Source organism: Polyodon spathula, chromosome 7, assembly GCF_017654505.1.
Source record: "Polyodon spathula isolate WHYD16114869_AA chromosome 7, ASM1765450v1, whole genome shotgun sequence".
Taxonomy (NCBI): domain Eukaryota; kingdom Metazoa; phylum Chordata; class Actinopteri; order Acipenseriformes; family Polyodontidae; genus Polyodon; species Polyodon spathula.
The window spans coordinates 4,954,365-5,098,543 of record NC_054540.1 but is presented as its reverse complement, the minus strand read 5'-3'; the positions used below and the strand labels follow the sequence as shown (position 1 = coordinate 5,098,543).

At 37.7% G+C, this 144,179-nt stretch overlaps 5 protein-coding genes, 1 long non-coding RNA gene and 1 pseudogene across 8 annotated transcripts; 6 read left to right on the top strand and 1 right to left on the bottom strand.

Moving 5' to 3' along the window:
* The first annotated feature begins 38,822 nt into the window (after window positions 1-38,822).
* LOC121318041 (KRR1 small subunit processome component homolog) lies at window positions 38,823-48,644 on the top strand. The gene is made up of 10 exons (XM_041254250.1): window positions 38,823-38,947; window positions 39,450-39,625; window positions 40,625-40,759; window positions 40,981-41,106; window positions 41,406-41,489; window positions 41,576-41,632; window positions 42,073-42,243; window positions 45,923-46,000; window positions 46,547-46,640; window positions 47,134-48,644. Exons 1-10 carry the CDS (start codon window positions 38,860-38,862, stop codon window positions 47,274-47,276), a joined length of 1,152 nt encoding a protein of 383 aa, XP_041110184.1. The 5' UTR covers window positions 38,823-38,859; the 3' UTR covers window positions 47,277-48,644.
* Window positions 48,645-48,782: 138 nt separating this feature from the next.
* On the bottom strand, window positions 48,783-53,118 carry LOC121318993 (annotated as a pseudogene).
* A 7,786-nt stretch (window positions 53,119-60,904) lies between these two features.
* LOC121318040 lies at window positions 60,905-64,238 on the top strand. Its single transcript, XM_041254249.1, has 6 exons — window positions 60,905-61,241; window positions 61,671-61,882; window positions 61,998-62,070; window positions 62,770-62,860; window positions 63,341-63,450; window positions 63,763-64,238. Exons 1-6 carry the CDS (start codon window positions 61,109-61,111, stop codon window positions 64,053-64,055), a joined length of 912 nt encoding a protein of 303 aa, XP_041110183.1. The 5' UTR covers window positions 60,905-61,108; the 3' UTR covers window positions 64,056-64,238.
* A 2,809-nt stretch (window positions 64,239-67,047) lies between these two features.
* On the top strand, window positions 67,048-71,232 carry LOC121319043 (calcyphosin-2-like). Its single transcript, XM_041256267.1, has 7 exons — window positions 67,048-67,212; window positions 67,992-68,038; window positions 68,289-68,334; window positions 68,929-69,048; window positions 70,217-70,403; window positions 70,711-70,815; window positions 71,165-71,232. Exons 1-5 carry the CDS (start codon window positions 67,129-67,131, stop codon window positions 70,301-70,303), a joined length of 384 nt encoding a protein of 127 aa, XP_041112201.1. The 5' UTR covers window positions 67,048-67,128; the 3' UTR covers window positions 70,304-70,403; window positions 70,711-70,815; window positions 71,165-71,232.
* A 513-nt stretch (window positions 71,233-71,745) lies between these two features.
* LOC121319044 lies at window positions 71,746-72,697 on the top strand. Its single transcript, XR_005950643.1, has 3 exons — window positions 71,746-71,820; window positions 71,945-72,040; window positions 72,179-72,697. It is a non-coding gene; the product is annotated as an uncharacterized LOC121319044 (long non-coding RNA).
* A 353-nt stretch (window positions 72,698-73,050) lies between these two features.
* LOC121319042 (calcyphosin-2-like) lies at window positions 73,051-76,185 on the top strand. The gene is given in 5 exon segments (XM_041256265.1): window positions 73,051-74,562; window positions 74,689-74,843; window positions 75,050-75,169; window positions 75,397-75,493; window positions 75,840-76,185. Coding segments are annotated over 4 exon segments (546 nt in total). The 5' UTR covers window positions 73,051-74,562; window positions 74,689-74,690; the 3' UTR covers window positions 76,016-76,185.
* Window positions 76,186-82,382: 6,197 nt separating this feature from the next.
* Window positions 82,383-136,173, top strand: LOC121318039 (potassium voltage-gated channel subfamily C member 2-like). Of its 3 annotated transcripts, none has more exons than XM_041254247.1 (4): window positions 82,383-83,993; window positions 129,619-130,552; window positions 131,367-131,522; window positions 135,838-136,173. In XM_041254247.1, the coding sequence occupies exons 1-4, from the start codon at window positions 83,433-83,435 to the stop codon at window positions 135,897-135,899; spliced, it is 1,713 nt and encodes a 570-aa protein (XP_041110181.1). In that variant the 5' UTR covers window positions 82,383-83,432; the 3' UTR covers window positions 135,900-136,173. The 3 variants fall into 3 exon arrangements, with proteins under 3 accessions (XP_041110181.1, XP_041110180.1, XP_041110182.1); XM_041254246.1 differs by having other exon boundaries at window positions 134,985-136,173; XM_041254248.1 differs by lacking the exon at window positions 135,838-136,173 and adding an exon at window positions 132,766-132,954.
* The last annotated feature ends 8,006 nt before the right edge of the window (window positions 136,174-144,179 follow it).

The window sequence follows — 144,179 nt, the reverse complement described above, 5'->3', positions numbered from 1 at the left end:
AGCTTGTTACAAGGCATGAAATGTAACTTGGAGCCACACCATTCAAGGCTTTATAGGTCAATAAGAAGATTTTAAAATCAACCCTCCTCCTACCAGACAACCAGTGCTATAATAATAATAATGCCAGAACAGGTGTTATGTTCACGGGTGTTAGTGGTTAATGACTGCATTAATATATTACTACAATGCATTGACACAATGGAGTCATGCCACCTTGCTCCAGATGGGATTTTGATTTGCTCAGATTGGATCGTGCTGTACCTGCTCCTATCTGTGCAGCAAGGATCTTCTCCAGTGTAAGGGATAGCAGGCAGAACATGCCTGTTGAGGTGCAATTTGCTATTCGAGTAAAATCTTTGCCCAGCTTTAATGCTTCATGTCTGCAAGAGAGAAATGAAAACAGTTAGTCTGACCGCACTTAATCCTGATGGGAAACACGGTAACAAATAAAACACCCACTGCATACCAGTTAAAGCCTTTTCAGACTTTACAAGTGCTAAATTAATACACCCAGGCCTGCAGCCTATAAGACATAAGGTTTTAAGCTCGTCTGAATAAACAGATATGCCAGCGGTACAAAATTAGAGCCGATGCAAATGTAAAATCACATTGACCCACATCCACGCTGTGCACTTGTCTCCATGGGGTTGCCACTGCATCTCTGACAGCAAGCTCAAAGTGAAGTCAGTGTTGGCATTTACTGCATTTGTAGTTCAAGCCTCTAACAATTTTTCATTCATGAGGTTATCTGCCTTTTTCAAGGCATCCTTACTTTGACTTGACTGGAAGGGAAGGCTCTGCACGACTGTTTGATTAAACAGTGGCCCGCTGCTTTCGACCATCAGATGGAGGTCAACAGACTGGCTTCCGGAACTTTTCCCCAAATATTGTCACCTAAACGTGAAAACATACCATTTTTTGTTTAACTTTAAAGCAGGAGAAGGTTGAAAAGATCATATCATTGCCTTGTTTCAATGGAATTAGTTATAGAAGTCTGTTCAGCTGTAGGCGGTTAGAATTCTCCAGACAGGTAAAAAGACAGACATAGAGACAAATTGTAACTCATCATTGCAAGCATCATAAAAAGACAGGGGAAAGGGGAAACTACTTCATGCCATTTAAAGCTGCCTGCTATAGTACATCTTCTCCATTGCAGGTCTCCATCTGAGCGATTTGGGAAAAGTGCTTGAGAACTGTCCCCTGGAACAAGTTGCTTGAAAAGGTGTCAGGAAAAGTGACCACGCTACTACATGGACTTTAGACATTAACCAAAACAGATTTGCCTTTCAGATCATTTCACCAGTAGCAGAACTGACAACCATGTACAAAGTCTCAGTCTATAATAGAATAAGCCTCTCTTACCCAAACAATATTCTACGTTGACAATAATGGTATGGGTTGAACTGACAAGAAACCTTCCATCACACCTGGGATTGGAAGCAGTGCCAGCGACAAAATCCCCCCCCCCCGTGCACCCAGACCATCACTGGGAGCAGCTTTGCAGGAGGTGCAGCAAAGTTTACATCTAGAGGCACAAAGATACTGAGATACAGACAGTCCTCACTCAGCTAGAGTGGAAACAAATGTTTATACTTTAATTTGTAATAAAATACATACTTGTATAATAGGAAAATAGAGAGTACTGCAGTAAAGGTCCCAAGAATTGGTCATTTAGGCATTTTATGAATGCGACTTAAAAGATTCCCCATTAAGCGACACTTTACCAACTCAGGTCTATTTTACTAAACTAAACAGCAACAGATTGACATTAAAGACCCTGTTTACTCTGTGGGTGGTGTAAAAATGCCAGAGAAAGTTTCCTTCGATAGTATGTTCATATGTGTCCAAGCCTACAGTATACTGGCATTAGTTTCAGGACTAAGTGGAAAACAAAATTAGCAAGTGGCTTAGTCAATTAATTAATTCATTTCAAATGTTACCATCAAAACTATTTTCTTTTTGTCCTTTTTTAATTCCAGTTATATTAATGTTTTTATTTTTTTATTTTGTTATTTTTATAAACTGGCTTTATTTTAGTTCTAATAATTTTACAATTAAAATCACTTGTTTAGTCTTATTTCAGCTTTATTGCATTTTGTATTAGATTTGTTTTTAATTGAATGGTTTAATGTTCATTTTTTGGTGTGAACTGCTTTAGGATCCTTGGATGAAACACTCTATAGAAATGTGTACTGTATTGTATAATATCTGCATATTCCACAGATGGTGTATACTGTACTGTGTTCTTTATGGGGGATAGAAAGTAGATGTGTATTTAGAACTGCATGGTAATAATGGTGTTTGAGGTGAATTTGTTCAGTTCCGATACACCATTTTCATAATTTCCATCCCTTAAATTGAGTTAACCTTTTATTTTATTTGGAATAATGAGTTATTTTTATTTTCTAAAGCAGTCAGGGGGTGCAAGTACAGTGCAAGCTTTAATTGTGTCCAGGTAAGTGCTTTGAAAACCTCTCTCTGGCTGGTAATGTGAGCACATTTTATGAGAGTTTATTTATCGTGCTGGTTTTCCCAGTACAAAAAGGGCATTGTGGCTTTGCGACAGAGACTGCAAAGAGCAACCAGACTAATCCCAAGGCTTAAAGTAGTGAGCTAGATGGTTGTGGGAACTGGATTTATTGATCCTAGAACAACGAAGAATTAGGAGCGATTTGATTTTTAACTCCTTTAAAGATGTATCCTCTGCAGTACAGAAACCAGGACCAGAGGACACAGTTGGAAATGAAGTGGAAACAGGACATAGAGTAGGTGCTGCTTCTTTGTAAAGGTATGCAATGCATTAGATCGTTGATGACCTGACTTCAAGGCATTTTGAGATCAACCGGCTGATAAAGAGCACACTTGGAGTAGTAGCATTGTGTACGGTATTATTCAATGTGCAGTCTGTATTTCTCCCGTTTTAAAGTTAAACAAAAATGGTATGTTTTCACATTTAGGTGACAATATTTGGGGAAAAGTTCCGGAAGCCAGTCTGTTGACCTCCATCTGATGGTCGAAATCAGCGGGCCGCTGTTTAATCAAGCCATCATGCAGAGTCTTCCCTTCCACTCAATTCAAAGTAAGAATGCCATGAAAAAGTCAAATAAGCTCATGAATGAACAATTGTTAGAGGCTTGAACTACAAATGCAGTAAATGCCAACACTGACTTCACTTTGAGCTTGCTGTCAGAGATGCAGTGGCAACCCCATTGAGACAAGTGCACAGCGTGGATGTGGGTCAATGTGATTTTACATTTGCATCGGCTCTAATTTTGTACCGCTGGCGTATCTGTTTATTCAGATGAGCTTAAAACCTTATGCCCTATAGGCCGCAGGCTGTTCTGGCATTATTATTATTATTATTATTATTATTATAGCACTGGCTCCCTGCTAGGACCAGGTTTGAATTTAAAATCTTCTTATTGATCTATAAAGCCTTGAATGGTGTGGCTCCAATTTACATTTCATACCTTTTAACAAGCTATATTCCTGTGCATAGCTTGCGATCTGCAGCCTCTGGACTGTTCAGTGTCCCTATATCCAGGTGCCAGTCTGTGGGTGATTATGCACCTAGGCTATGGATAGCTCTTCCCCTTGAAGTTTAACGACTCAAAGTATTGGTATTTTCAAAGCATGACTGAAAGCACACTTTTTAAAAATTGAATTTGTATCTACTCAAATTGTCCCGTCTTATTTTACTTAACTTTGGCATATGTATAACTTACGTCTTTCAACATGTTATATTCTGTGTTATTGTGTGATGCTAAAGAATCAATTGGTTGTTGTTAAGTGCACGTGTATTTGTTCCTTTATGTACTGTATGGGGTGCGATGTGCAAAAAAAAAAAAAAAGTTTTCCAATTCCCCCCTTCCCCGCCGCCCCCAGATTTAACTTAAATCGTTTTTTTAACCCCCAGACTTATGTTGTGAATATTTTTTTTTAAATGTGTACATTCTGATAAAATTTTGAAATATAATTACAAATCTTGAATCTCTTAAGATTTAAATATTTAGCTGAATGTTAACTGGTCAGCTAAATCTGGAGTTTGTATGCAAAGAGCTCTGCACGCTTTGTGCTTTCACACAATTTGATTGGCTCTTGTAATACTTAAATTTGCATATTTCCCCGATTAGCATTACAAGGGCCAATCAAATCACGTTATAAATTTCTTAAATTCTTATGGTGTTGTAGTTCTATTACTCAGCTGTGTTTACTACGAAACTATAAATTACTTTTAATGTGTTCCTTCAAAGCGCTTGAGTTACACCACTGGTATTAATCCCCTTTACTCTGTTTCCTTTTCGATTGATTCGTTCCGTGTGTCTGTGCAGGGTTTACACTCACGCTATCCGCCTCTGTGGAGGACGCCATGCTTGCTCTGCACCCTTTCACCCCAGAACCAGCTCAGACTTGCGCAACAGGAAGAGTGGTCCGAGAGAAAACAAGGCTCATTCTAATTGCAGCATTTGGTTTCAAGGTAAAACTACAGGTTATTTAAATGCATTTCTACTTTATTTAGTGCACAACTATCATATTTATTCAGCGCACATGCCATACTTTCTTACACGTAAAAATCTCCAGAATTAATGTTAAATCACAGATATCAAATTAATTTGCACTCAATCCTAGTGAGGGTAAAAACAAGGCACAAGCTTCCAAAATATATAGGGTGTATTCATGTATTTAATATTTCATAATAAAATAAAACACACATACAAATGAACTTAAAGATAACGGCACTGAACACCACAATGGAGTTCCCATGTACATACACAGCTCTGGAATTCCTTGAGTAAAGAGGAGTTATCTTTGTTATTGGTCCAAAAAGTAAACAGAGTTAGAGTTTGAAACTCTTGTTTTTTATAAACACTTGTGACTCATGGTGATTCTGCAGTGCCACAGTCCTTTCTTGATGCAACTCTCTGTATCTCACAATGACCTTCAGCACAATCACACCAAACAAAGTGAGAAGCAGGAATCCTGCTGTTCCAGCAACAACCAACATTGCATTTTGGACTTTCCCCCCCCGTCAAATAAAAAGCAAAAAATATTAAAAAGTGACAGAAATATTCCCACAGTAATCTACCAATCACTCAAGCTCTCCTTTTTACCACACACACACCTCCCTCTTTACTAATGATTTTTTAAAACCAAAAGAGAAAAAAACAAAAAAAAAGATTATATAACAAAATTACCTTCTGAAAACACTTACAAAATGCTGGCCTTTGCCCAGGGTCCTCCATTTTATCTTGATGATCCTAAACAGTGATTGGCCCCAATGAAAGGACTGCTTCACCTGGTTTCAAGTTGAGATTTAAATCCCTTCTCCTCACAGAAGGCGCAGCTAGACATTTCTGTATAAAGAGGGAATAGTTTCATGCTATGAAGTTAGGTTCGTAACCTCGTCGGCATTTCTAATCAGCTTAAGTATTTAAATGCTACCTATAGAGGTTTTTAATGCCAACCATGAAGACCAAACGTCAGTATTAGATTTAGTGGTGGACACATGTACATCCAAACAATGCTTTCCCTTGCTGCTTATAAGAGTATTGCAAAGCAACGGTAAGTCACCAAAAATGACCATGGCATCTATAAATTAAAATCAAACAGCTTTTTTGTATTCATTTAATTTTGTTTCTTTAAAATGCACATTTGAGGATCACCCTTGAGCAGTTGTGCTTTTCTGTCACAGTACAGATCTTGATCCAGCAGTGAACGTGGATAGGATTGTGGGGGGTGATTGAAAACATTTGCACAGAAAAATGAATCCGCCTCTCGGCTTCCAGCACAGAATACCACTTGAACGTGTGATCAACTGGGCAGCTGTAATACAATTACATGTCAGTTTAAAAAAAAAAAACAAACAACAAAAAAAAGAAAACACCACACACCAGAAAGGGTTTCTGTTAATACACAGGGCTAAATTTGCAAAGCTATTTACTCCAAGTCATTAGCACTGCATTTTTTTGTCTCCGGATAATAAACAATAACACTTCACAAGCCCCCTATTTAATGTCTGGAGTGGTTTATTTCTGGGGCCGATGACTTTACTGGGTGTGATTCTAGTGTCTGAAAGAATCATGCGGATGACGATTTGGAGTAAATTGCTTTGAGAATCCAGTTCCGTCTTTACAATGCATTTATCCCCTTGTCATCCCTGTAAGCCTGTGGGTGGGCCATTGTGTAGATTTCGATAGCAACCGAAGTCTCTGCATCACGTTGTTAAGATCAACAGGCAAGCGGTCGAGCACTACTGTGGTTCTTTCAGAAGGCATAATGAGACAAACTAAGAAAACAGGACTGCACGTGTACTTGCCCTGTCCCCCACACCCAAGGTTTCACAGACCACTGGACAATTTAGGCAAGGTACAGTAGTCCAGATGAGTGTTAAATCTGGATGTGATCAGTCACTCCACAGATTAATGAACAGTGTATAGCAAAGCTGTCCAGATCTGTTGGGCTGACACAGCTTCAGAGTGGACAGGCAGGGGAAGAGGTAAACTGAACAGTGTAGAATTAAAAGGGAGGGGAGGCATTCATAAAATAATGATAAATGTAAAGTAGAATTATATTTGTAAGTTCACTCCTGCGGTTACAACCTTCTTTTCAGAAAGAAGGTCTTTGGTTCTTCTGCTGGGTTTGGGGTCTGTGTGGCCCAACAGGAAACCACCTCCAACACAAAGCCGTCAGCGAAGGTTCCCTGTGACCCAGTGAGCAACACTTCAAAGAAGAGGTCACTGCTTGACCACAGCAGCACTTCGTCCAGAAGCAGGTCATCACTGAATGTGTCATCCTTATGGAGAGTCATGCGGAGCTGAAGAATCCCACTGGAATTGTACTTGATCAGCACTACTGACACAGGCCTCCAGAGAAGAAATGCAAAATTAGAAGCACGCTATTAGACAATTCGAAACAAGGAACATGAAACCCAGCTTCAGGTTTCTAAAAACCGTTTCTGGCCTTAAAAAAACCAACACAAAACAACAATTGGCAGACCGCATGTATTTTGAGTTTAGTCCTATCAGGTGACATGACTTTCAGAGATTCTCTGAGCAAAGTTACATAATCAAAGAGTACTTCTCAGGCTGTAGTATTTTTATTTCTATTATGGCAATGGGGTTTAAGACTTTAGTTTTGTGTTAAAGGTGTGTTTATTTATTTATTTTTTTTATCTACAGCACATCCATGTAAACAGGCTCTCATGACAATATGCAGGACAAGCTACACCTTGCTGCTGCAACTCAGTTAAGCTGGGCAAGAGAGCAGATCTAACAAACTTGGATAGTTGATGTTGGGCTGGAGGTTACTTTCAAGACTGCACACAAAGAATTAATGCTTTAAGACTAATCAGTCTCAAAAAGTAATAGGCCATTCTGCAGAACACACAGCGCTGCAAATTTCCTAGTTGAGGGATTTAGAGGCAGTAATTATTAAAGAATGACAAAATACAAATCCAGAACAATTCTAAGCCCCTGCAAACTCCCACAGCACATTATAGGACTTGTTCTCTTACACACTGGATGGATCCAATCCTGGCTGTGTCTGCAGCAGGTATTCGCGAGGATACACACATTCCCATGCCAGCATCAGGTCAGTGCGAGTGACAACTTGCCTGGACTGATGGGTGGTGTAGACTGTATGCTTAAATATGGCATGGGTGTCATTCCCCTGATTTAAACAGATACCAAAACACACACTTTAATATTCAATGGAGAGTATTAGTATTTTAGCAATCCACATACTAGCAAGGAAATATTCAGATACCAACAACTGAACAAATGTAGACATGTGTTTGTACTGCATGCTCTCTTGTTTTAATGCAGCCAATTATCATGGCTCTCCCTATAATGCATTCTCATTATTAGATTGAAAACAAATAGGACAGCCTCAGCTGTGGATCCTGAGAAATATTTAATTGCAATTTATTAATTTTCACAGAAAACATACTCCATATATACAGCTGTATGAATTCTCAGATGTTGTCTACCATAATTATATTAAATGTTTGTTTATAATTATACATAATCTCAATAACAAAATGAACAGGATGTGGTTATTCTATTTGGTTTCACAATCCCCTGATCCAGGAGTATATATATATAAAGAGTGAAAACCCATTGTAATACTTACCTGAATCAGAGCTCCACAGTAGGCGTGTTGGTCTCTGATGGAGTAGTAGTAGAATTCTGCTCCCTCTTCAGCAGGGCAGCTACCATCATTCAGAACTAGAGCGAGGTCCTCGGCAAGTTGGCTCTTCAGAAACTCCTTTGAAATACCAACTTTCATCAAGCCAGGTTCACAGAGAACATACATTCCAGCCTCTGTGTGACAAGCACAGCAATCAGCACCGGGACACTCGGAGGACACTTGCTCTTTAAAAATCACTGTTCCCCCTTATAATAATCTTAGTTATCTTCCAGTTTAGTCAGGGATATGCATTAGTACTGTAACCCTGCTGTAGAGTTACAAGGTTGAAGCCATTCCTTCCTGGTACCTAATCACGTGACATGGTTTAGAATCTCCTACGGCACCGGAAGTTCATTTTATTTATATAAACCAGGAGATTTACCTGAAGCATCATTTACAAACAATATATACAAGGTACAAACAATAAAAACATGTTGTGTGGTTCAAACTTAAATCATCAGCATACAGAACAGTATAAATAAGTCAGATCTATTTGTTAATGTGGACTGATGGAGAAGCATCGGCAGGAGGTTCTAAGCAATTCCCAAATCCGATCTTTAAAACCAGACAAAGAAAGGCGATCAAAATCCACCTTTTAGTGACAGGATACCAGGAAGCAGCAGGTTCATTATTATTACTCTATTCTTTCTGTATTAAATGTAATAAATTGCTCCATCAAGAAATTGATAACTAGGGTTGGACAAGAAAAGGACCGTGGCATACTCGAGCAGTTTATTCAAGTCTGGGACTTTATAAGCTTTCTTTGTTTACAAGAAAAACACCCAAAAAACATCCAGCTCAGGGCATGGTTAAAGAAAAGGGAAAACATGAAGAGCCTACCGTCACAGAGTGCTCCCTCAGTACTGCCAACCTCACTGAAGTCAAAGTACCCTGGAAAGCACACACAGGTGTACGAGTCCAGGGTGTTGATGCAATGGGAGTGTTTGCAGCATTTATTCAGTTCAGAGGATGCACACTCATCTGCATCTGCAATATGAAAAGAGGAATCCCAATACAGTAGAAGAAATATTCCTAATAAAAACACTAATGCAACATATCTGAATAGCTGAATCATGTTTTAAAAAAAATAAATAAAAAAGTCACGTGGTTCACAGTGCTAGACTTAACGAAGCATTTTAAACCCAAGTGCAGTTTCTTCACATAAGAATCCTGAAACATTCCAATAGTGAATTCAGGACATTATATTTAAAGAATGCACAGATATCACTTCATTCACTTCTAAATCTTTACCATTCCACAGCAGAGTGTGGTTGTCCTTGGCAGCGATGTTGGCGACATTAAGCGATGCAATGTGCTTCTTCAGTCTCTCTCCACTTAGCAGTACTTTGCTTCCATTGCCGTCTGCAATGAAGACTTCAAAGTATATTTTAGTTGCATTCTCAAGCTGTGAGAAATCTAGCAGTTCAACCACAACTCCCACTGCCCCTTCGTATCCCTCAAACATAACCTCCAGCTAAGAGGAGAAGAAGAAAAGAGGATTAGAAAGAATGAATTGTTGTGTTCCATGTTCCACCAGAGGGCAACCTGTGCCCATTTAAGGTTAATATTGTAATACAAGATCTCATCATTATTGCAGACATTGTTCTTCATCAAGCAGCAGCAATGCCAGTGCCAAAATAAACTATAGGAGGTACCCAAAGTACAGCAGCTTGGTGGACCAGTAGAACAGAATACTGCAATTGTAACTTGTTGTAATGTTCGAGGAAAGCACAACACATTAGGGGCTACACATTAAATCAAGAACAATCCATCAGGACTATGGATTTGCATCATACCCTATTTAAGGTATGCCAACATTGGTGTGTTAATACAGTACAATGGTAGAATAGCACAGCTCTACTTGGTTGGGTATCACTATACAATATGCATATTCAAAGTTCAGGACTGTTGCCTCACAGCTAGAAAAGCAGTTAAAATATATCTCAAATGTTATTCTACACACAGAATTCAATAAAAACAGCTCTATGTCAAAGTAGAGTCAGGATATTCATCAATTAATTAATCTAAAATATATAAAAAAAACACTGAAAACTTGCTATTTGTACTATTTCAATAAGTTTCCACCTTCAGATAGCATAGTACAAATAGCAATTTAGCCTGATTTTGAAGGCAGAAGCTGAACAGTTGTAGCCAATTCTTAAAAGGGAGTTTGCAGTTGATCAACTACTTTATGACCTAGTATTTCTAGCAATTGACTATCCTGTTGGATCCTGATACTCGTTGGATATAGAGCGGTTTGCCGATATTTCATTCGGTTTGTATCTAAATAAATAAAACTTACTTTGCGTTTGAAAATTTCTTTGAATTTAAGTCTGGGCTTTGCTAAAGGGTCCAGCAGGTAGGATGGAAGCTTCCACGGAACTACAATGGTGAGTTCTGGCAGCTCACACAGTTCACATAAGCCTCGTGATAGGAAATCTTTAGAAGGAATTCCTGTAAAATGTACTGTTGTCATCAGTATACTTGTCTAGCTTCAACACAATGAATATTTTACACATTTAAAGAGCTGTGGAATACTTCAAGTTACTTTAAACACATCTTACAATTCCCTAAAAATGTTAATGGGACCCCCTCCCCCATACATTCTGATAAAATGCCAATATGTATTTCATTAGCATTAAAATTAACATCATCCAATTATCAGTACTTGCATAGTTTTTCTACCCCCCTCCATGGTGTTAATAATCCAGACAAAAAAACCCACATCACACCCAAAAACACTAATGCAAATTACTGTATAATGTATTCCCCTAAAATGCATTGTTAACCGAGCAACTTCTATACCACTAATACCTGACACCCTTGAAAATAAACATATACATAACCAGAAGAAAATTACTTTGAGAGGCGGCTTTATAGTCAAACTGATAGAAGACAGAATGACCTCTCATCTTAAAGCAAGTCTCATACAGTTCCAGTTCAAGGAGAGAATCCGAAACAGGCTCCATGTAGCCAATAGCGAGGGAAGTGGTGTTTACAGACCCCGTCTGAAGCACAACACCACCCCCTTTTAACAGCTGGTAGCCAAAGGCAACGTCAGGCCCAGAATGGGAATTCCACTCAATCCGGAATTCCTCTGGCATTAACTGGACATCGTACACAGTGCCAGGACCTGCACAAAGAAAAACATAAAATAAATGAATGTGCCCCAATGCATGCATATGTGAGTGAGAGATCATTCAATTGTGATGCTCTGTGCCACATGAGGTGGGTATTGCCATGGTGCAAGATGGGAGGCCATCATGACAGATCAATGCCTTTGTTTTAAACCTCCATTTGACGAACGCGCTTACCTTCGTGGAATCACAGTAGTCTTGGTCCTCACAGGTGTTGAGCGAATGTGACAGTGCTTTTGAATTGTAGTTTTCCAGAAATCCATGCTCATATCACAAAAAATACCCAAAACACTACTGGAAATACAAGGATTCATTTTTAAAACTTTCTTAAACTAAGCTTATTTTTCTTCCTGTAGACTACCTTTTAAACCTTTCAAGTATGTTGAAAGCTTGATATTTTAGACACAAGTCACACATCCAAACGAGGAGACTGAATATGGGGTTTTAAGGGTTAATTGATAGTTCGGTTATCCTGCCCTTACTATAAAAACACACATTGTAATGTTAGACAGTACTGCTACTTTTCTTCAGTAAGTGCATCTCAAACCAATGTATTAAAAACAGGGTGACCGCTGCTCCCCTACAATTAATTTCATGAATACCGGAAAGATCCACGTGCAAGGTAAATGGGAGCCAATGCTGGTTTTGTTCAGTTTTGGTTAAGTCTGGTTGGTTAAGTCTGACACAGGGGTGGTACCGACAGACTGGAAAATTGCAAACGTAATACCGATCCACAAAAAGGGAAACAAAACTGAACCAGGTAACTACAGACCAGTAAGCCTGACTTCTATTATATGCAAACTTATGGAAACTATAATAAGATCCAAAATGGAAAATTACCTATATGGTAACAGGGTACTGGGAGACAGTCAACATGGTTTTAGGAAAGGGAGATCGTGCCTAACTAACTTGCTTGATTTTTTTGAGGATGCAACATCCATAATGGATAATTGCAAAGCACATGACATGGTTTATTTAGATTTCCAGAAAGCTTTTGACAAAGTCCCGCACAAAAGATTAATTCTCAAACTGAACGCAGTTGGGATTCAAGGAAACACATGTACATGGATTAGGGAGTGGTTAACATGTAGAAAACAGAAAGTACTGATTAGAGGAAAAACCTCAGAATGGAGTGTGGTAACCAGCGGTGTACCACAGGGATCAGTATTAGGTCCTCTGCTATTCCTAATCTACATTAATGATTTAGATTCTGGTATAGTAAGCAAACTTGTTAAATTTGCAGACGACACAAAAGTAGGAGGAGTGGCAAACACTGTTGCAGCAACGAAGGTCATTCAAAATGATCTAGACAAGATTCAGAACTGGGCAGACACATGGCAAATGACATTTAATAGAGAAAAGTGTAAGGTACTGCACGCAGGAAATAAAAATGTACATTATAAATATCATATGGGAGATATTGAAATTGGAGAAGGAATCTATGAAAAAGACCTAGGAGTTTTTGTTGACTCAGAAATGTCTTCATCTAGACAATGTGGGGAAGCTATAAAAAAGGCTAACACGATGCTCGGATACATTGTGAAAAGTGTTGAATTTAAATCAAGGGAAGTAATGTTAAAACTGTACAATGCACTTGTAAGACCTCATCTTGAATATTGTGTGCAGTTCTGGTCACCTCGCTATAAAAAAGATATTGCTGCTCTAGAAAGAGTGCAAAGAAGAGCGACCAGAATTATTCCGGGCTTAAAAGGCATGTCATATGCAGACAGGCTAAAAGAATTGAATCTGTTCAGTCTTGAACAAAGAAGACTACGTGGCGACCTAATTCAAGCATTCAAAATTCTAAAAGGTATTGACAGTGTCGACCCAAGGGACTTTTTCAGCCTGAAAAAAGAAACAAGGACCAGGGGTCACAAATGGAGTTTAGAAAAAGGGGCATTCAGAACAGAAAATAGGAGACACTTTTTTACACAGAGAATTGTGAGGGTCTGGAATCAACTCCCCAGTAATGTTATTGAAGCTGACACCCTGGGATCCTTCAAGAAGCTGCTTGATGAGATTTTGGGATCAATAAGCTACTAACAACCAAACGAGCAAGATGGGCCGAATGGCCTCCTCTCGTTTGTAAACTTTCTTATGTTCTTATGTTCTTATGTTCTATACAATGGCATTGACAAACAAACTGATTGCTTTCAGTCGTGGTGAAGTGTCAGGGCAGTTCATTCTCCGAATGTCCAGATTATTGTATTTTGTAACAGAGTAGGGTTGAGAGAGAGAAAAAAAAAAAAAAAATCACTATGATTTGGTCTCTAGGTTAAAAGAATAAGAAAATGTCTGTCAATGTGTGTATATTGTTACCTCATAAAACATGTATACTGTAAAACTGACCAGTGGTACCAGCACACCAACGGTGCAGTGCATAGGCTTCCTCCAAATTATTTAATTGCTTAATTCCTGATTTGTATAAACAAAAATGACCTGCAATATTCTTAATAGAAATGGCCTTGCCTCTCCATCCTCCACAGTGTTACAAACCTTTATTCCTGCTCAGTGCAGCTAGTCAAGTTACTGAACAAGTGGTACCCGCTGTGTGGGACCTCGTGGATGTGCAAGTGACATTAGTGAGCAATGCCTAGGTTCTATAGGGGAGATGCCAGGAGAGAAAACCATCATTCTTTGTTGCCAAGAACTGCAACTGCAAAAGCATTTCAGGGGATGCAAAAACCAAGTGCCAGCTCAACTCCGCCACCTGGTGGATCTTTTCAAATGCAAATGTCACATTCAACAAGTAAAATATATTTACTTACTTTTGCATGTCAATTAAATCAATACTCAGCTTAACTTGGTGTGTAGTTCAAAGTTATAAATGGGACTACTTTTGCAGTCCCTTTATTGGCAGAAGGATATTTAATTAAAAAAAAAAAAGTTTAAATCCGCTGTTTGACCTGGAACATAAATGCAATATGGCCCTCCAGGGTGTTTGTATACGTCAAATATTACAGACTTCACGGTGGTTGGAGGCACTCGAATTTGTCTCGTGCCACACAGCGTCCAGAGGATTCCGTATAATCGACATATATGGACACCCTGTCGCGCCTTATTACATACAACTGCAGTTTCAGTAATGCGTTTACTGTTTTTAGATTTGTTTTAATCTTTCTGTAAAGTGCTTTGAGATTTCTGTAACTTAAGGTGCTATATAAATTAAATATTTGTTACGGGCAAACCCTGAAATACAGACTATTCACGAATTGCCCACTTAACTTTGGGCAAACCTCCGGAACAAGGAACAAAGATTTAAACATGAGAAACCCCCATAACACTTGCTTAGTACCATCAGCAACAACCGGATAGGAATCGAGATATATATAAAACCTACGTGAAGCTTCGGAATAAGGAACTAAAATTAACACAAACCCCATTGAAACTTGAGTATAACAAAAAGGACAGTATAGTCCTTGAGAGCCTTCTCAGCGGAGTGACAGAGAGCGCAAGTTAAGGATGTAACACATATCTAGATTTTAAAAATACCAGCCATGCAACAGGACCAAAACAGACACAGATTTATCGCTGGGAGCAGGGAACTAAGAACTGGTTTTTGATGTAGCCTCTTCCAGAGGTCAAATTATGTAGACTAATAATGTGGTATTTAAATGATGCATTGTAAATACATCAAACCCTTATCCCTGTAAAAGTGCACCATGGCTTTCAAGTGTGCATATATTGCAAAGCTGTGCTGCTGCTCCTCCTCGGGTATGCCAGTATACTGTGTCCTGTACCTACCAGATACTGCATCAATGGTTATGCTACTCCTCCCCGTGATGCACACTGCATCTATTTTCGCCTTGTACTGGGTGCAGGGCTGCAAGTCGGTCACCGTGTAGCTCATCTGTCTCGTGGAATGCACCAGCTGGTTGTCATTGTAAATTTGAAACAAAACCCGAATACTGGAAAGATTGCCAAACACAGACCACTCCAGGGTGTAACTTCCAACTGTGGCTGCAGTCTGCTTTACATTCTGAAATTCCATCCCTGCCATGAAAAATACATTGGAATTACACACATGTATATTACATATACATACACATTAAACAGAGCAAGCATTCAATATGGTATAAACACCATGAAGACAGAGTCACAAGTTAAGGTATTCGCTAGATAGACCTTTCACTTGTTCTTTAGGTACACCCACTTAAGACTTCAGATTCCTCATGGGATAACACAGTTTTGGGAATCACAGCTTCTAATGACACCAGGTGGTGACAGATAAAGGTTTTTGACTGAAGTCCAGACTGCCTAAGCTGTTCAAGCGCTGGAATCTGGGATACACAAAGACATGCAGCTGGTCAATCCAGTGGAATTCCTTCCATTTCCCCAGTTGTAGACATGTTCTTAAAACCACAGGTTTGTACACGAGATATCTTGGATGAGGTCAGGGGAAGGGAATGTCCAATATCTACACAATATGGCAGTGAGGAATGCACTCAGGCTCAACATCCACTTCAGGACACTTGGAGTCACCACAAGCGACCAAACATATTGCATGACTCTGGTTTGTAGTCAAGAAGACCAGCTACAGTGCTTTAACACCAGAGAGACTGTGGATTACTGTCTTGATCACCACAATTTGGAGCTTGGCATTGCAGTTAAAGAATAGGACACGATCCCAAGAGGTCATCGGCCACCTGATGAGTAGCACGTCTCGTCAGTGTAGAGACCGCATCAACACAGAGACTAAAAATCGATTTGTTAATTTCAGCGTGTAGAATGTTAGCTTGATTCTTCTTAATTGTGTTTAGTGAAAAAAAAAAAGTTTTAATTTATTCCTTTAAATTTCTTTGAGCAGTGTATACAGTATATTATGACTGAATGCAGTATAGACATTCAAGGAAATGCAAGCAGATGGATTACGGAGTGGTTAACGTGTAGAAAACAATAAGTACTGATTCGAGAAGGAACCTCAAAATGGTGTGAGGTAACCAGTGTATTAGGTCCTCTGCTATTCCTAATCTATATTAAATGAGTTTGATTCTGGTATAGTTAGCAAACTTGTTAAATTTGCAGACGACACAAAAACAGGAGTGGCAAACACTGGTGCAGCAGCAAAGGTCATTCAAAATGATCGACAGCATTCAGAACTGGGTAGACACATGGCAAATTACATTTAAAAGAGAATTGTACAAGGTGCAGGTAATAAGCATGCGCATTATAAATACCATATGGGAGATACTGAAACTGAAGAAGGAATCTATGAAAAAGAAAGACCTGGGAGTTTGTTGACTCAAGTGTCTTCATCTAGACAATGTGGGGAAGCTGTAAAAAAGGCCAACAAGATGCTTGGATATATTGTGAAAAATGTTGAATTTAAAATCAAGGGAAGTAATGTTCAAATTTTTAATGCATTAGTAAGACCCCATCTAGAATACCGTGTTCAGTTCTGGTCACCACTACAAAAAGGATATTGCTGCTCTAGAAAGAGTTCAAAGAAGAGTGACCAGAATTATTCTGGGTTTAAAAGACATGTCATATACAGACAGGCTAAAAATTGAATATTTCAGTCTTGAACAAAGAAGACTACGCAGCGATCTAATTGAAGCATTCAAAATTGTAAAAGGTATTGACCCAGGGGACTTTTTCGATGTGAAAAAAAGAAACAAGGACCAGGGGTCACAAGTGGAGAGTAGATAAAGGGGCATTCAGAACAGAAAATAGGAGGCACTTTTTCACACAGAGAATCGTGAGAGTCTGGAACCAACTCCCCAGTAATGTTGCTGAAGCTGACACCCTGGGATCCTTCAAGAAGCTACTTTATGAGATTCTGGGATCAATAAGCTACTAACAACCAAATGAGCAAGATGGGCTGAATGGCCTCGTCGTTTGAAGACTTTACGTTCTTGTATTGGGATGAGAAACGTATTTAATTTTTTTTTTTTTTTTAACCCCCCCACCCAACCTCCTAAAACTCAGAAAATTGGCAAGTCACTCATCCTAATTCTATGTAGAGTTGGAGAAGGTGATCTGCTTGTGAACAGATACTACAATAACTTCCCTCGTGGCCTATTCACATTTTCACAGTAGGACTTGACTCGTGACCACCATCCTAAAAAGCATAGCCCGGCTGAACTCTGAGCATAACACTGCCAATGGAATTATTAATTAGTTCTGCAATATCACCTGTGCTGCCGTCAGCAAGAACTGGCAGGCTGCTTGTCGTGTGTACTTGGGTCTCACACACCGTCTGCAGGGCGAGACGCACTTTACTGCATGGCGGTATGTCTTCAATAACAGATTCGGACTCTGCATGTTCATAAGGTGAATTCAGTTGCACGTATACACCTAGAGTGTGATTGAAAAGGAAGATGGTGAGATTGAACCAGGAGAAATGCATTGATTGTGGGCATGTCCATGAAACTGATGCTGATGGAGTTGGAGCGAGGTATGCTGAAGTTGCTTGGTTTCATAGGGTCTGCAAAATAAATAAAAACTTCAATAGGTCACAGCCCCAGAGAAGATGATTAGCACTGCAATCAACTCCAATTTATTACAGTCTAGTCTTCTTTCTCACACTTGTTCGTTTAAGTAACTTCCCTTTAAGATGATTGTCAAACTCTATAAAAACCATAGGACTGATTGTGCCATTTTGGAGATAGTCTTAAACCCATAACACACAGCAACAGCTTTAAAAGAACACCCATACAATCGTTAAGAGCTGCATTTAGGTTTACAAGGATCGGATACCAGAAGCACATTTAAAGCAATTCAGGGGTGGTGCTCACTACCTGTTAAATCCGATACACACATAACAGCGAGGGAGCTTGCAAAGTGGACGCAGACTCTGTACTCGCGACATGGTTCCAGCCCAGTCACCCTGTACTGCGTCTCCACAGTGGTTTCATTCCTCAGCCAGGGCCACCGTGTGCAAAGGGGAGGTGACATTCCAGGAGAGAAGCAGTGACGACGTGTCTCTAGATTGCACGGTTATCGGCAAGTACAGAGTATAACCTAAGAGAGACATACAAGTATCATTAAAACAGTAAGCTACGAACACACATCTAAACTTTCACTTACCTCTTAATTTTGGCAATGAGGGGTTCTGTGCATTTCTGTAACGAACATGTTGGTGTCCAAGCCTTTTGTTTGTTATATCGAGGGATTCGTTATAGCGAAAGGACAATCAAAATGAACGATAAACTGTTGGAGTAAGTTAATAAGATGAGATTGTGAATAAAAGCAGAATTATCTACACCTGTTTGTCTCGTGTATGCAGTATTCTGCTGTTGCTTTATCCAATTTGTTAAATAATTAACAGTACAAAAAGCAAAAATCACTGTATTCAGAATCAATCTGAAATGAATCGTTTCAAAGTGCACCAAATCTTAATAGAACATGCAAGAATCTCTCACTGAGCCTTTATTCCAAATCAACCCGTCAAGAAAAGTTTGACATGAAAAGTTCAGATCTTCCAAGTTATTTTTTTTTTCTTTTATCAAATTTTGCTTTGCAACATGGTTGCTGAACAAGCCAAAGACAACCCATATTCACGACAGGGATGCCGGCGTTACTACTTTTCAAACGATCAATATATACTGATGCACAATGATAACGCAACAGTCTAAGTTTTACCTCAATATAATATATATACATAATATTGTTTACATTTTAAATGTGTTGATTGATTGTTTGTGTAGTATTGTTCCTTGGGATAAAAAAAACTGAGCTCAAGTCATGTGATTTCATAAAAATGCCAGTTGCTCAGGTTTTGGTATTTGAGTTGAGTTAAAATAACTAAAATAAGTTGATTATTTAATCTGTACTTTCGTTCACATTTTCTGTGATCTTTTGATATCTATGGGTTTCTTTTGTGCATCAGTATAATTTCCAGCTGTTTCAACATAAAATAATTTTTGTTGTTTTGGAGGCTGTTATATAGTGTGCGCTTTTTATTAAGACAAGAGCTCACTTCACTGCAGAGGTGGCATCCCATGCCTACAGACCATGATGCTGACAGTGTGTGTGTGTATTTTTCTTTATTTGGGGTCCAGATTAGTTACAATGAAGGGTGTTATAGCGAGGGTTTACTGTTTACTGTGTGTGTAATAATATATATATATATATATATATATATATATATATATATATATATATATATATATACACACACACACACACACATAATTTATTAAGTATGTTTTAGACATCCATAAAAACCTCCGTAACTCTATAGGGACTTTTAGTCCCCGAATATCACGGACTATATGTACGGCCTGATCTGTGCCCTTCAAAAACTGTTCTGGAGTTGTTTTGAAAGCACTTTGGTGCTCATGGCCACTTAACACCGTGTGTGATTTTGAAGATGTTTGGTTACACCTGAGCTAATTTAGGACTGCCATTATAAGGGGGGGGGGGGGGGGGGGTGGGGGGGGGGGGGGGGGGGGGGGGGGGGGGTGGACACAACCAATCTATTTCAGTTTTTATTGAATAAATTCTATTTCAAAAATATTTCTCACTAGGAAATTCTGGGGTAGGATGTGTAGATAAATAATATATATATATATATTAGTGTATTTTAATTCCAGGCTATAAGGCAACAAAAGGTGAAAAATTTGAAAGTGGGTGTAGACTTAATAGGCACTGTATACATTGCCTAACTAGTGCAAAGCACATGCAGCTTACCGATAAGAATAAAAAAATCATCCTCCAGCAGAAGATACTGCGTTCCATTTTCACACATGTTGATGTTTCCAGCTTGTTCCAAAGCTTCCTGAAGAAGAAAGGACACAGTTACAGATTCAAGGAGTAAACTTTAATTAAATGGAGATTGGCCAGGAAAGAATTATATTGCTTAAGGAGTTCAGCTGTAAAAATCTTTCATTTCCGTTTCACACCGGATGGGAGACCAACAGTCCTATTACAGACCCCCTGGTTCCTATGTGTCCCATCTGCTAAGATCACTCAGGCAACTGAAACAAATAGAACGCCAAAGACTGCATGCTCACTCAGGTAGAAAAGGGCTTCAGGGGTAACAGCAACACACACAGGGACTGTTTCACGGTCCAGAAGTTATTGTATTATACCCAAGAGGAGACGGGCAAACAGTCACCACTGACCATGTTTAAAAACTCACCTTAATCCTGCCCTGTGGTGCCGTTACAGGTCGACTATGGCGCCTCATATTTTGAGCAGTCGGTGGACCTTTAAAGAATGAATGAGTAAAATAAAAATAGAAGGAAACACTGCTAGGTCTTGAATGAATCCATATTGAATAGATTCACAATTACTTTAAAATCAAGTTTTTTTTTGTTGGGGTAGAAGTACAGGAAAAGTCCTCTCAGCATCCCCCCCCCCCCCTTTTAAAAATGAGTAAAATAGATATCACCTCTACTTTCTCCCTTTCACATTACTAAGTGTTGCACTCGCTCTTGAGCAGATGTCGATATTGCAGAATACTTACAGGTAGTGGAGAGCTTCCACATCTCCAACCTAGAGCTGGTTTTAAATGTTACTTTGGGTTCATAAGATGGTGCCAATTGCAAAGACGTGAACTTCCCTTTTCCTCCAGCCATCAGTAAATCAGAGTCACCCAACATGAACTGTACTGCAGGTCTGCTTACAAGAACAAACAAGTAGCATAGAACAAGGCTCAACAATGCATTCACTCAAAAGAGAAATTGCTACACAAGAAAGTATTATTCTCCTATGTTAATACAGTTTTTCCCATAAAAGGTTCTCTTGTGTTTTACAGATACCTTGTGCATCAGTGAAGTCTGAATCTCCCTGTGCACATTGGTGCCTCACAGAAAGGGAACACTGCAAAAACTCTATTCCACCCAAGCCTAACTACGCATGAACTGGCTTAACTCTGAGGAAATCCAGACCCTATTAATTGTATATAAGATACTGGGAGTGAGGAGGGGTGAAAGACTCACATTCATTTAGAGAGTGGGCGAAATTGGCTTTGTTAATATACCATCTGGTTTGGAGCGTCAGGTTATTTGCAACAAACAGTAAATGTGTTTGTATTCACTGTGCATACAATGCTACTGTACCTTTCAGGGTCGATATCAATCGTATGCATCCAGCATATTGAGATCACACCACATGTATACTTTCTTCCACCTGAGATTCAACACAACCACAATATACATTATTATTATTGTGCAAAAAAGCCCAAAGAAGCAGGTGCACGAAATCATCATGTTCCAGTGCAGTGACATCAAACACGTATCACACTCCCAATACTTTACACCAGGGGTACTCAATAGACGAGCCGCGGTCCGAATCCAGACCGCCAAGTCATGTGCCAATCTGCGTTACATTCGCATTGGAAATGCTGTGGATTTTTCAAACACAGTTCTTATGAGAGTGTGGTACGCGAGGCTACAGTAGGTGTCGCTGTGATCGCAAGTACTACACGGTGCGAGCTATGAATGAAACTAAATGTACAAGTAAACAGTATTAGCAGCTGAAATGAAGTAAAACTCGGTGCGTTGGCTGCTGTGGCGTCAATACATGCCTTCTCTATGGCTAATAAAACAACTGTACTACTAATTTTTTTGAAAGTACACAAAATACAATTTTCATACCTTATGGTACGAGTTCAGAAAATCGCACTTCACAAAGACCAAGGAAACAAAGACAAGCATAGGTGCTACAAAGCCAATTTTTGTTAAAAACCATTACCGGTAAAACACAATATAATGCGCTTTTAAATACACATACGAGTCAACGTATATTTGTGTTACCGTTTGATACTCCCAACTCGGGGAAAGCACACAATATGGTACCGTACTGTACTACTCGTGTGTACGAAACCTCACACTGCAAGCAATGGTAGCGCAACGGACAGAACCCCAGCCACGACAGACATCGCATCATTCCAGGATCCACCAAAATGTGCTGTGTGCACAAAACTGGCGATTAAAGCTGTCAAATTCTGCGATCCAAGTCAGTCTTACAACACCTGCAGTTAAAATGTTTCCTGTGTTAAGCATCTGCAGATCACACTACGTATGCGGACATTCAAGACGAATATTAAGAATATCAGCGTCCTGTTCTGACTCATGCATATCTTTGCTTCTCTGTATTGCTCATGCTGAGATCACCTGTAACTCAAGTTCCTGAGGACCTGTCACTTCTCATATTTACTGTGAGTATTAACCTAAACGTACTGATTGTAAAATGACTTTTTTAGAAATTAAAGTTGTACTATAACTATGTATGTATGTATATATATATATATATATATATATATATATATATATATATATATATATATATATATTATATATATATATATATATATCTTTAAAGGAATGCACTGCGAGTTACCTAATCTTTACCTACATTTTCAAATCAGCTTTCTGCGCTAACACACCAGCGGGTTGAATACAAGTCACTTGGAGTTTTGTTGAGTTACGAACGAGTACACGTTGCAGGAGTTAAATGAGATTTCAGGTGATAATTAAAATGATGACGTGTAATTAATTGTGTGTCCTGTGAGCAATCTAATTAAACGACATCTAATTTTTAATTACCACCTGAAATCGCATTTAACTCCTGCAACGTGTACTGGTTCGTAACTCAACAAAACTCCAAGTGACTCGTATTCAACCCGCTGGTGTGTTAGCGCAGAAAGTTGATTTGAAAATGTAGGTAAAGATTAGGTAACTCGCAGTGCATTCATTTAAAGATATATATTTACATAGTTATAGTACAACGTTATTATTATTATTATTAAAATTCTTTCGTTGGTGTTTTGCAGGATGTTACCGTTTATAGTACTTTTGCTGGCCGTTCAATCACATTCAGGCTTCATAGGTGAGTGTTTATACGAGTTCCATGTGTTCTTTTGAGGTGTCGCAGTAATGTTCGTTCTTTAAGATGCAACCTTTTAAAACCTTATGTTTTATATATTTTTCTTTAGGATGGATTGAAATGAATTGATTTCCCAGGCAGCTTTCAATGTTGTCTTTGTATCGGTTGTTAAATTATATGTCACAAATGCCTCTCCTTCTCCTCACCAACGTTTATAAACATGTAGCTTACCATACCTGGTATAGAGCGGGGGTACTCGGTTATTTTAGTGACGGTACACAATTCTTGGTCTGAAGCACATTTTCACCCCTATCCCCATACTGACAAACAAACACAGTTTTACACGTGTTGGTGGTTTGAGAGTTCTTCACTGGGTTTAAAGGAGTTTCGGGGTAATCAACTTTGCCTCTTGCTTACTAGTCTGCCTACTTTACTGATTTGTTACTGCAGGAGTTCTTTCCCGTAACCATGTAATTGTCTGTGTTCGCAGATTAAAACGTTGTTTCACCGTTGCAAAAACCTAGGAGTTGTTGACTCAGAAACGTCTTCTAGACAATGTGGGGAAGCTATAAAAAAGGCCAACAAGATTCTTCGATATATTGTCAAAATAGTTTAATTTAAATCGAGGGAAATAATGTTAAGTCTTTAAATGCATTACTAAGACCTCATCTAGAATACTATGAGTTCTGGTCACCTTGCTACAAAAAACGATATTGCTGCTCGAGAAAGAGTTCAAAGAAGAGCGACCAGAATTATTTCGGGTTTAAAAGGCATATGATATGTACAGGCTAAAAGAATTGAATCTATTCATTCTTGAACAAAGAAAACTACGCAGCGACCTGATTCAAGCATTCAAAATTCTAAAAGATATTGACAATGTCAACCCAAGGACCCTTTTTCGACCTGAAAAAAGAAACAAGGATCAGGGGTCACAAATGGAGATTAGAAAAAGGGACATTCAAAACAGAAAATAGGAGGCACTTAAAAAAATTTATGAAGGTCTGGAACCAACTTCCCAGTAATGTTGTTGAAGCTGACCCCCTGGGATCCTTCAAGAAGCTGCTTGATGAGATTTTGGGATCAATAAGCTACTAACAACCAAACGAGCAAGATGGGCAGAATGGTCGCCTCTCGTTTGTAAACATCCTTCTGTTCTTTTAAAGCAAATTGTAACAAACAAAACTGAAAACAAGAAAATAATTGAAATCACTGTGCTTTCTTTCAAGTGAATTAAACACCACCACCTTCTAATAATAAAAGTAATTTTCCAGTCAGTACATTTATAAATAGGCTAATATTCACAGGAAGTGTCAGGTCCTCAATCAACTTGAGTTACAGGTGATTTCAGCATGAGCAAAACAAAGATGCAAAGATTTGCATCGGTCACAACAGGACGCTGATATTAGTAATATTCGTCTTGAATATCCGCACACATCGTATGATCTGCAGATTCTCTGCAGTTAGGAGACACTAACTGCATGTGTTGTAAGCCTGATTTCGATCGCAGAATTTGACAGCTTTAATCGCCAGTTTTGTGCACACAGCACATTTTGGTGGATCCTGGAATGATGCGATGTCTGTCGTGGCTGGGGTTCTGTCCGTTGCGCTACCATTGCTTGCAGTGTGAGGTTTCGTACACACGAGTAGTATAGTACGGTACCATATTGTGTGCTTTCCCCGAGTTGGGAGTATCAAACGGTAACACGAATATACGTTGCCTCGTATAGCGCATTATATTGTGTTTTACCGGTAATGGTTTTTAACAAAAATTGGCTTTGTAGCACCGGTGCTTGTCTTTGTTTCCTTGGTCTTTGTGAAGTGCGATTTTCTGAACTCGTACCATAAGGTATGAAAATTGTATTTTGTGTACTTTCAAAAAAATTAGTAGTACAGTTTTATTAGCCATAGAAAAGGCATGTGTTGACGCCACAGCAGCCAACGCACCGAGTTTTACTTCATTTCAGCTGCTAATACTGTTTACTTGTACATTTAGTTTCATTCATAGCTCGCACCGTGTAGTACTTGCGATCACAGCGACACCTACTGTAGTCTCGCGTACCACACTCTCATAAGAACTGTGTTTGAAAAATCCACAGCATTTCCAATGCGAATGTAACGCAGATTGGCACATGACTTGGCGGTCTGGATTCGGACCGCGGCTCGTCTATTGAGTACCCCTGGTGTAAAGTATTGGGAGTGTGATACGTGTTTGATGTCACTGCACTGGAACATGATGATTTCGTGCACCTGCTTTGGGCTTTTTTGCACAATAATAATAATGTATATTGTGGTTGTGTTGAATCTCAGGTGGAAGAAAGTATACATGTGGTGTGATCTCAATATGCTGGATGCATACGATTGATATCGACCCTGAAAGGTACAGTAGCATTGTATGCACAGTGAATACAAACACATTTACTGTTTGTTGCAAATAACCTGACGCTCCAAACCAGATGGTATATTAACAAAGCCAATTTCGCCCACTCTCTAAATGAATGTGAGTCTTTCACCCCTGCTCACTCCCAGTATCTTATATACAATTAATAGGGTCTGGATTTCCTCAGAGTTAAGCCAGTTCATGCGTAGTTAGGCTTGGGTGGAATAGAGTTTTTGCAGTGTTCCCTTTCTGTGAGGCACCAATGTGCACAGGGAGATTCAGACTTCACTGATGCACAAGGTATCTGTAAAACACAAGAGAACCTTTTATGGGAAAAACTGTATTAACATAGGAGAATAATACTTTCTTGTGTAGCAATTTCTCTTTTGAGTGAATGCATTGTTGAGCCTTGTTTGTTCTTGTAAGCAGACCTGCAGTACAGTTCATGTTGGGTGACTCTGATTTACTGATGGCTGGAGGAAAAGGGAAGTTCACGTCTTTGCAATTGGCACCATCTTATGAACCCAAAGTAACATTTAAAACCAGCTCTAGGTTGGAGATGTGGAAGCTCTCCACTACCTGTAAGTATTCTGCAATATCGACATCTGCTCAAGAGCGAGTGCAACACTTAGTAATGTGAAAGGGAGAAAGTAGAGGTGATATCTATTTTACTCATTGATTTTAAAGTAAGTGTGAATATATTCAACATGGATTCATTCAAGACACTTTTTTCATTTATTTGTTCATTCATTCTTTAAAGGCCCACCGACTGCTCAAAATATGAGGCAACATAATAGTCGACCTGTAACGGCACCACAGGGCAGGATTAAGGTGAGTTTTTAAACATGGTCAGTGGTGACTGTTTGCCCGTCTCCTCTTGGGTATAATAAAATAACTTCTGGACCGTGAAACAGTCCCTGTGTGTGTTGCTGTTACCCCTGAAGCCCTTTTCTACCTGAGTGAGCATGCAGTCTTTGGCGTTCTATTTGTTTCAGTTGCCTGAGTGATCTTAGCAGATGGGACACATAGGAACCAGGGGGTCTGTAATAGGACTGTTGGTCTCCCATCCGGTGTGAAACGGAAATGAAAGAATTGTTCAGCAGATTTTTACAGCTGAACTCCTTAAGCAATATAATTCTTTCCTGGCCAATCTCCATTTAATTAAAGTTTACTCCTTGAATCTGTAACCGTGTCCTTTCTTCTTCAGGAAGCTTTGGAACAAGCTGGAAACATCAACATGTGTGAAAATGGAACGCAGTATCTTCTGCTGGAGGATGATTTTTTTATTCTTATCGGTAAGCTGCATGTGCTTTGCACTAGTTAGGCAATGTATACAGTGCCTATTAAGTCTACACCCCCTTTCAAATTTTTCACCTTTTGTTGCCTTATAGCCTGGAATTAAAATAATATATAATATAATATATAATATATATATATATATATATATTAATATATATATATATATATCTATATATTTATATATATATATTAATCTACACATCCTACCCCAGAATTTCCTAGTGAGAAATATTTTTGAAATAGAATTTATTCAATAAAAACTGAAATAGATTGGTTGTGTCCACCCCCACCTTATAATGGCAGTCCTAAATTAGCTCAGGTGTAACCAAACATCTTCAAAATCACACACGGTGTTAAGTGGCCATGAGCACCAAAGTGCTTTCAAAACAACTCCAGAACAGTTTTTGAAGGGCACAGATCAGGGGATGGGTATATAAAAAAAAAAAAAAAAAAAAAAAAAAAAAAAAAAATCAAAGGCCTTGAATATTCCTTGGCGCACAGTCAAGACAATTAAGTGGAAGGTGTATGGCACCACCAAGACCCTGTGTAGATCAGGCCATCCCTCCAAACTGGATGACGGAGCAAGAGAGGCTACCAAGAGGCCAATGACAACTTTTGCAAGAGCTACAGGCTTTTATGGCCAAGATTGGTCAAAGTGTGGATGTGACAATATCCCAAGCACTCCATGAATCTGGCCTGCATGGTAGGACGGCAAGAAGGAAGCCATTACTCAAAAAAAGCCCACCTTGAATCCTGTTTTGAAGTATGCGAAAAAAACTCTGTAAACATGTGGCAAAATGTTTTGTCGTCTGACAAAACTAAAATTGAATTTTTTGGCCTAAATGCAAAGCGTTATCTTTAGCACAAAAACCCAGTACAGCTCATCACCCAAAGAATGAACTGAATGGAACAAAGTACAGAGAAGTCCTTGAGGAAAACCTGCTGCCCTCTACAAGAAAGCTGAAACTGGGACAGCAGTTCACCTTTCAGCATGACAACAACCCAAAGCACAGCCAAAGCTACACTAGAGTGGCTAAGGAACAAAAAGGTAAATGTCCTTGACTGGTCCAATCAGAGCCCTGACATAAATCCAATCAAATTTATGACGTGACTTGAAGATTGCTGTCCATCAATGCTCCCCCAGGAACTTGACAGAGCTTGAACAGTTTTGTAAAGAAGAATGGTCAAATATTGCCAAATCTAGGTGTGCAATGTTGGTAGAGACCTATCCCAACAGACTCACAGCTGTAATTGCTGCCAAAGGTGCTTCCACCAAGTATTAACTCAGGAGGGTGGAGACTTCTCCAATTTTAGTTGTATTTTTTAAATACATTATTTTTCTCAAACTTTCCCCATATAAATGAGAAATTTAAACTGGAACTCTTTATGGATGGCCTTATCCAAAAAGAAATGCACAGAACCCCTCTGCCAACATTTTAGGAGGTAAGTGAAAGTTTAGATGTGTGCCTATAGCTTGCTGTTTTAATGATACTTGCATGCCTTTCCTTAGGTTATACTCGCTGCTTCCCGGTAACCATGCCATCCAGAGACACGTCGTCACTGCTTCTCTCCTGGAATGTCACCTCCCCTTTGTACACAGTGGCCCTGTATGATATAACAGGGAAGTGGCTGAGGAATGAAACCACTGTGGAGATGCAGTACAGGGTGACTGGGCTGGAACCATGTCGCGAGTACAGAGTCTGCGTCCACTTTGCAAGCTCCCTCGCTGTTATGTGTGTATCGGATTTAACAGGTAGTGAGCACCACCCCTGAATTGCTTTAAATGTGCTTCTGGTATCCGATCCTTGTAAACCTAAATGCAGCTCTTAACGATTGTATGGGTGTTCTTTTAAAGCTGTTGCTGTGTGTTATGGGTTTAAGACTATCTCCAAAATGGCACAATCAGTCCTATGGTTTTTATAGTTTGACCTTCATCTTAAAGGGAAGTTACTTAAACGAACAAGTGTGAGAAAGAAGACTAGACTAATAAATGGGCTAATCATCTTCTCTGGGGCTGTGACCTATTGAAGTTTTTATTTATTTTGCAGACCCTATGAAACCGAACAACTTCAGCATACTTCGCTCCAACTCCACCAGCATCACAGTTTCATGGACATACCCACAAGCAACGTATTTCTCCTGGTTCAAGCTCACAGTTTTCCTTCTTGACCACACTTTAGGTGTATATGTGCAATTGTATTCGCCTTATGAACATGCAGAGTCCGAGTTTGTTATTGAAGACATGCCGCCATGCAGTAAAGTGCGTCTCGCCCTGCAGACGGTGTGTGAGACCCAAGTACACACGACAAGCAGCCTGCCAGTTCTTGCTGACGGCAGCACAGGTGATATTGCAGAACTAATTAATAATTCCATTGGCAGTGTTATGCTCAGAGTTCAGTCGGGCTATGCCTTTTAGGATGGTGGTCACAAGTCAAGTCCTACTGTGAAAATGTGAATAGGCCACGAGGGAAGTTATTGTAGAATTGGAGTATCTGTTGAATCTGGATGTAGCGACTTGACAATTTTCTGTTTTAAGAGGTTGGATGGAGGAGTTATATATTATACACTGCTCAAACATTTTAAAGGAGCAAATTCAAAATTTTCACCAAATTAACAAGAATCGAGGGAACACTCTTTACACGCTGAAATTAACGAATCGATGTTTATTACATGTAACATCAGCATCTGCATGCAAGATCCATGGAAATGAAAATGCATGGATCTTGGGCTATCTGGATTTCAGTCAAAAACCTTTGTCTGCCACCACCTGGTGTCATTGGAAGCCCCAATTCCCAAAACAACCAGTGTTATCCCGTGAGCAACCTGAGAAATCTGAAGTCTAAGAGGGTGTACCTAAAGAACAAGCGAAAGGGTTACCTAGAGAATGCCTTCACATTTGTGACCCCATCTTCATGGTGTTATTTATACCATATTGAATGCTTGCTTTGTTTTAATGTGTAATATGTATGTAATATACATGTGTGTAATTCCAATGCATTTTTCACGGCAGGGATGGAATTTCAGAATGTAAAGCAGACTGCAGCCACAGTCGGAAGTTACACCCTGGAGTGGTCTGTGTTTGGCAATCTTTCCAGTATTCGGGTTTTGTTTCAAATTTACAATGACAACCAGCTGGTGCATTCCACGAGACAGACGAGCTACATGGTGACCGACTTGCAGCCCTGCACCCAGTACAAGGCGAAAATAGATGCAGTGTGCATCACGGGGAGGAGTAGCATAACCATTGATGCAGTAACTGGTAGGTACAGGACACAGTATACTGGCATACACGAGGAGGAGCAGCAGCAGCACAGTTTTGCAATATACACACTCAAAAACCATGGCACACTTTTACAGGAATAAGGGTTTGATGTATTTACAATGTATAATTTCAATACCATATTTAAATAGCACATTACTAGTCTAGATATGAGCTATTGGTCAAAGATTGATATTTTGAAGTGGGTACACCACAAACCATTTCTTCGTTCCCTGCTCCCAGTGATTAAATCGGTATCTATTTGGTCCTGTTGCAAGGCCACTATTTTTATTGTGTACTTGTGCTCTGTCACTCCACTGAGTGCTGTTGCCGATGGTGCTAAGCAAGTTTTATATGGGGGGGGGGGGGGGGGGGGTTTCTCGTGTTCATTTTTTGTTCTTTGTTACAAAGGTCTGCCCAAAGTGGGCAATTCAGGGTTTGCCCGTAACAACACACATTTAATTTACATAGCACCTTTCGTTACAGAAAGATTAAAACAAACCTGAAAACAGTAAATCCATTAAATCATTTGGAGGAAGCCTATGCACTACTCCGTTGGTGTGCTGGTACCACTAGTCGGTTTTACAGTATACACGTTTTAGGTGTTTTTATAGTAAGGGCAGGATAACCCAACTATCAAAACTAACTCTTAAAACCCCATATTCAGTGTTTGGATCTATGACTTTTGTGCTTAAATATCAAGCTTTGATAAGTAGTGAACAAAAAATGGAAACCCTAACGTAACATCACTTAATAGGGCATTGGGCCACCACGTATGGCCGGTATGTTCCGTGGCATAGTCTACCAGCCTCTGGAATTCTGCAGGAGGGATGCGGCACCATTCTTTAACAAGAAAGTTAATCAACTCGCACCTGGTTGATGGAGGTGGAAAACAATGTCTCGGGTGTCGTTCCAGAACCTCCTGTAAATACTCAATTGGGTTCAGATCTGGTGACTGAGAAGGACAAGACTTATGAATAACATCAGTGTCATGCTTGTCGAACCATTGGGCAACCACACATGCTCTGTGGATGGAGGCATTGTCATCCTGGAAAACTCCCCCTCCCCAGGAAAAAATACTTCAAGATGGGGTGAAGATGAGCACTCGGTACCATTAAGTAGCGATTTAGCATTGACCTTGCCTTCTAAAGGAATGAGTGCCAACCATGCCAAGAAAAGGCAGCCACACTGTTGGAACCAAGCACTCGGTGCGGTGGAGTTCTTTAGGTTGGCGCCACACGTGCACGCGTCCATTTGTTGAACATGGTGAAGGATGATTCACCTGACATACCACATTTCTCCACTGGACTCTCAAACGTACGTTGCCAGGTGTGATGAGTGGTTTGTGCACTGCAACCCGATTATGGTATCCCCCTCGAGTTCTCGATGGACCATTTTTTGATGAAACTGGCTGCTTGCGCACCAGGTTGAAATTTGCAGTCAATTGATCTCAGTTGCTCGTTTGTTTTGCCTTGCACTTCAAATTTAATGCATGGATATCACAATCCTGGAGTATGGTCTTCCTCCCACTGTTGCCCTTTGTCTCGGAGTTCCATGCCAACATCACCTTAGACAACATTGCTCAGGAAACATCAGCAAGTTGAGCTGTCTTGGTCACTGATGCTCCTGCCAAACGCGACTCAATTTTCCCACTTTCAAAGTCACAGAGGTCTCCCCTTGCAGCCATGCTAGCCATAATTATAGGCAACCAGGCTTGTCCAGCATTTTTATACATGACCCTAAGCGTGCTGGGGTGTTATTTGCTTAACGCATGAGCCACACCTGTGTGGAAGCCCTTGCTTTCAATATACTTGGTGTCCCAGGTGTTTCCATTTATTTATTTATTTATTTTTTTGTCCACTACCTTAAAGTTAAAAAGGTAGTCCTACAGGAACAAATTTCATTAAAGAAAGCTTTTAAAATGAAGCCTTGTATTTCCAGTGGTGTTTTTAGTATTTTGTGGTATGAGCATGGATTTCTGAAAAACAATTCAAAAGCACTGTCTCATTCGCTCGACAGCTGTGAGGACCAAGGCTACTTACCTTTCAAGAAGGTAAGTGCGTCTGTCAATAGGAAGTTTAAAACAAAGACGTTGATCTGTCATGGTGATGCCCAGCTCACATGGCACAGAGCATCGCAACTGAATGATCTCTATTTATTCTTTTGGTGCAGGTCCTGGCACTGTGTACGATGTCCAGTTAATGCCAGAGGAATTCCGGATTGAGTGGAATTCCCATTCTGGGCCTGACGTTGCCTTTGGCTACCAGCTGTTAAAAGGGGGTGGTGTTGTGCTTCAGACGGGGTCTGTAAACACCACTTCCCTCGCTATTGGCTACATGGAGCCCGATTTGGATTCTCTCCTTGAACTGGAACTGTATGAGACTTGCTTTAAGATGAGAGGTCATTCTGTCTTCTATCAGTTTGACTATAAAGCCGCCTCTCAAAGTAATTTTCTTCTGGTTATGTATATGTATTTTCAAGGGTGTCGGGTATTAGACATTGCTTGGTTAACAGTGCGTTTTGGGGAATACATTATACAGTAACTTGCATTAGTGTTTTTGGGTGTGGTGTGGGTTTTTTTGTCTGGATTATTAACACCATGGAGGGGGGTAGAAAAACTATGCAAGTACTGATAATTGGATGATGTTAATTTTAATGCTAATGAAATACATATTGGCATTTTATCAGAATGTATGGGGGAGGGGTCCAATTAACATTTTTAGGGAATTGTAAGATGTGTTTAAAGTAACTTGAAGTATTCCACAGCTCTTTAAATGTGTAAAATATTCATTGTGTTGAAGCTAGACAAGTATACTGATGACAACAGTACATTTTACAGGAATTCCTTCTAAAGATTTCCTATCACGAGGCTTATGTGAACTGTGTGAGCTGCCAGAACTCACCATTGTAGTTCCGTGGAAGCTTCCATCCTACCTGCTGGACCCTTTAGCAAAGCCCAGACTTAAATTCAAAGAAATTTTCAAACGCAAAGTAAGTTTTATTTATTTAGATACAAACCGAATGAAATATCGGCAAACCGCTCTATATCCAACGAGTATCAGGATCCAACAGGATAGTCAATTGCTAGAAATACTAGGTCATAAAGTAGTTGATCAACTGCAAACTCCCTTTTAAGAATTGGCTACAACTGTTCAGCTTCTGCCTTCAAAATCAGGCTAAATTGCTATTTGTACTATGCTATCTGAAGGTGGAAACTTATTGAAATAGTACAAATAGCAAGTTTTCAGTGTTTTTTTTATATATTTTAGATTAATTAATTGATGAATATCCTGACTCTACTTTGACATAGAGCTGTTTTTATTGAATTCTGTGTGTAGAATAACATTTGATGTATTTTAACTGCTTTTCTAGCTGTGAGGCGACAGTCCTGAACTTTGAATATGCATATTGTATAGTGATACCCAACCAAGTAGAGCTGTGCTATTCTACCATTGTACTGTATTAACACACCAATGTTGGCATACCTTAAATAGGGTATGATGCAAATCCATAGTCCTGATGGATTGTTCTTGATTTAATGTGTAGCCCCTAATGTGTTGTGCTTTCCTCGAACATTACAACAAGTTACAATTGCAGTATTCTGTTCTACTGGTCCACCAAGCTGCTGTACTTTGGGTACCTCCTATAGTTTATTTTGGCACTGGCATTGCTGCAGCTTGATGAAGAACAATGTCTGCAATAATGATGAGATCTTGTATTACCATATTATCCTTAAATGGGCACAAGTTGCCCTCTGGTGGAACATGGAACACAACAATTCATTCTTTCTAATCCTCTTTTCTTCTTCTCCTCTTAGCTGGAGGTTATGTTTGAGGGATACGAAGGGGCAGCGGGAGTTGTGGTTGAACTGCTAGATTTCTCGCAGCTTGAGAATGCAACTAAAATATACTTTGAAGTCTTCATTGCAGACGGCAATGGAAGCAAAGTACTGCTAAGTGGAGAGAGACTGAAGAAGCACATTGCATCGCTTAATGTCGCCAACATCACTGCCAAGGACAACCACACTCTGCAGTGGGATGGTAAAGATTTAGAAGTGAATGAGGTGATATTTGTGCATTCTTTAAATAATGTCCTGAATTCACTATTGGAATGTTTCAGGATTCTTATGTGAAGAAACTGCACTTAGGTTTAAAATGCTTCGTTAAGTCTAGCACTGTGAACCACGTAACTTTTTTTTTTTTTGTGGTCATCATTCAGATATTGCATTAGTGTTTTTATTGGGAATATTTCTTCTACTGTATTGGAATTCCTCTTTCAATATTGCAGATGCAGATGAGTGTGCATCCTCTGAACTGAATAAATGCTGCAAACACTCCCATTGCATCAACACCCTGGACTCGTACACCTGTGTGTGCTTTCCAGGGTACTTTGACTTCAGTGAGGTTGGCAGTACTGAGGGAGCACTCTGTGACGGTAGGCCCTCCATGTTATTGCGATTTAAAGAAAATGTTTTCCCCTTTTAACCATGTCCTTGCTTTAGTTTGTATGTTTTGGGTGTTTTACTTGTAAACAAGGAAAGCTTATAAAGTTCCAGACTTGAATAAACTGCTTGAGTGTACCGCGGTCCTTTTCTTGTCCAACCCCAGTTGTCGATTTCTTGGAGCAATTCATTATTTAATACAGAAAGAATAGAGTAATAATAATGAACCTGCTGCTTCCTGGTATCCTGTCACTAAGGTGGATTTTGATCGCCTTTCTTTGTCTGGTTTTAAAGATCGGATTTGGGAATTGCTTAGAACCTCCTGCCGATTGCTTCTCCATCAGTCCACATTAACAAATAGATCTGACTTATTTATACTGTTCTGTATGCTGATGATTTAAGTTTGAGCCACACAACATGTTTTTATTGTTTGTACCTTGTATATATTGTTTGTAAATGATGCTTCAGGTAAATCTCCTGGTTTACATAAATAAAATGAACTTCCGGTGCTGTAGGAGATTCTAAACCATGTCACGTGATTAGGTACCAGGAAGGAATGGCTTCAACCTTGTAACTCTACAGCAGGGTTACAGTACTAATGCATATCCCTGACTAAACTGGAAGATAACTAAGATTATTATAAGGGGGAACAGTGATTTTTAAAGAGCAAGTGTCCTCAGTGTCCCGGTGCTGATTGCTGTGCTTGTCACACAGAGGCTGGAATGTATGTTCTCTGTGAACCTGGCTTGATGAAAGTTGGTATTTCAAAGGAGTTTCTGAAGAGCCAACTTACCGAGGACCTCGCTCTAGTTCTGAATGATGGTAGCTGCCCTGCTGAAGAGGGAGCAGAATTCTACTACTACTCCATCAGAGACCAACACGCCTACTGTGGAGCTCTGATTCAGGTAAGTATTACAATGGGTTTTCACTCTTTATATATATATACTCCTGGATCAGGGGATTGTGAAACCAAATAGAATAACCACATCCTGTTCATTTTGTTATTGAGATTATGTATAATTATAAACAAACATTTAATATAATTATGGTAGACAACATTTGGAGTTTTCCAGTGAAGCAGTTTAAAATAAGAAAAAAAAAAACTAATCTGAGAATTCATACAGCTGTATATATGCAGTATGTTTTCTGTGAATTAGTTGCAATGTTAAATGTAAGGATCTACAGCTGAGGCTGTCCTATTTGTTTTCAATCTAATAATGAGAATGCATTATAGGGGTAGCCATGATAATTGGCTGCATTAAAACGAGAGCATGCAGTACAAACACATGTCTACATTTGTTCAGTTGTTGGTATCTGAATATTTCCTTGCTAGTATGTGGATTGCTAAAATACTAATACTCTCCATTGAATATTAAAGTGTGTGTTTTGGTATCTGTTTAAATCAGGGGAATGACACCCATGCCATATTTAAGCATACAGTCTACACCACCCATCAGTCCAGGCAAGTTGTCACTCGCACTGACCTGATGCTGGCATGGGAATGTGTGTATCCTCGCGAATACCTGCTGCAGACACAGCCAGGATTGGATCCATCCAGTGTGTAAGAGAACAAGTCCTATAATGTGTTGTGGGAGTTTGCAGGGGCTTAGAATTGTTCTGGATTTGTATTTTGTCATTCTTTAATAATTACTGCCTCTAAATCCCTCAACTAGGAAATTTGCAGCGCTGTGTGTTCTGCAGAATGGCCTATTACTTTTTGAGACTGATTAGTCTTAAAGCATTAATTCTTTGTGTGCAGTCTTGAAAGTAACCTCCAGCCCAACATCAACTATCCAAGTTTGTTAGATCTGCTCTCTTGCCCAGCTTAACTGAGTTGCAGCAGCAAGGTGTAGCTTGTCCTGCATATTGTCATGAGAGCCTGTTTACATGGATGTGCTGTAGATAAAAAAAATAAATAAATAAACACACCTTTAACACAAAACTAAAGTCTTAAACCCCATTGCCATAATAGAAATAAATACTACAGCCTGAGAAGTACTCTTTGATTATGTAACTTTGCTCAGAGAATCTCTGAAAGTCATGTCACCTGATGGGACTAAACTCAAAATACACGTGGTCTGCCAAGTGTTGGTTTTTTAAAGGCCAGAAATGGTTTTTAGAAACCTGAAGCTGGGTTTCATGTTCCTTGTTTTGAATTGTCTAATAGCGTGCTTCTAATTTTGCATTTCTTCTCTGGAGGCCTGTGTCAGTAGTGCTGATCAAGTACAATTCCAGTGGGATTCTTCAGCTCCGCATGACTCTCCATAAGGATGACACATTCAGTGATGACCTGCTTCTGGACGAAGTGCTGCTGTGGTCAAGCAGTGACCTCTTCTTTGAAGTGTCGCTCACTGGGTCACAGGGAACCTTCGCTGACGGCTTTGTGTTGGAGGTGGTTTCCTGTTGGGCCACACAGACCCCAAACCCAGCAGAAGAACCAAAGACCTTCTTTCTGAAAAGAAGGTTGTAACCGCAGGAGTGAACTTAAAAATATAATTCTACTTTACATTTATCATTATTTTATGAATGCCTCCCCTCCCTTTTAATTCTACACTGTTCAGTTTACCTCTTCCCCTGCCTGTCCACTCTGAAGCTGTGTCAGCCCAACAGATCTGGACAGCTTTGCTATACACTGTTCATTAATCTGGAGTGTCTGATCACATCCAGATGTAATGCTCATCTGGACTACTGTACCTTGCCAGTAAAGAGCTTTGCAAATTTAACCCTGTGTATTAACAGAAACCCTTTCTGGTGGTGGTCTTTTTTTTTTTTTTTTTTTTAAACTGACATGTAATTGTATTGCAGCTGCCCGGTTGATCACACGTTCAAGTGGTATTCTGTGCTAGAAGCAGAGAGGCGGAGTCGTTTTTCTGTGCAGATGTTTTCAATCACCCCCCACAATCCTATCCACGTTCACTGCTGGATCAAGATCTGTACTGTAACAGAAAAGCACAACTGCTCAAGGGTAATCCTCAAATGTGCATTTTTAAAGAAATTTCACACCAAAAATGCTGTTGCTTTTAATTGGTTGTCCATGGTCATTTTCATATTTTTGGTGCTCCCAACATCACCAAATCAACCCTCTGTGCCTTACCATTGCTTTGCAATACTGCTGTGGAGAGCAAAGGAAAGCACTGTTTGGATATACCTGTCGCCACTCCAATCTAATACTGATGTTGTTTGGTCTTCATGGTTGATGGCATTAAAAACATCTATAGGCAGCATTTTCACAGGGCTGTACAACCTGTTAAATACTTAACTGATAGAAATGCAGGCTAGGTTACAAACCTACAGACTTATTAAAACCAAGGTAAAATATTATGAATATTTATAGCATGAAACTACTCTTTTTTTTTTTTTTAATATATATATACAGAAATGTCTAGCTGCGCCTTCAGTGAGTAGAAGGGATTTAAATCACAACTTGAAACCAGGTGAAGCAGTCCTTTCATTGGGGCCAATCACTGTTTGGGATCATCAATATAAAATGGAGGACCCTGGGCAAAGGCTGACATTTTGTAAGTGTTTTCAGAAGGTAATTGTCTGGTGTGGGTTTTTTTTTTTTTAAACCAAAAAAAAAAAAAAAATGCAAATGTTAAAGGGAGGTGTGTGTGTAGTAGAAAGGAGAGCTTGAGTGATTAGTAGATTACTGTGGGAATATTTGTCATTTAAATATTTTTTGCTTTTTATTTAACAGGGGGAAAAATCCAAAATACAATGTTGGTCGTTGGTGGAACAGCAGGATTCCTGCTTCTCGCTTTGTTTGGTGTGATTGTGCTGAAGGTCATTGTGAGATACAGAGAGTTGCATCAAGAAAGGACTGTGGCACTGCAGAAGGGTTTCAAAATCTAACTGGTTTACTTTTCTGGAATAACAAAAATAACTCTTTTGCTCAAGGAATTCCAGAGCTGTGTATGTATGTCAGCACTTCATTGTGGTGTTCAGTGCTGACCAAGACTTAAATGGGCCTTAATCTCTGCCCCTTTATATTTAAATGTATTTGTGTATGCTTGTATTTAATTGTGAAATGTTAAATAAATGAAATGCACCCTATATCTTGGAAGCTTGTGCCTTGTTTCTACCATCCACTGGGATTGAGTGCAAATTAATTTGATATCTGATTTTAACATTATAATTATGGAGATTTTTTAACAAGTATGGCATAAACATGATCTAAACCCTGATAAGAGAATCCCCCTCCCCCCCATTGCACATAAGCAACATGGTAGTTGTCCACTAAATAAAGTAGAAATGTATTTAAATAACCTGTAGTTTTACCTTGGAACCAAATGCTGCAAGTAGAATGAGCCTTGTTTTCTCTCGGACTACTCTTCCTGTTGCGCAAGTCTGAGCTGGTTCTGGGGTGAAAGGGTGCAGAGCAAGCATGGCGTCCTCCACAGAGGCGGATAGCGTGAGTGTAAACCCTGCACAGACACACGGAACGAATCAATCGAAAAGGAAACAGAGTAAAGGTGATTAATACCAGTGGTGTAACTCTTTAATCGCATTAAAGGAACACGTTCATTTATAAATTGTAGTATTCGTACTAGGAATACACCATAACTATCTAATAAGAAATCTCAAATCCAGTACGAACAGCATAGCAATACATAATCCAAAGCTTTAAATGTCATGTGGAAGAATGCAATGTAACAGTGTGTTTACTTATCGTTAGTTGGTCATCACTTGTAATCCTCTTTAAAAACAAAGCTCGCTCGCAGAGTGTGTGTATTTTACACACGCACAGAGAAGATGCTAAATAGTAGCGTGAATGTTGGTTCCTGTTTAAATGTGCAGTGTAGTTCCAGCGGCTACAGTACATACTGTAAGTAATCCTCGTGTATTTAACAACCGATTGATTCTTTAGCATCACACTAACACAGAATGTAACCTGTTAAATGGCGTAAGTTATAGATTCGTATGACTACAATCCAGAAATAAATTGGGCAATTTTTAATTTGTTTATATGTATAGTTGATGAATCAGACCTGTTGACCGTGCCAGAGGGATGGAAAGAGAAACCATTTACACAAGAGGACAACCCAAGGGGTTTATTGGAAGGAAGCAGCTTTGCCACTCTATTTCCCAAATACAGAGAAGCCTACTTGAAGGAGTGCTGGCCACTGGTGCAAAAAGCACTGGGGGACTGTGTGAGTTCCACAAGACCATTGACTACTGCCTTTATATCTTTAGCTTGAATTTTTCTTTTAGCATAGGCTTTTAGAGGAGGTGAACTCTGCATCAACTGCTGTGCCGTCATTACAAGAAGACCTTGGTTTTAGTCTCGCCAGAAGGCTGGTATAATGTTTTTCACTGTTTTATGTATCAAGTAGATGCCTACTGGGTTATCAAACTGGATCATAGTTGATTTAAATGTAATGTCTTTTGTGCATCATCTTTGCAGTGCTTGTACAGTAGTTATGCATTTAAACTTGTGTGTGTAAATGAATATACTATTTCATAGATGGAAACAAAACTGCCATTGCATAGCAGTTTAATCCATTCCTGGTTTTATTATGAGTTTAAGCCTTTGCTACCCAGTGTACAATATATTTGTAATTGAGAAAATAGGTGTGGGAACATACCAAGGGCAGTGAAGGGTTAATAAAACACCCCTAGACTTGTTACTTGCACACAGGTTAAGCAAGCACATAGTAAAACCTGGAATTGGTGAAACTGCTGTATAATTAGAACTTCTAGTTTTCAGTTCCTATTTTCCATCTCTCTCCCTCCATTTAAACCTTAATAGTTGTTAAGCCTTAACTGAATACCAGATAGTTTCTAGTAGTGCGTTGCTAATTTAAACAAAAGCAGTGATAGTTAATAAGCTGAATTCTGCGATTACAGCCAGAACAAAGTGTAGGTTCAAATCGAATCCGGTGAGATCAATGCATATCGTTTAACTCAATCAAGATATGAGGGTAAAAAGAAACCACTTCCGTCGGTAATTAGTGTTTGATTAAGAAAGTGAATCTGCTCTGTTTAAAAGGGACATCACGTGATCAAAAATAAACCCCCGAAAACCAGAAGCCCTAGATAAAATGTAAATTTTCATTCCTGCTGTTCATCACCCCTGGCTTGTTTATTATATATTTATTGCAGGCGGCATTTATAATTTATACTTGTTACTATTTTTCATTTTATTTCAGGAAATTAAAGCAACTCTAGATTTGATTGAGGGCAGCATGACGGTCAGCACCAGTAGAAAGACCTTTGATCCATACGTCATTATAAAGGCTAGAGACCTGATAAAGCTGCTGGCAAGAAGTGTTCCTTTTGAACAGGTATGTGACGGGACTGTTCACACTGCTAGTGTTGCTGGATTGCTGGTGTGCCATGTTTGAGGGGAGGGGACAGTAATCTCTTTGTTTAAATGAGTAGAAGAGGAAACAAGCAAACAATCTAGATTTCAGACTTCATTTACAACATAGGCTGGATTTATCCACTTGCACCTAGGAACTCTTTTTTTTTTATTTATTTTTTTTCAATCTTTTGTTTCTTGTAGGCTGTGCGTATTCTTCAAGATGACATGGCATGTGACATCATTAAAATTGGCTCTTTAGTAAGAAATAGAGAGAGGTTTGTGAAAAGAAGACAGAGATTGATTGGTCCAAAAGGATCCACCCTCAAGGTAAGCAGGACCCTAATATCATTAATCAACCCCAGTAGAAACCTCACAAGAAGTGTTCATCGGAGTAAAAATATAGCAATAGCAGTAGTTTCCTCTGTGTTCATTTTGGGTTCCTCTCGGTTAATTTACAGCTGTACATTTTTTAAATGTCCCCCAGGGGGCAGATGTGCCAATCTTATGATACTTGGAGATCTTGAAACTACGTGCTTGGTTTTCCAATCCTGGATGTAAAATAGAAACGTTATTCTTAGATAAATTGTCAGCATTGTCTAAAACTTTGATTATTTGTCTTTTTGCAGGCGCTTGAACTTTTGACAAGCTGTTACGTTATGGTTCAGGGGAACACTGTGTCTGCCTTGGGGCCATACAATGGGTTAAAGGAAGTGAGTAGAGGCTATAACAGATGGAGAGGTTTAATAAAGTTCTGTCTTTTTAATGCATTAATGATTTTTGTTGTTGTTGTTTTAAGGTTAGAAAAGTAGTACTGGACACAATGAAGAACGTTCACCCGATATACAACATCAAGGTATCTACTTGTGATTAGTTGCTATAGACACGTCACATGGCCACTTTAAAGTGCTGCTGTGTTAACAGCTGCTTTTACTGCATTCTGCTTTTTTTTTGTTAAAGAACCCTTCAAGACCTCTCGTACCCCATACTACAGGTCTAGAATCTTGTCTTATGTGGGCTACAATGTGATTTAGGGATACTGCTTTTAAGGATAACATGAGAAGTGATACACTGGCTTTATATATATATTGAAGTCAGCAGGAAGAACCAAAGGAAGAGCATGGAGGGGTAGGACAGGGAAATATTGGGTTATAGACTAGGGCGACAATATGTCACCTGTCTATGCGGCATGTTTTTTTTATTTGTAATATATTAACTACTGTAAGTGCTCAGTTTCTCTCTTCTAATAATCCCATATCTAATTGCTATTTTTTTTTTTGTACTGCGTGTTTTTAGACGTTAATGATCAAGCGTGAGTTGTCGAGAGATCCAGAGCTCAGAATGCAGAGCTGGGAGAGATTCCTGCCCAACTTCAAACATAAAAACCTGAGCAAACGGAAGGAGCCCAAGAAGAAAACAGTTAAGAGAGAGTACACACCGTTCCCACCACCACAGCCAGAGAGCCAGGTCAGTACCAGCTCGGGGAGATGGGGGGATTTTAGGGCACACTTATACCATGTTTCCACGAACCACATAACCCGGGTACATGCTCCGCCTCTTTCCATGGTTTTAAATTACTTGAGCTGGCTCCCAATTTGGATGGGTGTTGAATTCTCTAGTCTGATTTCACTCCTTGGGCTGGCCTGAATTCTAAAGTCTGAATTCCGGCTGGGAGGAAATTGCAAGTTTTTACAAACGAGGATACGGACAACATGCCCCACATGTCGACCTGTTCCTATCCAGTCTTAAATAACTTTAGCATAACAGAGGGACAAGTGTTAAAGCGACTCAGAGAAATAAGCCTCTAACCAAGATCATGCAACAGTCTCTTGACACTGGTTGTACCGACAGACTGGAGAATTGCAAACGTAACGATCCACAAAAAGGGAAACAAAACCAAATCAGGTTACAGACCAATAAACCTGACTTCTATTATATGTAAACTTATGGAAACTATAATAAGATCTGAAATGGAAAATTACCTATATGGTAACAGTATTCTGAGAGACACTGCGTAGTTTTAGGAAAGGGAGATAATGTCTAACTAACCTGCTTGATTGTTTTGGTAATGCAACACCGACAATGGATAATTGCAAAGCATATGACATGGTTTATTTACACTTCCAGAAAGCTTTTGACATAGTCCTGCATAAGATTAATTTTCAAACTGAATGCAGTAGGGATTCAAGGAAATGCATACACATGGATTAGGGAGTGGTTAACATGTAGAAAACAAAGTACTGATTAGAGGAGAAACCTCAAAATAGTGAGGTAACCAGTGGAGTACCACTGGGATCAGTATTGGGTCCTCTGCTATTCCTAATCTACATTAATGAGTTTGATTCTAGTATAGTAAACAAACTTGTTAAATTTGCAGACGACCAAAAAACAGTTGCAGCAGGAAAGGCCTTTTCAAAATGACAGCATTCAGAACTGGGCAGACACATGGCAAAATACATTTTAATGGAGAAAAGTGTAAGGTACTACACGCAGGCAATAAAAATGTGCATTATAAATACCATATGGGAGATACTGAAATTGAAGAAGGAATCTATGAAAAAGACCTTGGAGTTTGTTGACTCAGAAATGTCTTCCTCTAGACAATGTGGGGAAGCTGTAAAAAAGATATATAGTGGTGTTGAATTTAAATCAAGGGAAGTAATGTTCAAACTTTACAATGCATTAGACATACCTTATCTAGACTATTGTGTCCAGTTCTGGTCACCTCGCTACAAAAAGGATATTCCTGCTTTTAGAAAGAGTGTAAAGAGCGACCGGAATTATTCCAGTTTTAAAAGGCATGTCATATGCAGACAGGCTAAAAGAATTGGATTTTCAGTCTTGAACAAAGATTATTACGCGACAATCTGATTTAAGCATTCCGAATTCTAAAAGGTATTGACAGTGTCATCCCAGGGGACTTTTTTGACGTGAATTTTTTTTTTTTTTTTTTTTTTTTTTTTTTTTTTTTTTTTTTTTTTTTTTTTTTTTTTTTTTAAAAGAAACAAGGACCAGGGGTCACAAATGGAGATTAGATAAAGGGGCATTCAGAACAGAAAATAGGAGGCACCTTTTTAAATTATTAGAATGTCTGTCTATTAGAATAGACATTCTAATAATTAGAATTGTGAGGATCTGGAACAAACTCCCCAGTAATGTTGAAGCTGACACCCTTGGATCCTTCAAGAAGCTGCTTGATGAGATTCTGGGATCAATAAGCTACTAACAACCAAACGAGCAAGATGGGCCGAATGGTCTCCTACTCATTTGCAAACTTTGTTCGTGTGTGTTAAATTCAGCAGATTTACTGCCTTGGATTGGATTGACTTTTTTATTTATTTATTTTTTTTTAATTGTCATTTTTCACTTTGCATGGTCACAAAGAAATGCAACACAGTGTTGCATTTTGTACTCTGAATTCAAATAAATGTTTACTTAATGAAATCTGCCTGCTAAAATGGTATGTCATTTACAGTATCTAGTTATACTAGCATCTACAGTGTCACTGCAGCAACTTGCAGAACAACAAAAAAATGCATTCTAGTCAGACTCGCAAGCACTGGTAAAATCAGCTCTTATATGGTGCAGAACTCATTTATTTTAACGTTTTGTTTATGGAGTTCGCAGTACCTGCACGGTGGGTGTAACATCTACAACATATCGACAATAATAATCAACCATTTTATTACAGACTTTCAAACAAGTCTGACGTAAACCATTTTGGCTGTTGCTTAATTAAACCCTGGGGGGATGCTTAACATAAAAAGAACAGTCCTACTACAGTAACAAGCACAGTTTACACTGCCTCTGGGTTTCTGATCGCATCAGATGAATTCCAGATTTAAACTGGAAATGTCTGCTCTATTTGGAGTGTTTTCAAGCACTTCTTTCCCTATTCTGCATACCAACTTGAGCTGTCCATCAACTCGAAGGTATTAAAGTATAAAATGAAAAATCACCCAGAAGCACTTGTCAAATCACGCTATATAACAAATTCGTAATTCCATTGCTGGTTCAGATGAGCACTGTGGATAATATTTATTCATTTAATCCACTGTGGGGTGGCAAGCATACTTCTCAGAGTAGGAATAGAAGAGGCTAAAATTGGGCAAATTCATTTTTTTTTTTTGGTTTTCTCCAGTGAGTCCCATTTGAACAAGTCTCATTATATTTATTTTATTTATTGATTGATTGTGAGCCAGCCACAGAACAGCCAGCAGGAGGCGCTGGTGGCAGGCTGAAACTAAGCAGGTCCACACAGCAGGGGACAGCTGGAATGATCCTTGGCTGGCTTGGAATCAGCCTGCCATGAGTTTGAGGAGTTAATTGAATGAAAGGCAACAGGTGCTGCTAGTATAGGACATAGAATTGACCTATTAATTAGTAATTGCCTAGTTTGGCCAGTGCCTGTGTCCTATCTGGGCCGCAATAGGAGATCCTTTATAAAAGTTTTAGTTCTCTGTGGTGGAGAGGTTGTTGGATCTGTACAGAGTGGTGAAACGCCAGTTGAACATGGAAGTATCTCCTTGGAAGAGAAGTACTGGAGGTACGGTGAATGAACAGGAGCCTGTGGACATTGAGGCAAGACTACAAAGAATCGTTTTTGTTTGGTTTTTTACTTGTGGAAGAAGACCTGCCTCCAGTGGATTTATTTATTCAGTTTGTTTTGTTTGTAATTCTTTCTTTTGGACCCTTTGCTGCGGCAGAGCCGCTATTAAAAGAATATTTTCTTTGAGCGTTGATTGCAGACGGCACAATATAGATAGATAGATGTGTGTGTGTGTGTGTGTGTGTGTGTATGTATGTGTGTGTGTGTATATATATATATATATATGAATGAGTGTGTGTATTTGCAATGTGTTATAAACTCAATCTGTCCCGATTTTTCAGGAAGGATATTGCCTGCCTTGTTCATGTGTAATTTTATTAAGACTAAGCCTGTTGGTGCTCTGGCCTACCCTGTGATTCTCAAGTTTCATATCCCAGCTTGGCTATTACTGATTTTGCTTAGCCTGGTTTAAAAAAAAAAAACACACTTGGACTGTATCTTAAAACCCTTGGTTTGAGATTTTAAAGTGCAATCTCCTTTTCACATTTCAGTGAGCATAATGTTTGGGAAGTAACTCAAATATCTTGTTCTGAACAGATGGACAAAGAGTTAGCAACTGGTGAATTCTTCCTACGAGAAAGCCAGAAGAGAAGGAAGAAGTTGGAGGAAATAAAGGTAAATGTTTTGTATTTGCATTTTTTTTTTTTTCTTTCAGAAAATATCTTCCCACAATAAGATCCCATCCACCAAACATGTATTAGTTATCCACACAGGCAACGTGTACCTGAGTTGGTGCTGGGCATTTCATTTTTGCATGAGGATTAGTTTACTAATGATTCTCTGTAGCTGTGTTTGGTAGAATACAGTGCTTTCCTGTGAATTACATGTTTAAATCTGATTCATAACACTGCACTTTGTACCTCAATGGTGAAAGCCAGACTTCAGTTTTAATATTTCCTGCAGGTTCTGTCCTTTGTTCCATAGGTTTCCTCATACTCTGGTTCGTTCAGTCCCCTGACAGTTGTAACTGCAAAAGCTCACACCCAATGATGCTGCAGATTTTCCAGACAAACAAGAATGTGTACTAGATAATGGATAACCAGCCCCTTTCTTAACCTGGCGTGATACGTTTCCACATTTATGATTTTACTACATTTATTGCTCAAATGAATTAATAAAAATGGGACCACTTGGATTATAATGTACACTTTTTTGTATCAGGTGAAACAAGCTGAAGCTCTAACTAAGAAACAAGAAGAAAGGAGCAAAGCATTTATTCCTCCTAAAGAGAATCCTGCTGGGAAAACAAAGAGAGGTGTGTGTGTGTGTGTGTGTGGTGTTGTACTGTTTACCACCAATCTTTGTAATGTGGTGGTCCATTGATATTGCATAATGGTGTCACTGGTGTGAGTCTCTTATTTAGTGGATTGGTCCAGAATGATTTGCTCTATACAGCATGTGATCTGTTTTAATATTGTTAAACACCGAATTCAACATGCAGTATGGAAAGGGCATTGATGCATGATGACCAGTTTTCAGAGGCAGTGTGCAGTCTTCATGCCTTCCACTAGTCTAACAAAAGAGCTCTAATCTGCCTTTTTATACAGCACTTGATGTTTACATCTTTCATACCAGCTTCTTCGTTCACCTAATAATGCTTATCTAGCGATCTGTCTGCGCTAATAGAAATGACAGTAATACATTGTGCAGAGCCGGGCTAATTTCTGTGTCTCTTGAGTGCTCTGCTATTTTCAATAAAATAATAAACTGCACTAGTGCATCATTTAACATATATTCTTCTTTTCTAGCTCCAACTGAAACCAAAATTGACATTGAAGCCATCAAAGACAAAGTCAAGAAAGCCAAGAGTAAGAAGCTGGGTGCTCCCCCAGTTAACAGAGCAGCTGAGACTGCTTCTGCAAGTGTAAAGAAAAAGAAGAAAAGGAGCTAGGTTTTATCCTGCAGCGACAGATGTGTTCTTTTGGGATACAAATTCATTTTTCCCTTTATCTCTTGCTTTGGGACATTCTGTATAGGGGAAATGTAATGTAGAAATTGCTTGTAGAGTACCAATATCAAAGTAGCAATACAACAAACATTGCAGATAAAAGGAGAGAAAGGACCATGTTGAGATCTATTTCAGTCAGTTTGGTTATCCTGTATTTTGGTTAATATAGAATTTTATTTTTAAATAATTACAAACTTTGCTAATCCTTTTTTTTTTTTTTTTAAGAAGTTTGCAAAAGTGTTAAGCAGTGTTGTAATTGCATTAAGGAACTTGAATGAGTGAATTGCCAGACCTTAAAGTAATTGCAGCAAAACTTTTTTTTTTTATATTAAATCTTGCCCTTTTTGCACTTCCTTCAGCTACTTGTGTACAGTTTTGAAAGAAACACATGTTCTAGCAGACTTGTCTTCATTTCAAAACATTACCTGGTACTACTTTAGGTTAAAAGTTTGGTTTCTAATCCTTAGTGCAGGGTATCTGATATCTTCACTTCCTGAGTCATTTCACCTCCGCTGGGTCATGACAGAAAAAGAAGCCGGGGGGACGGAGACGAAAGACAAGTTCCCCCTGCAGGTCAAATGCAGCGCTAACTGAAAGCACTGTTTGCAAACAGTTTTTTTTAAAGTTTAGTAACATATGTCATGTTTACTGTAATGTGTTTCTTTCAGGATTGGTCATTGCAGATATGCCACAACTATAATGGTTTGCAACAGCGCATACTGCATGCTTGCTCCTTCGTTGCCATTTTACCACTTTGCTTTCCAGTCATGCCCTCCCCTCAAAGCATGTATGAAAGTATATTAGTGCTAACTTGTGTCAATTTCCCAAGCAATTATGCAAAAGTAGACAGATCTGCTAGGAGTTAGGTAAAACACCCACAGCTATTCAGTGTGTGTTCTTTTGCCAAACACTCAGATTTCAGATTATAATTCTGCCTGCTGAAAGCTGGTTCAGATGTGCTTTCAAGAAATGTCATCTTCAAACCATTTCGGGGACAGACCTCAAAACCCCATGTCATTATTTTGTATTTTCTTTAATGTTTTCTTACATCAACACTCCTGTGACAGTACCCTTGCCACAGTGAGAGATTTTACAAACTTTCCAGCTGGTTTTATTGTATACTTACTATTTAAAAACAGGGCACTACAACATCCTTTGTGTTTTTTATATATATAATCTCTCTATTCCTTCCTGTTTCAGGTGAGCTCAAACCTAGTGAAAAGACAGATTTACAGAAATGATAATGTAAGATTGTAACAGTCAAAATTATTCCAAAAACAATGAAATGTTCTGCTTTTAGTAACAGTAAAGACAGCAGTGCCTTTGGTGCATTACTTACATTTTATATATATTTTTTAATATATATATTTATATAATTTTAAAAACAAGAAATGACATTTGAATCTACATAGTTTTTAACATTGATTTGTTTTTAAAGAAATAATATATGAATCCCTCCGTGCTCCCTGTATGTTCAGCAGATCTTTTGAGTTTCAAACCAAGTCAATCACTCGTAAGCAAACGTGTGGGTAAAATAGCTGTAGTCCGTATACTCCTGCTATTATGAGAACAAGGGCCAAAGGCCTTGTGATTACAACAGCCAGGAAGTAGGCGTTGCATGTGGCAGATGAATCTGTACCAGAACCGAAGTCAGGATTCGAGTTGGGATAACCTGTAGGAGGGGGGGATTCAAAGTGGTACCCAAATGATAACACATAAAGGTTAAATGTATTCCATTATCACAAAATTATAAAAATACATACCTATAGCTTGATCTTGAGTTTGCTTTCCTAAAAAAAAGTTAAAAGTTAATTTCTAATTATTTTATTGTACAACAATTTACCACCAGTTAAAGAAAAAAGATTTCAAGAAAACATTGGTGTAATGCTTAATAGCTTGATCATTCATTATTAAATAAATATTCTAAAGGGTTCTATGAAAAATATGTGAAAACAATTCAAAGCTGCTCACTGTATTCAAAGCATGGTATTTCGTCATGGTACAGGTACATTTTTATATCTAATTTGATTACCAACCTTTAGGGTTATTTCATCATTTCCAAGACAAATATTGTAAGCTTTTATTCCTATCAAGTGTAAGTACAAATTGAAATCCTATTCATTGCTATAGAAATATCTAGAAAGTGTTTGCAGCTTTACTAACTTATACTGCATAACTAGATGTAATGTAACTTTAGTGGTATTTTATTTAGTTATAAAAAGTTTTATTCACAGCAGTCAAATCACATTTAACAAAGAAAAAAAAAACTAGCATACACATGGGCTACAGTAATAATTTTATTGTTTCAAAATAATGTGGATAGCAACTGAACCCACTTCAATTACATTGTATATTAGGTGTGTTAAAAATGTTTTTTTTTTTTTTTTTTTTTTTTTTTTTTGTCCTGGAATATAAATTCTACCACAAAGGATTATACATAACGTACGAGTTAAACATTCTCGAACAAATCCATATGTTTACCATTGAATGATATTTACTTGTCAGAATAAGCAAACCAAAAATCTAAATATGTATCGACGTGATTTATATTTATTTCATGCTGCAGCATAACATTATATTTGGTTTCATCTTATTATTGAGCAGACACTTTTATCTAAAGCGACTTACAGAGACGAGGGGGTGAATTATGCATCAACTGCTGCTGCTGTCACTTACAATAGGACCTTGTTTGTTTTATGGTGCACAAGCAGGTTAAGTGACTTGCTCAGGGTCACGCAGTGAGTCAGTGGCTGAACTGGGAACCTCCCAGTAACAAGCCCCTTTCTTTAACCACTGGACCACCAAGCCTCCTTAAGAGAGAACCTTTGCCCAAACAACCTTCAGAGTTTCATGTCCAAACATAAGATGTTTTCTTTATTACCAAAGGCAGTGAAGAGTGTGATTCAAAACTATATTTTAAAGAACAAATACATATCCATGAAAAGGTTTGCTTTGTTAAGAACATATTGCACAACTTGTTCCCACACGTTTCACCAGGACATGCGCTGCACTCCGCTCCAGCTGAATAAGGATGAGTTGGAAAATTCCCTCTGAGAAGACAAATTGGTGACTTGTCAAAAGTATATTTTAACAAAAATATACATGACAAATGCAATATGCAGAACACACTTATGTTTACATGTCAATTTGCTGTACGTTCTGTAATGTACAGCAGAACTGCCACCAGATGTGCTGTAATTACAGCAAACTGCCACCAGAAATGTGTCAAACACAGTTTTTTGTATATATATATATATATATATATATATATATATATATATATATATATATATATATATATATGTATATGTATATGTATATCTATCTATATCTCTCTAAAAATGAAAGTGGAGTAAGCAGTAGCTCTCCTTTATAAAGGAACCACCAAATGTTCCTGTCAGGACACTGCACTCTGATTGGTTATCATATTACTGTTATTAAAACAATTAATAATCCTCTCCCAACACCGAAACACTAAACCTCTGGTCACTATGCTATACTGCAACCATTACACATCTAAAGTAGTTCATGTTTGGCAATGAAGAAGCGTTTTTGTTACTTCAAAAAAAAAAAAAAAGAAAAAGTGACCTGTAAACTGGGCAAATAAAATACAACAACAAAAAAAATTGCTTAAAAGCAGTGTCAAAAGTAATGTCTCTGTGGAGAACATACTAATGCTGACCCCTGCTGGTTAGATGACGCAACAAGAAATGTGTGCTGTGAACACCCTGCTCAAAGAGATCTATACTGCTTGGGGACTGCAAAGTTGACAGATCTCCCCCCAGTCTCTGCTATGTACAAACTCAATAAAAGCAATGAGCACATTGTACTGCTGATAGTATTCTCTCAGGTAGGGAATATTCTGTAGATGATTAATACACATAAAAAAATCAAGTTTGGACAATCTCAAGTGGTTCATTCTTTATTTTACATCTCCATAGTTACAAAGAAAGATCACAGAATCAGGAATGGAATAGGTACTAAATCCAGCAATCCCAGATGGACAGACATGAACAGCACAGCCAACCTTGTAACTCTTAGCCCAGACAACCTGAAAAAAACAGTTTAATTCAACTCTAAAATGCACTGGAAGCCAGTGAAGTGAGGCCAACACAGGAGTTAAGGAAGAAGGAAAAGTGGACTTCATAGATTTTGTTTTACAATCTTAAATGAGTTGACACATGTGAACCCACATGAGACACTGGGAAAGACCAGACACCAAATATGAATAATCAGTTGTCCTTTATCCTATTTACACAAGCTAGATAATGCAACATGTTGAAAACAGGCTTTTCATTACCAGCCTGCTTTCAACCTGCTAATCGCACATTATTTACTGTAAGTGAGTCATACACTAAAAGAGACTGGAAATTCAAATACCTGAGTATAGTTTCCACAGACATGGCTACATCTTCTGTCACTGTAACTATAGTCTTTCACTTCATTGTACCAGCTCTCTATTGCAGATGACACATTGAAGGTGGAAGAAGGTGCTCCCACCCAGATGTTTTCACCAACTGGAGCAAACGTCGGATGCACTTTCCCAGCCTGCTTCGGTATATGTTGTGGTCAAACTGGCAGGTCCTTGCCCAGGCCCTGGCTGTTTTAGCTAAAGCCTCGTCCCAAGTCTTGTAGGGGAAAAAAAGAGGGTTTAGTGGAACCGAGATCAAAATGCTTCTTCAAAAAGAGAACTGGTTAAAGGGATTGTTTACAGTCTCAGATAGATTACAAGAAGTCAGCTGCATCGTATTGTTTCTGTGCTGGCCCTGGCGGGCAGTATAAAGTACATTTAAAAAATAGAGGTAAGTATTAACCAAAGTTTTAAAATCAATTTTCTTACCTCTTTGTAGCATTGGCAGTGATCCCACACATTCCTTGTTAATTAATTATTTAAAATATGCACATATTTCAAAGACAGCGCTATAGACAGTGGCAGCTTGTCGCACGAGGCCAGTCAAGGCTCTCCCTCACTCAGGTCAGACAATGGCGAATCAGGAATGTATTAAACAATCATTTGCAAAAAATTAAAAAATAATAGTACATGTTCTTGAACATAATCAACAGGTGGAAGTCAAGCAGAGGAGTTCAACATAATAAATATATATATATATATCATATTTTTCACACATTTACCACTTTCGTGGTGTACATGATTTAAATCTGTGGTTTTCACTTTTTTTTTTTTTAAACTGTGCCCCATCTCTGTAAAGGTTTCAGCTCAAATGTCCCTTTACAATAAATAACACATTTCTTTTGTTCCCCGCTTATTTAGTATATAATTTATATCACAGCAGTTTGGAGACTGGCAAACTGCTGGCTTAGGACAGAATACCAAACAGTAATTCTTAAAACATAATTACAAGTCTTTGGATGCACAGACTTTGGAAATCTCTTTTGGTAAAACACATATATTCGCATTGTATTTGGCAAAGTCATTGTTTTATTTTATTATTTTATCCACCCTAAAGCTGTGTTGTTTCTCATTATGTGCCATGTGGCCCTTTTCACAAAACCAGTTTAAAAAATACCCAGTTAAGAATCGTTTTTTAAAGCTGATTTTGATTCATTAGAGCAGTAACTGTATCAACGGTTTTAGAGCATTTGAGAAGATTTATTGTTTTACCTATGGAAATTTAAAAACAAACAAACAAAAAAAACCCACACGCTTCAAAAAATCAAGGATAGTAACTATAGCCTTAGGAAACAGTTAATATTGAAGGAATGAAATAATTCCTCATGGTATCCACATCAAACTTACTTGTTTTGACTTTTTATATTCCCTCATGATAACAACTTTCACTGCACTTTCAAGCATTTGTTATCTTGGTCTACATTTTGGTTGTGTGCTTGAATGAATTGTCACAGAAAGATCAACATAACAAAACACGAGAAGGAAACACAACCCAGAAAACCAAGATCCTCATCACAAAATACAATGAAAAGGACTGTCAGCAGCAGCAACCTTGGGAACTTGCCTTAGCAAATTTAAAAAAAAAAAAAAAAAACACAACGATGCAGTGATCAAATCCAAGGACTGGTCTTAGGGTTACTAACAATTAAAAACATTCATGTACAGACAGAGGGGAGTGACTTCCATTTGAAATCAGGCTTGTTCATTTCCATCAGTAGCAAATCGAGATCAAATCTATATCAGTTGGGACTCTGTCGACTCCAGTCATGGTTCATTTTAAATATAATACAAATAAATAAAAAGATGAGTGTCCAAAGAGCTAGAAAGGATCCAGTTTAAATTATCTAAACATCCTCACTGTAGATCAATTGAATAGACCTCTATACGTCAATGATTTTCCTACTGATTCCCAATTGCATTTATTTTTGTCCTTGTTTTTTTTTTCTTCCTTTCTCTGACACTGGCCATGTCCATTTACAGAAAAAAAGACAAAGTCTGTAAGTGAACTTGCTTGGGAGAAAGTTGTTCACCTTTTAAATTCTATTGATTCGAGCATCTGTGGTTCAATCACTGATGAAATATGTCATACCCCTTTAAAAGGAGAGGCAGTGTGGTATCACCGCCATGTTGAGACTTTTAAGGTTTTAATAATAAGAATATAAGAAAGTTTACAAATGAGAGGAGGCCATTCGGCCCATCTTGCTCGTTTGGTTGTTAGTAGCTTATTGATCCCAAAATCTCATCAAGCAGCTTCTTGAAGGATCCCAGGGTGTCAGCTTCAACAACATTACTGGGGAGTTGATTCCAGACCCTCACGTTTCTCTGTGTAAAAAAGTGCCTCCTATTTTTTGTTCTAAATGCCCCTTTGTCTAATCTCCATTTGTGACCCCTGATCCTTGTTTCTTTTTTCAGGTCAAAAAAGTCCCTTGGGTCGACATTGTCAATACCTTTTAGAAATTTGAATGCTTGAATTAGGTCGCTGCCTAGTTTTCTTTGTTCAAGACTAAATAGATTCAATTATTTTAGCCTGTCTGCATATGACATGCCTTTTAAACCCTGACTAATTCTGGTCGCTCTTCTTTGCACTCTTTCTAGAGCAGCAATATTCTTTTTGTAGTGAGGTGACCAGAACTAAACACAATATTCAAGATGAGGTCTTACTAATGCATTGCACAGTTTTAACATTACTTCCCTTGATTTAAATTCAACACTTTTCACAATGTATCCGAGCATCTTGTTGGATTTTTTTATGCTTCCCCACATTGTCTAGATGAAGACATTTCTGAGTCAACAAAAACTCCTAGGTCTTTTCCATAGAGTCCTTCTTTAATTTCAGTATCTCCCATATGATATTTATAATGCACATTTTTATTTCCTGCATGCAGAACCTTACACTTTTTTCTATTAAATTAAATTTGCCATGTGTTTGCCCAGTTTTGAATCTTGTCCAGATCATTTTCAATGACCTTTGCTGCTGCAACAGTGTTTGCCACTCCTCCTATTTTTGTGTCGTCTGCGAATTTAGCAAGTTTGCTTACTATTCCAGAATCTAAATTATTAATGTAGATTAGGAATAGCAGAGGACCTAATACTGATCCTGGTGGTACTCCACTGGTTACCTCGTCCATTCTGAGGTTTCTCCTCTAATCGGTACTTTCTGTTTTCTACATGTTAACCACTCCCTAATCCATGTACATGTGTTTCCTTGAATCCCTACTGCGTTCAGTTTGAGAATTAATCTTTTATGCGGGACTTTGTCAAAAGCTTTCTGGAAATCTAAATAAACCATGTCATATGCTTTGCAATTGTCCATTATCAATACTGCATCCTTAAAAAAATCAAGCAGGTTAGTTAGACACCATCTCCCTTTCCTAAAACCATGTTGACTGTCTCCCAGGATACTGTTACCGTATAGGTAATATTCCATTTGGGATCTTAGTCAGGCTTATTGGTCTGTAATTACCTGGTTCAGTTTTGTTTTCCTTTTCGTGGATCGCTATTACGTTTGCAATTTTCCAGTCTATCGGTACAACCAGTGTCAAGAGACTGTTGCATGATCTTGGTTAGTGGTTTGTAAATAACTTCTTTCATTTCTTTGGGTACTATTTGGAGGATCTCATCTGGCCCAGGGGATTTGTTTAATTTAAGAGCTCCTAGAGCCTTTAACACTTCTGCCTCGGTTATGCTAAAGTTATTTAAAACTGGATAGGTACTGGTTGACACGTAAAACTGGAGAGGAACTAATGTGAATGTAAGGAATGAATTCTTTTTGTGTTTAGATTTACTTTGTATAATTCTCTGTTTTATCACACCCAGAGAGTCAGGTTTATAGTTGTGCTGGTGTACCAGATATACCTGGAGGATATTTGGATTCTGAGAGCTCTTTTGAGGTACTTTAAAACTAGAAAAAGCCATAGAGATGTGATGACTGCCTCAGAAAATGATACAAAGTGAATCTAAACAAAAACAATAAAGCGTTAGTTAAGGTAACTGGGATACAGTCAGCACTTACATGTCCTACCCTTACGTACAGTGCCATGGAAAAGTATTTGCCCCCTGTCTGATTTTCTGCAATTTTGCACATTTTTCACTTTGAATTTGGTCAGATCTTCTTGTGGGTTGTAGTAGTGTATAGAGGGAGTGAGAGAAAAAGTGACACCAATGTTTGGTGCTTTTTTCATTTGTTTGGTGTGCAAGGTAATCAAACATGCAATCTTCAGGTGTGAAAAAGTTACTGCCCCCCCTAGTTAACTCAACCCAATTAAAGGGATAGTTAGGGTCAGCTGTTTAAATACTTTGGTTAGCAATCAGGCTTGATTTAGGCCAGCCCTGCCCAATATATATCTGACTAACTTTGGCCCTTACCATCTGAGTGAAGTTGTCAGCACACAGATTCTAGAGGCACATCATGCCACGATCAAAAGAAATTCCTGAAGACTTCCGGAAAAAAAGTTGATGCCTATCCGTCTGGAAAGGGTTAAAAAGCCATTTCTAAGGTTTCTAAGGCTTCTAAACAATCATTTGCAAAAAATTAAAAAATAATAGTACATGTTCTTGAACATAATCAACAGGTGGAAGTCAAGCAGAGGAGTTCAACATAATACATATATATATCATATTTTTAAAAAGCCATTTCTAAAGTTCTGGGGCTCCACCAAACCACAGTCAGAGCCATATTGTCCAAATGGAGAAAGTTTGGGACAGTAGTGCATCTTCCCAGGAGTGGCCGTCCTGCCAAAACCTCTCCAAGAGCAAGGCGTAAAATCATCCAGGAAGTCACAAAGAACACTAGAACAACATCCAGGGATCTGTAGGCCTCTTTCGCCTCGGTTAAGGTCAGTGTTCATGACTCCACCGTCAGAAAGACACTGGGAAAAAATGAGATTCATGGCAGAGTAGCAAGGCGGAAACCACTGCTCACTAAGAAGAACATGAATGCTCGTCTCAAGTTTGCCAAAAAGCACCTGGATGATCCTCAGGAGTTCTGGAACAATGTTCTATGGACAGATGAGTCAAAAGTGGAACTTTTTGGCCAACATAGGCCCTGTTATGTCTGGCGAAAACCAAACACTGCATTCCACATTAAGAACCTCATACCAACTGTCAAGCATGATTTGGGGATGCTTTGGAAGACTTGCAGAGGAACCATGAATTCTGATTTGTATCAGAGAATTCTACAGGAGAATGTCAGGCCATTTAAAGTTTTGGAATGGCCTAGTCAAAGTCCAGACCTAAACCCCATTCAGATGTTGTGGCAGGACCTGAAGCAAGCAGTTTATGCTCAAAAACCCCCAAATGTCACTGAGTTGAAGCAGTTCTGCTTGAAAGCGTGGGCCAAAATTCCTCCACGGCGCTGTGAGAGACTGATCAATAACTACAGGAAGCGTTTGGTTGCAGTTATTGCTGCTAAAGGTGGCGTAACCAGTTATTGATTCTAAGGGGGCGATTACTTTTTCACACGGGGGCATTGGGTGTTGCATAACTTTCTTTAATAAATAAATGAAATAAGTATCAAAATTTTGTGTTATTTGTTCACTCAGGGTCCCTTTTAACTAATATAAGATTATGGTTGAAGAGTTGATAACATTCAGTGTCAAAAATATGCAAAAATGCAAAAAGTCAGGCAGTGGGCAAATACTTTTTCACTGAACTTTATCATTGACTTCAGTGATGGATAAAAGAGTGTGACGCATATCTGATTATTTCATTTTGGCCCATTCCAACCCTTGTTCGTTTTTCAGGGAACACAAAAAAGATACAATGTCAAAAATACATAGCAGAAAGGACTGTCTTAAATAAAGTAGGCTTCAATTTTAATGTACTGTAATTGGTTGTGTTGGTACGATACTATATTTTCAACAGAAGTAGTATTTTAATTCAGAACGATATGATTCTGAAAATATCACTTGCCAAAAGAGACAACACGTGGACTGTAATACAATACATACTTTTAAATCCGATACGTATTGTAGCAGTACATAAAATTCCGCATTAACGACCAAACACCAAAATTACATCAAAATGTTACTGTGACAAAGTGCCCGCCCCTGTGTATATTATCTGTTATGTGTTGCGTGTGGTGTGTTTAAATGTTGGTGTATAGACATTGGTACACGGGATATAAACGGGTCTGTGTAACACAAGTGTTTAAAATGTATATGTGTATTTAGGCACATGGGTGTGGTGAGCTCAATGGGTCTAATCTGGTTTTTCTGTTCTTGGTGCTGATGAGAGGTTTATATCTTGCGGTGTAGCCTTTGTACTTCTGCTGTCTCAATCTGCTGCAAACTGTGGATTTTGATATCTTCACCCCTGCACTCTGGAGCTTGTTAGTGATTCACTGACAGTTGTTTTAGGATTTTCCTTGACAGCTCTGATCATTTTTCTGTCATCAACTTGGCTGATTGGTAATTATATCTGTGGTTTCTTTCTTCTTCAGTATATTCCAAATTGTTGATTTTGGTATGCCCAATTTCTGTGCTATGGTTCTGATTGAGTTTTTCTTTTCTTTCAGCTTCAAAATTGCCTGCTTTTCTTTAACAGAAAGTTCTTTGGTTTTCATATTGATTTTCAACTATGGACTGCAAACACTGATGTCAAAGTGAGACAGGTTGATAGGTTGTTCACAGCTCTTTTATGAGTGCCTAATTACCCAACAACAAACCTGACCAACAAAAGACACCTGTCAGCCAATTGTCCAAATACTTTTGCTCCTTCAAAAGGTTCAACAGTCAGTACATTTAAATGACAACGTTTTTTCCGAAAACTAATGTTTTCTGAAAACTGAATCAGAAAACCGATTTTCTTAAAACGTCACTTTTCTGTATTTACATGATTAACGATAGAAAATATAGTTAGAATTCAACTGTATGCATGGATTGAAGTTTTCATAAAACACAGGATATTTTTCCATGCAAAGTACTGTAGTAGCCTAAGTACGATTTGAAGACTGGACATTTCTGCAATAGAACTCATAGAACAGAATCCAATAACTCAAGTACCTTATCGAAGTGTCAGGTCTTAAAAGTCAAAGATTACTGTCCTATACCTCTATTCAGATTCCCCACAATGTTCAGTCAGCCTTTCCAACAACTCATCCTGTTCTATATTATCAGTTTCTTTTACAGACATTATTTTAAATTTTTTATATGCTGGACAACATTTGCTTCTTCACTATGGGCTATTAACAAAAACATATGGAGTTTAACAAATGTATTACTTTATCCCTATCTAATAAAATAGATGCATGCAGACTGACTGCAGGTTATCATTATTTTCTCTGCTTTCTAAAACCACGTGCAGGAGAAAAGGGTGCACATTTGGTGCACGTGCGCAGTATGCCATTTCCACAAGTTTTCGGAATTTATACAGAAATTTTTAGGTGCGGTTTTCCAAAAACTGACTTTCAGAATATTCCGATACATTTTCTGAAAACTGTGTTTACATGACTTTTGATATTGGAATTAGTTTTCCAAAAACATACTTTTCTCCAAAATATCGGAATTCTTATGCTCATGTAAACGCACTGACTAATGTTTAATTGACCCAAGAGGGTAGAACTGAATTGACTTTATTAAAAAATAAAACACTCAGGAGTTGTATTTATAAATGTCAGTGTGGCAGGCTGGTGAGTGGATAGAGGCCCAGAGACAGTCTGGAGTTCAAAAAAATAACTATTTTATTATAAACACAAAAATGAAAGGGCACAAGGGCCAAAACAAAGCAATTTAAACACAAAAAGAAAGACTAAAAGCAAAACTAACAAAAATAATAATGTCCAGGCTGGGCAATGCCTTCACTGGATTCAAAACATTCAAAAATCACAAACACCAAAACACCAACCTGCTTCCTCAGCTCCCTTCTCCTAAATGAAAAGCAGAGGCCTCCTTTTATGTCAGGTGGCTGGGCGCTGATTGATCGTTAATTAAACTAATCATCTAATCAACCCCAGCCACCTGAACACAATGAACCAAGGCAGGTAGGGGAATTTAACCCCATCCCTGCCAATTTCTAAAGAGCAGAGCTGTGCTCTGCCACAGTCAGTCATGTTTTTTTTTGTTTTTGTTTTTTTTTTTTTTTTGGGGGGTCATCTTTTTTGAGGGTCCGTGATATATATATATATATATATAATTATATATATTATATATATATAATATATATATATATATGACATATAACGTCAGGGTGTTCATACATCCTGTTATAAAATACTCTGCTGTACCATTGTCAGGGAAATCATATTCACAATTTTAAAAAGTGACATAACAGAATTAACTTTATTTTTAATAAAAACTGTGGTCTGATATTAGAGCAAAGTTGGGTAAAATAAAGTACAGTATTTAAAAAATTCGTCCAGAAGGGTCATATATTACCCACAAATCCTTTAACTGAAGCAATAATCAACAGGACTAAGTCCTAGACCATTGTGACAGCATTCCTCCAATGTACTGCACCTCACAGCAGAAATGTGTAATCTCGGAATTACCCTGCTAAGAAATAAATAAGAACCCTTTCTTGGAAGAGGTGGGAAGAATGTCATTCCTAAGAGTGCCTCCCAGCTACAACAACTGCAGCAATGGATTTTTATTTATTGGGAGCATCTGCAGTTCCTTTCTTTCTAGATAACTTGCTAGATGAGTCATGTGGCTAGAGTTATATGCACTTCATCTTCCTGTTTGCTGCTACAATTCTAATCATGTTGTGCAAGTGCCAGTGGTACCAGTATAGTTAGTTTGAGTTCTTATAATGCAATGTGTCATTCTGCACATATAAATGCATTCTCACTGTGGAGGACACACATATATATATATATATATATATATATATATATATATATATATATATATATATATATATATATATATATATATATATATATATATATAAAACACAAAGCATCCTTACACAAGTCGTTCCCTATTGCATACATCGATGATACGCAGTTTCCCGAGTGAACAGGAATGCGAATGGATGCTTGTTTTTTTGGTTATTCTAATCATTTGACAACTATGCTTCACAATGCAATTGTCAACAGAGCAGTCAATAGAACAAGTCTGATTTGCCTCCAGGTCGCGGATCTTGCTTCTTACGGGTTGAATTAGTTGTCTGTTAATCTGTTAAATCCCACCCCCTTTATACGTCACTACCTTTTTAGCGACAGCAGGCAGAGAATCAGGAAGTAAACAAACGCCATGACTCTCAGCGAGTGATGTTCCAGTGTTTGTTTGCTAACTTTTTAAGATCATGTCGTTTTTTTGTATTATTGAAATAACACTTCTGATTTAAACCTTTGTTTCCATGATCATTTTGGGTAGTAGTGCAACGCTGTATCTAGTCTTGACGACAGACCTGTGGTAGTGCAACGATGGGAATGACCTCCTCTCAGCAGGTCCTGATCGCGTTTTCTTTGGTGATGCTTGCCTTTGTGATGTTCCCTAGAATGTCCGGAGGTGGAAACAAAGATGCGAGAGCATTCGATGCCAATCATCAAAGAAAAGGTACGTCATTCATTATTATACTTGTAATGTTACAATGTGACGATCCTCCCCAACGTGAACATAAATTGACGTATGTAACCTATAAACTTACGAATGCTAACCTTAATTCCAAGGTTATATATATATATATATATATATATATATATATAATATATATATATATATATATTATATAATATATATATTTCAAAGCTCGGTGCTGGTTTACATTAAAGTTCTCAAAAAAACTAAACAAAACAGTAGTTTACATTTTGCAAGGGTTGGGATGAATCAGAATGGTTGTTGTGTGGTCAAACTATACATAACCAGAAATCCTAATTCAGCGGCAACGCAACGAACATAACGACTGAGGGTCATGCCCAGGATTGTTTAAAGTGTAAATGCATTGGAAGTGCAGTGTTCTAACAGGTGGCATGCTTTGTGTTTTAGCTGAGCAGGGCCCTGGAAGAGGGCATCATTCCAGCATGAATGCAGACGGCTCTAAGAGCCAATCGTTTGCAAGCATGCAACAAATGAGAAAAGCCGTGGAGCAAGAAATGAAGAACGAAAAATACAAGGGAAACAACAAAGGATTTGTGTTCACACTGATGCCACTGTATGCAGTTGGAGTTGGCGTCTTTGCAGTGTACAAGTTTCTTAAGGTACGCTGACAGTATGTGTTCGATCATGTTGTCTAGTTGTGATGTGATGCTGCTTATTATATACACACATAGCCTGCTTTTAATTTGAGAGTTTTATTTAACCTGTGATTTACAGATAAAGTCACAAGATGAGACAGGAGCAGTCAAGAGGGAAACTTCTAATGGGACCAGAAAGCCAGAAGACACAGGTGATTTGTCAGTTTAAAAGTATTATTATTAGTAGAGGCATTAGGCATGGAAGTATTACAGAACTCCCCACAGTGTTACAAGAAACACGTTACTTTACCTTTGCTGTAACCCATTGTGTCCGTATCTTACCCATGCTTTTAAACATATTCCCTGTCGTTTTGATATTTTTTTTATTCACACATCCTTAAATAAACAAGGACATTACCTCTTTTTGACTTTTACACATCTGTGTTCACCAGAACAAAGAGATTCTTTTCAACATCAGTGTATGCAGGGAACGCAATCTGGATACACTGTGACCCCCTTTTTTTTTTTTTTTGAGAAATGTATAGCCCAGTTGGTGTATGACCCATGATGTGTGATTAGAAATGTTAAGAGTTGGCAATATGTTTAAAAAATATAACTCTGCAATACAGACAACATGGGACAGCAAGGTAACGTAATGCGTTTCTTTTAAACACACAAAACCAGCATATGAAAAAACAAAATCCAGTAATCACTGTGGGTGAGTGCATGCTTGGAAATGTAAACAACCTAAGAACTCTCAAGTCCCTGACCTGGATTATCTGACCCTGTACCCAAGGCAGAACTTCTTTATTAGAGGTTTATCCTCCCTTTCACACGATGGGTAACATGTTAAAACTGTGGGTTGTCACAATAAAGTCAAGTTTATGATATTCATTTATTTCTCTTATTAGAAAATCAACTGCATGAACTGGAGCAAAGGCTGTCCCAGACGGAAAAGATGCTGAACTCCATACTGACCCAGCTAGATCCATTAACTAACTGGTAAGTGGCACATGTCACAAATCTTAGCCTTGATTCTGAATGCAGCGTTACAGAACACAAATAAAGTTGTACTCTCAGCTGTGATAGAGATACACGCAAACACACCACTGTAAACGGAATGAAGACCAGGAAGCCAGAGGAGCACCAGGGTTCTGTATTTGTTTCAGGAATAGCACTGGTTAAACAGGGACTCACAAGTCAGGGATGCTGTTTGCATCGTAAATGCAGCCGTGTTAAGGTAGCATGAAGTACAATATGTGCAACATTTTAGTTTTTTTTTTTCTTACAGTACCGCCCTTTAACCTCAAATACAACTTCTGCCAAGGCAATGAAGTCTTTCATTATCCCAGAATAAATAAGGTGGACTCTAATGTTTTAATTGTTGTTCACACTTCATTTGTCTATCCAGCGCTGGTGCTGCTGGGTATTGCTGACGCCTGTTTTCTCTCCTGGTTTGATTTGTGTTTTTTTTTTTCCCAGTGTTGAATCCGTGGCCTCTGAACAGAAGAACGAGATCATTGGGCAGCTCCAGTCCATCAGACAGCTGATGAGAAAGCGAGGCATGAATAGACAACAGCTAAACACTGAAGGTTGTACATCCTGTTTTTTTAATATCCCTTTCACCTGTTCTACAATAGAAAAGACAAATGAGTTCTAACTTTGAATAAAAATTGCATTGTGAAGTTTACTGAGTAAGTAGCTTCAGATTTCATTTTCATATTGTTTTCTATTCTCTCCCTAACTGAGTGCATCTAATTGTAATGGCTGAAATACTGCCAAACTTCATTATTTACAAAGATATACAAACACACGCTATTTACACCTTCAGTGCTTCCACCCTGCCACAAGGACCTTGTTTGTTGGGCTAATATAGATGTCTTTGCTTTCCTTCGATTGTCTAGAACCAGAATGTGATAAGAAACTTGAAGACCTCATCCAGTCACTAAAGGAAAGTGAGACCGAATGCAGTGTGAAGGAGGGTGAGGAGATCAGTACTAGCGAAGAAAATCTGTTGGAGGATCCCAATGCAGACGAAGTTCTGAGTGACATTTGTGAAAATGAAGATGATGAATCTAAAGAGGACGATCTCGACTTCGTCTGCAGTGAAACACAAAATGAAGACGTGGAGGTTACTCCAGGTGTCTCTGAAGAGCTGGAGGAGACGGGATTAAGGAGACGCAACAAGCGTGAATGATCAGCGGTGTTTTCTGCTTTTAAAGAAATACTATTTTAAAGAATTTGCCTTTTTCTTGGATGGTGAAAAAAACATAATATTGCAAGTATCAATAGAGCTGTGCACTATTAACATGGTTTTATATTTTTGAATGTACTCTATCTGAGCCACAATAATAAATCTGCACCTGGGATGTAACCTGGAGAAATTGGGGTTAATTTATTTATTCATTTTTAATTATAAAGATCAGGTTCCTGTACGTTGTAAAACAAAACTCATATATTTTCAGGGAAAACTACAGAATTAAACAATTTCTACAGGCTGACGAGGACACTGTTGAGGACCAGAATCCATGTATGTCTTTGTGTAGGTTAAAAAGCACATCTGTAGCTCATTCTGCTGTGCATCTTATATAGATCCTGCTCATTCTATGCACTGTCTAAACAGAAATATGTCACTAATGTAAGAAAAGAGATGTGTCACACACCAAGTTCCAGTTTCAAAACCAGAGGTTGCTTTATTGTAATCACACAAGAGCGAGGTTACAGCGCTGGAGAGAGAACTACAAAACTCTCTAATGCAGCAGAGTTCAGGCAACTTTTTATGCATGCATGCAAAACATCAGTATCCGCCCCAAAAACGGTTCCTTTTGTCATGTTAACCTTCACAAACTGTTCCTTTTGTCATGTCAACCTTCACAAACTGTTCGTTCTCGCTTCTTTCCCCACCTCCTCCCCGCCTTCTTGCAGTCTGTTCTCTCTTGAGACATCTGATTTTAACTGTTTATCAACTCCAGGCAGTGGTACTGGAACAATTTTTAAAGTGGGGATGCTGAACAAAACTGTAACATTGAAAAAAACTGTAACCCCTGTATATGCAAAGCCAGGGGGGTGCTGCTGCATCATATTCCTGGTTTGAGTCAGGGACACAGTCGTATGCCGTGTTAATTACAGCACACTCAAAAAAGGCCTTTTCTGTTTAAATAAATCTCTCATGCCATGCATCCAATTGCTGCTGTCACGTGGCGGCCCCTGATGGCAGCTGCAGTCCTCACAAGGCCCCAGACCCTGTGGGGCTCAGTGAAGTGAACAGGACCACAACGGGCAAAGCCATGCAGGAATGAGCAAGCCCTTTACTTGTGATGCTGCCACTGCAAACTAACTGCTAAAGAAAGAACCTGCTTGGCTGGTTTGTTTTCTTCTTCTCTGAAATAAGCCTATCAAACAGATTAAATAACAACTACAAGGCAAATTAAATAAAATCGGGGGAAAAAAAAAAAAAAAAAAAAAACTAACAAAACTCAAATAATAATAAAAACGGTAAACGGTTCACTGAAAATGGTTTTGTGCAATGTCCCAGGGTTAATGGTGACGTGCTTATATATATATATATATATATATATATATATATATATATATATATATATATATATATATATATATAGATATACACACACACACACACGTCTGCTACACTGGAATCAAATTAGTGCAGCTTTTGATTGAAAAGACAGCAATATAAACTAATTACTCGGGTCTTCACGGTGCCATCCAAGAGCTGTTAAACTCTGTCAGGTCAAGCCTTAACGGTTTACCATTGAAACAATAAATAAATAACAAAGACAATTATGTTTTGCCTAGACTGAGTAAAGGGCTCCGGCAGTGTTGCCAAGTCTCACGAGAAGAAAAAAAACGGCACAGCTTTACAAAACAAGCCCAACCCATGTCAGAGGGAGTGCAGTGGGAGCTGTTTATACCAATTTGTTTTTTTTTTTTTTCAGTAGTTCTAGTTTTTCTTAGTTGAACTGGTGGGGATAGGACGATTCTAAAATTCTAATAACGTGCATATGCATTGCCACCAGTCAATCACACAACCCGCTACTCTCAAAAAATTAAAACGACTTAAAGCAGCCTTGGCAGCACCTGCCTCACCGCGCCCCCGTCAGGGGAAGTGTTTCCAAGCAAAACGGGAACCGCTGGACCAGAAAGACTGCGGCATAAAAGATTGCTCTTTAAAACGTAAATTTTAATTTAATACGAAGCATACCCTTTAAAACAGCGTTACACGTTAGGGTACACGCAGGAAATAAAAATGTACATTATAAATATCATATGGGAGATATTGAAATTGGAGAAGGAATCTATGAAAAAGACCTAGGAGTTTTTGTTGACTCAGAAATGTCTTCAGCAATGTGGGGAAGCTATAAAAAAGGCTAACAAGATACTCGGATACATTGTGAAAAGTGTTGAATTTAAATCAAGGGAAGTAATGTTAAAACTGTACAATGCACTTGTAAGACCTCATCTTGAATATTGTGGCAGTTCTGGTCACCTCGCTATAAAAAAGATATTGCTGCTCTAGAAAGAGTGCAAAGAAGAGCAACCAAATTACGGGAACATGTCATATGCAGACAGGCTAAAAGAATTGAACTGTTCGGTCATGAACAAAAGACTTGTGGCGACCTAATTCAAGCATTCAAAATTCTAAAAGGTATTGAAACGCAAGGGACGTAGGGGTCACAAATGGAGTTTAGAAAAAGGGGCATTCAGAACAGAAAATAGGAGACACTTTTTAATTTAATGTTACGAACACCCTGGGATCCTTCAAGAATATGAGATTTTGGGATCAATAAGCGTTAACAACCAAACGAGCGAATTCCTCTCGTTTGTAAACTTTCTTATGAAAGCTATCGACAAATCTACAGGCAGCAAGCTTTACACCGAATTCTAGGCATTAGTAAACAAAAAACTGATGGCGCTCAACATAAATTCAGCTTTCCCACTTACTGTACATTACTTACTGATGAGCGGTATTTAAGCCGAAGTCTACCGGAATAAATTCCTCTGTTTCTAGCACCAGTGAGTGTTTAACTGCTACAGTATCGCATGGGCTAAGGTAAGGAGTTTGATTGGCTCGGATTGCAAAGCAATAGGTTTGACAGGCAGGTGTGGCTTCTTGTTGTTTCTCGAAAAGCTTCCGGAGTTGGTTTCTTTTTAACGTGTGAGGAGAGAAATATAACATTTTACTTTTTCTTTTCTTTTTCACATGGCTACGTTTTGTCGTCCCCGCTCCCATCACCCATAAGAAACCTGAAATGGGTTTGCAGATTAAAGGCACGACAGCAACTCTGAGAAGAGGAGGGCAGCCCCAGCTGGAAGGAGAACAAAACTCAGCGCAGGTAGGAGAATAACAATACAAACAAAACAAAAAAAAAAACCTTTATTTTATTTTAAAGGCAGTGTCTTATTTATGAGTTGTCTGAACTCATATAACCACTGTTAGCTAAATAGTTCAGCTGGAAACACTACCCTCAAGAGTAACCCTTAGCATCATTTCAACTGTAGATTTACACATTTATTTACGAAATATTTTGTACGAATAAAGATATTTTTGAATTACCAAAAAATAAAGGCCAAGAAAGAAAATATTAACCCTAAAAAGCCTTTCTGGTTGGCAAATCGAGTCTTATCCCAGCACTATATTGAGTAAACTTGAGTCTCAATCAAGCCTGTTGACTGCACTTCTCTCTTCATCTACCCCTCCCGCTAAGCACTGAACTTGCCTGATGTAAGCATTCTACTGGATGCTATCCTTGCACTGTTGTCATGTAATCGTAGATACAAATTGTTTTAATCATAAGCTGTTATCTCTTATTGTATTCTAGCAGTATTTGAACTTACTGTAAACTATTTAACTATTGTTTTTTGCACTGTAACCTTGTATTGCCCTGTAACACTTGTTGTCATCTTAGGTAAAGACATCTACCAAATAAACTAATAACAACACCAGAGAAGTTGAAAACACCAACATATTATTGTTTTTTTTTTTTTTTTTAATTACCTATTTAATCAGAATCTTTGGAAACTATGAGCAATGTTCACAAAAATAAAATCTGTATACAATATGTCAAGTATAATAAGGAAATATATCTGTAAATGGACTGTATTGCTTTTGCAGGGATGGAGAGCCAATTCAAGAGCTGCACGAGGCCCTCGTCCAAATGAGTAAGCCAATTTGACAATTTTTTAATGCTTGCTCTTATACAGGTAGCTAACCAGAAATATTAACCATTTCCCTCCTTAAAAGCTGTTAAAACAAGTTGAGATCCCTCACCCAAAGAGCTGTTTACAAGCTGATATGTTTTAGTTACTTGTATAGCACTCTTCTAGTTTGTTATAACAGATAGTTAATGTTTATATAAACCCACCACATATTGTATCTACCTTTATTAAGACTATTTCCCCTGTTTTGCAGGGTGCCTGAATTGAACTTTGGGAAACTAGGGGATTCGGAGGATGAGGTAAGCTAGGCTAAATGACCTCATGATGACCCTGGTCCATGTTTGTTACCAGGCTCCTTTTGAAGTGTCCCATATCTGGCAGTATTAGTTCAGGCAATCAATAATCAGTTGGTTTTCAATTAGCAGTTAATAACTTACTTAATGTTTTTACTGTTCTAATGTTTTGCTACCTCTTTCCCCATGTCAGATGCTTATTAAATTTAGTATTGTAATGCATGTTATACTGGACAGTAAGTTGCATGGCTACTAAATTATACATGAACTGACATGTGAACAGTGTAGGCCTAATACATTTAGCATGTACTGTACATGGTAAGAGTTTGGTCAGTATGAGCCCCTTGTATCTCTGTCATTTGATAGAAGATAATTGTGTCTGCCGTAGCACACCTGGTTTGAAGACCACTGTCGATAGTGACCACTCACCTGCAATGAATTGGCGTGCTCTTAAAGTGTGTGTGTGTATATATATATATATATATATATATATATATATATATATATATATATATATATATATATATATATATATATATATCATTTCTTTCATAGACATGGAAATAATACAACTCTCTAAATACTCCTATGTTCAAACAGGATTCTTATATTCCTGCCAGCAAAGGGTCCCCTTGCTTAGAGCCTCCAGACTCCAGCTCCACGATAAGCTGGGGAACACCTTTCCCAACTCCATATGCACTGCATCACCACAGCCAGCAGGTGAGTGCATTGAGGGCAACTCTGCTAGGAGTTCAGCACCTTGCTGTTGGGCTATCTTGTTTTAATACACACTGTTACAGAGTTAGGATAGGCTCTTTTAATGAGAAATGAATTGTAAAAACAATTATATAGATACTGTTTTTCAGGAAACAGTCATGCATGGAACATGCTCCTTTTGGTTAACTTGGAACTCTTTTTTGGTCTTTAACAGAAACATTTCCATACAAAATACAGAAGCCAATAAAAAGCTATGTTTACAACATATATCAATACTGTTTTTACAGTAGTGACCCAGGTACCTGGTTTCACACTACACGGAATTGTGACCCAGGTACCTGGTTTCACACTACACGGGATTGTGACCCAGGTACCTGGTTTCACACTACACGGGATTGTGACCCAGGTACCTGGTTTCACACTACATGGGATTGTGACCTAGGTACATGGTTTCACACTACACGGGATTGTGACCCAGGTACATGGTTTCACACTACACGGGATTGTGACCCAGGTACATGGTTTCACACTACACGGGATTGTGACCCAGGTACATGGTTTCACACTACACGGGATTGTGACCCAGGTACATGGTTTCACACTACACGGGATTGTGACCCAGGTACATGGTTTCACACTACACAGGATTGTGACCCAGGTACATGGTTTCACACTACGCGGGATTGTGACCCAGGTACATAGTTTCACACTACGCGGGATTGTGACCCAGGTACATGGTTTCACACTACGCGGGATTGTGACCCAGGTACCTGGTTTCACGCTACGCGGGATTGTGACCCAGGTACATGGTTTCACGCTACGTGGGATTGTGACCCGGGTACATGGTTTCACACTACACGGGATTGTGACCCAGGTACATGGTTTCACACTACGCGGGATTGTGACCCAGGTACATGGTTTCATGCTACGTGGGATTGTGACCCAGGTACCTGGTTTCACACTACGCGGGATTGTGACCTGGTAGCCAGAACCCATGTAGGACTACCAGTGTGAATGGGGCTTTAGGAGAATACTGGCTGATTATAGATATCCGAGTATAATGTCTAAATCACTTCTGTTAAAGCACAGTAGTTTTATTTTAAAGGAGATAGTTAAATACAAATTCTAATTGCCTGCAGTTCTTGATTAGACTTTCTTTAATTATTTTAAGCCGTTTCCGTGGGAAGAGAAGACCGTCCCTGAGAATTTGCCAGCACCTTCAGAGAGATACAAGCAGAAATATAAGCAGTATGAGTGAGTTAAAGGAGAGTTACAGGCAGCATTCTCAGAATGTGAAGGAGAAGAGCAAAACAGACACACCACTAGGGCACTCACCAAGGAATGAAGCACACACACAGGTAAATGGTATTGCACCTGTAATAACTGAAAATGATTGGCAAGTTACTCACCCCCAGCTAGAATCACATGTTCAAAAAGAGCACATAAATGTAGTGTTTGATTTACATGAGATATTGAGAAAGAGTGGTATTCTAGAAACCTCTGTAATAAAAATAAGATGGAGCATATTTATTACTATTACAATAACACTAAAGCAAATGTGAAGGGATTAAATGCACTCAATATTTAAATTATCTACAAGATTTTTCAAAGGTTATGTGCTTGATCAATAAATACATAAAATAAGTATAACTTTTGGATTCACAGGCTATTGAAGATGATCTTACAGCTCTCGATGAGAAAGCTCTTCAGCAGCAGTGTTACACGAGCAAACCGTACAGCGCACAGCACAGTATGAGTAAGCTAGCAGCAGTAAGTGTCATTTACTTACTGACTTCCAATGCTGTTTTTAAATTGTCATGCTTGATTTATATTATGCGTCATAAGATTTAATGTGCAGTAGCACAGCATATCCACCAGGTGGCATATATTACAAGGACAAAAAGGATGCTAAGATTACAAACAAGTTAATGGGAAATCAATTAACTCTGTTTGCATGTACTTGCGTCAAAGGTTGCAACAATTCCAACTATTGTTCTAAATTCAAATGCTCCTTAGTGGGATAATATTGTTACACTTTATACATATTAATTTAGTGATTCTGTCATTTTTATACTTGCCAGCCACATGAAGTGTACTGTTTATTTGAAAATGTTCACAGGAAGACCTTGCAATAGAGAGGAGAAAGCAAGCCGTGTTGGAGCAGGTGATGGTGGACCAGCTGTCCAGGTAAGCCCTTTCAATATTAAATAGACAGGTACAATTTTAATATGTGATGCTAGGAAATAACATAATACTCAACCACCTCCATGCTACAATATTGTAAATAGTCTTAAACTACTCAGAATACATCAAATTCAGTATTTATTTATTTAATACACGTGTCTATGGAGATCAGCATCTTGTTTACAAGCAATTCACAAAAGTGCATGAGTCTGATCAATAAGTTGTATGGTTACAGTTGTTCTTTAAGCTGTCATAAGTGATCCTGAACAAAATGGGACCATCAGAGAACAGAATTCTCTCCCAGGGCTTGGATCAGCACCTTTACGCTTTAAGAACAGGACACTACATGACACGAAGTAGGCACACATACTCAGGGAATTCATTTTGATTGAGGCTGGGTATAGTTAACAGAGTTTATACAGTAGAAAAAAAAAAACAATCTACAACAATCATGATCCTGTTTGGTAGTGTCCTGCATTCTTTGAAAACTAATAGTGATTTATGTCTGTTTTATAGAGTGAAGACCAGTTCAGCATTAACAGAAAATTTGCTGTCTAACAAGTTGCGCTTCGATGCTAGAATCTTATCAAGGTATGTTAACGCAGCACTTTCCCATTTCTTGGAAAGCAATTGGGTCTAAAATGTAATACTAAGAAGATGCATGTGTAGGAAAGTAAAAGCTTTATAACACTAAAATGCTTATTCTTGATTGTAGAAATGGACGTGATGCTTGCAGAGAGCTGATCGGATTCTTCTTTGGCTTTGATAATTCTCTGACAGTTTATGAATATCGTCATTTTGGCAAAAATAGGTGAGACGGCAGCTGTTTGTCGATTCCTCTAAACTGGCAATTGAACAGAAATTGTCAAATATTAGTTCAATTTGTAATTGGGTGTGTATTTTCTATATAGATAGATATAGATATCTATATCCTCTCCTTTTTACACAGATCAAATGCACTTCCATTTATTCAGAAGGGTCATCAGCATGGAAGAAGAAAAGGAATGCAGTACCGAATTTGAGATTTCTATGTTGTAAGTACGGCATTATTAACTAGGTGGTAAACATACCAAGAACACGTTTTCTTGTGGAAAGCTTTGATATTTTACGATATTAGCAGTGTATTGTTCTACAATATGTTCTGCAATAGTGTGTTACAATTCCTGTTCATTCATGTTATAATTTATGACATTGTGTTCACATGTTCACACTGTTTATCTAAATGTAAACAAGGGGCTAACATAACTTTCGCCACATCTGGACAAAATCTACCTGAAAGTATTAGACAGAAGCCATCCTTCACTATTCGGCTTACTAATGTGGGTGAAGTTCCCAAAAGTATGCTACTGTAAGTTGAATATTTGCTTCCTCTTTTTTTATCTTCTTTGTCATTAACATATTTAGTGTGCAGTATTACTTTATCTATGTAAACTTGGACAATACACACGGTCTTGCTTAATGAGTAAGTAGCGGGGTTCCAAAAAATATAGCTTTATATGACCCCACATATTGCTACAAATGTTTAAGTAATGTACCTGTAATTTTTCTTTTTGTTGTTAACATCCTAACAACCTTTTACACTTAACTTTAAAGTCTGTTTTTCAAAGCTTTCTTTCAAAATGGGCACTGGGGATTGACACCTGTCCTCTAAATTACTGCACGTTTAAAATAAAATAAAAAAAAAAAAAACTTTACAAGTGCTCTGGCTTTTCTGTTCTCAATTGCTGTGTTACCTGCTTGACAATGTGGTTAATAATCCTTACACTATTAGTGCACTAGAGCTGCCATTTTGAAAAGAGCTTTGAAACAGACTTTATTACAGACCAGAATTAAAGGTATGTTATTTAAACAGTTGTAGCAACACGTGGGGATGTGTAACACTGTATTTTATGGAACACCACTACCTACTCTTAAGAGCCCATGCAAAAAATAAAGATCAATTGAGTGCCATTCCATCACAGTCAGAACAGGGGACACACAAAATAAAGGATTTTGCACGTAATAGTCTTGTTTTTAAAACTGCATTGAATGTTTTGGTAGAAAAAGGCCAGGTATCAGCAATCTGGATAATCTGATTTAGTTCAGCAATCTGGACCGTGATAAATCTAATCTGATTTAGTTCAGCAATCTGGACCGTGATAAATCTAAGCCGATTTAGTTCAGCATTCTGGACCGTGATAAATCTAAGCCGATTTAGTTCAGCAATCTGGACCGTGATAAATCTAAGCCGATTTAGTTCAGCAATCTGGACCGTGATAAATCTAAGCCGATTTAGTTCAGCAATCTGGACCGTGATAAATCTAAGCCGATTTAGTTCAGCAATCTGGACCGTGATAAATCTAAGCCGATTTAGTTCAGCAATCTGGACCGTGATAAATCTAAGCCGATTTAGTTCAGCAATCTGGACCGTGATAAATCTAAGCCGATTTAGTTCAGCAATCTGGACCGTGATAAATCTAAGCCGATTTAGTTCACCAACCTGGACCGTGATAAATCTAAACCGATTTAGTTCAGCAACCTGGACCGTGATAAATCTAAGCCGATTTAGTTCAGCAATCTGGACCGTGATAAATCTAAGCTGATTTAGTTCAGCAACCTGGACCATGATAAATCTAAGCCGATTTAGTTCAGCATTCTGGACCATGATAAGTCTAAGCTGATTTAGTTCAGCAATCTGGACCATGATAAATCTAAGATGGTTTAGTTCAGATAAAGATTTATACACATGGGGGCCTGGAACTCTCCAAGGAAGTAATCGCTTTAAACCTACAGACTTGGGTGAGATGTATTACTGATTGGATAACACCTGAGATACTGTACGTCTGATCTATTGAGAGCAGCTTCAGTTTCGGAATGTCCCATGTTTAGGTATATTATTGAAATGAGCAGGTCCAAGAAGTTTGAACAATCAGGTCCCTGGTAAATCTGCTCTCAACTGATCAGCATGAATAAGTCACACTTGTCTGTAGGTAAACTAATATGAGTTGTCCATCATTTTCATCTACCCATTACCCATGATACGATGAGTAGATGAAAATGATGACAAGTGTGACTTATTTTCATCTACCGATCACAGCGTGGGGATAATGAACAGGCATCCTTATCTTCTATATGTCTTATATATGTAGTTCAACAAAACCACTCCCTCATAAACTCTACACTAGGAATAAACATGAAACACAGTAATGCTGATGTACAAAGTTATTTCTCTCATCAATAAATATATAGATACATTAATTCTATGAACTGGTTTCAGAGCCACTTCTACAGGGAAGAACCAGGGTCCCACAAAACAGGAACTTGATGACAAAATTGTCTTCAAGGCCATTCAAGGTAATCCTTAAAATTTGCAGGCTGAGATGCATGTCTTGGTATGATGTATTGCTTTGTTTGAAACCTTTGTTTTACAGTGTACAGTAGAGCGCTTTTTCACTTATTTATTTATTTCTGTCCCTCTAGGAATGTTGAAGGAAAGGCTAAGTAAGAGAGGAGTTCGTACGTTGACAGGATTAGGAAAGTACTTCCGAAATAAAGACACATCTGGCGATGGTGTTTTACACAAGACAGAGCTCAGACAAGCTCTGAAAGAATTTCATTTGGACCTGCCTGATCAGGTAGACAGTAATCTGTGGTCTGAAATGACAACCATTATAGAATAGACAGACTTGTATCCATTAACCTCTAATCATTTTACATTTCATTAAATACTGGTTCAATCTATGCAATTAGTAAATCTATGAATGTTCTGAATTTTAAGTTTTGGAAGTATGCACTATACAGTACTTTATAACTAAAGTTGTTGTTTTATTCATTTTGCTAGGACTTTGAATCTCTTTAGCTGATACTCGATCAGAACTATGATGGACAAGTAGATTATGGGGAGTTCAAATGGGCAGTGATTGGAGAGATGAGTGAATATCGCAAGGCTTTTGTTAGAAAAGTAAGTGTTTTTTAATAAAACATATTAACTTGCTTTTACATTTTATCCATAGCTTTAAAAATTAAACCATAACTATATAGAGAAGACATAGCCTACATGTATTACTGTATTTTAGGTACCACTTTTGCATTTCTGTTTCAACCTTTTTGTTAAGCTAGTACAAAGCCAAAGGCAGGTTTTTGATCTTTCTTAAAACCTCTTCTAATTTGGGGTTGTCTGTTTTCCAGGCCTATATGAAACTTGACCCAAACAAGACTGGCAGCATTGCTGTGATTGATATCAAAAAGTTCTACTGTGCCAAGGGACACCCAAAAGTGTTATCTGGTAAGTTTCAAACCTAAAAGAAAACCTTCTGTAAAATGTGTTTACCACGTTTACTTGTGTACAGTTGCAATTAAGCTAGATGGTATCCTTGCTTTTGACAGGTAGGCAGCAACGTTGGTCCATCAATTTATGTGTAGAAGAAAAGAATAGCCCGGCATTGCCCAAATAATTTGTCTTGCCATTATGCAACTGCACCCTCTATATGGAACTCCATTCGTAACAGTAGAGTGGGACATTTGTAGATGAAAATATGGGAAGCTAGAATACAATTAGGAATTCATTTTGGAGTGTGTCTCAAAATGAGTGTAAAAAAAAAAAAAAGTTTGATCAATATATCTCAATACAGGTGAAGCCACAGAGGAACAACTTAGATCTGCTTTTGTGGAAACCATGCAAGAATCCTGCAGAGGTCCCAGTGCCGTTTCGTATACTGAATTTGAAGATTATTATGAAGGATTGAGTATTGGAATAATTGAGGACGAAGATTTTGCTAAAGTCCTAAAAAATTCCTGGGGAATATAAAAAAAAAAAAAACAACAACAACTGTAGAGGCTGGAAAAAACTATTGAGTGTTACTGTGAACATGAGTATTGATGCCTTAATTTATTGAAGGCTTTTGTTTGATTGTCATTTTTTTTAAAAACAACTTTACAGATATAAATTGGTGAATTTAAGAAAAAAACACACTTTTAGGGGAAAAAAATCTGTACTTTCCTGTATAATTGTTTTAAAGGAATAGTTATGCATCATTAATAAGGTGATAAATTTAAATTAGTGCAAAATGTTTAATGTTTTTTTTATTATGTCAAAATCACTTCAAAACTACTATCAATAGTTGGCATTTTAAAGTGTTTAAATTACATGCAAATAGGCTTAAATGGACTGCTTAACTGTTTTAATATTTAATAGAAAGTAATATCTCATGCAGCCCTGGTAATTAATCTATATGTAGGTAATTGAAAAGGTCATTATGAATGTTAAATGTAGCAATATCTTACATTATAGTTACAGCACATATGGCAACGGTACATTGGTATTTTACTTAAAGAAGAAGTAATGTGAAACTGGTACTTAGTCAATTTGCTTACTACATATTTAACCCCTTTAAATATTCTCGCACGCTATTGCCGTTTTTTGGGTACAAGGAGGCAATATTTTGAATGAATGTACATTGTAATCTGTGGATTTTGTTTTTCTTTTTTTTTTTTGTTAACCTGTGTCTGAAGTGTTAAGTTCCTGCAGCGGTCAGCATAACCAAAATCATGCTCTACATTGCTGGTCTTGTCACAATTGTAGATTATAGTCCTCCGAAACACTGTTATGAAGCCATGCTTTTATTTCATCGTAAATATTCTCTCTCCTCCCACATGAACATGTTATTTTCAATTACAATGTAAAAACAACTTCTACAGACCAGAAATAATGCACGACAATTGGGGGACAATGAGAGGATTAGTTTCAGTGTATGTTGTTTATTAGAATCACCCTTTTCAGAAGAAAAGAACATTTATACAATAGAGGAGGCTGTTTGGCCTGTCAATGCCTAGCTGGTACTACCCAGTAGTTGACAAATCTGGTCTTAAAGGATCCCAATAATTCTGCATCAGCAATATTCCATACCCTTGCCACGCTACGTATAAGTGGTGACCTTTTGTTTTAAGTCTGTCTCCACTTAATTTCCAAATGTGTCTTCTGGTCCTGGTTTATGTGATACGCTGAAGAACACACTTGCAGCAGGACAGATAAGCTGTTTACCTGCTGTAAAACAAAACTAAACACCGGACAGTACTTACTACATGACTGGTCAAACACAGAGTACTCCTTCCCATGTCCTTCTACTCAACAGCCACAAACAGGCTGGCTGCACTCCTTTTAAACCCTGCACCTGGCTCTAATTATCAAGAACGGCAAGGTGCAGGTGATAATAATTAAGGAAAACAATAAAATTAAACAATTAGCTTGGCAGCAAGGCTTTTTAACCCAGTCCCCTGCCATAAAATACACACACACACACACACACACAGAGTACCAGTCAAAAGTTTGAATACACTTGCTGGAAATTAGTTTTTTTTTTCATAATTGACAATGGTTTACGTCATATACGTTTCTGTAAATACTTGAAAATGAAAACGTTACAATAGACAAAACAAAACATAAGGAGTATCAAAGCAATGTTCAAGAAAATTGAAATTTTCTCTAAATCTTGGATTCCTCAAAATAGCCACCCTTTCCCTTAATAACATTCTTACAAACACAAGGCGTTCGGTTAATAAGTTTTAGCAGGAAATCACCCGACATGTCTTCCCAGCTCTTCTGCAGCAATTCCCAGAGATGTAGGGCACTTGTGGGTAGCTTTGCTTTGACTCTTCTGTCCTGTTCGTCCTGTACAAGTTCTATGGGATTGAGGTCTGGAGACTGGGCAGGCAAGGTCATTAGATTGAGTTGTCCTTCACCTTCCTTCTTCGCCAGATAGTTCTTGCACAACTTTGAGGTGTGTTTCGGGTCATTATCTTGCTGAAGAATGAAAGACTGCCCAACTAGCCGTAATCCTGATGGAATGACATGCCTCTGAAGTATGCTATGGACTTGGTAAAGATCACCAACTCTGTCACCAGCAAAGCAATCCAGACCATGACACTGCGTCCTCCATGCTTGACAGTGGGAACCACACATGCAGAACTCATGCACTCACCCTCTCTGCGTCTTACAAATACTTGGCGGTTGGACCCAAATATTTCAAATTTTGACTCATCGGTCCATAAGACCGACTTCCAATCCTCAAACATCCAGTTTCTGTGTTTTTTGGTCCAGGCAAGTCTCTTCCTCTTATTCTGCACTCGTAACAATGGTTTCTTTGGAGCAATTCTTCCAGTTAGGCCAGCTTCACACAATCTCCTCTGAACAATGATGTTGAAACATCTGTACTTCTAGTAGCATTTAGCTGAGCTTGTATTTCAGGGGCAGTTAATCGCCGGTTTTGCAGACTTGTGACTCAAATGAACTTGTTCTCTGATTCTGAGGTCATCCTTGGCCTGCCTGACTTTGTTCGGTCCTCATGAGTGCCAGTTTCTTCAAATCGTTTGACGGTCTTGGCCACAGCAGTTACAGACACTTGCAAAGTTCTTGCGATTTGTCTTAAAGATTGACCTTCATTTCTTAAAGTAATTACAGACTGTCTTTTTTTCTTTGCTTAACTGAGCCTATTTGGCCATTTTCTGCTCCCTTACATTCAGGAATGACCAACTTGTGCCTATGCTACCTATATTTCCAGTAATCATGGACCCTCACCTGTTAACAATGATTGGTGACAAAAGGTTAATTAGGTAACATACTAGTTAACTCAGAGAACACCTAACAAAGACACTTTTATACATAGGCCAGTGTTCTAACACTGTGATACACATTTCAGACTTTTAACTGACTTGGGCTTCAGACTGAAATCCCCTTGCTTTGGGTGACCATTTCATTGAAATTGACAAGATTTACATTTTCATTTAAAAATTTAATTTTTGAATGCAATTCACTTATGATTATCAGCTTATACAAGTATAAGTATTATACAATGAAATCTTAAGTGTTTATAGACAAGTTTATACAGCTAAAAGTATATATATGTGTGTGTGTGTGTGTGTATTAGTGCTGGGATGATGTGACAGAAATACAATGAATCTTGGTTGTAAATCTTCCTCCTGACCTGTGAGGGTACTAAGCAAGTACAGAATTTTTTTGGGGTCGGGAAGTTGGTCAGTCTGGAAAAAGGCGAGACTCTCCAAGAATGTATTGACCTGGAGGGGAAACAATGTAGCAGCCGCAGATTGTAAAGGCAGCTGCATTCGTTTACCAAGGGGTCATGCGTGAGAGCATATAAGAGGGACGGAGGATTGTAATCTGTTCCTTCGCAGTGTATTGTGGCCAGAAATCGTGAGTGTTGTGTTTTTATTTGTTTGTAATTGTCTCATCTTGTCTTGTATGTTACCATACAATTAACACAGTTCCGAAGCTGTCGCCAGGGGCTAGCATAAAACTGGACAACACTGCACCTTTGTCACAAATAAAACTGTATTTGCACCACTAGCACTAATTCATGCATTAACGTACTTGTGTATGTGTTTTGTGTGGGTGTATAATAAAAACAGGATTATTATTTGCAGGGCAGCACAGGGTTTATAAATCAAGTAATACATGCCGCTGTATTACTCACCTCCATTATTATTTACTGTTTGTTTTGCCGTCAGACACTGGACTTAAAAATAAATAAAACAAACCTTTTCACCTGGATTACAATTGTCTGTCTGTTCTTTAATCACCTGCACACAATCAACCACTTTGCCACAGACGAACACAGGATTTTCATGTTCGGATATTGACTCATAATTTAAATATTCGTTTGGATATTTGTTTTTCAAAAAGTAATACAAGCTATTATATTGCTCTGAATGCAGGCAGAGAGAGCATAGCAGCAGGGGGCATGGTTGTGGCCCCTGCATGTGCCTTTATTTTATAGCAAGACCTTACAATATGTAACACGTTAAAACAGAAAAATATCCCATGAGTAAAGAATAAGCTGTGAGGGCATACTTTACCCCAGTGATCTATTTGATTTTTATATTCGAATACATGCAAAAAAAAAATACCAGTTCAATTAGTCTGATATTTGTCCCAGCACTAATATATCCTGTTGATTACTAAAATGTGTATTTTTTTATTGTACATTTGTTCAAAATAGAAAACTACAACCCCCACACCCTCCTTCTACCTTCAATAACTACCAAGCAAGTATAGTTACCTCTGTGAAGTATGTTTATATATGTGTATTGTCAGGCAGTAACTAAATAAATACAATTCTAAATTAGCCAAATAAAGTTGAGTAATTTGAGTGATTTATTTATTGAGACGTATTCATTCAGGACAGCCAGTTGAGATCCAGTCTAATGCATTCCTTAAAACACTTGACAGACATGTTAAGAAAGTCATGAATATTTCTTGGGTCTGTTACATACCATTGCAGGTTGGGCATCAACACATGAAAAGGCAGATGTATGCATGTCCTAAACCATTCTTGGGAGAGAGCCTTGACTTGACTGTTTCAAATAATATATCATTGATAATTAATTATTTGAGTTGAGGAAAGGGCATTTTTGTATAATTAGACATTGAAGAAGAGTTTGTTATTTGCTTATAACTTTTGTTGTAGTTGTACAGATGAGATGCCTTTCAGTGTAACAGCTGATGACAGGATGCTGAAAAGAGGCATTCTTGAGCTTGTGATGAAGAGGGAGAGGGAGAGGGAATGCTCACAGCTGGTAAAAAAGGACTGTTGTTACAGAATGAAAATGACAAGTAATGCTTGGGGGAATCTACAACCTCTTACAGTCTTAGCTCTAACTATAAATGAAAAATCAGACTTATAAAACAACAAGGAAAGGATTTTTTTTTTTTTTTAGTGTATCACAATTTTCAATTCAGACAATAGTCCTAAGGTGAAAATTGAAGGTGGAATAAGAGTTTGACAGTGACGCGGTGGATATGGTCTGAATCATGCAGGGAAGGCTATGATGATTCATATGTGATTCATCTCTCGATTTCCAGCAATTTCCCCTTAACACAGTGCTTAGCTGTAATCACAGAACCAATACAAAAACTATTTAAATAACTACTGTTGAAAAGGCTTGATGGATTTAAAGGGATACATGCTTGAGACTGGAGCAGCCTGCTGTAACACTACTCAGATTTTTCAGGTCCAATAAGAACAGGTTCTGTTTCAGTCCAGACGCTACAGCCTGTTGTATTGAAATTATACAGCTCCTGTCACAGACAGGGCAAAAAGCATACATGTATAGCTATAACATAAAATACCTTACAAAGGCTTCTAGTCTAAATATTTGCCATACTGTATTTTCATTGTTATGATTGACTCAGAGTTGTGAATAGATTCATTATTTGGGATTGGGGGAGACACATTTAGATTTGTATGTTGATTGAAATAAGGTTTGAGTCATAGCTCCTGACTCTTCAAGCGGTGGCGAGAAAATTGATTTTAAAACCTTGGTTATCACTCCTTGAAAGTTCATTTTGAATGATTAAGTAAAAACATGAATTGGTTTTTACATAAAACATACTTCACACTGCTGTTTCCAGATCAAAATAATACACTATAGAGAGATACACAAAATATTACTACCCTTTCTGTTGTTTTATAAGATCAATATTGGATTAATATGACAGGCTGTGTCTGAAGTAACATTGCCTGCAGCTCTTGTTTAATAATGTTTAATAATATGCATGAACTCTTATAATACAAACCTCTTCTCAATATACACCTTTAACAGTCACACACTCCACACCCATACCTTCACTGGTAATACTTATTACATAATAGGATCAGTATGATAATGTTACAACATGTTTTAGGTTGCTGTATTTTAAAGCGTTTTATTGACCTTTACTTATAAATCTGACTTGCAGCCAGACGCTTTTTAACACAAATTATTAAAAGTCGTATTTTCCTGTACAAATGTAGTTATCATCCTCTGCACATCAAGAAAAAAAATCATCGTAACAGAGCATATCTTGGTAGTTAACAGTCCATTATGATTGACTAAAATGTCTCTATATACTGTACAACGAATATGTCATATTAATATTAAATAAACGTTAGAGTAAGAATTTTTTTTTTTTTAGAAATGAAAATTACAGAGACTAAATACCTATGATAATCCGACCTACCCTGCACCTTCACAATGACTCCCTATCCTATATAGCCAGGAGTTGGTAACACAAAGGAGACGGCAGTGAGAGTGCTGGCAGGCGAAACACCTGTAGCTCGAAGCAGCCTTTTCTCCACCTGTCAAATAAATCATTGGTGCTCAGAAGCAGTTCTTCGTTCAGTAAAGCGACACACTGAAACACAGTAATGTAAAAGATACAGACAGTGCTTCCGAGCTGGGTTTGCCGTTTTCGTTAAAACAAGAACAAGAACGAACAGCTGCAAGTGCTGAATGGACAGCTCCCGTAGCTGTGGAACTGAGCGCAATGACGGGCGCATTTAAAGGAGGAGGCAAAGATGCCAAGCAAAAAGAAATATGCTTTAAATCAACGACAGACTGTGTTATAAGACGTAACGTGCCGTGTCAATACCTGTCAGAAAGACATTTTGAAAACGCAAAGGAACAACAGCATACTTGCAGAATCTTCCTTTGATACGTAATCGTGTTTCACCGTGTTTTTAACGTCCACTGTAGATATTTGCAAATCAAAAAGATACACAAGAAGTTGTCTGGAAATGTTTGATAAAACAATTAGATAATATTATTAATATATAATCTATAGAGATCCCGTGGTGTATCTCCCACAGTAAACCCAAATATATATTTTTTCAGCTCAGTTGGTGAATGTGGCTAGGGTGTGCCCGTAATATTTTTCTGGAGCAAAAAAAAAAAAGAGTGAGTTTTATGTTGCAAAGGGGGTGGGGGTGGGGTACGGTGTGGATGTGATCACTTTCAAGCACCGACATTGACAGCACCCCAAGGAGGAAAGAAAACATAAGGTGACTGATCAAACGTGAGCTGAGATGTCATTCTGTTTGACTTCACCTGCGTGGATGAGAAAGCAGAGAAGAAAGGGAATGGACTGAGACTCGGCACAACAACGCAGCACGCTCGCAAAACCCTGCTGTCTGAGATCATTTGCACAGAGTGGAAACGTAGGGATACTGAAACAGAGCGAGACCCCTTTTTTTGTTTCATCTGGCAAAAAAAGCATGCAGTTATTGTTTGAAAGCAAACGAAAATGACACTGGAGAGCTGGGTTATACATGTTGTTTATTGTACTCCTTGCAACATGTAGAAGGGGTTACTGCATTTGGTCAGCCGAAAAAAGAAGCTAGACAAAAAAAGCTTCCATCTCCACTTTTTTACCGAGTCATGTCTTATCCGATGAGATGGGCAAGATCGACGACAACGAGAGGATAATCCTCAATGTTGGGGGCACCAGGCACGAAACCTACCGCAACACGCTGAAGACCTTGCCGGGGACACGGCTGGCTCTGCTTGCTTCTGAGTCTGACACAGAGTCTGGAGTTGATCAGCGGCAACAAGTCGCGGGTTACATCGAGTTCAATCCCAAGAACAATAGATACTTTTTCGATCGCCACCCGGGCGTTTTCGCCTATGTGCTGAACTACTACCGCACCGGGAAACTCCACTGCCCCGCTGATGTCTGCGGCCCCCTGTTCGAGGAAGAGCTGGCTTTCTGGGGAATAGATGAGACCGATGTGGAGCCCTGCTGCTGGATGACTTACCGGCAGCACAGGGATGCAGAAGAGGCGCTCGACATTTTTGAGATCAGCGGGGATCCGGGAGACGGGGAGGACGAAGATATAAGCAAGAGGCTAGGCATTGAGGACGTGGCGTCACCTGAATGCAAAGTCAGCCGCTGGAAAAAGTGGCAACCGGTGGTGTGGGCTTTGTTTGAGGACCCCTATTCTTCCAGATCAGCAAGGGTAAGAAAAATAGGGTGCTGCAGTACCTCCAACATTATCCGAACTTTAGCAGCGCGTATTCTAACAATATTTCAAAGTTGTTTAAAAATAACGCAACAGGCGCTGTTCAATGGCAGTCCTGCATATAATAAGTTCAATAGCACTATCTATTTAATAATGTATGAGATCAGAATGAATACAATGCAGCGTGTGCAAACAGGTAATAATGTGTCAGGTTTTTAAACAACCTGTGGGAGGTTAGGCTATTTAAAGATCTGTCTCGCCTGGTGCTGGTAAAGCTTTAGTGATACACTGTAAAGCAAATGTTTACGCCTTGGTTTTCAAACTGATTGTTTAAAAATATACAAAAAAAAAAAAAAAAAAAAAAAAAACAGGGTCTAAAACAAAATTGGTTTTCATGTTTCATAATATTTATGTTTAATTGTTTGTTTGTGTGTTAAAAAAAAAAAAAAAAAAAAAAAAAAAAAAAACCAAAAAAAACCCCCAAAACAAACAAAAAAATGCCAACATACATTCTGAATTCTGTAAGCGTGCATCTAACCACCATAGCTTATACACTGCACTAAGCTATAGATAATATCATCATATATCCTAAACGGTGTTGTCATTTTCGACAGACAGGATGCTTTGATTGTTTCATTAGAACATGCTTCTGTCAACATCTACATTCAGTTTTCAGAATTCAATAAATCTTATTGATATTTTTAGACAGATAGACAGATTAAGACAATAATGCCTTTTGTAAACAATGATAAAAGACCACATGGGCACCGCTCATCTTTTTCTATTTAATCTGAAGAGATACTTCTATAAATAGAGGTTTATTGGAATTCAAATCCAGGTTGTTATGGAAACCTTTTTTGGTGGAGGCTGGCGTGGTGGTGGTGGGGTGTTAGGAGGTCTAGTAGGAGGCTTTTCAATAAAGACAAATAATGACATATAAAACCAGGGTAACACCGTTATATCCAGTACTTTGTCTTTCTTCTCTGCCTGTATATCTTGCATATGGTAAAGTGTATAAGTGTATTTTAAAATAAGTTAGCAAGAAAGTGTTTTCAGAAATGTAGGCAGAAAAAAACAAAACAAAACAAAAAGCATATATATATATATATATATATATATATATATATATATATATATATATATATATATATATATATATATATATATATGTGTGTGTGTGTGTGTGTGTGTGTGTGTGTGTGCATACGTGTGCATACGTGTGCGTACGTGTGTTGTGCCCAGTGAATGTGACAAGTCTGAATTTCTGATAAAGAAGAGTGTGTAAGGAATACATTATAGGACAATATTAATTATGTTCCAATATATTAAAGTGAGAAATAGCTGGCAATAAGTTCACACTTTCACCACATACCGTATGAGAATGAATGTTTTTGTAATAGAACACAGCGAGCTTCCTTTGCTACAGGTGTGTGCTGTGCTGTACGTCCACCGTTACGAGTGACATGCAGGTGGCACAAGGACATATACAGCCTGGAATGTGCTCTAGTGTAGATATGGAAATTAAAGATGTTTCCTCAAGTTTGTTTTTTTCATAAATTTAGTATTTCATATGGAAACTTTACCACTAAGCATATTTAACATTTTCCATTAGACTACAAACGCAATGCTGTGTTACGTGACGGTCATTTTAATTACCAAATAGAACATTTACGGCGCCATTTATGTATATCTAACATAACATATCGGGATACCGAAGAACAAGTAAGGTGTAATTTACATCCTACCCAGAATCTTTCTTAATTTATAATTCATTGTTGCTAGTTTAAGATTCATATAAATAGGTACATAGATACAATTTGAACATATGCATGATAATCAACAATTAAACAATGATACATATCAGGTCTGTTTCAAAAAGCAATGCCATATGCATCTTCAAACATAACCAAAAAAAGGTGAAATTGAATAACAGTTTAGTATTCTGATCATCTATAACGATTCATAAACATCTGTAATAAATAAATAGTTCTGTACAATAAAACACTGATGTATTTATTTCTGTTCACTGAAGATGTGAAAGCAGGGTGTTATTATATTTGAATTTAAACATGGAGGTTATAACTCTGTAATTGTGATACTTGCTCCTATAGCAATCAAAGTAAAAGTTAATTTATAACCAGTTAAGAGTCAAACAAACCAAGCTCCCTAAATATCATTTAGATTTACTATCCAGGGCATTACCGGTCCTTTGTGTAAAGTGATTAGGAGCACAGTATTAATATAGACAACAGTATTGATAATATTGTGACTAATGAGCATCTTTAAACTTTATTACTACACAATAAAGAGACACAACATCTTGCTTATACCAAAATGTCATATTTTGCTACTATAAGTCATTATTAAATTCAAATAATATACCAGTATACTGTAAAGAAGTCAGAATTATAGAAACTCCTGCATGAGGGATAAGATCAGCAAGGATGCATGACCATTCCTCAGGATTACTGATTCATTTTCCTTTAGGGAGCTTGAGGGTGGAACTGTGCAGCAAAGTCTGTTCTCCAGAATCACTTTCCAGCCCATTCCTAAAATCAGCCATTTGTGTGCCATCTGAACTCATACACAATACTAACAGTCCTGTAATCAGAGTCTGCTATATATGTTGCCTTTTCCTGGCTTTTACATTTTAAACAATACACGCCTGCAACCTCGTTCCTTCAACCTGTTACTAAGCTGCCAAGAAAAGGTTAAAGAGCCCTGAGATTGAATACAGTTATTAGGTGATAGAAAGACAAATAAAATGCCCTCACGTTTGCAGGCTCAGTACTGAATGCACCACAGAAGCGGAACAAGAGGACATGCATTTGTTTGCTGTGATGTTTTGAGTATAGTGATCCATTCATTGAGAATGCATCCTCTGCTCAGGCCACTGAGGCTTGTCTGCTCCCAGCACTGTTATTTATACACTGTGCATTCGGTATAAACCCTCTCCCCAGGAAAGGTAATGGCTTCTGCTGGGAGGCGATATGATTTTCTCTTCTTCATGGCCAGAGAGCTGGTCATTACCCTTTAGGGTTGATAGTTATCCCCTCCCCTAAGTGAACAGCTTGGTACTCAATCACCTAGCAGTGTGATGTCCTGAAACGCCATTGCAAACTTGACCTTGTTCAGCATAATAAAGGACGTTGTGACAATGACATTGCCTTTTAACTATGTGTTGTACTATATATGTATATATATATATATATATATATATATATAGACACACACACACACACACACACACACACACACACACACACACACACACACACACACACACACACACACACACACTGCTGTGCAAAAATCTTAGACATTTTGAATTAGCATCAACAAATTACTCAAAGCCTCCACTAGTGTTTTCTACAATTATAACAACCTTGACTTGCATAAAGAAAAAAACAATGAGTGAAATACTAAGCATCACTTCATTTTCAAGGTGTGGTATCTGAAGCATAATCAACAAGTACAGAAAAACATCATCTGTAATTGACAAACCCAGGACCAAAAAGCTGTCTAACAATAATGATCAATATTTGAAGATAATATCCTTAAGGAATAGAAAGAAGACAAGTGTTGAATTGACAACAGAACTGGCAGAAGGCACATGTGCCATTGTCCATCAAATCAACCTTACAAAGCACCTTTGACCATTGTTCCACAGTCCAATTTCTGTGATCTTGTGCATATTTTAGCCTTTTATTCTTGTTCCCCTTTCTTAACAGAGGTATTCTTACTACAGCACATCCTTTAAGTCCTGATTTCAAGAGTGGCCTTCGTACTGTTGATCTGATGGATAACGACACTTGTTCTTTCTGTTAGTTCTGTTGTCAATTCAAAGCTTGAATTCAACACTTCTCTGTACTTATTGATTATGCTTTGGATACCATAGCTTGAAAATCGAGTGATGCCAGCTATTTCACTCAATGTTTTTCCTTCTTTATGCGGGTCAAGGTTGTTATAATTGTACAAAACAGTAGTGGAGGCTTTGAGTAAATTGTTAATGCTCATAATGATTCAGAGTTGAAAAATGCAACATGTCTAAGACTTTTGCACAACAGTGTGTGTGTGTGTGTGTGTGTGTGTGTGTGTGTGTGTGTGTGTGTGTGTGTGTGTGTGTGTGTATATATATATATATATATATATATATATATATATATATATATATATATATATATAATGGGGATACTGCATTACAAATATTGTTATAAAGATACACTGTATACAGTGCCGAGAAAAAGTTTGTGAACCCCAATGATAATTATGGAAATTCAATAGTTTTAACATGATAGCCTTCTTGAATCAAAAATATTTTCTTAAATATCCAATAGGGTTTATATTAACCAATTCCATGTCTTTTGAAACAAAATGATGTATGAGTTAGACAAACACTGAGTAATTAAGATCCAGGGTATGTGAAAAAGTAAGTGAACCCCTGGTTTTATCAGCTCAATTAAGGGTATAATTAGAATCAGGTGTTTAAATAATTAGGTAGATCTTCAGGGGTGAGTTTGGGAGGCCCCACTATATATAAAGATCAGAAACGTTGTGTGTTTGGTCTTTACCATACAGGTGTGTGGTAACACGTCATGATCAAAAGAAATCTCTGAGGACCTCAGAAAAACAGTTTTTTATGCTCAACAGTCTAGAAAGGGTTACAAAACCATTTCTAAGGATTTGGGGCTCCACAAATCCACTGTCAGACAGATAGTCTACAAATGGAGAAAGTTCAAGACCACAGTACCTCTACTCAGGAGCGGTCGTCCTACAAAAATCAATCCAAGAACAAACCGGAAAATCATCAAGGGAATCACAAAGAACCCCAGAGTAACATCCAAGGATCTGCACATCTCGTTGTCTTGGTTAATGTGAGTGTTCACGAGTCAACTATCAGAAAAAGACTGAACATGGATGGTGTTCATGGAAGGATAGCCAGGAGGAAATCATTGTTCTCTAAAAAGAACATTGCTGCCCATCTGATGTTCACCAAAGAGCACATAGATTATTCACAAGACTTCTGGAACAATGTTCTTTGGACAGACAAGTCAAAGGTAGAACTTTTTGGCCTCAATGAGAAACATTATGTTTGGCAAGAACCAAACACTGTGTTTGAACAGAAGAACCTCATCTCAACCGTCAAGCATGGTGGTGGGAGTGTGATGGTTTGGGGCTGCTTCGCTGCCTCAGGACCTGGATGGCTTGCCATCATTGACACAACCATGAATTCTGCATTGTATCAGAAGATTCTAGAGGAGAATGTCAGGCCGTCTGTCCATGAGCTGAAGCTGAATCGAAAGTGGGTCATACAGCAAGACAATGATCCTAAACATACAAGCAGATCTACAAAAGAATGGCTGCAGAAGAAGAAATTCCGTGTTTTAGAATGACCTAGTCAAAGTCTGGACCTAAACCCCATTGAAATGTTGTTGCAGGACCTGAAGCGAGCTGTCCATGCAAGGAAGCCCTCAAATGTCACCGAACTGAAGCAGTTCTGTAAGGAGGAATGAGACAGAATTCCTCAAAACCGATGTGAGATACTGACCAACAGTTACAGGAAAAGCTTAGTTGAAGTCATTGCTACTCAAGGGGGTGCCCCCTGTTACTGATTCTAAAGGTTCACATATTTTTTCACACATGGATATTGAATGTTGAATCATTTGTAGATAAATAAATGTAGAAAAAGTATCATGTTTTTGTGTCATTTGTTTAATCAGGTTTTCTTTATCTATTATTAGGCCTTGGATTAATATCTAATAACATTTTAGGTTTGAAATATGTGATATACAGTATGTGAAAATGCTAAGGGGTTCACAAACTTTTTCCCGGTACTGCAAAAAAAAATGTATGTGTTGTATTTAATGTTGTATTTAATTGTTCAATATTGTTTCAAACCCAGGGTTTAGAACAATTAAATTGTAACTTATTTGTCACTCATGGAAGCTTATTGAAAGAAGTAACGTTAATTATAAAATGTTCACATATTATACAGAGGGAATGGTTTTCTGACAGAGAGCTTGTTCTGTACAAATATATGCTCCCCGGCAAAATCACTTGCAAGCAGCTACCACGAGAAAAACACACGTTACACCTTTGTGTATGATAGGCATCACTTGTGTAACATGGTGAGGTTTGTTACTGGAATGTGGCATAAACAGGGTTAAAACATTCCTAATGTCATAGGTTTGATTTGTACTTTAATTCACTGTAGAAATAAACCTTTAGACCATAAAGTGCTACCAGAAGAAACTTGCATCTATGAAAACAGTGTTCCTCGGTTCAAATCTGCCGACACCATATTGAATTACACAGGCATAGTGTGAGTAGTGTCTCAGGTTTAGAGCTCAGCTTTCTTTATAACTGTTTGTTAGCAGCATTCCAGGCATCACACAAATGTGAAGTGTTTCTGTTTTAGGTTGTCAGCCTCAGATTTTGATGATGAATCATTAATAGTTGTTTAAGACTAAGTCTGCGTTTATCATTTAAAAGTTAAAAAAAAAAAAAAAAAAAAAAAAAAAAAAAAAAAAAAAAAAAAAGCTGTCTGGAATTTGGATGTCTGGCCTCTCTACTCATTCAAAGAGGCTACCTCTGCGGGTTGTGCTGGTTGTCATGGAAACATGCTTGCTCATGCTTCCCTGTTTTCATTCAAAACTGTCCTTCCTGTGAAGCCTATTGATGTCAGGAAGTCTTTCAGCTGTGTAAGTAACAGTGAAACCTTTTTTTTTTGTTTTGCAACATAAAAATGGTGTGTTTTGAGACATGGTTCCAGAAAGGATTCCTCTCTTATTGCCTTCACAAATATAATCAAGCACATGCCTGCTTACTTCACAAGGGAGCTGGACTGCAGGTTGGGGGTCATCACAATACTCGTGCCACAGTCTTAGTAAGGGCGTCTGCTAAGAAATAAATAAGAAATAACAGTAAACAGATTTAAAGGTTGTGCACTATTGGACAAATCATTTAGTACTTGGATTACAACATCTTTTGAGGTTGGATCGGTTGGAGAGCAAACTGGCAACCACCATACATGCACACTGCATGTGAGAGTCTTAACCACTGTGCAAAAGAGCCAAGCTTACAGAGCTTTTATCTCACTGACAGGGGGCAGAGTCTGTAATGGCAGCGCAGCACACAACACTAAATAGATTTAAGGTCGCAGGCCCATTTAAGAAGTCCAATGCTTAAGTCCATACAGAGCCTAGTTCAACATTTCCATTCTTAAGCTTACATGTAACGCAGTTAAGTAAGCATTATTTAAACTATAACGATAATGCTTTCTTTGAAAAGCACATGATACTTAAGCAATTACAAATAATCAATAAATCAAATGCATGGTTGAAATAGATATCCACGTGATATTGGCCTTGGGATATACAGCAGCCAATCCACAGATGTCAACATTAGTATACTGCAGTAAAGTGATTCCACAGCACAATGGGATTATACAATGCTTGCTATCCCAAAACTATCCTTAAAAGCTCTTGCATGTGGCTGTGCATTTCCTAGTATTGCTGCAGGTTACTTCAGTGTCTCCTATTATCGCAGCCGTGTCTTTCTAAAATCAGGCTATGCTCAACTATACATTAGCCACTTTGGTATAAAAGATTACATTTCAAGTGCCCCCCCCCCAAAAAAAAAAAAAAAAAAAAAAAAAATACTATTGCCAATAATGTAATTTACACCTTTGATTTAAATTCCTGAGATTTAAGGAACATCATTACAAATCCCTATATCACAGAAAGAGGCTACGTGGTCTATTCTAATGCTTTACACTGTGATGGATCTAATTACTGACATATTTGAATCTTGCTCCCCACCCCCCCTTCAAACATAATATATACTGTGCTACATCACATAATACAAACAGTTCAGGTTTACAAGTTGTAAGGCATTAAGATCTATCAGCGTTTAGATCACAAAATGTCTCCTATACATTATTTGTTATTTTTGGTTTTTAACTCCATCTTCACCCTTTGCCTGCTGGCGTGCTCCTCCCTAATACCTTATAACTTTTCTGTCAGCAAAATTGGTTAATACAGAAGATATGGACAGCTTGGTTTAACCGCTGCATTGCACCAGAAAAGATGATTGCCCCAATAAAGCTTCCAGGGCAAATGTAAAGCGGAGGGACCACAAAACTAGTGTTTTCAGGAACAGCGGCTTGAAACCTGGTTCCAGGTGACCACCGGGGGACCTAGTTTGAGGCAATTTGCTTTATCAAAAGCCAAATCTCCCCTGGTGTGCTGTGCAGTAGCCTGAAACCTTGTCTCCTGAAACTGTTCCAAGCAGCAACGTGTCTTCATGATCCCTCAGCTTTACATCGTGTATGAAATTTCATGACATTCTCTGATTACTCAGGTTTTTCTTTGGTCTTTGGTAAACTCGTTTTTCTTAGGCATCCATTCTTATTGGAGGCCTCTTTAATGACAACCTTAACTAATAGAATTTACTGTGAGAGACTTACTTTGGAGAACTAAGCAGATCTGAATTCGGTGCTGAACAACAATAGCGCTCCAGCAATTCAATTTATAGGAAAATAAATGTTCACCATGTATAATACGAAATGTATTGGTAATTGTTATTTTTTCAAGTGCTAGATTGCCTTTGACAAGTTTGAATTCATGTTCTTACATTCCTTTGTACTGCAGTGGTTTGAACATTTTTGTGAAGTTTACCTGTAATGAAAGATACAGCACAGTTCTTACAGTATTTGCTTTAAGCCTCAAAAACCCTATTGGATTAGTCTCTGGTTGCTGTCTTATATATTTACTAATGTTCTTTGATTGGTCCCCCTGGCTTTGCCTTCAGTGCATGCAGGAGATAACCAGAGCAAACTAGTCTCATATTGAAGGGGTTTCTACCTCCTGATGGAATTGGACACTTAGCGCTAGAGAAGATTTGCAAAAATAATTCTTCAAAGGGCTGTGAGCTGAATCCAGTTTATTATTATTTTGTATTAGCAGGATATAATGGTAAGCAGATGACAAGCATCAAATGAGTCTTAAACGATGTCAGAAATTGATAATACCTAACAAGCATGGTATGGTTCTTTATTAGCTATCCTTGATAATGCAATACAACCTTTTATAGTCCATTTATTGTGCAAGCATGTCAAAGCCTTGAACACGGCACTGGGGATACAGAAGTCAGGAGTAAGTCAGGGCAAATTAAATACTGTTTAAAATGGGGATTGACATTTCTTCATGCATGCTTCCAATAAATGTAATTTGCAGTTAAGTATGCAGTTGCTTTTTTTCTTATTACATTTTCTTCTACTTTATATGAACATGTCTTGATTAAGTTAAATCTGACAGGTCATGAATAACTATGAGATTTCTTGAGGTACGTTAGCGTATCTAAATTTCCATGAAATGCAAAGGCACAACATATACAATATATAAGCTTTTCTTATCTTCACTAGGGTCTGACTGACATTGTAATCTTCTTTATACTGTCCAGAATATGGTTCTTGTGTTTGTTCTTTGTGGACCTACTATACGACAAACCAAAAAATGAAGATTGTAATACCGCAGTTCCTTCGTTTTTGGTTTGCAATCTTTCTTTCTTTCTTTCTTTCTTTTAATTAATAAAAACATGTTATTAATACAGGATCCATCTAGGTGGTGTGTGGTTAGGAACAGAAAAAAAACAAGGTCACAGCATTACACAGAATAGATCTTTTCTGTTATATTGATTCTACTCTGGTTTCTCCTATCTACCCCTGGATATTTGGATGTTTGTTTTTTTTATTTTGTATAAAAGATTTTGACTCATATAACTTGTGAATTATTTTGTTGGATTGATTTTGAAATGTGTATGGGCCTGGTTGGGGAAGGAAACGCACACAATGGCAGGTTGTTATAACAAACAGACCCTCTGGATATAAATAGATTTGTGAGCATAATCATATGGGTGTGTGTATTACCGTGATTTGCAGTGTTATACTCGTCTAGCTTTAAAGCAATAGGTTATATTAAGAAACAGCTGGTGTAACGCAAAGGGTCAAAGGATGAACACAAGACTCCTATTGCATAGGATTTTAATCTGTTCCAGGTTTTAATCTGAGCTTGATAAGCCACAGTGCAAAGGTAACAAGCTCAGGTGCATTGTTTTAAACTCATAGTGAAACAAGGGATGCATCAAACTGCTATGCAATGGGAGTCTTATTTCCATAACTGGTGTCTTTAAACATGATTTCTGCAGTCATTCTCACCTAGTCATGGGGTTACTAGAAAAGGAGTCATTGGTGATTAATTTTATTCCCATCTCCCGGATGTCATCCAGTCCTCTCATCACAGTGAATGGAGTGATCTTCTGGCCTGACAGAGTTGCTAGGAGACTCCATCCTTCTTTAAGTAGTTAGGTATTTGTTCTCCTCTGGGGCACACCTTAACCTTCATGCCGGAGGAGACTGATTGCCTTGTTCCAAACAATGAAGACCTTGTCACATTGGCAGCAGGTTTAAAGAAGCCAGCAATGGGAATGAGGCTAAGAAGCACAAGGTCAGAGAATCGCATTGCAAGGTGGGTTACTTGTGTTTTTGTTTTGTTTTTTCTCTTAATTTAGTGTGGAAAATAATTTTACCCCCTGGTTTTTTCCCCCAATTTAGAATGTCAAATTATATTCCCTCCCTGCAGCAGCTCCTCACAACATTTCAGGCAAACTGAAAGTTGTAGGGCAGTGGAGGTTGGTGAGAAAGTGGCCCCTAGAGGACAAAGGACACCCTTACAGGTGTCAAGGCCAATAGAGGCCACTATAGCCCTGTGAGGTGACTGTCTGTACCCATTAGCCTCCTTAGTATGTGGGAGTACCAGAGCTCGGTGGAGTCCCATAGTGAAGATCAGTGACATTTCATAGCCAGGGCACGGACCAGGTGAACCACTCTGGACCCGGGATAATCATGTCCTCGATGCAACCCTTGTAAGTAAACAAGCCTTTCAAGAGTCACTCAAAACAATGCCCCACTTCAGCCACATCAAGCCTCTGATTGTGAAAGGATAGCATCAGCAATGAGACTCAGAGTCAGGCAAAAGCTGCAGTTTAAGCGCTGGTGCTCACGTTTATTTACCTAACTGGGCAATGACCACACCTGTGATTGCTGGCAGGGATAGATTTAACCCCATCCCTGCCAACCTTACATTCCCACCACACGCTATTTACAGCAGACATGCCTCTTGAGCTGAAACAACAATGGACAAAGCCTTCTTTCCCACTGACAATTCAGTTTTCCCTCAAAGAACATGGATGATAATGTATTTGTGAATAGAAAATGTAGCTTACTGACGACGCCCTAAAAGAAATTGATTCTGACTTCCAATACAATCCATTCCTGTTTTGTGCAATAAAGCAAGCAGTGCATTCAAGTTTGAGTCGTATTGTTGAGACGCTTACACTCTGATTCTTGTCTGTTGTAGGCACAATGGGAAAGAATGCAAATTTGTCTAAAGAAAATATAGTTGTAACAATAAAATGAAGGCACACTTTAGAGACCTTGAATCAACCCCCAGATTAGTGTTTATTTGTTTTGTGACAGTAACGCCTGGAAATCACGCCTCTTGGACTTGGCAATCAGGGTCTGTGAAACCAGCCGTAACAGTTGTATTTTATTTTCACAAAATTGCTTTTCTGTGTATAACTTGTTGATTAACCGGGCCAAACATGTACTGAGCTCCGATGGTGCCAGAAGTTGCGTTGAGAACCAGCTTAGAAAGCACAGCAACGCAGCTGTGAAATATTTTTTTTCACCTTTTTTTTACTGCTCATTACATCTGAAAGGATGTCCCTCAGTGTCATTTTAAACTGTATTCCTTCCCGATTTAGACTCTCTGATTACTAGTGTAGCAGTAGCGACAGACCTGCTTGTATGGAATTTGGCAGCCGTACAAACAAAGTGACATGTCCTATTAGCATGCCTCTCTGAAAGGGCATTAAAGACATGCTTTTTATAGCATCATATTGAGTGAAAGAACTAAATCGGGGAAGATCTAACTATACTTAGAAATGGTAATTGAAGATGCAGTGTTATTTGGAAGACTTTTTAAAAATCAATTCTTGATGGATGGAGAATTTATACTGTTTCTTTATTAAAGTCTATGCCGGCATCAGCATAAACGTTACAAATAGAGAGATATTATAAAACTGTTTATAAGCTTTAATCTTTCCAACATGAAAGACATCTGGGAAAATGTGAACAAAAAAGAGCAAATGTATGCGTAGGTGGGCGGTCTTGTGGAGACCTGAGCATTTTGAAAATCTGAAACTTTCATTTGCAGAGAAAAAGATAAGACAGACCGTGGTTGGCAATCAAATCACAGTCAACCTTAGAAAATGAAATCTCTGAATGTAGTAACCTTCACCCGCTTGCTAAAGGTGTTTGGCAGTCCTGTTGTTTTCTTGCCTGTCGCTCAGCTAAGATTGAGTGATATAAGGGAACCCATGGGGTAGCTTGGGGATGTGCCAAAAGGGCAAGGCTAAATGTAATCTGCAATTACTGCCATGCTTTAGCCCACTTCCTTCTCCCAGCCTCCAACCTTGCTTTTGGCTTCACTCCTGCGGGTTAGCAGCTGCATTGCCTCCCTTCCTAACACTCAGCTGGCTTGAGTGCTGTGCGGCTTTACTGTGGAGTAAAGGTGTCATTTGTAGCTACTTTATTAACGCTTTATAGCTGCTTGTTAGAAATAGAAATTGATTTGTTTGAAAAGCTGTCTGAGACCTTCTCAAGATGGCTGCCTGCAAAGTTGCATTGCCACCAGAGCTGGACAAAAGCAGCAGGATCCCAGAAGCAACAATATGTTCAATTGTAAATTAAAAACTGAATCCAAGTCGCTACCCCCCAGATTTAAACTGCTAGCACTGTCAAAAGATATGTGATTTGATACAAACAAAGTTATACTTCATGCCGTTGTTCAGATCTCTGTTGGTGCTGCCTGTCACGGTGTCTGTCTGGAGTGCTTGTGGCATGTGTGCAGAGCTCAGAGCTCTTCTATTAATTTGATATATATATTTTTTTTTCTTTATTTCTTATGTTATAGTGTTAATAAATCTGATTGAGAGTTGGGTTTTATAAACTGACGGTCATTATGGCAAACTGGGTGGGGCTTCAAGCATCAATTTTGAAAATTTGACATAGAGAAATGGTATAAAGATTGTAGTAGAAGCAGTAGTCCCTGTTGAGAAATGTATAGTTGAACTTGGAAAAATCCTTGGGTGTGAAAGAATTAATAAATCTGTTGTGGTGTTCCTGAGTAGTGAGAAATTAGTTCAGGAAATTATTCAGCAAGGCTTAATAATTGACAGAGTATCAGATTCTGTCCTGCCTCTCGTAGTCCCTGGTAAGAAAATAATAATTTCTAATATTCCTCCTTTTTTAAAAAAAAGAGCTCATAGTGAGAGAGCTGAAAAGAGGGATTGGAATGACTGACAATTTTTCCTGATTTAAAATTGTTCCTAAATTCTGCAGTAGCACTGGGTGTGGAAAAACAAAAAATAAATCAATAAAAAAATGTAATAAACAAAGTGCGGGTCTCTCTTAAAAGATTTAATTTTACAAAAGCTATTTTCTTTTCTGTGTGCATTTTCACCATTATCTGTACCTTTCTTGCTGTCTCCTTTTATAACTCTACAATGCAGAATATAAATATAGGAACTTTAAATATAAACAGGGGCAGAGATGTAGTGAAGAGAGCAGCTCTTTTTGAATATTTAAAACAAAAAAAGTTAGTGTGGCCATGCTCCAAGAGACACACACTGATGAGAACAATAAATCAGAGTGGATTCATGAATGGGAGGGGGAGGTTATTGTTAGTCATGGAACACATTGTAATGCTGGAGTTGCCATGTTATTTGCAAAAAGGTCTAAGCATGATTCTAGCACAATAAATGAAGTAATTAAAGGGCACTTGTTGAAAGTGCAAATGTTTGTAGAGGGTAGAACATTTGTATTTATTAATAGTTATCAAACAGCTGGACAGAACTAGTTCAGAGCCTCACCCTAGGTCAGTCAGGGAGCTGGTTGCTGTCCTAACAGTGCATGATTTAAAAGATGTATGGAGATTAATGAATCCTGATGTTAGGCAGTACACCTGGGTTAAAGGGAGTGCTGGGAATATCTGTCTAGCACTATACTTTTTATGTTTTTAAGCATCATTTACATTATTTTACCAAATGCACTATTCTGCCGACAGGGCTATCTGACCATAGTTTGGTCAGTGTAAATATGATTATTCCTACTTCTCATATCTATTCTTCCTATTGGCATTTTAATATTAAGCTGTAAAATATTTACATTTTTTTGGGGAACGATGGAGGAGGCAACAAGGGGAATTCCTATCAATAAAGCAATGGTGGGATGTGGGTAAAGTATAGCAGTACTGTAAAAATGTTACCAAGAGCTAAAGGAGGACATTACTGAACTCTATAAGGCATTGGAGTCCAGTTATAGCGACAGGCTTTACCAAGATCTCAAGCTAAAAAAGAGCAGTTTGGCTGATCTGCTGGAATCACAGGTACAGGGAGCACTGGTATGTTCATGGTTTCTCAGTCTATCTCAGATGGATGCTCTGACTCAGTATTTATTTGCTCTAGAAAACAAAGAGTGTCTCAGAGTAATATAATACATTGCCTGCAAATAGAAGCCAGTCAACTGATGTGTGAGCCTGAGGCCATCAGGGGACACACTGTGGGGTTCTATTCAAAGCTGTACACAGCAGAGGCTGTGAACAGGTCTGAGGGAGCCCAACAGTTCCTCCAGGGGCTGACACAGGTTCCAGAAGAGGAGAGGGAGTTGCTGGAAAATGCACTGATGCTTCAGGAACTCTCTAGCCCCCTGGAAGGGCTCAATAAGGGCAAGAATTGGTGGACTACCTTTTGACTTTTATAAAGCTTTCTGGTCTGAGTTAGGGAGGGATCTGCATGTGCGTGACAGAAGAATGTATTGCAGAAAATGAACTGCCTTTGAGCTGCAGGTAAGGAGTATTGACTTTGTTGCCTAAGAAAGGGGATTTATGTAAAATCAAGAACTAGAGGCCAATATGTCTTCTCTGTTCGGACTACAAGGTTCTGTTGAAGGCGTTATAGAATAGACAAAGTAATGAGCTGTATTGTGCATTCAGACAAAAGCAGATCAACTGACAATATTTTTTTAATTTGGGATTTATGATCAGCCTCTAAACTCTTTGGTTTTAAAGCTGGTCTGCTTTCCCTTGATCAAGAGAAAGCTTTTGACCGGGTAGATCATAGGTATTTATTTGATGTAGGTGAGACATTTGGCTTTGGTCCCAGTTATTTTTTGGAAAAATTAAGTTGCTCTATAGTAACATTTTTAGTGTACTTAAAATCAATGGAGGGCTGTGCTCTCCTTTTAAGGTCCAGAGAGGACTTTGTCAAGGCTGGAGAGGGAGTACAGCAGTTAAGCCATGTTTTGAGAGGAAAAAGTATGCTGGAGTTAGAACCTCCAGAAGTGGACCTCCAAACTGGAGCAGCAATAGAGCAAACCAGTGACACCCCAGGGCAGATTCTGCAGGTTGCGAAATTGTACAGGGTGCAGTTTGCATCAGTGTGAAAAAAGGAATATACAGGGTATGTGTGAAAGTACAGCATTTTAAAAGTCTAAAGGGTATGCCTGATACACAGTGGTGAGAGAGGCTGCTGGCGGAGGAATCCATCACACCTGCATGGAGGAATCTGTACAGGACACCAACATCAAAAAGAGTGGGGAGCATTGCACACCATTGTGGCCACAAACCCTTTTCTTGTCACCATTCAGCCAGGAGTGGATGATAACTGTTTATTCTGCTTGAAAAGGGAGACAGTATTTCATTACTTTCTGTTTTGTCCCTGGTTCCACCCTTTTTTTGAGGTATTAAAGGAATGATTCAGTGCAATGGTTTGAACTTTATCCAAACTACTCTTATCTTTGGGTTGAAGTACATCAAAGGGAACAAAAATATAAGTCAGTTGGCTAACTTCCTACTGGGCCAGGCAAAAATGGCCAGTCTAAAGAGAAGTAAGAATAAAATAAACGGGTACTAACTGATGCGGCAGTGCCTGTTTTTAAAATGTTGGTGACAGCAAGAGTTAAAGTAGATTTTACTTTTTATAAATTGGTGAATCAGCTACAGCTACAGTATTTCAGACAATCTGGGCAATCAGGGATTTTGTGCTTGGTGGAAGAAGATAATTTAGTCATGTGTTTGTAATTATTGTAATTGAGGGTGCTGTGCTAATTTATTGGTTTGAATTATGTTTGAGGTATTGATATGTGCTAGAAGTTTGGGATATTAGAATGGAGTGTGGACAATTGTTTTTGCATTCTGTAATGTTTTAAACTTAACTTGCTTGAGATTTATTTATTTTGTATAGTATTGTAAATGTAATTGATCTTTTGATACAGTAAAGTTCATGGAAAAATAAAACTATCTATCTATCTGTCTATCTATCTATCTATCTATCTATCTATCTATCTATCTATCTATCTATCTATCTATAAACAGCAAACAACTCTGTATCCAAGGAGATTCAGAATACCCATCAATCACTAGTTCATACTTGTTTCTAAGATTTTCTTTTTTTTATAAACTCACTTTAAAAAATTAGAATGAGCAATTATTATTTGTATTTATTTTCCCCCAATTTGGAATTCCCAATTATGTTTTTTCTCTTCACCGCAGCGAGTCCCCACACAGCACATATGTCCTGAGGGCGTGTGAGCCTTCCAAGCTGTGTGACTCATCCAGCGCTCCCAATGGCAGCTCTATAACTGGATGAGGGGACCCTCAACTCACTGTTTTAATAATTAGTTACACGGTGGCACAGACAATGGAGTTCCAATCTGTTCACCCTAAATGGATGCATTGTCATTGATTTATGTCAGTACAGAAATGACAGATGATGACAATAAAAAGTGTAGGAATTGCCCACAGGTGATTTATTGTTTACTTCTAATATAACAAAATATTATATGAAGCCATTTGTGGTACAAACTGAACTGCCATTTGTTAACATACTCAAGAGCCTTATATACTCTGTTCCTACCCACGCAGCGTGATAAACAAGCCAAAAACTGTTTACTACTCCACAATCCTCCGCTCTGCAGGCTATAACGCATTGTTGTGAAATAGCAGTGCCCCGCTCTGCAGGCTATAACGCATTGTTGTGAAATAGCAGTACTATTTGATATTAAACATAAAAACAAAAAACATGGAATTTATGTCATTCAGGACACAGCTAATAGAGCATAATAATGTCAGTTTTTTTTTTAAACACCATAGCTCAGATACAGCCCCCTGTGGCAAAGTGCCCACCCCTGTGTGTATTTTATGTTATCTGTTGTGTGTTAATGTTGGTGTATGGTCATTGGTACACAGGATATAAACGGGTCTGTGTAACACAATTGTTTAAAATGTATATGTGTATTTAGGCACTAGGATTGCACAGCACTTAACGTGCAAGTAAAACATAATAATATGTGAGCACCGGGAATTGCACTTGATTGATTAGCAATCGAGTCACAGTACAGCTGCATAAAAGCTACATGTTTTCACCCACTCGGGGTTGTGTGTTCGATGAGTGGCGAACAGGATTGGAGACGGAGGTAATAACGTAAAGTAAATAAGTAAAATATCTGCTCACCATGGTTGTCTGTGTAGTTCATTTTGTTTGTCTTTTTGTTTTGGTGATGAGTGCCGTGTCCTGTATTTTTGTTTGTACAACTTTTTTATGTACTGTTCTGTTCACTCATTAAATGCTGAGCGAAACCATTCGCTCAGCTCCACCAAACTCCACCTTTCTTGTTGTTTATTTCCTGTTCCTGGTCTGACGTCACCCACTCCGGCCATCTTTGTGACATCCCCCCATTCCACTTAACTAATTTACAAACCCTCTTGTGTGTCTAGATCTCTGCCCATCTGTCTTCTTTTAGATATAAAGGTATTGACAATGTCGACCCAAGGGACTTTTTCGACCTGAAAAAAGAAACAAGGACCAAAGGGGCGTTCAGAACAGAAAACAGGAGGCACTTTTTTACATAGAGAATTGTGAGGGTCTGGAACCAACTCCCCAGGAATGTTGTTGAAGCTGACACCCTGGGATCCTTCAAGAAGCTGCTTGATGAGATTCTGGGATCAATAAGCTACTAGCAACCAAAAAAGCAAGATGGGACAATTGGCCTCCTGTCATTTTTAAACTTTCTTATGTTCTTATGATCTTACAAGACTGCAAGCTCTACTGTACCTTTATGTCTAGTAGCTTATTGCAGTTGAGTTTATTTGGGAAAAAAACAAACAAACAGCTGTTTCTAAATTTTAATTTAAATAAGTATGTAATGTCTGCAATCTGTGGCGTTCCCAGCGGCTGTCTGGTTACCTGCTCCAACAATCAATCATAAGGGACCTGAGAGAGATGAGTCTCGTTTTCAGATAATTCTTTTTTTCAAAATTCTGCAACACTCTCCAAGATTACATTTTAAAGCAAGTCCTAAAAATATCTTCATGCTCTGTGTAACATTAAGAGCCTTGAAAGTTAAGTTAGCTGGATAAAAAACGATGCTGTCTTTGACAAAGTCAACAGCTTCAACTGTTGCATTGTTGCAGATTGTGATTGGAATTCTCCACTGGTATTTTACAACTTTGCACCTTTTTTTTTACTAGAATAATTATTAAGCCTGGCATATGATAATCTAAGCAAATTATCATTATTATTATTAGTGTGAAGAAGATGAAGGAATCTGGCAGAGTGGGTGGGGTTGGAGAGATGAATATTGAAATCATATGCCAAATTAGAATCATACAAGTAATATGATATTAAACAAATTATATATATATATATATATATATATATATATATATATATATATATATATATATATATATAGGAAATGCAGATGTTTGAAAGTCTGCCTTAAGTTTGTCTTGGTTGAGGAGCTGCAACTGCACATAGCTTTAAACGCAGGGCTTATGTGTATGCTTTTGCATGGAAATACGTTGCACTTCAAAAAGTGGGTTGACTACAATAGAAGTCCAGCATGGGCACCATCTGTGCTATGCTTGCCCTTGCGTGTGCTCAGTGCAGTTATTACCGAATAGCAGGAGAGACAGAAAAACAAGGCCAATGCATCTTGCAGAATGTTAATGTTACACAAATGAATTATATCAGTGGGTAGGTGGCAAGTGAAAGAAATAGAGTGTCTGGCTTTCCTTGAGCCCTTATTAAATCTCTTCTTGCAGTCTAGAGCCTTGCAATTCACTTCATCGACATCTCAGTTTCTACATTTCCAATCAGAACTGCCTGCCCATCCGTTTGCATTTGTGCTAGAAAATCTGTAGTGGACCCTGTTCTTAACAAAAAAAACACCAATAACATAAATGTCTGTATTACTAATGGCAGTTTTTCCCAGCAAAGGAGATGATCTCTAATGCAGAATAGTCTCTCAGGCATCGATAATGTGGTTTTCTAATGCACCCAGAGCTTTATGTTTTATTTGATTTCGCCAGCAAACAAGTACAGTGCCTGTGGTAATCCACTAACTTTCCACAGTGTTTATCTTTTGTTCTCCGTTTTCCTTTCCAGTGATGCTTACAACAATAAAATTACATTTTTAAATACTTTTGGGGCATTTTTTAAAATTTCGACTTTTTCAATTTCAGTTTATATTGATTTTTCACTTTTTAGAAACATTTCTGCTGCCAAGACAGAGTATACCCTGTCTGGCCACATTATTTGGCCCTGTATCTGATAAGGGTTGCATCACTATTTGCCCTGATGGCATGGACTCCACAAGGTGCTGGAACATGCCTTAAGGGATGTTAATCAATTCATTAATGTTTCCTACTTGACAATCCTCTCTAACTGTTTACAGCCTAATTTGCATCTCTAAATCTCATTTAGACAATGCCAAATCCAATCGGAGACAGGTCTTAATAAATTGGGAAAGCAGCTTCGAGGTCCTTATAAAGTGACCAGACATCATATACAGCAAGAAAGAAAAGAGACATACATTGTAACTGTCATGTGGCTTTATTTATGCCATATTACAAGGGTACATAAACATCCCTCGTACTAATGCATCTGTCTCAGTCTGACACTGTGTTGTGTATGCCTGTAGCAAAGGAATCTGTCAAAGAAGCTGCACAGTGCAGCCTTGACCTGATGGAGCTTGATAAATAGAATTCACTTGGGGCGAGCTCGACTCTCTTAAAGGGGGATGTGAGAGAAGGAGCAAAAGGGTAGTGGGTATGTGGCAGAGCCAGGACTCTGATGGACTTATTCTGCAATTGCATATGCAGAACACAGGTACTTTACTATGATGTTTTTTTGTTTTTTTTAATAGAACAATAAAGGCTAATACTGGTGTATTGACTTCACAGTAACTCACTGTGACAAAAACAGCTGTAGTGGGGATGTCAGACCAGAAGAAACACACAGTACTGTGAGATGAAATGATAAATGGATGCGCTGCTGCGCAGTTTATTATTATAAAATAAAACAGGACAAAAAACAGGACACGGCACTGGCAACCAAAACAAAAAGACAAACAAAATGAACTACACAGACAAACACGGTGAGCTGAATTTATGATTTACTTTACATTATTATTTTCTCCTCTCCACACCTGTTGTCCATTCACTGAACACACAACCCCGAGTGAGTGATTGCTAATCAATCATTCAATTGGAGTCACGGTACAACTGCACGTGAATTAATAAAGTGCAATTCCCCCTGCTCACATATTATTACATTTTACTTGCACGTGAAGTGCTGTGCAATCCTCGTGCCTAAATACAAATATACATTTTAAACACTTGTGTTACACAGACCCATTTATATCCTGTGTACCAATGACTATACACCAACATTAACACAGAACATACAACACAAAATACACACAGGGGTGGGCACTTTGCCACACTCAAATTCAAACATTTTTATTTAGTAACATCCTTTAGTAACATCACCTGTTCATGAAGCACAGCAGTTCCCCAGTATTAGTATTGGAATTGCATTTGGGCATTATCCGATAAACTGATGATTGCTGCTGACTGTATGCACATTTTAAATCTATAGATAAATGTATTCTGAGAGGGGCCCTCTGTATGTGTTTGCATGTGAAAAGGTATGTCCACTCAGGTGTCCTTTCTCTCAATGCTTAAGCATATTGCCTTTCTGTCGTCCTGCTAGCTGTGCAAGACTGCTTTTTTTTTCTTGTTTATTGTCTAGGTTACCGAGGCTCAGGTGTTGTTGACATCATGTTTAGTGACCTGCTCCATTGTATAGTCTAAAAGTGGTTGCATTCCTAGCAGCTAGTTCATGACAGGCAGAGTACTTTGAAAGTGCCTAAGGGGGTTCCAGAATTCAGACTTTATTGTGATTGATTATTTATCAAGTTTAGAAGAAAAAAAAAAAAAAAAAAAAAAAAAACTGTGGCACGTATTGAAAAATAAAAGGACCCAATTAAGTCCTTTTAATAAAAGGACCTAATTAACCAGGTAACTACAGACCAGTAAGCCTGACTTCTATTATATGCAAACTTATGGAAACTATAATAAGATCCAAAATGGAAAATTACCTATATGGTAACAAGGTCCTGGGAGACAGTCAACATGGTTTTAGGAAAGGGAGATCGTGTCTAACTAACTTGCTTGATTTTTTTGAGGATGCAACATCGATAATGGATAATTGCAAAGCATATGACATGGTTTATTTAGATTTCCAGAAAGCTTTTGACAAAGTCCCGCACAAAAGATTAATTCTCAAACTGAACGCAGTTGGGATTCAAGGAAACGCATGTACATGGATTAGGGAGTGGTTAACATGTAGAAAACAGAAAGTACTGATTAGAGGAAAAACCTCAGAATGGAGTGTGGTAACCAGCGGTGTACCACAGGGATCAGTATTAGGTCCTCTGCTATTCCTAATCTACATTAATGATTTAGATTCTGGTATAGTAAGCAAACTTGTTAAATTTGCAGACGACACAAAAGTAGGAGGAGTGGCAAACACTGTTGCAGCAGCAAAGGTCATTCAAAATGATCTAGACAAGATTCAGAACTGGGCAGACACATGGCAAATGACATTTAATAGAGAAAAGTGTAAGGTACTGCACGCAGGAAATAAAAATGTACATTATAAATATCATATGGGAGATACTGAAATTGGAGAAGGAATCTATGACTGTTGACTCAGAAATGTCTTCATCTAGACAATGTGGGGAAGCTATAAAAAAGGCTAACAAGATGCTCGGATACATTGTGAAAAGTATTGAATTTAAATCAAGGGAAGTAATGTTAAAATTGTACAATGCACTAGTAAGACCTCATCTTGAATATTGTGTGCAGTTCTGGTCACCTCGCTATAAAAAAGATATTGCTGCTCTAGAAAGAGTGCAAAGAAGAGCGACCAGAATTATTCCGGGCTTAAAAGGCATGTCATATGCAGACAGGCTAAAAGAATTGAATCTGTTCAGTCTTGAACAAAGAAGACTACGTGGCGACCTAATTCAAGCATTCAAAATTCTAAAAGGTATTGACAGTGTTGACCCAAGGGACTTTTTCAGCCTGAAAAAAGAAACAAGGACCAGGGGTCACAAATGGAGTTAGACAAAGGGGCATTCAGAACAGAAAATAGGAGGCACTTTTTTACACAGAGAATTGTGAGGGTCTGGAATCAACTCCCCAGTAATGTTGTTGAAGCTGACACCCTAGGATCCTTCTAGAAGCTGCTTGATGAGATTTTGGGATCAATAAGCTACTAACAACAAAACGAGCAAGATGGGCCGAATGGCCTCCTCTCGTTTGTAAACTTTCTTATGTTCTTATGTTCTTAAGTAGTAGTATCTGTACAGAGGTAGTCCAGGCAGTCAATACTTTGCACATTCGTTACTGATATATCTTATACAGATCTTAAATTGTATGTATTGAAATAAGAGTTATGAAGGTTCACAATAACAATCTTATCAAGATTGTATACATGGCACAGTGAACAGAACAAAGATTGTGTATGTGGCAGAGTGGTCATAACACAGGTTGAAGTACATGGCAAAATATCTGTTAGCTGTAGCATATAAATACTCTCACGTTAGATACATCATTGGGCTATTCAGGAGACTCATGATGCATCCTTCACTGCTGTACCTGAAAGAATGGACTTCAGTTCAGGTAGATGTCTCACACCTAATCTGTAACTGTTTAAACTACATGACCATTGTATTGCTCCTGGAGGTATAATTGCAATAACTGTATTCCTGTAATAATTATAGTTGCTTCCACAATCCTTACAATGCGCATGTCCACACACGTGCACAACTCTAAGGAAGCCTTGCCTGCCTGCGCACTTTGCTTTACCAATGCACTTTAGCTCCCAACATTGTATTTTCAAGTCAAGCCAGCCAGTATCAGCAAATGCAATGTAGCACGATTCTCTGGAGTGTGGTAGTGTCCTGGAATGATATGTGGGTGAAAGAGCTATGTTTTCTAATCTGTGAAACCAGATGCTTAAGTATAAAGTCACCAATTGTTAGCAGGTATCAGAGTTATGAAGCAGAAATTAAATAGTAGTTCACCAAGATTGATTACTGGGTCGTGCATGTGTGTGCAGAACAGCTGTTTCTGTCAAGAAGAAATTAAATGAAATCTTCTTCAAGTTAACATGAATCCTGATACTGTGGTGTTCATGTAACGAACAGTTAAGAGACAATAGCAATAAGACAGCAGGCAAGGGCAACTACAGACTTTTACATAGAGTCATTATAGTGACTGAGACTATTGTCAGAGAGTAGATGATAATTGTTCACATCTTAATAGTTCACATAAATATTTCAGTTCCTGTTAAATCAATGTGACTTTTTTCAGGATGTGTATGTCTCCACGGTCAATTATGTAAGAATAGCAAGTAATTATTACTTAAATAATATATCAGCTGTAGTGATTTCAGTAAAGAAGATTTGTATGAGCTTGGAAATCTTGTGCAGCCACTCTCAGTGCCGTTCATTGTGATTTGTATACGAGTCTCATGATATGAAGCCTGGGTAAGCATGCTGCAGCACTGCTTAGCTGATTGTTGCCTCAGTATGTTATAGCCTCAGGATCTTATTTGTTGAAATACAGTGTGCAATTTAGTCCACTGTGCAGTCAAGATGAACTGGCTTTCATCATCCAAAACCACCAGATGCTTGTTGGAGACTGGTGAAGCCAGTTGACATCTGTAGCCAAATTAAAATGTAATAGGGAAATCATGAGGAAATCAAGCATGGCTGATTTCCCAGATTAGCACTAGTCATGGACTTCTGTACAAAAGCTAACATTAAGTACTCTAAAAACACAGGCTGTTTTGTGTTCAATTTTCTACTAGAACACACCTCTCCTGGTGTTTGTTTATATGTAGCAGACTGAGAGTGACACACCTGTATGCTGTACATGTACAGGGAGTTGGAAACACTCTTGCTGTAGCGCTTTCGACTTGGTGTTGGGACATGGTGTTTCAATGCCACCTGTCAGCAAGCTGTTTGTAATGTTCTTCAGTATCAGCTAAATGAGTTTTTTCAATGGTGGCTGACTGGCATGACATTCAACACCGCAGTCGATCTGCATTTACTCATCTGCCCCAGGGTAGTTGTGTATCTATGTGTTGTTCATGTTATATACAGGATGATTGAAAAACAATACATCTGAAAAAACAGCGCCATTATAATTGAGCATTGAGCTCCGCTATTTGCATAATTTCCATAACTCTTTGCAGCTACACTGGGAACTGCTGCATCACTTAGCTTTGGCCTGTTTGAACACTTGTCATGTAAGCTTTGCTTGAACTCAGTTCTGATTGCACTTTGACCATGTATACTGTGGGCTCTGTTTTAATGATCTACACAGTGGCAGATCAAAATACCAAAGCCCTAAAATATATCAACTTTTTTTATTGTGTTTAGTGATGCTAACAAAGTGGCCATTAAATCACCCCTGAGAGGAAACACACCAGAATAATAGTATATAGAGTTATATAAAAAAAAGAGTCTTGTATTTATTACATATACTTATGGCTTTTGTTTTTTGGTGCTTATTTTTTAGTTTTTTTTGAGTTTTATGGAATTTTTTTGTTTTTTTTCAGGGCTTTCGCTTTTTATATACTGTATGAAATTATTGTTTTCGGTTACTTTGCAAAATGCTTAATCATTTCTTTTTCTGTCACAATATCTATAGTACATAAGAACATAAGAACACAAGAAAGTTTACAAATGCGAGGTCGTCATTTGGCCCATCTTGCTTGTTTGGTTTTTAGTAGCTTATTGATCCCAGAATCTCATCAAGCAGCTTCTTGAAGGATCCCAGGGAGTCAGCTTCAAAAACATTACAGGGGAATTAGTCCCAGACCCTCACGATTCTCTGTATAAAAAAGTGCCTCCTATTTTCTGTTCTGAATGACCCTTTATCTAATCTCCATTTGTGACCCCTGGTCCTTCTTTCTTTGTTTAGGTCGAAAAAGTCACTTATGTTGACATTGACAATACCTTTTAGAATATTGAATGCTTCAATCAGGTTGCCGCGTAGTCTCCTTTGTTCAAGACTGAATAGATTCAATTCGTTAAGCCTGTCTGCACTCTTTCTAGAGCAGCAATATCATTTTTGTAGAGAGTTGACCAGAACTGAACACAATATTCTAGATGAGGTCTTACTAATGCATTGTACAGTTTGAACATTACTTCCCTTGATTTAAATTCAACACTTTTCACTACATATACGAGTATCGTGTTGGCCTTTTTTATAGCTTCCCCACCTTGTCTAGAATTGAAGACATATCTGAGTCAACATAAACTCTTAAGTATTTTACATAGTTTCTTTCTTCAATTTCAGTATCTCCCATATGGTATTTATAATGCACATTTTTATTGCCTGCTTGCAGTACCTTACACTTTTCTCTATTAAATGTCATTTGCCATGTGTCTGCCCAGTTCTGAATGCTGTCTAGATCATTTTGAATGACCTTTACTGCTGCAACAGTGTTTGCCACTCCTCCTATTTTTGTGTCATCTGCAAATTTAACAAGTTTGCTTACTATACCAGAATCTAAGTCATTAAAGTAGTTTAGGAATAGCAGGGGACCTAATACTGATTCCTGTGGTGCTCCACTAGTTACCTCACTCCATTTTGAGGTTTCTGCTCTAATCAGTACTTTCTGTTTTCTACATGTTAACACTCCCTAATCCATGTGCATACATTTCCTTGAATCCCTACTGCATTCAGTTTGAGAATTAATCTTTTATGTAGGACTTAGTCAAATGCTTTCTGGAAATCTAAATAAACCATGTCATATGCTTTGCAATTATCCATTGTCAATGTTGCATCCTCATAAAAATCAAGCAGGTTAGTTAGACACAATCTCCCTTTCTAAAACCATGCTGACTATCTCCCAATGATTTAGATGCCCTGTGTCTTCTGGGTCTGAAGTCACCACCAGCCGTCCTGGTCACAACACCAATTTCATTTTTTTTTCTTTTTTGTATCGGGGGTGTTTTATCGGATTATAAATGAAAATTAGAAGCCCTACATATACTTTAAAAAATTGGCACCCCCAATTCTAGCTGTAATACATTCCTCAAAGAGCAACATGCATCAGTTGCAACCGCTGGACTGATAGCGTGACGAATAGATGAGTTTTAGATGTTTGGACAATGGCTTTTATCAGGTCACAGTTAGAAACAGTACAGTGACAGGATAGTCTTACACAGTGATGCCTACCAGCATCTCTCTGACCTTGGCTTTTCTTAACCTTGTGCAGACAATAAAGCAGATGAGGAACTTTCAATTCAATGGGCTGGACGTAGATTACACTGGCTGTTGATTGATTGGAGATGTTTATACAAGATAACCCTTTGACCATCGCTGGGATTTACAAAGATATGACCTTATATAATCTAGTTACTGGGTTTCAATACTGCTTCTTTTCTGTGACAAACACTAAACAACGATAAAGAAACCAAGCATTGGTTGTTTTTAATTTGAAATGCAGCATTGCTCACATTGAGGTGCGTCGTGTATACAATGAAACCCAATCATGCAATGTAATCCAAATGTACACCACCCACACTATCCATAGGACATCCCAATCATTACTGGAGGGTTGTACTTCCCCTCTTCTCTAACTAGATGGCAGCAGGAAGCACAATAACTCCCTCTAGTGGCTCAAGGTAGTGTTTGCCAGGAAGTGTATGGGCTCCCTGTCACGTTCACTAAAGATATTTTAATAGCAGCTCTCTGTTAAGATGATTTTACTCAGTTCTTTTCGTAATGGTAGCAATTGAGATCTGAAAAATGTCGACTTCTTTGAGGAAACTTTTTGTCATCCAAAGCTTAGTTCTGAGATGATTTTAGCACGCCTAAAACACACCTATGACCAGCATTAAATAGTTCATAAGGGGCTGGTGTCGGATTCTACACTTGCTATGTGCAAAAATACTATATGGTATTACAGTAAGTGCCTTTATTACAGTAAATGCCTTTGCAGTTTGATGCATCGTAGCCCTGTAAAACTTAGCTTTAAGGCTTGAATCGTTTTATTTTGGTATGGTTACATAGGAATTCCATTAACTTAAAGCAGGTCATTACAGGATGCAGTTCATCTTCTCTGTAATGCAAATCTGTGGAAAGAGGATCGTTTTGGCTGGCTTTGTGAATCTCAGAAGCTCTATGTGTGTGTGTAGCAGGAGTGCTGTAGGCTTTCATTTTTGACTAATGGTATTTTTTATTGATGTAAAAAGCACCAGGAAGGCAGGTAACTACAGTGGAATTTTATGTTTTTGTCATTTCATCTTTTTAGGGCAGAGACTTTTTTTTTTATTTGATATTTGTGAATGCAGTTTTTATGAAAGGCGAGCGACTAATAGCACTGGCAAATTTCAGAGTTTCCCCTGAAAGCTTCGCCAATGCAGCAACTGGTAAACTAATTTCAGAAGCAAAACAAAAATAATGTTGAGGTTATAATTGAGAATATGAGGAGAGGGAGGGGCATCATTGTATTGTGGAGCGTCATTGCATTTTGTGCATTCAGGCTGACACAGATGGCTCTTTTCAATTAATAATAATGTCATCTCAGTACTGACAAATGTGAATTTTGCTTACAAAAATAATACTATTTGAAAACACCCCAGTTACCTTCTTTCTGTATTCTTCAGTTATTTCTTGTGATTCTCCTTAATGCAGGGTCATAGACCAGTGTAAACAAGTACATTGAAATATCTGAACTTGTAACTTAATTTCCAAATCAATGATATCTTGCATCTCATAGAGCACGAATACATTTCACTGGAAAAAATTAAAGGGTGTTTTTGTGGGACTTCACTTTATTTGAAGAATCCAAATCTTCTCATTGTGCTCCAAAGCTCTTGTGCTTGGGGAGGACTTTGTAAAACAGAGAGTACATCAGGAGAATGATAAATGAGCTGTAGGCCCTCGGTTCAGATAAGTCATCTCAACAATCTAGCAGTTTTAATAAAGTAATAAAAATGGAATGATTCACTTCATCCATATTCATTTTGCAAATTCCACTCAGTTCACAAAAATCTGATGAATGAAGTACCGCCTGTAATATAAAAAAATGTGCATTTAAAATATTCAGTTAAATTTTTCATTAGTGCATTTTAAGTTCCCGAATTGTAGTATTGTAGTGCTTGAACCATTGAGGTTCTTTCAGAGATTGACAAGGATGTTCAGTAACACATCAATTATAAATGAATAAACATGCCTTTTAATCTAATCTCTGCTGATATAAAACGTTAATTAATGAAATCATGACTATATGTATACAGCATTTCATGGAATAGGAGGAAAGGTGCCATGTATGGAAATGAAATGCATGTTATCATTTTAGAAATACCTGGCCGGGGGTCCCCCTCTGTCTCACTGAGAACCACCCTGATGATGATACACAGAGGTAGCAGGGCTTTTAATATGGGATGAGATTGACAGATAGACAGAGGGGAGGAGCCTTAAAGTATTATAAAAATGGTTGTCATAAACGCTATGCATGCTGTTTGATGAATACATTGCATTATTTATTTTACCATATAGAATTACAGGTATTCAGATTTGGAAAAATGCCAAATTCATAAGTGATTTAAAAAACAAAGGCCTGGAATTCTTTGTATGATCTATGGTCCAGGCAGGCAACAGCAGGAGCTATTATTCAAACCAGGTTCAATTCTAGCGCCTCATTAAGCACCAGTCCTAGTTTCTTATTGACGTCATCTATATCTTTCTATGGTATTTGTGTAACGGGCAATGTTGTGTGATGCACTGACTTTACAGAGCCTGTCCCCTGTCGTTGAGATGATGTTAAAAATGTGTGTGCTTGCCAGTTCATGCCCTCTGCTCTTTCACACTAACAATCATACTGCAGCATATCATAAAAAGCAAAGCATTTCAACATTGGCCCTCTCCTATCCAAACATAATGAATGTTTCTCAACACTAATGAGTGAGTGAGTATACCCAAGGGGCTCATCGAGGTGCTAGGACTGAAATATCAATTGAAACCTCACAGAGCAGAGAATTCTTTAGCTCCTAACTATTGCAGAGAAGCTACAGATAGCTATCTACAGTGAAGGATACCCTTGAAATTATTGTGCTGCCTGCCTCATGTGTACTGGTTTTCAAATCAAACAGTGAACACCTGAAGGCTCTGGGGTGACTCATGAAGACCTGTTAGATGAACAAATGTGAAAGCTGTCTTTTGCAATCATCATATGTACTTTAAATGCTGTCCCAGCCACTGCAATTGTGTTAACTCTTTGCAGTCCATTTATTCACCGCTTGTCAGGATTGTCAGGTCTAGTATTTTCACACATGCTGTTTATTTTACATGCTCTGTTTAATTTTTTTTTCAGAGTAAAACAGGTTTAAAAGGCATTGAATCGCAAAAGGATATGCAGTACTGTATCTCCAGCCAAGCACCACCCCTTGTTCACTGTATTTTTCACATACCTCTTTATAGACGTGCATACTGATCCTCTCCTGATCACTTGTTTTATCACCAAACTCTTCAATAATGTGAACCAAGTCATTATTTTATTACTATAATATCTCAAAAAGCTCTGCAAATGTCCATGATATTCTTTGTTTATGTCCGTGCTGTCTCTGTAGTGAATGAGGCTATGAGACCTTTTTTTCAGCTTCAGTCTCACTTGGCCATTGAAAGGTTTTCTCTGCTTTTTCTAGAGAAATAATGACTAGAGACCCATGCTTTATGTCTTTTTGATGATGTTGGACAGGGTCTGGAAAGGGAAAATTCCTATTAGCCTAGTCTGAGGATCATGTTAATGATTAACCTGTTCTTAGGATCATGTTAATGATTAACCTGGCCTCAGGATCATGTTAATGATTAGCCTGTTCTCAGGATCATGTTAATTATTAGCCTGTTCTCAGGATCATGGTAATGATTAGCCTGTTCTCAGGATCATGTTAATTATTAGCCTGTTCTCAGGATCATGGTAATGATTAGCCTGTTCTTGGATCATGTTAATGATTAGCCTGTTCTCAGGATCATGTTAATGATTAGCCTGTTCTCAGGATCGTGTTAATGATTAGCCTGTTCTCAGGATCATGTTAATGATTAGCCTGTTCTTGGATCATGTTAATGATTAGCCTGTTCTCAGGATCATGTTAATGATTAGCCTGTTCTCAGGATCATGTTAATGATTAGCCTGTTCTCAGGATCATGTTAATGATTAGCCTGTTCTCAGGATCATGTTAATGATTAGCCTGTTCTCAGGATCATGTTAATGATTAGCCTGTTCTCAGGATCATGTTAATGATTAGCCTGTTCTCAGGATCATGTTAATGATTAGCCTGTTCTCAGGATCATGTTAATGATTAGCCTGTTCTCAGGATCATGTTAATGATTAGCCTGTTCTCAGGATCATGTTAATGATTAGCCTGTTCTCAGGATCATGTTAATGATTAGCCTGTTCTCAGGATCATGTTAATGATTAGCCTGTTCTCAGGATCATGTTAATGATTAGCCTGTTCTCAGGATCATGTTAATGATTAGCCTGTTCTCAGGATCATGTTAATGATTAGCCTGTTCTCAGGATCATGTTAATGATTAGCCTGTTCTCAGGATCATGTTAATGATTAGCCTGTTCTCAGGATCATGTTAATGATTAGCCTGTTCTCAGGATCATGTTAATGATTAGCCTGTTCTCAGGATCATGTTAATGATTAGCCTGTTCTCAGGATCATGTTAATGATTAGCCTGTTCTCAGGATCATGTTAATGATTAGCCTGTTCTCAGGATCATGTTAATGATTAGCCTGTTCTCAGGATCATGTTAATGATTAGCCTGTTCTCAGGATCATGTTAATGATTAGCCTGTTCTCAGGATCATGTTAATGATTAGCCTGTTCTCAGGATCATGTTAATGATTAGCCTGTTCTCAGGATCATGTTAATGATTAGCCTGTTCTCAGGATCATGTTAATGATTAGCCTGTTCTCAGGATCATGTTAATGATTAGCCTGTTCTCAGGATCATGTTAATGATTAGCCTGTTCTCAGGATCATGTTAATGATTAGCCTGTTCTCAGGATCATGTTAATGATTAGCCTGTTCTCAGGATCATGTTAATGATTAGCCTGTTCTCAGGATCATGTTAATGATTAGCCTGTTCTTGGATCATGTTAATGATTAGCCTGTTCTCAGGATCATGTTAATGATTAGCCTGTTCTCAGGATCATGTTAATGATTAGCCTGTTCTTGGATCATGTTAATGATTAGCCTGGTCTCAGGATCATGTTAATGATTAGCCTGGCCTTGCGATCATGTTAATGCTCCAGATTACTTTCAATCCAGTAATTTATTCTTAGGCCTCTGAAGAGCATTTGGTCATGACCTGGGATGTAATTGGGGACTATATGGAAATATATAAGTAATTTGGTCTCGTGATAAGAATAATGGACACAATCCAGGTTCTAATACTAGTTTACTCATGCAATAGATTATTTATTAAAGCTTGTGGACAAACAGACAAACAAGTACTGTGCTGGCACTTCCAGCATGCTGTAGCAATTGTTATTTTTAAACTTCAAAAAACACCTCTCTCTTACCCGTTCTCCACTCACGAACACACAACTCCGAGTGAGTGAAAACATGCAGCTTTTATGCAGCTGTACCGAGACTCGATTGCTAATCAATCATTCAATTGGAGTCTCGGTACAACTGCACGTGAATTAATAAAAAGTGCAATTTCCCTTGCTCACATATTATTTTACTTGCATGTCAAGTGCTGTGCAATCCTCGTGCCTAAATACAAAATATACATTTTAAACACTTGTGCTCACAACCCATATTTATATCTTGTGTATTTTATACATAAACACCAACATTAAACACACTACATACAACAGAAAATACTTATAAACATAAAGGGGTGGGACACTCTGCCACAGCACCCCTGTCCATAAATGAGCTTGCAAATAAGTGGAGAGGTTGACCATAAGGAAGCCATTGGCAGGGGTGTTGGATAGCTGCCCTCCCCCATTAGACAAAGCCAAAAGCAGGTGGCTGGGGGGAGGAGAACTTTGGTGCACAGCGGAGACATAATGGATTGAGGTCAAATATAATTCCTTTCCTGGCCAGTCATTGGACGTATTTTTTATCAAAGGACAAAAATGATTCTAGCTATCTGACTGAAAATTTGATCTGGTATTTGAAGCATCTAAAATATGTTTAATGTTTATATGATTTGATCTAAGGTTAAAGTAAGTTCTCTGCCAGAACCACTGCTTGCTGGGGACAGGAGCCATAGCCAGAAGCTGTTTCTGTTACCGCCTTATGATATGATTACACAATATAAAGGGCTGCCTTATGTGTTGCTATGTGTCATAATTTCTAATAATATACACTAACAGTAATTAAAAAGTTAATAAGCATCAAAATACATTTTCAGTAGCACTTTACATTAAGTGTCTATAAATTACTATGTATTTACATAATATATTACTTAGGAACTACATGTGTACATACACATAAGTACAATGATATTATGCATTGTTAATGTTTAATCACTGCCTCCCTAGATTTAAAAAAAAAACAACCAAACAAAAAAAAAACATTCTTTCTAGTTATTTAGACGTTGTGACAATGTTGTCTGACTAAGGGTGCTGTTATCTTGTCCGTTTCTGTCAGAAAAACCTTTCTGATAATAGACTGACATGACTGTGGTATCTGACAAGCCTATCTTTCTTTCCAATGCCAGTGAAGGTCAATTTAAAGATGCAATGAAATAAGGATCCATCAGTAGCATATACAGTGCAGCATAGCCCTTGAAAATGTACCCAGGAGAGGATTAGGTTTCTTAGGAAATACCTTTCCTCCTTTTCTTATAAGGCAGCAGGCCCATTGTTGCATTCTGAACCAGCTCACAGAATAAGAATGAAAGACACTGTTGTAGAAAATCAGTTTGTTGTAAAAAGTCTCTTCCTTCTGAATGGGTTTGTTCATAAACTCCTGTCTCTGGCGATTGTCACACCTTATGCTTTCATCTGCTCATTCATCTGCAGATTGCACCTTATTATTGCTTATATTACTCGTTTGGGTTCTCATCTCCATGGCAACAGCTGAATCTCTTCAAAGAGTGTATCAGTAGGCTATAGGATTCAGGTGAAAAAAAAAATACAAAAAGACGATGAACAAATTCAGAATATTTCTGAATCAAATGTCATTTTTCTAGGAGCCTTTTGTTTTAAGCAGGGAAATGGTTTTGCGTGCAGGTTTTGTGAAGTTACCTTGCTATTGAGTCCACAGAGAGCGTTGGATTAGCAGCTGTGGGTTAAGAATATTTATTAAGATAATAATGCAGTTTATTTTCATTATATTAAGACAAGACTAGATTAATTGAAACCAGATTATTAGCACCCCAGTAGAAGACCATTTAACTGGATTTGCCTTAATTTGGTAGCTTTGTTCATGCCACAAAAAATAAAAATAAATAAAAAAAAAGATTTGAACCTCTGGCTTTTGGCTTTAATATAACCAGCCTTATAGAAACAGTGGACCTGCCAAAGAAATTTACACTCAAGAGCAATAATTGCATAAGCCACTGAAGTAAACCACTTCTCAGACAAAGCCAGAGAATGCATGCCAAGAACCATACTACTGTACCTCCAGAGTGCAGTGCTGTGATTTCTTAAAGAAAAGTTTAAATTGGAGGCTTGAGCAAAACAGGCTTTCTGCCAAGTCTATCTGCAAGATATAGGAATCGTGATATTATTATTGTTTTTATTTTAATTAAATCTGTGAGGTTATTTTTAATGTATTCACCCAACACCATGCGGTCATTCGTCTTTTAACTTGGTCTGCGCAAAGCCTGTAAAATGATTTAAAACTTGAAGACCTAACACAGGCCTCAGAAGGATGACCAGGCAGATTTTTGCACAGTCTGAATACAAAATTCTGAACTTAATTTTAGAACCAAATTGGTCGGAAACAAAATTACTGACTGAAAGGTATGTGTTCAGCAATGTAACATTCTTTGTTGGTTTCCGCCCGTTACTTCTTGGGGGAAATGCTTCTGTGTTTTAGTTCTGGTAATTTTGATTTTGTTGTACTCCTAAACAGCTATTATACTAAAATGAATCTCCAATGACCCTCGCCTGATCACCTGTTCGAAACCCTAACCCTAACCTTGTTACACATACCATTGAACTCTTCAAAGCACTGCAGCAAGAGATGAAAGGTGTAATACAGAATTTATTGATATTTGTTTATTAGATTCACTCAGTGTAAGTGAAAATGGATTATTGAGGATTATGCAACCAATCCATATCAATCAATAAAAAAACCCAGATAATTAGAGTGGCGAATTCACAATTTCTGGACAGACGATGCTAATCAGAATTTTGAATTGTGAAGGCAAGAGGCATCCGGTGTGCAGTGTATTATACATATTATTAGATTTCTGAGAGAGTTTATTTTACTAATGGCTTTATGACCCTGTTAGATTGACCTCAGAGACCTCACTAGTTAACTTGTGGCCAAGGACACCATTGATTTCTGTTGACTGAATATCATTTTAACTGCTTTAAACCCCTGGGTAAATTATTTATTTGAGACATTTGCACATATAAACACCATAAAGATGCAGAAGACGGCTCATGTTTATCCAGTAATATAAGCCCTTTTTCTCTCATAGTAATAAAAACACATATTAACTACAGAGGTGATTTTAATGTGCCTGCGGGGCTTTACATTCGGCTCAGGTGTCATCTTCTATATTCAACATACATTTGTCCGAAAGGCAATCTGCAAGGCAATACAGTGTCTGCACATTTTTATTCATGTGCACCGTTCATGTACAGAGGAATAAGCTATATTATAGATATGAAATAAATTAACTGTACAACAAATACAGTTGTTTCCAGGTTAATAAATGGGCAGTTTTAGTTCCAATATGGGACTTTATTTCGCAAAGCTTAAGGATGTAATATAGTGAATTGATATGCAATGACCCATTTACTGATGTTCAGTTACAGATTTATAAACAATCAATAGAAATGCAATGGGGGGGGGGGGGGGGGGGTTGAAATTTTTTGCTTATATGTATTATGTATAATACTTAATGGTATCATTTAAGCCATAACGTGACAGCGAATAAACATTTTTATATTACACCCACCCCTCGCTATACTGCGGATTTGGCTATATCGCGGTCCTGGAGTTGGCTCCCCATTTTTCCAGTCTAACTGCGCATGCCTTAGCTGCACTATACATAGACAATTTAACTTAGAATTACTGTTTGTTTTATTTTGTACTGCACACCACAAACACATGCAAAACAATTAAAAGCAAAGCATGAATATCGTACTGTTATCATATACACACGCATAGCACAATAACACTAAACATATTAAATATCTGTGCTGAAGCGATTTTTATTTTAGCCAACAAGGTGTTCACTTGTGGCAGTAATAAATGAGCAATTGTATATTAATCAAATACTTGCAAAGCAAAGTGTTTCTGTTCAGCAAAAAGGTGTAAAAAGTATAGCTCCCAGTAGGGGTTATAACTATATAAGTAGTGTAGCATGCTCCCTCATTAATTCTCAGTTCCATAATTCATGGTGTACATTCGCAGTTAGGTCATACCAATATTAAGTCATCACGTGCTATACATTACTGTGTAAGGACCCTTCACTCACTGCCATCAATATTTCACAGTTTTGCAATGCAAATGTCAGATAATAAAGCTTATCAATATGGTTGTCAGCAATAGTATCAACAAAAAGGTGATTAGAGGTAAACGATTGATCATTGATTGCATCACATAATGGTGTATGACACTAAAAGAATGGAAGTGACAGATGCTTTGATGATTAGTTATATTAAAATATTTTGAATATCATTTTTCACAAAGATAATTGAAAAAGGAAATGTTCCTTTCATTTAACCAGCACTGTTCATATGCAGTTCAAACTCTCTATAGGGATTATATAACATTGCCTTGCTGTATGCATAAATTACCAGCAGCACAAATAGCTTTAATTAAAAGTGAATTCAAATATAAAGCTGAGATAAATACTTATTAGATAGATGGCATCAAATAAAAAAGTGTGTTTTCAAGACAGTGTGTCTTCAATGAAATACATACAGTACATTGCTGACCAGATCGCACTGCCAACAACGGGACTGACTCTCCAAATATGAATATTATCCAATCAATTGTCTGTAATAGACCATCATATGGACACCAAATCTGGCTAGGAATTTCAGCCCCCAGTAGAGATCAGTTTTACAGTGTTTTAGGGACAGACTAGGTCCTAATACGTCATTGGGTACATCATTGGAAATGTTGTGACAAATAATTATTCTAAATAAATAATGGTCCGAGACACAGAAGCTGAGTTCAGAACATGGCTTTGTGTTCCTGATCTCTACGTTGCCTGCTGGAAGCCTCTGTGGTTGAAACTCATCAAGCCTGGTGAAATGTGTTTTCATGCTGTCAATACATTGTGATGTACCTGAATGTTACGAATTCCCTTGGCTGTCAATGCACCGATGCCAATTCACACTGTGGAATCCCACAGTGTGCCTCATTTTTGTTTGTCAGGACACTATCTCATGTTACGAGATGATATTGAAATTCTTTCGTTTTTAATAATAATAATAATAATAAATTATAATAATAATAATAATAATAATAATAATAATAATAAGAATTATATTAACAATGAGTTAAACATAACTGAATATATGACATTGGCCGAATAATAATAATAATAATAATAATAATAATAATAATAATAATAATAATAAATAATAATAATAATAATAATAATAAAACAACATTCCAACACTGCAATGTCTATTTAATCCATAAATAATTGTTTTTGAGAATTCTACTCTGAATATAAGCATGACCTGCATTTGGCTGTATCACGGCAGGATATTACACTGCAGGTTTAAAATCTCATTCGACAAAGCTGTGAATATATAATACATGTCTGGCACCATTTTGTGCCTTTCCTCCATTTTTTATTTAAATATAAATGATGAACAAAATAAACCTCTGAGTTTTTTTTTTGCGATACTATTTTTAAACACTCTGTTGGGCTACTTGCCAAAAACTGTTGGGTTTAAAATATCTTGCCAAGTGAATAAGCTGTCATAAACACAAGGTATATAGAAAAAAAACCTTTAGAAGATATGAAGGTTTTGTTTAGGGCTTTTTCATCTTACATTTTGCCTCAACAAAGAGGCAGACATTTGATGCTGCGACAGCTGTACAAAGTAGCAACCAAAAATATAAAAACATTTTTTTCTACATTCAGGATATTTAATCATTCCTTTTTTTTGTTTACATTTATTGTCTTACCATGATATAGGGTTTTATACTATTTTAGTCAAGTAAATTAATTTAAAAATAATAATATTGCTTATATACCATATTAACTGGGAAATTATTGTCAGGAATTAAAGATACATTATTAAGCTTCATTAATATGATTTCTAGGGTTTTATACTTGCCAAAGAATGGCATTTCAAGTTTGAGTCATGTATTGTATACCTCACTGAAAATTAGAAATCATATATTTTCTACCTCATTTGAAAACTAAACTAACAAAAGTTGTTTTAATTTCCCTGTTGATGTCGGTTCAGTTATTTTAGACGCTGTAAGGGGATTCCCCTTTGTTCTCCTCTTGAACGCAGTCCTACACAAATAAAGGCTGCTGTACTGATGCATCTCTTGTTAAGCTTTGAAGTCCTGCATCACGTCCCTGCATTATTCAGCCCCTCATACCAAGCAACACCATCCTCATTTAATCAATCGCTGAGGTTAAAGTAAGAAGACCAGGATGCATATTGACTCGTATTCATTCTGTCAGAAAATCATTATGCATCAAGGTACAGTATGATCATCACAGCTGCCAGCAACTGTGAAAATTGAGTTTAGATTCAATCTATATGAAAAATAATGTGTTGGTGCGCACCTGAGTCTTCAGTATTACTTTAACCACTTTGGGACTGTAATTATAAGACCTATTATTCCAAGACTGAGGCAAAGACCTTATTACTCATGAGCGACAGAGTGAAGCAAAGCCACAAGTGTGTAATTACTGTAGGTATTTGTCTCATGAGTCATGTAAATGTGTTATTCCATATCTCTGGCCAACAAATTAGAAACTTTTGCAATAGTAGTGCGATTAATATTCCAAAGGTGAACCTGAAAGGGAACTAAATTATCCTACAGCCAATCAGGAAACAACACGTGTTGTTTGTTTTTCCTCTGGCTATGCACAGTCTTCCAGGCATCCCAGCGGCTACTGTTTCTACACCAGAATTGGTCTGCTGTCCATTCATTTCTGACAAAATAGTTCTAATGACAAATGTTGAGGAACTAGTCCATCCTATTATTATTCGTTATTTTGTGACGTGCAGACATTTGGGACTATGCACAAAGATAAAAAAGGAGAAAGAACATTACTTACTGTGTGTTTACATTGAGTTTGATGATGTAGAATCTCAGTCATTCTGTCCATTAGATAACAGTGACATCAGGAACAGAATCTTAATTTAATCTTTTTTAATCTTAAAAGTTAAATGTGAAAACAAAGATAAACAGAACAAAGTTAACTAACATTGTACTGGCAGTTGATGTTATTGAGTTTATGTGGCTCTGCATTCCATGTTTACTGTGTTTGATAACTAAGGGGTTGCACCGCCTCACCAGTGTATAGCAGAAACAAACACCAAAACAAACTTGACATTACAACTGTGGTGTCTTTCTGTGGCGTGCTTGCTTCTTTGTAGCAGTGTTGATCTAATGCACAATTACCACATATTCTTTTCTGTTGTCTGCTGTTTCATGCACTCTGAAAAACAATGCCAAACTGATATTTACTGCTATTTAGGTCCTGGTTGAGGCAATGGTCCCTGAGCAGTGGATTTAGGAACCAACACCATAAATAGTGCTTAGTGTCCTGGTTTTGTTAAGAGGTGTTTCTGGGTGGTGCACCTGGGACTGTGGAGTACAAATACTGGCCCCTGCAGGAAATGCTTACAGAAAACCCAGGGTGTGTGTTGCTGTGTACATTCCCTAAATAAATAAACAAGTTGGCTAGAACAGATGGGTGTTGTCCAGAGGAGGTACACAGGAGGAAATGAAGGTCCTTCGCTGCTAATTGCACAGCTTGCTACTGATCACAAGCACTATTGGCAGGCACTGTTGAAGAGGACTGACTGGGCAGGGGATTCTGTGGAGTGTAGCCAGGATCGCTGGGAAGTATGATCTTTATAAAGTGCAGTGTTGCCCATGATTTACGTCAATCTTACTTGTAATGTGCTTCCATTCGTTATGTGGGCCTCCTGTTTAAAGGTTCTCGGTAAAAGAGAGTCATCCTTCCTTCTAAATATTAATGATTTTTTTATATATATTAGTTTTCTATAGCATGTGGTTCTTTCGGAACTTCACATACTTCACTGTATAGCGAATGGAAGTTCACATTTTTATGATATGATTTCTCAGCTGTAACCCACCTTTGATCCCCTAAATATAAGCAAACTGTCCAGAAAACTCAAATGTGCTCATCTGAACTGAACCACAATTAGTCGAATAGTCTTTTTTGAACAGTGTTTTAAACTAACCTAGCATCAAATTGTACTTAAATAGTTACTTACTGTATCACAATCATTTATTCAAGTAGTGTGTAAGATATAGAAATCTCATCCCCATATACAAATCTAAGGATTTAAAAGGGATGATCTGTGAATTTGTTTCTTTTTAGTTTATGTATGACAACATTAAGATCTATTCTGGATAGACCTGCATTCCCATGTGCTGTAGATGGCAAGATTACTCCTGGAAAGTGGTGCGATTTCTCTAGTAAATGCTCTGCTTGCTCTGCCACTTCTTTAGTATTCAACATCAAATGTTTATGTACTGATAGCCTGCTGATTGAATCCCTTCCTTGTGGAGAGCTACAGTGGAATTATGCATTCAGTGGGGAGAATTCTAATAGGAAATAAACCACTGTGGTCATGTTCAAACTTACTTCAAGGACTTTGCGGATGATTTACATGCATGAACTTTCAAAGCCAGCAAACGGTGGGGATGTGTACAAAAGATAGCTTTTAACAGTGTTTTCAACTTAAGTTTTCTAATATTTTGTTGTATTTTTACCACCAGTAATGGTTTGTATGTCTATCTATCTATCTATCTATCTATCTATCTGTCTGTCTGTCTGTCTGTCTGTCTGTCTGTCTGAAAGTATTTTAGAAATGGAAATATGTTGCAACATTATTATGGTTAACTCTATTCAGACCGTCATGGTTTCAGTGAAGTGACATTCATGTAGAGAACCTAACAAATGCAATGTACTGTGTGTAAAGGCTATATAAAAGTGCAGACCAAACACGCAGCTTGACCCGCATACAGTGTTATTTGTGCAGGTTGAGTCACTTCCACAGCCTTCCAAATGGTAATCACAAAGATTGCTTGTGGGGTTGTGGAGATTTCCCTTCATGCTTATTGTTGTGTATGATGTGCATCTGCGTTCATCTTCATTTAAGATGAGTAAACACTCTGGAGAAAGGGACTGGCCTACTCATTGATACAGGCCTACATATTCTAGCAGAATCTTTCAATCTGTAGAGTCCCACAGTCTCGTTCAGTCTCTTCCTGGTGCTGTCGAGCATATTTTCAAAGCCTTTACTCCAGTCTTTAAATAACTTCACTTTTTAGAAAGGTGAAAAGTTAATTCCACAAAACCAGAACCAAACAAGTACCTAATATATTGGTATACCTGGTCCTGTGGACAAAGAACAGGTCTGCTTAATGGTTATCAGACTCCTGGTCAGTAGGGTCCACTGTAACAAAGGAACAGAAACAGTCCTTGAGAATGTTGCTTACCTTCTAAGTTAAGAACAATAAGAACATTAGTAAGCCCAAGCAGACATTCCCAAGCAACTTTGCTCAACCAGGATGCTTATGGCTTTACGCAGAAACCTGTATATTGAAGGTGTCTTATCCACTCTCATGTTGTTTGTTTCTCCGTTTTGTATTATTCATGTTTATTTGTGTTGCACAAATAGGACAATTGAAGTTAATTAAGACTACAGTGAATGCTTTGAAAAGTTTCTGCTATATTATCGGGCAGTGGGGCCCCTGTGCGTATTTTGTGTTTTATGTAGTGTGTTATTGTTTATATGTATGTATGTAGTGGTGCACGGAGTGTGGGTTATGTAGCCCGGGTGATTTAAAATGTATATTTGTATTTAGGCACGGTGATTGCACAATCACTTCACGTGCAGAGTAAAGTGTATATTTGTATGTGGGCACGGGGATTGCACACATTAGTTCACATGCAGACTGTGCAGGGATTCAAGTGAATGATTGATTAGCAAGCGAGCCCCAGCACAGCTGTAGAGAAAAGGGTGGTGTGTTCAGGCAGTGGAGAACAGGAGAGAGAGAGGTGAAATAATAGAATATAAAGCAATTGCTACGCGTGTTGGAAGTACCAGCACAATACTTGTTTTGGGGTTTGATGTCAGTGTTTTGTGCCGTTTTGTTTTGTTCAGTGTTTTGTGTTCAGTGTTTTGTTTTGTTTAATAACCTGGCGCAACAGCACATTTATTCACCCACAACCCCATGTCCTGCATTTCCGGGTGTGGAGTCACCTGCAAGCACCTTCCCACAGGCAGTTTCTAAAAATATGCACACACTTACACCTACAAGGCTAAAATACAATTACTGCAACATTAGATTAATCCCATGTTCATTTTTAAAGGCCAGAGACTTACTTTTATAACGAACCATTGTTTCATAATGTCTTTTTTGTGTATGTGAAATACATTTGCATTTCGCTAAGAAGTCATCAGTGGCAAGGGACACCTTCTTAGGTTTCTCGAAGCAATACACATTATGATCTTGACATTTAGACAACAAACCCATTATCTTTAGATAATGGAACAATCAAAGATGTGTGCTGTTCACACTGCCATGGGGTAAAGGATGATAAGATGGCTTTGTCTTTGTTTTGCATCAGAGATTGTAAATAGAAAACACTGTGATCAGGATTAACATTATGAACAGGGTGTTTTGTAATATAAAATGGAATTGTATTATTGAAGTGCCGCTTTTAATCAAGCAAACAGCTTTATCACCTGCCCAAACACTACAACACTTCCTGTTTTATGAAGCCCTTTTTGCATTAATAGGCATGTCTTACAAACACTTTTATTATACTCAGTTAAATAAGTAAACAGACAAATATATACACCACAATATACGTTTAGGGGCAATCTATTTTTTGTATTGTAGCACTAGAACAAAAGCTTGGCAAGTCTCACGCATTGTGTCATTTGGGTTCCTTTTTTCATATTTTGTAGTCATGAAAGGTGCCAGAACTGAGATTTCTGGAGAAGGAACAAGGCCTTTATTAACTCAGAAAAAAGGAAGAACATCACATGTGGTCAAAGTGCAAGCTCTCTTCACCATCCCAGCTCAGCCACAGACTCATTGTGTGACCCTGAGCAAGTCACTGAACCTCCTTGTGCTCCGTCTTTTGGGTGAGATGTTGTTGTAAGTGACTCTGCAGGTGATGCATAGTTCACACACCCTAATCTAGTATCTTGTAAAGTGCTTTGTGATGGTGGTCCACTATGAAAGGGGCTATATAAAAATAAAGATTATATTATAAACTGTGTTTAATAATTCAGGATGCTTCCAGTATTCTGTCATTTGTATTCTACACAGCTGTGGTCTGATCATTTTTAAATCAAATTGTCTTTTTAATTGTTTATTGTAATATAATGTATGACATGATTTGTAATTATGTCTACTTGGCTTTATTAGGAGCTAACAATAACTGGAAACTAAAACTACAAACACAACCTGATTTCTGCTAGGTCTATGCTGAACTAATTAGAATATGCTTACTCCTTCAATTCACCAAATCAAGTTACCAGCTAAGTTATTAATTCGTGCTTCTTCAAAGTTTGTGTTGCGTTTCCTTGACATACAGAAACAATCAGACATACAGAATATCACGTATTCATGCTCTCATTATGGACTGCCAGAATTGTGGCATTTTAAGTGTTCATATTTCAAGAGTCATTTGTATTCATCCATTCTTTCAGGGAAGGCGATACACATATAACACATAGCCAGCAGAATAATTATATTTTCAAACAAAAAGGCTGAGTCATAACTGAGCTGCCTGGGGGATCGCTGGCAAAGTATATTACATTCTTTAGACAAAAAAGACACAGACTGCAAAGTCCATTAAAATCATCAGACTTAAAAGGCTGTTTCCATAATGGTCTGATATACCTTAGACTCCGTTCTATAGTTTTATTTGTGAAAGCAGTAATGGAGTAAACTAAGGTGGGTTCTCATTTGTTAACAAAGATAAGAGGTTTATACAAAACTCGATATAGACCATTATTTATTTAACCTCAAGGGTTCCTTTTGAGACCTTGCTCCCCTTAATAAAACATGAGACAGTAGCAGCCTTAAAAGTGCTGCCAGAACACATCTTACAAACAACTTTATTAGAATCTGTTATTTTAGTGCTATAATCTGCAGTTATCCTGTGCTATGCAAAGCTTCATTTGAACTGCAGTTGATGATTTTCATAATGGAATGACTCATTCTCCTCTTTAGTAGTCTCATAAAATCCGCAACTCATCAAGTGCTGCATTTCTAATTCACACCAAGCCTGTATCTTCAATCTATTTTGTAGGTTTGGAATATTGTTCTAAATATATCAAAAGGGTAATACTTTACATCAAGTGTCTAGAATTACGTGTATTGACATAGTAGTTACTTAATAAATAGATTTGTACTTACACATAATTACAATGTTATTAATCAGTGTTACAATGTACTTTGTGTGTTAGGGTTAAAGGGTTAGGGTTAGGTTTAGGTTTAGAGTTAGGGTTAAGGTTATATCATGCAAATAGATTTAAACATTAAATACATTGTAACTATGCATAATAACATTGTAATTGTGTGCAAGTGACTGCAATGTCAATATACAGTAATTAAAGAGATGTAATGTAAGTGTTAACCCATTATACTTGCACTGTATTGGTCAAAAGAAAACCTAGGCATGCCAGGAGCATACTGGCACAGTATCTTGCTATATGGTACCATGGTTGGAATACAAGGATTAACTGTTTTTACCTCTATGCTTTAATGCTGATGCACCTTTACTTATTTTGTTAATGCATTTATTTTATTGTTTTTAGGGGAATGGAATCAACATCAAGTCAAGTGGATGTGTTATAAAGTGTGTGATGTGTTATTATAGACATGGCCATAGGTTAAAAAATGTAGCACTGAAACAGCTTGTATTAACGACCTATTCAGTAATTAGCATTTGCAGTATTGCCAACACGACAAAGATAGAAAATAAGAAAAGAGATCTGAGATAAATCTTTCTCAAAAAGGGACAAATTTCATTATTCTAGTTTAACATGTTAACGGTTAATAAACAAAGAAAGTATACATTTTTAAATAAAGCTTTACCACAATAATTACATTATTATAAAAGTACAAGGTCATTGATTGGGTGGGTTATAGTCATTGCCTAGCCCAAATATTCTTGTCATTATCTACCTTGTTTAGTTATTTTAAGAAAAGGTGTGTTCAATAGGTGTTGGTGGTGCTCAGTGATTAACAGCTGACAGACTTGTGGATAGGTGACAATCTGAACTACCTTGGGTATTTACAGGACATTCCCGTCATTGCTTATATGCAATTTCACAACTGTGCAACACACTGGTAAAATCTATGATTTGCCACAATTGAGCAATCTCCTACCTAAGAGGCAGTTTCTGTGGGCTGTAGCCCATTTACCATTTGAGGTTTCACATTCTTTATTTAGCCAGGTAGGACAAAACTGGTTCTCGTTTGCAGTGTTGTTTATTGTTTCCAGTTTTGGCTTACTTGGATATTTGGATATTCTGCTGAGCAGTTTAGCAAAACGACACCAAATCAATGTCAATTTTAATTTGACATTCAGACTTGTGCGATATACATAATGGCATTCAATGTAATACGTATTTCCTTTTTTTCACTTCTCTTGATTCCATTTCTGCAGAGCATCAGTGTCTAAGAGTGTTCTTACCTTTGTCTTTCTTCTCTTCCAGTTTATCGCCTTTGCCTCCTTGTTTTTCATCCTCGCCTCAATCACCACCTTTTGTCTGGAGACCCACGAGGCTTTTAATACTATTATAAACAAAACCGAATTGATAAGGAACGACAGCCTTTCTGATCAAAATGTACAGTACGAGATTGTAACGGACCCCGCTCTGACTTATGTAGAAGGCATCTGCGTACTGTGGTTTACTCTTGAGTTTCTGGTGCGTGTCGCATTCTGTCCTGACAAGCTTGAATTTGTTAAAAACCTCTTGAACATTATTGACTGCGTGGCAATCTTACCATTTTACCTGGAAATGGCTCTGAGTGGACTTTCATCCAAAGCTGCTAAAGACGCTCTTGGCTTCCTGAGGGTTGTTAGGTTCGTCAGGATTCTACGAATCTTTAAACTAACCCGTCATTTTGTAGGACTACGAGTGCTTGGGCACACCCTGAAAGCTAGCACCAATGAATTTTTGTTGCTTATCATATTTTTAGCTCTGGGAGTGTTAATATTTGCCACCATGATCTATTATGCTGAAAGATTAGGAGCAAGTCCCAATGACCCAACTGCCAGCGACCACACACAGTTCAAAAATATTCCTATCGGATTCTGGTGGGCGGTTGTCACCATGACCACACTTGGGTATGGCGACATGTATCCTCAGACTTGGTCGGGCATGTTGGTGGGCGCTCTGTGTGCGTTGTCGGGGGTGCTCACAATAGCCATGCCTGTGCCCGTCATCGTCAATAACTTTGGAATGTACTACTCACTAGCCATGGCCAAGCAGAAGCTTCCACGAAAGAGAAAGAAGTACATACCTCAAGCTCCTCAAGGTGGCTCCCCTACGCTCTGCAAGACTGACCTGAACATGCCTTGCAATAGCACCCTCAGTGACGCTTGTCATGCCAGGGAGAACAGGATGATGGAACACAACAGATCAGGTATGGGAGCATGTGGATTCGTTCAGCAAATGATGCACTTACTGTCCTTGCATTCTAAAAGAAGTTGTCTATATAGTTCAGCCTACTGTGCTTTTTTATGAATGGAATGTGCATGTCATCCCTTTGCCTATATGTGCTTATTTTAAAATTGCATGCAAATGTGCTTGATGGCAAAATGTATTGTTTTGTTGTGATGTGTTGACAGTGCAGTTCAGCATGTGTGTAATCAAATACAAGCGCCTAGCCATATGAATAAATTCACATATGCTGAACTGTACAATACCATTATCTATATGGGAGTTTTGCATCGTATGAGTCTACTAAATTATTTAAAACAGCAGTGGATCCAAATACTGTTGTCCTTTAATTCCAATGTTCAACCTCTTTCCACTGTATTGTTTTTCATTGTATTAGGTGCTGATAATAAGGGGGGTGGGGAAGAGTCAGCACACAAGCAGGATGGATTCAAATGGAGATAAAGCAACTATATTTAGATCCACTGCTGTTTAGAAGATGAAATCCAAATACCTGATTAAAAAAATAAATGAATAAAAATAACGAAAGGCACTAAACACCTTTTCAAATCTGGATAATGCTTAGGTCTAAGACTCCAGCACCCAGAACATGTCTAATATACAACTCTGTAACCCAGGTAATTATGCCGTTGCAGCATTCTCCCTCTTGATAGCGTTAGTTTGATGTTGGTGTTTGATGTTGTTTCGGTGTACAGTGATTACACAGCTCTCTACAGCTCTTTGTAAGTATAATTCACGATTGCCTGTAAATGGCGTGGTGCTTTGACCGGTGTTATCAGGTGAAGCCAGTGGAGGAAGTGACCTGCCTTTGTCACCTGACGAAAGGCTCTCAATCAGACGGTCTAGCACCAGAGACGACAACAGAAGAGGGGGAACATGTTTCTTACTGACAACAAGCGAGTACACGTGTTCTACAGGTGGAGGGATCAGGAAAGGTATGGATGTATTTCACTAGATAAAGGCTACATAGATCTGCCCGGAACACTGCCACAGCTTAAAGCTAGTTCAATCAGTTTAGTCCCTTGAGATATCCCTCCAAATTCCATTATCATGCCACATTGTATTTTGTACAAAAAAAGAAAACAAGGGTAACACTTTATTTTTAAGTTCTGTTTTTCGATTTGAAATTATGCCTTCTTTACGAGCAAATTAATACATAGTTTAATAGAAACAGATATTATCTGTACATAATAATTAATTGCCAAATATTTTTTTGGGAGGATAACTAAACTTTCTGAAGGTTATTTCAGGTTAACATTAAGAGTATGGTATGTCTTGTGTTGTACTCTGCAACTCCTATCCTTAATGAATATTGCAGTCCTTTTAAGAAATGTTAAAATTACTCTGCAGTTCTATCTGCTTTTTAATTATTAAAACTTTTTTTGTTTATTGCTTTTAACATTCCATTAAAGATGCATTACATTGCAGAATATTTCAAGTACAGCACTTGTACACTAGTGGAAATATGTGAACACTGTGTGAGGTACATTTGTAGTTAAGTTTTAATTACAGTAGATATATCTGATTCCATTAAATTCTTTGCTAATTAATTAGCATCGAGGTATAATTGTATGTACACCTAGTTATCAAAATCCTGTGTTCTCAATGGTTTAAAGAAAACTGCTTCTTTGCACACACCATCAAATCCTTGGGTGAGTACAGGGCTTAAAGTGGACAAAACAAGTGCTCATCGTTATTGTGCCACTGCATCTGTTTATTTGACTCAGTAACGATAAATAAGGCAACTGCATCGCTGTAGGTCATTAAGTACAATAGCCGCAATTTGAAACTCTTCTTCAAAGCTGTGCAGAGTCCTCACAGAACTTCACATGCTCCTTTCCCTGCCCTGCTCCTATCTTCGGTTCACTCAGTGAAACACACATATTTTGTCATATGACTGTTGTGTGTTACAGAGGCATTCTGCCATGAATATTAAGCTGCTATGCAGGGAATAGGTTTGGTACCACACAAGTGACAAGCAAGCAGTTTCCTTCTATATTAAGAAGCTTTGCACTTCATTAAAACCATACTCACAGAAATGATGAATGAGCTGACTTTATTAATTTTTTATTAATTATGAATGAGCTGATTTTATTAGTTATTTGTGATGCCGGTAGGAGTAAATATGAAAAAAGCCCATTTCTAATTTGTGTTCTTCTTTCTTTTCATGTCTACTAGAACTGTCCTTTAAAATAAAGTGTTACTGAAAAAAGGGGGAAAAATACAATAGGTATATATATTTTTTCATTTCATAAACTTTTCATGGTTATCTTAATTTACATAAGAACTTTCCGCTGAGAACAGCTACATTCCATGTTGCTTTTTTCTATCAATATGACCAGTGCTGTTCATTCAATCTGTGAAATGCAAGCAGACAGACAATGATATAATATATATATACACGAAGTGATCATTGAAACGGGATATCATGATACCAAATATATATATATAATATATATATATATATATATATATATATATATATATATATATATATATATCTAAATAGTATTATTTATTACGTACATTATGACACACGTTGGCACCATACGACGAATGGAGGGGGGAGCATATATATAGGGATATATTAATAATATATATATAGATATGTGTGTGCGCTTCTGAAACATATATTGTTATTTTTTTCTAGTGCTTTCCAGAACTTGGCAGTCAACTTGTCATATCGGCTGCATTCGGCATAAACACAGGATTAAATGCAGCTGTCAGAAACAAGAAATTAAAACCATTTACAGAAGCATTGCTCAATGAATCTAGGCAACAGCGCTGCCATGCTGTATGCGTACTATATGTACGCATACAGAACAGTGCAATGCTATGGGGAATCCCTTATAAAAGTTAACTGGGCTATGCCATGGTAAAAGTGTAGTGCAATTGTGGTAGTGAAGGACTGCTAATCAAGGGTTTGCAATCTATTGAATTGCCTCTTATAAGGACTAGCATCATTATAACTGGACACCCTTTTCCTTATGCTAAAAATATGTGCAAAATATCAAGAACAGTAAAAAGTTGCTGCTGCTCCTGGCTCCTACTCACTTCCTGTGTCTTCAGTGTCACATCGATGGCCTGCCAGGGTGCAAAAGTCTTTTAAAGTAAAGCAGAACACCAAAAGATACTCAACAAAAGAAAAGGATGACAAGTGATAAAATTGCAAATGCCAATAATACCAAATAAAATGGATTTGAAATCCTTTAACCATGGGATACATACTACAGTAAACTGCAAAATGACCATACCTTATTTTTATAATGTAGCATATGTTCTTGGAATCTTTTTGTATGCGCTGATAAGAGATATGCTTGATTTTAGGTTCCATAACACTGTAACTCTCTCATAATGAAATAATATAATTTGGAATTTAAACTCCCCCTATAAACTGTACAAGTACACTATTATATGTAGACTTTGGGGTCAAGATTAAAATATAGCTGTGAACTAAAAATTTTAAACTAAATTGTATGTTATCTGTTTACTGTATAGTTGAAATTGTATCTCACAGACTTTCCAGTATGATATATTCCCTTGAGTTCACCAGATAGGTACAATTGTATTGAATATGGATGCTGCTTTATAAAAGAACAATCCTCAATGTGCCAGGAATATTTTAAAGTTACATTCTATAGATGTGATGCTTTAAAAATCTATTTAAATGGTCATTTACAAGTGCATTGAAAGTTCTTATGTAAATAGGGGTCTAAATAGCCAATGCTATTGTTGCTTGCAAATAATTATAGTTTTATATGTATTTTGTTTTTAAGGTATATTCCTATAAGAGACAAAATACCATACACTAATTAATCATAGATCCATAATTGTAATGTCATGTTTGCTTATTGATTTTAAGAAATACCTACATTATTATTATTATTATTATTATTATTATTATTATTATTATTATTATTATTATTATTTATTATTAAAACAGAATTTTAGTGTGTTTTGAAATGAGTGCAACAGGTAATTTATCAATGAATGGAACTCTTTGTGTTTTGTGTCCATTAATTAATGCACAGAATTAACCAACTGAGAAACAGGTATGCTATTATTGAATGAAACTGGAAATTTAATTAAAGTTTATTAATGCATTGAAAACATTATTTCTATCTTTGGGTTAAGAACATTAACTCTAAATTATCTCTAAATGCATGTTAATTAACGGGCACACACACACACACACACACACACACACACACACACACACACACCTAGCCACACACAGTATTAAACCTAGCCACACAAACACAGACAGTATATATAGACATTAACCAGCCTGTTCTGGATAGATGCATGAGGGAAAGTCTTGCACTGTTTGTCTTGTGTCTTGTTTAATTTCTTAGGCTGACTCAAACTTATTGTCTTGTGCGTTTTCTTGCATTAAGGATATGAAAAATCCAGAAGCTTAAACAACATAGCTGGCTTGGCTAACAATGCTCTGAGGCTGTCTCCAGTAACTTCACCGTACAGCTCACCCTGTCCTTTGAGACGATCTCGATCTCCCATTCCATCAGTCTTGTAAAATGAGGCTGCAGCAGTGGGTCCAGTAGAATCAAATTCCAAGCATTGTAACTGCATAAAAGAAGTCATTACATGTAGTATTAAACCTAGCCACAAGTACAGTAGTTCAACTTACATTGTGCATGAGGTCAACTGTAAATAGTAGGCAAGAAGTATTTTGTTAACAGAAGATCCCTAATGTGTATCTTTGACTTTTAACATTATTAAACATTGTGTATCTCCTTTTTAAACTAATTGTCCTGCATTACTTCTAGCAATAAAAGGACATTTAGTGAATCTCTTTGGCCAGTATGCTGAATAACACATGTATTTTATTAGGGAGAATATATACATATATAAAAACAAAGAAAATATGGGCTTCCAAATGATATAACTTTTTTCGACCTCTTCATTTCTGTGACTTTTATCCATTCTGAAGATGTATGGACCCCTGTCTTGATCACACACTCACACACATACACACTTCAAAAATATGACTTTTTTTGCATGGATCATCCTGTCTCATCGTTTGAAAGCAATGTTGCTAAATTTGCTGGGACGCAGATGGCACTGACTATGTGTGTGCACCTTGTACCATTCGCTGACACAAAAGCATCAGCCAACTTGTTTCTGCATGTGCCAATATATTGTGCTGGTTGCTGCCTGGTATGCTGTACAAACTGGAGTTTCGACTAGCAGGCTCCCAAACTGAGTGTCTTCGATTGTTTATACACGCAGATAACTGCAAAGAGGTTGTCATTACTGGGTACATGCAAGCAGAGACCAGCTCTCTTTCTTAATGGCTTTGGGAAGACACAAGCGTGACAGAAAGGTAACACTGACATAACGGCTGGCATTTTATAAAAAACGAAATGTTTCAACAATTCAACACTTACCTGAAAACAACCTTAAAAAAAAACAAGTATTATCTCCTTGCGGTGCATGTTTTACATTGTTCACCAGCCATATAGAATATATAAACATAGAATATACATAATTAAATGTGGCCATACTTAAATTGCTGAAATACCCCTTTTGTTATGGAGAAGATTTACATTTTAAGTAAAAAAAAACTAAAACACTAATATCTATCTATCTGTCTATCTATCTATCTGTCTATCTGTCTATCTATCTATCTATCTATCTATCTATCTATCTATATATATATATATATATATATATATATATATATATATATATATATATATATATATATATATATATAAAAAATACAGTATATGTTAATGTTAAACTATATGATAGTTGCTGTATATAGTTCTAATCCTATAGCATGAATTTGCATGTCTAAATTCTTGTACAATATACAGTCTATGATTCAAAATGAACATTTCTGATATTTAGAGATGTGTATTGTTAACATGTTGTTGGCATCTTCAATAGAGATATTTATTTTAAAAAAGGCTGTTAGCTATTAATATTATATTGGTGCTGATGTTATTGACTGCAGTGTTGTACAGCATTTCTCATTGACGTGAATGGCTGTCACAATGGACATTGGGTTTTAACCATAACCAGGGAGGTTCTGGAAACTGACTTCCTCTTGAGAAAAAAGGTTGCGACTGAGCTGATCTCGCCAGATGGTCACCAGAAATGTGGACGGATTGAGCCCAACCCAAAAGAGTGAACCACACACAATGATAAACCAAGAAGCTGCTGCTCAATGGAAAAACCAAACAAAATAAATGGACACATGTTGACATGACGGCCTGTAGATAATGACCTCACACACAAGCTATCGATGCCTCTCTTCTGTGTTCTGAGACCAGCTGGGTTCAGTCTTCATTGATATTGTGTGTGAGAACCACATCTTACTGTATTATTCATGAAATCCCTGCAATAAATCTACACTGTAGTGCTGTAGATGTATACGAACGGCACACAATTATAAAAAGAAGAAAAAGTGCTAATGTTAATAAATGTGACATCTGGTCATCAATCCTTTTTTATTTATTTTGGTCTTTTTGTGATGTCATTGAGCTCTTAAGCTTGTTTTTTTCTGTGAGTTGCTTTTCTCCATTACCTCAAACTCAGCAGATTTATACATATATAGTATAATAATAATAATAATAATAATAATAATAATAATAATAATAATAATAATAATAATAATACATGCTTTAATTTGTATCTAGACATGTATATTTTGAAAAATAAAATATTCTCCCATATCAAATAAATATACTATATATATACCTTGAGTGTTGTGGAAATTCAAAGTTATGATAATACGATATTCCATTTTGTCAAGAATAAAGAAGAATAAAGCTGGAGAACAATATAAAACATATTAATCTGACTTTGTTTCTTGAATTTATTTTACACTTCTATTTTTAAGAATGCTTGTATATATATATATATATATATATATATATATATATATATATATATATATTACATTTATATTACATTATTACATTATGCACATAAATTACATTGGTTGCTATGCAACTACATATTGGTAGAGGGACTAACTAAAGTAATATTAGTGTCAATATGTGGTAATTATTTTAGCAGTAACTACTTAGCAACAGAACAAGGTTCCCTTTCAGCTACCTGGCTCATACCAATGTTTTATCATTTAGCATTAGTAAGCAGGTGCTACATGCAATGGCCTGATCTGTTAAGTGTGTGCGCACTTTATAAGCACCACAGAGCATGATTAATGCACTGCCCCGCACATTGCATTATAATATCAAGTGCCCTGTAGCTAAAAGCATTGCCACTAAGGGTTTAAACTGTGTTGCGGTTGTGTTGCTGTTGAGTTTAAGTGTTTGGTTACTATATCACACTGGATAAGCTTTACTTAACCTCCACTACAAAGGGCTTCGGTGACATCATGTCGAGGTAAAAGCTTTGTGATGCTCCAGAATGTTCTGCATGAAGTTGCTACAGGTACTACCAATAAACAAACACTGTGCAGAACACTGGCTTACTAAGAGGGGCACTGACTGGATGAATGTGGCAGCATGAAGGTAAGATGAAAAGGCGTGGCTTGAGCTTCTTGAGCTTCCCTTTGTAAAGGATAAAGGGGCAGGTGCAGGATAAAGCAAAGCAGGCAGAAACGAGGAAAGCTAACCAGGATCAGAACACATAACTGTGGGAGTACAAGGCCATTCAGAGGGATTGCACCCTGTATATTCTTACACAGGTAACACTTTATATGAAGTGTCTCAAATTATTGTGTATTTGTATAGTAGTTACTTAGTAAATACATAAACACTTACACATAATTACAATGCTATTATGCATAGTTACAATGTACTTAATGTGTTTTTTTTTTGCATGATAGAACCCTAATCCTAACCCTATCCCTAACCATAACCCCAACTCTAAACCTAACTTTAAACCTAACCCTAACCCTAACTCTTAACCTAACCCTTTTCTGATACAATTGTGTACTTTCATATATTGTGAAAAAAAGATTTACACGTTAAATACATTGAAACTATACGTACTAGCATTATAATTATGTGTAAGTACACAAATATTTACTTGGAAAACTTGGTTGTATTTCTAGGCGAGTCCGCCTACTAATCAATACATTCATATCCAAACTCTGTGTGGCTTTCATTCATGTCGCTTCTTTTGTTTAGCCTCCTCCTCCCTGGCCACGACCTTGCCCCGTGCTTTGTCTTATGAAATGAGGTGGCCTACGAGCCTCTTCCTATCTGTGGCACTAGACTACATGATGTCATTGTGTATTCGCTAGTCGGCCAGCATTGCGGATAGCTGTCAGCACTCATGGAAAAGGTCTCCGGTCAAATTCATCATTCGTCATTAATTTGTCTGTTCAATTTTAATTTAAATCGGATTCTCCTTCCTGGAAAGTAACTACTATGTAAATACACAGTCATTAGAGACACTTAATGTAAAGGCTTACTCTTACATCTTGTTGTATGACTCACATCTACTACTGTAACTCATCTCAAAAATGTAAACCTGGATCTTAACAATTCACTGATGCTTAAATTAGGTTTGTAGTCCAGAGCAAAGGCAAAGGTATATGTACACATGTGCATATGTATAGTACTGTATGTCTATGTTCAGAGACATCCCCCTACTGTAGTAATATAAAGGTTACAATGTTTAGCAGGTTACTTTCAGAATTTTGTAACATTTTTGAAGCCTTATAAAATGCAGTTTACTATGGAGAATGCATGGAGTGAGTAAACCACTACACAGGAAAGGCATGGTACATGTGCACATTTTCCAGGGTAAACTATGGGAACACAGATGCTTAACAAAGATACAGGCTTACTTAGCTGCCCGCATATTCAGCAAGCAGTGTCTGAGATCTTATCCCTTTCAACTGTAAACGATGGTCTAAATCCATACCCATTGCCATGGAAACAGTTCCAAAGTCAGAAAGAAGTCCACAGCATGATGAGCTCATACACTTATTTATTGAATTGCTTTACTGGGAAAATAAATGAATTAGATAAGCACATACGCTTTTCATTAGTAGCCTGTTAACTGAGGCAGAACACATCATTTTATTAACACTTACATGCTGGTGGTCATGGCATCCCTTAACTGCGCTTCCTAGTCTCTTTTTTCCACAAAAGATTATTATTATTATTATTATTATTATTATTATTATTTATTATTATTATTATTATTATTATTATTATTATTATTATTATTTAGCAGACACTTTTATCCAAGTCTTACAGAGTCGACTTATAGTACGTTAATATGTACAGCTGGGACTGACTATGATATGAAATGTATGGGCTATTAAATATTGCTTTCTGGTGCTTCATGAGAAGACCTACTGTGTTCCACAAGATGTATTGTCTTCCACAAGAAGCCAATGTCAATTGTACACAGCAGCTCAGTTATGGAGATGTTGATGGGTTATCAAGTTTTTCCAGGTAAGTGATAAACCTTAACTTGACTGGCTGTCTCAAGATACAGTCACTCACACACATATCTTCTTGAATTAATTAATTGATTTCCAAGAGGTTCAGCCATCCTAACAGCTTTGGTCTATTATCACTGCTGCATGCCCATTACCTGCTCATGTGTAGCTCCCATAACCCTTTCTCAAGAGGCAACAGGAATGTAGTTATACAGTTGATTAGAGGGGAGGCAGCATTATACAGCAGAGTCCAATACACAGGACACTCGTCAATTCTTTACAAATATAGCAAATATAATATTGTTGTGAAAATCTTGCATAACATCTCTTCTCTGTGGTCTTTTAAAATTACCTGGACTTAGAGGACCAAGCAAGTTATGGGGATTTGACTTTTCCTTGCCCAAAAAGGCAATCCAGTACAAGGTTGTTGATTGGAAGATTTTCCAGTTCAGAAACAATTAGCATCACAGTTGCCCTTCACATTTAACAGTGATGCTTTGTTAGTAAGGTCAGTACCTTGGGGTTGCTTGTCCTTTAGGTTAATTAGGTTAACTAAGTATTCTACTGCAGGAAAAAAAAAACAATGACGCCTTAATTGTGTCCTTGATAACATCTGTTTGCCAAACTGTAAACTGCTATTCAGGAAGGCAACGTTATAAAAAACAAAAGCTAGCTGACAATAAAAACAAGCAACAAGCACACATTTTAATTGTATAGCCTGTGTAAGAAGCTGCTACAGTCCTTTACTATAATGAGCAGAATGTGGGCAGTTCAACTTAAACAAAATAATAATACACACACACACACACACACACACACACACACACACACACACACACACATATATATATATATATATATATATATATATATATATATATATAATATTATATATATATTATATATATATAATATATATATATATATATATTATAATTCCTAAGTTACTCATCAGGATGCTATCATTCACTTTGAATAAACAAGCAGAATAAACTATTAAAAGATTACTCTTCACAAATGTGCAAAGCTGTTGATCTAAAAGCCAAATTTGAAAAAAAAGAAAGCTAATAACAGCCATTCTTCACATCAGTACAGTGTTAATGTACTGATGATTTCCAAGCATCAGCCACCCGGATGAAGATTGAAGGGCTTTTAGGCATAGCAATAAATACTGTGCTTGAAAAGGCTTTGCTAAAGCACACACAACACATAACAATACATTAGATCAGCATATAATGGGGTTTAGTGAATTGAACTAAATGACAGAGGATCTAAACACATTTATCATCATGAATAAGTAAGCAGCTTCCAATGTCATTTTACTTGTAGCAATATAACTCAGATCCACATACATTCAGCATAAAAAAGTGATAGAAATGTAAAGAATTAATTAAAATAACATTTTAGCTTACACATGCTGTAAAAAGTTTACATGTTAAATACATTGTAACTATGCATAATAACATTTTAACTATGTGTAAGTACACATGCATTTACTATGTAACTATTACATAAATACACAGCTGTTAGAGACACTTAGAACACATAAACTGTTGACCAAATAAACTAGCTGAGCCATCAGAGTTGATAAATAAGGAGTCACCTTCAATACAATGTACAAGCATCATGAGTTGAATCATATTCCACCCACAACTAAATGCAGTTGAATCTACATTGTGTTGTCAAGACAGATATCAACATTCAACCGAAATCTGTCAGCTACTTAAAACTGTGCTGTTAACACAAATACATGTTGCCTCTGTAATTCACCATAGTTATATCTTATAAAGGCTATGACCACCATCATTTTGATTAAAACCAGGGTTTTCTGAAAAAACAAATAGTTGCTTCTCTACAAGTGAGCGATCTTTTGACGCCGCCCATCTTCATATTTGCCTCCTGATTGTCTAAACTAAGGAAAGATAATGACTAAGAGTGAAAACTCTTCTGGAAAATGTATTTTCATTGGCCTCAAGCACAATGGCCAGTCATCTATACTCAATCTATTTTTCAGTTGCCCTTTGCAATGTGCATAGCTTGTAAAAGCTTACTTTATTTGAATATGATTGGCTAATTGCATTGAATTTAAGTAAAAAAAAATATGAACTATGTTTGTAATGACCTATACATGTAGTACTAACACATTGTGGCCTGTTCCGTTTGTCTTAAAAGCTGCAGCTCCACATACCACTGTCTAGATCATTCAAATAGGGACCTTTGTGTACCAGGATTATGAAAATCATATAGTGCATTTCTGTCTGTAAACATCAATAAACCACCAGGGGGCTTCTCTCTCTCTCTCTCTCTCTCTCTCTCTCTCTCTCTCTCTCTCTCTCTCTCTCTCTCTCTCTCTCTCTCTCTTTATATATAATGTATATTAAAACATCCTACTCCAAGGTCTTGGTGCCATGACTACTAGCACCTGACCAGCACCCGTTTCCCAGGGAAGCCATGCAGCTGCACACCACAGATCAAATTTTAAATCCCTCACATCCATATTTTGTGAACCACATCACCATAGTAACACAGAACACTGCAACTTCTGAAAGCACTTGTCAAGCTGAAGACATGCCTCCTCTAGATAACTATTAATGTTATAGTCTGGTGCATTTTGTAATCAGCAGCAGTTTTAATTTGTTACGCTGTCCTCGTTTTTTGACAGTCAGAACTTAAAATGTCTCGACTTGACATTGCTTTATCTTTCAGGAATTGGAATATATCATATATATTATGATGGTCTTAACAAAAATTATAACGATGATAGCCTTTATTGGCATTTAAATAAGCTTTTTGTTTATATTTAAATAAAGAAGCATATAAATAGCCGGTAAAAGGGAAAATAGCTACATTTTTAATGTTTTGTTTTTTTTTGCAAATCATCTTAACATTTTGTGTACTGTGTATTGTTTTGTTTTCCAGCATCTTTTTTTCACTTTGATGCTTGTGGAGTCTATTTTACCAGCTAGAGCACTGTAGAGGAACTCCTTGTGCAATAGGTATTAGGGCCCCACTTTAAATGTTAAACTGTCTTTGTTAGTTGACAGGTGGTGTAAGGTGTGATCCTAATACCAGCGGCACAGGAAGTGAATCTATAGAATTGTTATGGGCTTTAAATAGGCTTTATTTGATCCTGAAGTGAAAAAATGTCTGTAAAACTAAATGATCTGTAATGTAATGTTTATTCTAATTATATTGTAATGAGAAAATAAAATAGTTTTAGCCTTAGTTATTTCCCGTTTAACACAGGATTTGTTTTCTATTGCAGACACATATGGGGCTTTTTTTGGGGTACTTTTAAATGTGACTCTATTTTGAATAATTGTTAATGGGCATTATATTCACATAACTACACAAATCTCTTGTATAACACACACATCCTTATATATATATATATATATATATATATATATATATATATATATATATATATATATATATATATATATGACCCTGGTACGTATGTATATCTGTACTACCTGTACAGTTGGAGGTGCATCATATAGTCAGAGGGTAGATAAAACACTATGCCAGGATTTATATAATTGCGTTTCACATTATTTACTTGGAGTTGATCAGGTAATACAATATTAAATGTTTATTTGGTTTGTTTACAATTATTTTAGTTCTCAATAGTCTCAGTTTTCAAGACAGCAGTAGAGCCATTCTGTTAAAATGTTATTTTCACTCTTCGTGAATCCAACTATCAAGCTGGCTGCTGCCTGTTTGAAAGATGATATATTCACAAATTGTTTAAACGCTTATTGTAAGGGATCAAGTGTGAATTTAAAAAAAAATTAAAAGGTTCACCGTGTTGTGTTATGAATAAGACAAAGTAAATGCACTGGTATGAACAGAAACATTTGAAGGACAATGGGTTTGTATCTTTAAAGCTGAATGTCTGACTTGAATCAACAAGATTTTGACTGGGTATTTGGGTTTCTGTGTGGTTTTAAAATGTAATCCCCCAGCTTGCTAAAATCTATTTACAAATAAGGAAATATAAAGTTTAAAACATGCATTAAGAGTTTGTACAAATTCCAGCAGAAACAACTTAATCACCAATTTATAGCCATCTAGCATGTGCATACAAATCCTTGATTAATTACAGTGATGGGAATGTACATTCGTTATGTAAAAAATGACTTGACTGGAGTGCGTAGACAATCTTACCAAGAACAATGCCTTTGATGAGCTAACA

Coding starts and splice junctions, on each gene's coding strand:
- LOC121318041 (XM_041254250.1), top strand. CDS start 38,860: ATGGCGTCCTCCACAGAGGCGGATAGCGTGAGTGTAAACCCTGCACAG. Junction 41,490..41,575: donor CATACAATGGGTTAAAGGAA/GTGAGTAGAGGC, acceptor TGTTGTTTTAAG/GTTAGAAAAGTAGTACTGGA. Junction 41,633..42,072: donor ACCCGATATACAACATCAAG/GTATCTACTTGT, acceptor GCGTGTTTTTAG/ACGTTAATGATCAAGCGTGA.
- LOC121318040 (XM_041254249.1), top strand. CDS start 61,109: ATGGGAATGACCTCCTCTCAGCAGGTCCTGATCGCGTTTTCTTTGGTG. Junction 61,883..61,997: donor CAGTGTACAAGTTTCTTAAG/GTACGCTGACAG, acceptor TGTGATTTACAG/ATAAAGTCACAAGATGAGAC. Junction 63,451..63,762: donor ACAACAGCTAAACACTGAAG/GTTGTACATCCT, acceptor TCGATTGTCTAG/AACCAGAATGTGATAAGAAA.
- LOC121319043 (XM_041256267.1), top strand. CDS start 67,129: ATGGGTTTGCAGATTAAAGGCACGACAGCAACTCTGAGAAGAGGAGGG. Junction 67,213..67,991: donor GAGAACAAAACTCAGCGCAG/GTAGGAGAATAA, acceptor TTGCTTTTGCAG/GGATGGAGAGCCAATTCAAG. Junction 69,049..70,216: donor TGCATCACCACAGCCAGCAG/GTGAGTGCATTG, acceptor AATTATTTTAAG/CCGTTTCCGTGGGAAGAGAA.
- LOC121318039 (XM_041254246.1), top strand. CDS start 83,433: ATGGGCAAGATCGACGACAACGAGAGGATAATCCTCAATGTTGGGGGC. Junction 83,994..129,618: donor ATTCTTCCAGATCAGCAAGG/GTAAGAAAAATA, acceptor CTTCTCTTCCAG/TTTATCGCCTTTGCCTCCTT. Junction 130,553..131,366: donor GATGGAACACAACAGATCAG/GTATGGGAGCAT, acceptor CGGTGTTATCAG/GTGAAGCCAGTGGAGGAAGT.